This window comes from Populus alba, chromosome 1 (genome assembly GCF_005239225.2).
Source record: "Populus alba chromosome 1, ASM523922v2, whole genome shotgun sequence".
Lineage (NCBI taxonomy): Eukaryota > Viridiplantae > Streptophyta > Magnoliopsida > Malpighiales > Salicaceae > Populus > Populus alba.
In genome coordinates this window covers 9,582,771-9,715,132 of record NC_133284.1, presented here as the reverse complement: position 1 = coordinate 9,715,132, position 132,362 = coordinate 9,582,771, and the positions used below count along the sequence as shown (strand labels likewise).

At 33.4% G+C, this 132,362-nt stretch overlaps 15 protein-coding genes across 20 annotated transcripts; 8 read left to right on the top strand and 7 right to left on the bottom strand.

Annotated features, from left to right (window-relative positions):
- Window positions 1–1,382: 1,382 nt before the first annotated feature.
- LOC118033676 (probable CoA ligase CCL9) lies at window positions 1,383–3,902 on the bottom strand. The gene is made up of 4 exons (XM_035038754.2): window positions 3,601–3,902; window positions 2,458–3,502; window positions 1,899–2,002; window positions 1,383–1,787 (listed from the first exon to the last, which is right to left on the bottom strand). Exons 1-4 carry the CDS (start codon window positions 3,799–3,801, stop codon window positions 1,569–1,571), a joined length of 1,569 nt encoding a protein of 522 aa, XP_034894645.1. The 5' UTR covers window positions 3,802–3,902; the 3' UTR covers window positions 1,383–1,568.
- A 7,957-nt stretch (window positions 3,903–11,859) lies between these two features.
- LOC118033677 (probable copper-transporting ATPase HMA5) lies at window positions 11,860–16,493 on the top strand. Its single transcript, XM_035038756.2, has 6 exons — window positions 11,860–12,286; window positions 13,009–14,400; window positions 14,499–14,753; window positions 14,968–15,090; window positions 15,254–15,733; window positions 15,823–16,493. The coding sequence occupies exons 1-6, from the start codon at window positions 11,996–11,998 to the stop codon at window positions 16,237–16,239; spliced, it is 2,958 nt and encodes a 985-aa protein (XP_034894647.1). The 5' UTR covers window positions 11,860–11,995; the 3' UTR covers window positions 16,240–16,493.
- Window positions 16,494–28,305: 11,812 nt separating this feature from the next.
- LOC118033679 (glutathione S-transferase T1) lies at window positions 28,306–31,540 on the bottom strand. Its single transcript, XM_035038757.2, has 7 exons — window positions 31,363–31,540; window positions 31,161–31,234; window positions 30,896–30,956; window positions 30,630–30,683; window positions 29,971–30,050; window positions 29,534–29,739; window positions 28,306–28,772 (listed from the first exon to the last, which is right to left on the bottom strand). The coding sequence occupies exons 1-7, from the start codon at window positions 31,425–31,427 to the stop codon at window positions 28,569–28,571; spliced, it is 744 nt and encodes a 247-aa protein (XP_034894648.1). The 5' UTR covers window positions 31,428–31,540; the 3' UTR covers window positions 28,306–28,568.
- Window positions 31,541–37,035: 5,495 nt separating this feature from the next.
- Window positions 37,036–42,334, top strand: LOC118033680 (multiple C2 domain and transmembrane region protein 7). 2 transcript variants are annotated; one of them, XM_073411323.1, is made up of 2 exons: window positions 37,036–38,961; window positions 39,130–42,334. In XM_073411323.1, the coding sequence occupies exons 1-2, from the start codon at window positions 38,697–38,699 to the stop codon at window positions 41,724–41,726; spliced, it is 2,862 nt and encodes a 953-aa protein (XP_073267424.1). In that variant the 5' UTR covers window positions 37,036–38,696; the 3' UTR covers window positions 41,727–42,334. The 2 variants fall into 2 exon arrangements, with proteins under 2 accessions (XP_073267424.1, XP_034894649.1); XM_035038758.2 differs by having other exon boundaries at window positions 37,036–42,333.
- A 679-nt stretch (window positions 42,335–43,013) lies between these two features.
- On the top strand, window positions 43,014–44,910 carry LOC118033681 (xyloglucan-specific galacturonosyltransferase 1). The gene has a single exon (XM_073408462.1). It carries the CDS (start codon window positions 43,014–43,016, stop codon window positions 44,772–44,774), a length of 1,761 nt encoding a protein of 586 aa, XP_073264563.1. The 3' UTR covers window positions 44,775–44,910.
- A 1,027-nt stretch (window positions 44,911–45,937) lies between these two features.
- Window positions 45,938–48,207, top strand: LOC118033682 (probable phospholipid hydroperoxide glutathione peroxidase). Its single transcript, XM_035038761.2, has 6 exons — window positions 45,938–46,185; window positions 46,655–46,731; window positions 47,056–47,117; window positions 47,400–47,518; window positions 47,744–47,911; window positions 48,017–48,207. The coding sequence occupies exons 1-6, from the start codon at window positions 46,138–46,140 to the stop codon at window positions 48,047–48,049; spliced, it is 507 nt and encodes a 168-aa protein (XP_034894652.1). The 5' UTR covers window positions 45,938–46,137; the 3' UTR covers window positions 48,050–48,207.
- Window positions 48,208–51,885: 3,678 nt separating this feature from the next.
- On the top strand, window positions 51,886–53,883 carry LOC118033686 (probable glutathione peroxidase 8). Its single transcript, XM_073411401.1, has 7 exons — window positions 51,886–51,904; window positions 51,991–52,052; window positions 52,195–52,271; window positions 52,446–52,507; window positions 52,739–52,857; window positions 53,276–53,443; window positions 53,556–53,883. The coding sequence occupies exons 2-7, from the start codon at window positions 51,999–52,001 to the stop codon at window positions 53,586–53,588; spliced, it is 513 nt and encodes a 170-aa protein (XP_073267502.1). The 5' UTR covers window positions 51,886–51,904; window positions 51,991–51,998; the 3' UTR covers window positions 53,589–53,883.
- Window positions 53,884–60,088: 6,205 nt separating this feature from the next.
- Window positions 60,089–62,057, top strand: LOC118033685 (probable glutathione peroxidase 8). Its single transcript, XM_035038764.2, has 6 exons — window positions 60,089–60,249; window positions 60,392–60,468; window positions 60,642–60,703; window positions 60,929–61,047; window positions 61,464–61,631; window positions 61,744–62,057. Exons 1-6 carry the CDS (start codon window positions 60,103–60,105, stop codon window positions 61,774–61,776), a joined length of 606 nt encoding a protein of 201 aa, XP_034894655.1. The 5' UTR covers window positions 60,089–60,102; the 3' UTR covers window positions 61,777–62,057.
- A 6,208-nt stretch (window positions 62,058–68,265) lies between these two features.
- Window positions 68,266–70,285, top strand: LOC118033684 (probable glutathione peroxidase 8). The gene is made up of 6 exons (XM_035038763.2): window positions 68,266–68,455; window positions 68,598–68,674; window positions 68,849–68,910; window positions 69,142–69,260; window positions 69,679–69,846; window positions 69,959–70,285. The coding sequence occupies exons 1-6, from the start codon at window positions 68,309–68,311 to the stop codon at window positions 69,989–69,991; spliced, it is 606 nt and encodes a 201-aa protein (XP_034894654.1). The 5' UTR covers window positions 68,266–68,308; the 3' UTR covers window positions 69,992–70,285.
- An 824-nt stretch (window positions 70,286–71,109) lies between these two features.
- On the bottom strand, window positions 71,110–76,820 carry LOC118033683 (AT-hook motif nuclear-localized protein 5). 2 transcript variants are annotated; one of them, XM_035038762.2, is made up of 5 exons: window positions 75,314–76,799; window positions 74,803–74,870; window positions 73,986–74,117; window positions 72,191–72,349; window positions 71,110–71,598 (listed from the first exon to the last, which is right to left on the bottom strand). In XM_035038762.2, exons 1-5 carry the CDS (start codon window positions 75,759–75,761, stop codon window positions 71,362–71,364), a joined length of 1,044 nt encoding a protein of 347 aa, XP_034894653.1. In that variant the 5' UTR covers window positions 75,762–76,799; the 3' UTR covers window positions 71,110–71,361. The 2 variants fall into 2 exon arrangements, with proteins under 2 accessions (XP_034894653.1, XP_073260253.1); XM_073404152.1 differs by having other exon boundaries at window positions 71,445–71,617; window positions 75,314–76,820.
- Window positions 76,821–82,394: 5,574 nt separating this feature from the next.
- On the bottom strand, window positions 82,395–84,954 carry LOC118033687 (uncharacterized). 3 transcript variants are annotated; one of them, XM_035038768.2, is made up of 8 exons: window positions 84,856–84,954; window positions 84,294–84,442; window positions 84,083–84,140; window positions 83,722–83,790; window positions 83,544–83,639; window positions 83,343–83,432; window positions 83,113–83,202; window positions 82,395–82,706 (listed from the first exon to the last, which is right to left on the bottom strand). In XM_035038768.2, exons 2-7 carry the CDS (start codon window positions 84,440–84,442, stop codon window positions 83,152–83,154), a joined length of 513 nt encoding a protein of 170 aa, XP_034894659.1. In that variant the 5' UTR covers window positions 84,856–84,954; the 3' UTR covers window positions 82,395–82,706; window positions 83,113–83,151. The 3 variants fall into 3 exon arrangements, with proteins under 3 accessions (XP_034894659.1, XP_034894658.1, XP_034894657.1); XM_035038767.2 differs by having other exon boundaries at window positions 84,755–84,892; XM_035038766.2 differs by lacking the exon at window positions 84,856–84,954 and adding an exon at window positions 84,661–84,820.
- A 6,333-nt stretch (window positions 84,955–91,287) lies between these two features.
- Window positions 91,288–96,979, top strand: LOC118033690 (serine/threonine-protein kinase BSK7). 2 transcript variants are annotated; one of them, XM_073405882.1, is made up of 11 exons: window positions 91,288–91,771; window positions 92,145–92,385; window positions 92,467–92,687; window positions 92,805–92,940; window positions 93,320–93,453; window positions 93,541–93,646; window positions 93,886–93,971; window positions 94,407–94,595; window positions 95,036–95,188; window positions 95,815–95,928; window positions 96,206–96,979. In XM_073405882.1, exons 2-11 carry the CDS (start codon window positions 92,304–92,306, stop codon window positions 96,449–96,451), a joined length of 1,467 nt encoding a protein of 488 aa, XP_073261983.1. In that variant the 5' UTR covers window positions 91,288–91,771; window positions 92,145–92,303; the 3' UTR covers window positions 96,452–96,979. The 2 variants fall into 2 exon arrangements, with proteins under 2 accessions (XP_073261983.1, XP_073261987.1); XM_073405886.1 differs by lacking the exons at window positions 91,288–91,771; window positions 92,145–92,385 and having other exon boundaries at window positions 92,549–92,687; window positions 92,809–92,940.
- A 2,298-nt stretch (window positions 96,980–99,277) lies between these two features.
- Window positions 99,278–101,263, bottom strand: LOC118033692 (tubulin beta-4 chain). Its single transcript, XM_035038774.2, has 3 exons — window positions 100,642–101,263; window positions 100,256–100,525; window positions 99,278–100,159 (listed from the first exon to the last, which is right to left on the bottom strand). The coding sequence occupies exons 1-3, from the start codon at window positions 101,033–101,035 to the stop codon at window positions 99,489–99,491; spliced, it is 1,335 nt and encodes a 444-aa protein (XP_034894665.1). The 5' UTR covers window positions 101,036–101,263; the 3' UTR covers window positions 99,278–99,488.
- A 2,098-nt stretch (window positions 101,264–103,361) lies between these two features.
- Window positions 103,362–110,689, bottom strand: LOC118033691 (glutamate--cysteine ligase, chloroplastic). The gene is made up of 16 exons (XM_035038773.2): window positions 110,472–110,689; window positions 109,552–109,891; window positions 108,956–109,106; window positions 108,656–108,763; window positions 108,298–108,390; window positions 107,465–107,548; window positions 107,236–107,304; window positions 107,081–107,151; window positions 106,928–106,996; window positions 106,317–106,410; window positions 106,096–106,185; window positions 105,925–106,005; window positions 105,534–105,626; window positions 104,916–104,996; window positions 103,774–103,843; window positions 103,362–103,660 (listed from the first exon to the last, which is right to left on the bottom strand). The coding sequence occupies exons 2-16, from the start codon at window positions 109,887–109,889 to the stop codon at window positions 103,572–103,574; spliced, it is 1,581 nt and encodes a 526-aa protein (XP_034894664.1). The 5' UTR covers window positions 109,890–109,891; window positions 110,472–110,689; the 3' UTR covers window positions 103,362–103,571.
- A 12,734-nt stretch (window positions 110,690–123,423) lies between these two features.
- LOC118033693 (5-amino-6-(5-phospho-D-ribitylamino)uracil phosphatase, chloroplastic) lies at window positions 123,424–125,411 on the bottom strand. The gene has a single exon (XM_035038775.2). It carries the CDS (start codon window positions 124,817–124,819, stop codon window positions 123,674–123,676), a length of 1,146 nt encoding a protein of 381 aa, XP_034894666.1. The 5' UTR covers window positions 124,820–125,411; the 3' UTR covers window positions 123,424–123,673.
- Between the last annotated feature and the right edge of the window lie 6,951 nt (window positions 125,412–132,362).

The window sequence follows — 132,362 nt, the reverse complement described above, 5'->3', positions numbered from 1 at the left end:
GTATAATTAAAAGGCTCGTTGATACCTGCTACGATCCCCGTTCGAGTTTCTGCCATGCCTGGTTTAGACCATCGGGGGGGGAAGCTGTGAATGAGTGTGATCATACGCATATGTTTGAAAGAATTACGCATATGTTAAAGAGTTCAGGGTACTGTGTATAATGTATAGTTTCCGAGGTAGTGTGTTTTCTGCTACCTTGAAGAGTTCAGGGTTAGCGACTGAGGGTCTGTCGTCTTATCTTGATCGAGATGGTTTTTTTAAGAAAGTTGAATATTTATTCTAGTATTTGTAGCATGAAATATATAAAATAGATTACAGAGTAGGAGGTAGGTATGATTACGTAACTTAATATTCAAAACCCACAAACAGACTCTTAATAATTTCAAAGAATGAGAAACTCTCAAAAGATTTTCTCTGTATATTTTATTTTGATCAAAAGATCAATCTTTCTTTGGATTTTTAATTATATATTTATTCAAAGTGATGATATATAAATTCTTACTCAAGAAATCCTTGTACTTGGTTAATTTAATAATTTTATTGAATCATCGTCATTCTAGTATGAATTTGAGGTTCCTACCAATCAATAATACAGAAAACATCAATAAAGTTGTATTCCATATAAATAAAAATACCAATTCAAAGAGAGAAAATAGATAAATAAATGATTTGAAAGGCTGTAACAATAAACATCAAGAGATAAATAGATCAACTTATATTACTACAAAGAACAGTTTACTGTTTTTTTTTTTTTATATATATATCATCATATCTTTGTAGAGGATTTTTGAATCATTGAAATAAGAAGATTTTATTGCACATATTCATTTCGAGTAGTAAGTAGGTGTTTGTTTGAGCAGTACAGGATAAAGTTCACAACAGATAGAACTGGAGCCATCACTATAATCCTTTCTGGGAAAGTAGGAGTAATCTTCTTTCTATTATGGAGCCATCACTATAAAGAAAGACCGGCTCCAGCTTGCTAAAAAAAGAGAATTGTGGATTGTTAGATGAAGCTACTGGGTTGGCGTGGTGATGATGACCTCAAAAGCTGTCAGGCAAGAAGACAACGAGGGATACTTTTTAGATCGTACTAGAGTGTTTTCTCACACTCTTGAAATAATAAAACTAAAAAAAAAGTTTGATTACGAAAAGAAAAGGTGCACAATGAATAGCACTGTTCCTTTTCCTCCAATTTGGATAGGAGCTCTGAAAGATTTTTAAAACACAAGGCTTCATATGTGCGTCCAAGATACAGAAAGCAAGAATGATAGCAGGACAGGAAGCATTTAAATCTGAATTTGGGGGTGTCATTAGTAACATGTTGACATTAGCTTTGCCAACATGATATTGGTATTTAATAAACTGCAAAAGTTTTGCTAAAAATTTTGTATACTTGTATAAAAGAAAGTAATTTCGATGGGTGCTATATATTTAATAGCAAACCATTGTGTGACAATACAAATGGCAGCAGACAGAACTAATCGTGTCATGTCTGCTGTAATTAACCAATATGAACATATGAGTAATTAAAACGTAGAAAGAATGGAGAATTAGTAGCTGATTAATTAAGCTCCAAACTTGGGTACTTTAGCGGTGGAGATTTGAGCAAGAAAATGCTCCGCTACAAGCCTGCGCTGAATCTTTCCGGTGGCGGTTTTCGGGAGTGAATCAGTGATGAATACCTTCTTGGGAACCTTGAAGGTTGCAAGATTTTTCTTGCAGAAGCTGAGCACCTCATCTTCATCAATGTTCGATCCTTCCCTTGGAATTATGGCACAATTTATCTGCAAGTGAAGAAAACAAAATGTCAAGTTTAAGCAATAATTAGGAATTCACACACACGCAAGATGTGGTCCACTGCAACGAGGTTTGACTTCAGTATAGCGATTCCTTACCTCTTCACCATATTTTTCATCCGGAACTCCGAAGGCGACAGCCTGAGCAATGTCAGGATGAGACAAAAGAACTGCATCCACTTCAATTGGTGATATCTTCTCCCCTGAAAACACAAGAACAAATCACAATATCAGCAAAATTGATCGATGAATTCCAGCAAATAGCTTAAACTCGACGTCTTCCTTCATGTTCACACATTTCGACTTTTAATAACGCTCAGGTTTCCATGAAAAGCAAGCAATCTAATTCTAGAACAGCAAGTCCATCTAGAATCTGCATTTTGGAATATGAACTTTCCATATCAAAAGCATTATTTTATTATTATTGTTATTTTGACTAGACACATAATTTGATGTTTAATGCACATTTTGCTCGTAGAGAACTACTAATGTTGATCACAGCTGAAACATCTTGACCGTGCTCTGTGATGCCCTGCCATGCACACGATAACAATACTAAAATTTATTTCTCTTGTTCAAAATTTGATTCTGGAGACCTATTTTTATTTTATTGACTAGAGCACTAATTATAGAGCAAAACTAAAATGTGCATACATACCTCCACGGTTGATAAGCTCCTTGATCCGACCGACGAGGTGCAAAAATCCATCCTCATCAAGAAAACCGACATCCCCTGTATGGAACCACCCGAATTGAAAAGCAGCCTTATTGCCTTCAGGATTATTCTTATAACCCTTGGTCACATTAGGCCCTCTAATACACACCTCGCCACTAACTCCAACCGGTTGAACCACCCCATTCTCATTTAAAATGGCCATTTCCTGCCCAATGGGTCGTCCGACCGACCCGGGTTTATGGGGGCCATCTTCGGGTAACGGGTTGGAAGCCATTAAATGAGCTGCCTCAGTCATTGCATAAGCCTCCAAAACCGGTGCGCCAAAGGCCTCCTCTAGCCGTTCCATGATAACCGGCGCCAAAGAAGCGCTACAGCTCCTGATAAACCTTAGCTTGGGGTAAGCCGGCTCTGGCTTGCTGACATGGCGGTCAAGAATAATTTGATGAATTGTCGGGACTGCAGTGTACCACGTGGCATTATATGAAACCATGTCTTTCCAAAATGTAGAAGCAGAAAATCTCCCGGCGGCTGGAAGAGCCACGGCGGCTCCAGCCACTAGCGAGCTCAACAACCCAGCTAATAATCCATGCACGTGAAATAGCGGCAACACGAGGACAGTGGAGTCAGACTCGGTGAGTTTATAAACCGATTTTATGTTCAAAACCGAAGAGGCCAAATTCAGCTGAGTCAAAGGGACGCCTTTGGGCCGGCTCGTGGTGCCAGAAGTGTGTAAGAACAAAGCCACGTCAGATGAGTCGTTCACTACATCGTCAACAGCGTTAGGTACTGATTCTGACTCGGTTGAGAGAGTTACTCTTTTGGATTGGAAGTCAAGCGTGGATGTCACGTGAGGGATTTTGAGCTTCGAAGCCGCGGTTAGTGCCGGCAGGATTGGCTCTTGTGGCATGATTAGGAGTTTTGATTCTGAGTCGGAGAGGTAAAACTCGAACTCCTCGGCTGTGTAAGCCTGGTTTAACGGCGCAGCTGTGGCTCGGCAACGAATGACAGCCAGAAACATGACCACAAACTGCATAGAGTAAATAATGAGTGAAAATTAAAAAAAAAAGAAAAGAAACGTTTTGTACAGTTTTTGGATCTGCAAAAGGAAAACATAATCGACAGTACCTCGATGGTGTTGGGGAAGGTGAGAGCGACGACATCACCGGGATTGATGCCGGCGGAGATAAGAAGAGAGGCGGCATGATCGACAATCTGTTGCAACTGAGCGTGTGTTAAATCGAGTCTGCCAGAGAGTGATACAGCGCGACGATTTGGGAAATCCTTGGCTGATTTGTTCAACAAAGCAGTCAGAGTGAAGGACTCCATTTTCTTTAGCTTTGTGTACACGGATAAAAAAAATTGATTTAATTTAACTTAGAAGTGAATGTTTTAATTGAAAGTGTTGGGTGGTGATGAAGGAGAGGGATTTTATAAATAGGAAGTGGTTACGAAGGTGGAGGTTGTAACTGGGAAGGTAGGTATGTCATAGGTGAGACAAGGGATTACACGTAGGAAAAAGAGTCGGTCAGTTTGAGGATGCCTGACTTTCTTCTTACACGTGGAGGGACCTTTACGGTTAGATTTTGAATGGTCTGGGAGGCGGAGGCTCATCTGGCACAAGCGTATCCTATTTTAAGCATAATAGAGAAATGTGACGTGTTGAAATAATGTGTTGTTATTTTCAGAAAAAATAAAAGAAAAGTTTTATTCTATCAAGCTGTCGACTTGTTTGGGAAATGGCCATGCCGACTGTTCCTCCTTTACCTGCAGTATGTTACACCAGCCCGCCAACATCAGAAGAGCTCTTTTTTAGAAACTTCAGGCTCCCTCGCCATCGGTAAAAAATAAAATGTCTAATATATATACATATAGACATATTCTTATAAATTTAATATATATATATATATATAAATAATTAAAATATGAATACAGCTAGAGGAGTTGAATAAATATTTTTTGTTTATTTATTTATTTATTGACACAAGTAGTTTTCATAAACTTTTGAATTTATAATTAGATTTAAAAAAAAATTAAAAACTTGCATATTTATTTTTTATATTTATAATTATTAACTAGTAGATATTGAGATATGTATCGCCATTATTTTCGCACCCTATCCTTGTCTCTACCTCATTTGATGTGATTTATAATTGTATAAATGTTTAAAAGCCATCAGCTAAGGTGGGTTTTCAATTCCACATTACTCCGTGTATATTCTTCTACTTCATAAGCCATCAGCTACAAACTTTCGATCCTTACGTCTCTTTTAAGTTTTGCGAGCGCATAATTATAGCTTCCGAGACTTTATTCCTTCAATATCAATGCTTTTTTTTCAAGTTTTAAAAAATATTTTTTTTAATTTAAAAAAGTTTTTTTTATTTCAAATTAGTATTTTTTATTTTTAGATATTTTAATATATTGATATAATAAATAATTTTTTAAAAATAAAAATATTATTTCAATCCATTTCTATATATATAAAAAAAAAACTTTAAAAAATTAAACCCAGTAGTTACTTTCCACCACTAAGCTAAACCTTGGGTCATGGTCAAAAATAGAAGAGAAAGAGGTACTAATAAATCAGCGCCGCCCGTGGAAATTCAAAAAACCTGGAAAGATGTGGTGGCTGGGATTCGTGGAAGCCTCTCCTTGCAGTGTAGAGAAACGTAAGCGCTTACGCACCAAAGCATGAAGCTCAATGGATATGACATGCCGCTCGATAGCCCATCTCAAGTTGGCCACTTGTCCACACCGTGTTCAATTGTTGAAGCCATTCATGTATAATTTGTTAATCATCACATCACATCTATGTATGTGTTAATCAACCAATATTTGGATTTTTGCTAAGAAGCTAAATTACTAATTATATCAATGTTAGCATAAATAATCCATGTATAATTTCAATAACATTATGGCTATTTCGAATTTTTAGAAAGATCTTTTTTAAAAAAAAAATTCAAATTAGTTCTGATTTGTGGCTGATTTCAATAAGATTAAAAGAAACTAGTGAGGAAATGGAAAAATACTGTTTATACACACTCATGGTTGTTGTTTATTGAAGTAGTATAATGATGGTTTTGTCCATTAAATTGGTTATCAGGCTCAGTGGGTTTTTTATTATTATTATGAAGTTCAATAATTATTATTAGATGGGAATTGAGCTAAATGTCTGTCCTTTTTCAGAAAAACAATTTTGGGTTGGCTATTTTTTTATCATTTAAGTAAACTTATTTGATTCATTCGGTCTATAAATCAAGTCATAATTGTTTTTCATCTAATTTTAAAATACATTTATAGCATGTTGACATCATTTGTTTTTAGAAAAGAATGCAACTAGGGGGCGCAGTTCTACTATTTGATGCTATTCTCCTTTCTTTCTTTACTTTTTATAAGCAGGAATTGGGCTTCGAGTTACACAATTAGTTTGCATTGCATTTTGGACAACGGGTTTTGAACATGGCTGCACTCAGGTCCGCGCTATGGGCTAGAGTTTTGGGTTCTGGTTGAACAAAGGACAGCAAAATGGGGGCTTCTAAAGTTAAAGCTGCTGACAGAAAGTGATATTAGGGACTGGGATTGCAATATTTCGAAGTACTGTTAGCCGGGGAATTTTATTTTAAAAAAGGAAATTACATGGTTTGGTAAAAATTTTAGGAGGATAACACGGGTTTGGAAAGTACGGGAAAAATAACACACAATCTTGTTTTTTAATATCAATTCTGTACAAACCTATTATTGAAAATAGTGATTGAACATAACAGAATTTCTTAGTATCAATTCTATATATAATTGATATCGAGAATAAAAATTATACAGTACTGATATTTACTTTTTTTTTAATAATTAATTTTATCAAAAATCAATTAAAAATTTTATGAAAATCAAATATTTAAAAAATAAGATTCGAGATTCAATAACCATGAAAATAAAGTGAAGAACAGGAGAGAAGAAGAAAAAAATAGATTATCGAGGAGATATTGAGGATCCATTTTGACATATTTAGTATTGTTACAAAAATTTTAATAAAACAATTTTAACTACATCTTAGAAAACCACTAAACGAGGTTGCAATTAACCCTAAATAAAATCCCTAAAAAATTAGAACCATATTTGATGGTTTTTTAAGGTATGATTAGAATTGTTTCGTCGAGATCTTTATAACGATACTGAATATGTAAAAAATAGAGCTCCAATACATCCCTATTAACCTTTTTTTTTTTGCCATTAGGTATTGAATTTTCATTTCTTGGCCATTAAATTTTTATGAAAATTTAAATTGATATTTATAGCCGTTAATTAATTTGATTCAGAAATAATTTTTTAAACTACCACTATTTTTTATAACAGATATGTTAAAAATATAATATTTTTAAATAGATCTCAATGTTTTTTTGTTAAACTGTTGCTGGGATTACAAAATACCTTTACAATGCAGATTTAAAGTTTATACACTATTTTTTATAACAGATATGCCACATGATTGAATTTCTTGGGCTCCCACATCACCATCCAAATTTTAAGGAGTTAAAAGAGAAACAGTGTATATAAAATGTGGTCAGCTTTCCATTAAAAAAACGCAACAGGTTATCCTGTTTGAATAATTATCTATTAAAATAATAATTATTATTCAAACAGTGTACAGTTGATGCCATGGCATAATAAGAAAAGGTGACAGCAGAAACTAAAAAATAGTATTGTGCAGTAAGTAATTTGTCAAGTTACGTGGTATGGTTGGGATTAATAATTTAAGTGTCTGTCCCCCCCCCCCCCCCCCCCCCCCCCCCCCTCACCCCCCCACAAAAATTTTGCCCCCCCCCCCCCCCCACACACACACACACACACACACTCACACACACACACACACACACGGCCTTTTGTCAGCTTATCGATTTTTGTTTGCATCTCCAGAGGGTGACTCTTTTTTTTTTTTGTTGCAAAATATAAAGTAATGAAACTGTCTTTGGAATAAATGAGTCAGACAAAAAAGCAAAATCAACATTAGATACCAAGTAATTAAATTAGCATTTTCTCATTCTTTTCAACTTGAGGTTTTATACTTCTGTTTTCAAAGTAAATTATTACTACATTAATGCCTGTTTATCAATTGATGTTGCATGCATAATTAAGAGTATATATTGTAATAATGTTTTCTTTTTAAAATGTTTTTCTTACTTGAAAATATATTAAAAATAATATATAATTTTTTATTTTTTAAAAATCTTTTTTTTTAATGTAAAACGATTTGAAAATATAAAAAGAATTAAATTATATATATTTTTAATTCTCTCAAAAACATTTTTTCACCTTTTTCACCGGAAAAACAAGCCTAATCCATGTGGGAAAGTTTAATGAAACATGAACTTACACTATTTTACTATATCAAATATCGAGAATTAGTGAAATAAAGTTAATTGTAACATTATTTCTGTGTTTCCAGTTATAATGATTTTGAGGGCAACAGCCAACGTGATTGGTATAAAAATTCCATCCTCCAAAGTTATGTTGATATCATTTTATATCTTGATTTTTTTTATATTTTTTTAATTTATTTTTATTAAACGTGGATATTATTTTTTATTTTTTTAATTAATAAATTTCATGATATCAGAAAATACATTTATAATTTAGATACCTTCTTCTTCTTCTTCTTTTTTATTTTTTGTGTTAGAAACTAACTTGGGATTCATAATTTTAGTTATCATGACACATTTCTCCATTTGAGTTTCGTCCATTTTTTCTGAACTTTTTTTATTTTTTATTCAACTGCTAGTACTGTTCGTTTTCTACGAGATACTGCCATTATAATAAAATAGATTGTTTAAAATTACAGTTTAAAACCTTGGTTGAATAAGCAGCCTTAAAATATGTTTATTTTAAAAAATATTAAATTATTGTTTCAGTGAATTTAATGTTTTGATATGTTAATATTAAAAATAAAAAATTATATTAATATATTTTTAAGTGAAAAATATTTTTTAAAAATAACTTTTTAAACCACAATACTAAATATATATTAAATTTTTCATTGCTATCGTTAAGCAATTTGTATATAAAATCAATGCTTGGTACGTAAGCAATTTGTATCAGATATTTACAAAAACTTATAAATATAATACGAGGTTTTGTAAAGTCCACGGAGTGACATTGTAAGGCTCCTTCGTCTTGTAAATTAATTTATTTAACAAGAATTAATTGGTGGTTCAAGTCACTATATAAATCATTGCTTGGTGTGCAGACTGCGTATCGGAGTTTAAAGCATCCATGATTTCTTTCAAGTAAAGTCTCTCTCTCCATGCACACACATATATAGTTTCTACTTCTTCTTCTTTTTTCATAATTATTCCTTTTGAGTGCGTAATTCACACTGCACAAATTACTCATATATGTATAAATTTAATTAATATTTTTCGGTGCATTTACATATAATTAATTAGCATGCTTGCTGTTAATGATTTGCATCAAGAGTTTTCATTTATCGCTATTCGTTTATAGTACTTGGCTTGCAAGATTTTTTTTTTTTTTTTTTTTTCCAGCATCCTTTCTGAATTTGAATTGCCGGTTGTTCAATGACTCTCATGTATTGATAGGAAGATTAGGCTTCGAAATATTATCAATATGAGGTTCATATGGACCACCATTAATTATATATAGTTATTGGTCACTCTGCTATTTATAGTATGAATATTGGTCTCGTAAATCAAATCTATGTAAAGGGTTTTTATTATTATTATTATTATTGATAACAAAAGTACTTGGAATTTTATTTATTTTTGTTAATTGCAAGGATAAACCCGTGCAAATTATTTGAGAAGGATTCCGACCATGCTCAGTATGGTCCGGAACGGAAGTACTCGTGCTCAAACATTTCATGCTATATGTTGGAGAAGAGGAACATACTTTTTAATTAGTGATGGAGCTAATTAAGACTCCAATTTTTCACATTTTTTTTAATAGTTTCAGCCTTAGAAGATGATGCCATCCTCCTCCTCCTCCTCCTTCTTTACGGAGTTGATATAATAACTAAGGAGATGCACCCAGCTCCTTTTAGCTATATATCAAAGATCAAAACTAATTAAGATCAAGTTATATACAGAAAGTAAAATTCTTTTAAATCTCTTAGTTCCATGTATAGGTCTTCTATCTTTGTAGCTTTTTCCTTTTAATAAAATTTCGACTATTAACAAAAAAAATATTGAATTGTAAAGATGGATTTAGTTCTGGGACACAAAGGTTGCTCAAAAAATACACTCAACCACGAAATCAATTAAAAAAATTAGTTTTACTTAACATTTTTGGTATAATAAACCGTTATGGTTGCACTATCAATATAAAGTTTAATTCTAGCTATCATTTATTTTTCAGTTTTTCTTTTTCTAATAATAATTTAAAAAAAAAAAACATGTTCATTCGTTGACAATGAACATGAATTTTTCCACACACAAAAGAAAAATACGTTAAGATTATATAATCTTTTCTTTTTTAAATCAAAATCATAATTCATCTTAATATTTTTTGTATTTATGATAATGTAATTGTAAAATATTAATTTTACTTCATTCAAATTAAAAACTTATCATGAAAAATTTATATAATTAACTAAAAGAGAAAATATTTATATTATATTTTATTATAAAAAACAAATTTATAACACTAACTAGGGCTTTTTGTATTTTTTTTCCTTTCTAACACACTTTGCCAAAAGTTTTGGAAAAATAACACAGCTTTAAAAAAATAATTTGAAAAAATAAAATAATTTTAACAAAAATAAAATTTAGAATAAAAACTTTAATAAATATACTATTGAAAATAAAAACTTTGATTAAAAAAAAATTAATAACCCTAATTCTAACTCCAAATACAAACCCTAAATCTAAAAATCAAACCCCAAAACTAATACTAATCACTAATCATAAAAACAAACACTAATTAATAACTCTAAAATCAAACCCTGAATAAATATAATAAAATATTTTGGCAATTTTTTTTTATCTTTTGATTTGTTTAGGGTTTGTTATCAACCCAATAATAAAGGAAAAAAATCAATTAAAAAAACTTACACTAAATAATGGAATTAAAAAAAAATCAAAAGATAAAAAGAGCCAAAAAAAATCAAAAGATTTTTATTATATATAGTTAGGGTTTGTTTAAGAGTTATTGATTAGTGTTCTCTTTTCTTTTAGGGTTAGTGTTTAGTTTTTATTCATTAAGGTTAATATTTGGGTTACGAATCCAAAAAAATAGAAGTTTCTATTTGTGTTAGAGTTAATTTCAGTTTGTTTTTTATGGTCAAAGTTACTATTTTTAATCACGTCGTTAAAATATTGTCTCTATCAAAGTTGTGTTATTTTTCAAATGAATTTTTTTTTTTTATCATTGTTGTTTTGCCAAAATTCTTGAAAAATATTAATGTGTTCGAAAGGAAAAATACCCCACTAACTATACATATACATACATATAATATATATATATATATATATATATATATATAATAAAATTATTTTACATTGCTAAAAAATGCTTGTATATAAAGGGAAAAAATTGGTTTTTTTTTTTTTTCATTTAAGAAACTCTGAAAACTTGTAAATAAAAACCATAAATAACATTTAAAATGTGTTTTTAAAACTCATTATAAATTTAATGTAAAAATAATAATATAGAAAACGAGGATCATGATGGATTGATCATAATTAAGGAAGTAAAGAACAGCGTTTTTTCTTCTATTATTATTTTTCTGTTCTATCATTACAGAACCTGATTCATGTGAATACATACAATGAATCAAATCTTTGTCATTGTTGTTTAATTTGATTAATATAACTGTGTAATTCACTATTTCCACTAGTGCAAATCCACTTTCAATGGATATATTTCTGCAACAATGATTTTCACGACATCATCTGCTTTAAGTCAGAGACTCAGAGTTCGTGGTAGGACTTTAAAACCACCCATCTTACATTGATACAAAAATCCACCCATCTTACATTAATACAAAAATCCTTTTTAACACAATGAAAATAGCCTAATTAATCAAGTTTTGAATTTATATTTTAATAATTATAAGTTTGAGTTTTTTTAGAATTATTAAAGACTTATATAATTGTTAATTTTAAAATTTATAGAATTAGTTAAGATATACATAAATTAGCACGAACATTTATATTAATTAAAAAAATATATATATGGCACCATAAGATTCTCAATTAGTTGCTAATTAATTAGCCACTACAAATTCAAATTTCTCCTTCTCAATCGAGCAAACTTTTGGCTAACCCCACTGAGCATGCCTATAAATAGTTTCTCCCATTTCAGAACTCTTCTTTTAAAAGATTTCGATACTGTTTGGTATTGGTTTTTAACAGACGTATTTTAAAAACTTGTTTAACATGAAAAAAAAATATTTTACCTGAATATCATACAAGCACCTAGAATAAAAAAAATAAAAAATCACCTATATATTTATAACTTCTCGTGCAGGAGTTGAAGGAGAACGTACTCCGACAAAAGCATTACACTTTGTTTGATGGCAACGAAGTTATTGGCACTAGCTTGCATACGCAAAGAGAGTTATGGGGATTTATCGCCAAGGCCAAGGTATCCTTCGATGCCCAAGTACCCGAAAGGGGTTTCGGGTCAAGAAACGAACGTGGAAGGATCAGAGGCAAAGGCAGTGTTTTGTGTTCTGGGAATGACTTGCGCTGCTTGTGCTGGATCTGTTGAGAAGGCTGTCAAAAGGCTTCCTGGAATTCGAGAGGCTGTTGTTGATGTCTTGAATGATAAGGCTCAAGTTCTGTTCTACCCCAGTTTTGTTAGTGTAAGTTATCCTTTATAATTTGTTTTGGTTCTTATCTTTAATTATCTGTGGTTTTTTTTTAAAAAAAAATATTCTTTTGTTGTTGCATGCGTGAAGTAAAAGCAATTGAAATTCTTTTTCTAATTTTTAGATTAAGGAAAGTGAAAGGCATAAGGGACTTTTATAATTAGTGCTTCTTTAGAATCTTATAGTATTCTGCAACTAGTTTTTTCCTAGTTAATACCATCTGTGATGAGTTCTTGCTTAATTATGTGAATTAGAAGACAAATTTATTTAAGGTTGAGGCCATGTCATATTAAAATGTCTGAATCCCATATCCCAACCTTCAGATTTGTAAACAATAACAAAATCGAACAAATTTTGGGTCATTTGATAGTGGAAATGAAACACAGACTACTTGGTTTGGAAAGCTCTTCAATTCCAGGGGTGGCCTCAAATTTGATATCAACAACTTTCCATATTGCATGTTACACTATTTAGTGGCAATATGCCACCTTCTTCTTTCAAGATAGTAGTTGTATCATGCAATTAGCATATTTACAAGCATACCTTATTAACTAGCTAGCTATAAATGGAATATAAACATGTCTAGCGTTCCTTCTACGTTTCAACAATCTGACGTCGCATTTCACTAACCTGCACTGCTATGTCAAGTTGCCCCAACTGATAGTTTATAGCAGTAAAGCACTCCCTACCTGTCTTGAGTAATCTGATAATGACAGGAAGAAACCATTCGTGAGACCATTGAAGATGCTGGATTTGAGGCCACATTGATTCAAGAAGAAACCAGTGATAAATCCACTCAAGTTTGCCGAATTCGTATTAATGGAATGACTTGCACTTCTTGCTCCTCTACTGTTGAACAAGCTTTGCAAGCAATTCCAGGTGTGCAAAAAGCTCAAGTAGCCTTAGCAACCGAAGAAGCAGAAGTTCATTATGATCCTAAGATCCTGAGCTGCAATCAGATCTTAGAAGCGATAAATGACACAGGATTTGAAGCTGTACTTCTTAGCACTGGTGAAGACATGGGCAAGATAGGGCTTAAAGTTGATGGTGTAAGAACACATAATTCGATGAGAATGATTGAAAATTCTCTTCAGGCACTCCCCGGTGTTCGAAGTATAGACATAGATTGTGAAGTGAACAAAATCTCCCTTTCTTACAAACCAGATGTAACTGGTCCTAGAAATTTTATCAAAGTGATTGAATCAACGGGGACAGGGCGATTCAAGGCAATGATATTTCCTGAAGGAGGAGGAAGAGAAAGCCATAGAAAAGAGGAAATTAAGCAATACTACCGGTCCTTCCAGTGGAGTTTGGTTTTCACAGTTCCAGTGTTCTTAATAGCCATGATTTTTATGTATATCCCTGGAATTAAGCATGCTCTAGACACCAAATTAGTCAATATGATATCTATAGGAGCAATCTTGAGGTGGGTTCTATCTACTCCAGTGCAGTTCATTGTAGGCCGGAGATTCTATACAGGTTCCTATAAAGCATTGAGGCATGGTTCTGCTAACATGGATGTGTTGATCGCCTTAGGAACAAATGCAGCCTACTTTTATTCAGTCTATTCGGTGTTGAGAGCTGCTTCCTCTACAGATTTTGAGTCTACAGATTTCTTTGAGACTAGCTCAATGCTTATCTCATTCATTCTTCTTGGGAAGTATCTTGAGGTTCTGGCTAAGGGAAAGACATCTGACGCCATTGCCAAGCTTATGAACTTGACACCTGACACCGCAATATTGTTGACTTTAGATGATGAAGGAAATGTGATCAGCGAAGAAGAAATTGATAGTCGGTTGATACAAAGGAATGATGTGATTAAGATCATTCCTGGTGCAAAAGCAGCTTCAGATGGTTTTGTTATATGGGGACAGAGCCATGTGAATGAGAGCATGATAACAGGAGAAGCAAGGCCAGTGGCAAAGAGGGAAGGTGACACGGTGATTGGTGGGACTGTGAATGAGAATGGGGTGTTGCATATTAAGGCAACGAGGGTGGGATCGGAGAGTGCTCTTTCACAGATTGTTCGACTTGTTGAGTCAGCTCAGATGGCTAAAGCTCCTGTACAGAAGTTTGCTGATCGTATCTCCAAATACTTTGTGCCTCTTGTAAGAACAAAATACAACGTTCAAATTCGTCATTAAATTCATGCCACCAGCTTTCTGCATAAGCATTATATTTGTTAATTACTTGTGAATGTTTGCAGGTTATTATTCTTTCCATTTCAACCTGGCTTGCGTGGTTTTTAGCTGGAAAGTTCCATGGATATCCAGACTCTTGGATACCGAAGTCCATGGATAGTTTTCAGCTTGCTCTCCAATTCGGCATCTCTGTTATGGTCATAGCCTGCCCTTGTGCTCTCGGATTAGCAACTCCAACTGCTGTCATGGTTGGTACTGGAGTTGGTGCATCTCAGGGCATTCTAATCAAAGGTGGCCAAGCATTAGAAAGCGCACATAAGGTTAGCAAGAAATTTCAATTTTCTATAAACCAAACCTGATAATTTTATAGGCATTGTCTTGAAGGATTCACATATTGCTTCGTGACCATATCTCCCAACCTGATTGAAATCCAAATATGTTCGAGTTATTAAACTTTTTTTTCCAGATCTGAGAAATACTGTAAATGAGGCATGAGCCTCTCAGTAACTCCTTCGCTGATAAATGATTTTGCAGGTGAATTGCTTTGTCTTTGACAAGACAGGAACTCTGACGATGGGAAAGCCTGTGGTTGTTAACACAAGACTCTTGAAAAATATGGTGCTGCGAGATTTTTACGAACTCATAGCTGCTGCTGAGGTAAGCTTTCTCTTTATTAACTCACTGTTAAGATTGTCTGCTTAAAAATACAATCTAGCTCTTGTCATTCTAGTGACTACTGAAGTTTAGAGAATTTAAGATCAACTATCTGCTTATTGTGTGATGGACATTGATGAAGTTGGTGTCTCTGAATCCACATCAGGTAAACAGTGAGCACCCATTGGCCAAGGCCATTGTAGAGTATGCCAAGAAATTCAGAGAAGATGAAGAGAACCCTATGTGGCCAGAAGCACAAGATTTTCAGTCAATTACAGGCCACGGGGTGACGGCTATTGTCAGAAAAAAGGAAGTGATAGTGGGAAATAAAAGCTTGATGTTGGAACACAACATCCCCATTTCAATTGATGCAGAAGAAATGCTTGCAGAAACTGAAGGGATGGCTCAAACTGGGATTTTAGTATCTATTGATAGGGAAATGACTGGAGTTCTAGCCATATCAGATCCATTGAAACCAGGTGCTCGCGAAGTCATTTCCATTCTCAAGTCCATGAAAGTTAGGAGCATCATGGTCACAGGTGATAATCCGGGAACTGCTAATTCGATTGCCAAGGAAGTCGGGATTGAAACTGTTATCGCAGAAGCCAAGCCTGAGCAGAAAGCAGAGAAAGTGAAGGAATTGCAGGTACTTATCCGAAGCTTTACTTTTCCTTTCCTCCTAGAATTTATTAGCTGTGAAGATTGTTTCTGGGCTTTAATTTCTTTCTTTCACAGGCTGCAGGCTATATAGTGGCAATGGTAGGTGATGGTATAAATGATTCACCAGCACTCGTTGCAGCAGATGTTGGTATGGCAATTGGTGCAGGCACAGATATTGCTATAGAGGCGGCTGACATTGTTCTAATGAAGAGCAACCTTGAGGATGTAATCACTGCCATAGACCTCTCCCGGAAAACCTTTTCCCGAATTCGCTTGAACTACATTTGGGCTTTGGGATATAACCTCCTGGGCATCCCAATAGCTGGTGGGGTCCTTTTTCCGGGCACTGGATTTCGTTTACCACCCTGGATTGCCGGAGCTGCAATGGCAGCCTCTTCCGTCAGTGTTGTTGTGTGCTCACTCCTGTTGAAGAATTATAGAAGGCCCGAGAAGCTGGAACATCTAGATATTGGTGGAATAAAGATTGAGTGATCACTCACAATGGTTTTGATTCAGTTTTATGTAAAAATGTACCGGGGTGGAATTTGCCTCGCGATAAGCTCAAGCATGTCTTCCCTGAGCAGTGTAGGTGTTCTATATATAAATATTGTGCCAGTGGTGTTATGCGTTTTCGACGCTTCTTGAATGTCTATGCAAGTATTAAGTATTAAATGAAGGCATTTAGGAAGGTCAGCAAGAAAGAAAGCTTTTCTGGTGCATGAAAGAAATCATCGGTTTTTTTTTTTTTTTTTAATGATAATCATCCCAGCAAGACAAATGTAAATCTGAAAGTTCTTTAACAGTTTTGCAGATGAAAACACAGGTGCCATTGATTGATAACAAATGGTTGTAACCAAAAGCCAGACGAAATACTAAAAGCTGTGGCAAATCCATTATGTTTGCACTGCAATTGTTGGGTTCGGCAGCAAGTGATCAGAAATGTTGATAAGCAGAAGCTAGTCGTTTGGGGCAAGCGAAAAGTCCTTTCTGACTAATTACAAGTCATTCTGTGCTTGTCTCATTCAAACTCTTTGTTGTTTGTCTGTAATGTAATCTGTATAGATTAGGCTGATTTGGATTCCGTTACAAACTGCGTTTTTCAAAAAAAAAAAAAATATATATATATATATATATATATATATATATATTATTTTAATACATTTGTAAAAACAAAATACCTTGAAAACAACCTCCAAACACACTCAAATACCCTCTTAAGATACAGGGTATTGATAAATGTTCCGTGGAGGTTTCGCATTGTTGTTGTTATCTTTTCTTATTCTGAACAGGAAACGTTCTTAATCAGCAACAGATAATAGAAACATGGACAAGGTGGCATCCACTTGTTTTCTGTGAAAATCTTGAATATAAAATCAAACTTGGACATCGTTTTCCTAGCCACTTCGCAACTAAATGAACACATTGTAGGATATTGCTCAGCATCCATTTCTATATGAACAAAGGGAGAAAGTCCAGACTGTAAACCAAACTTACCTTGCTAGGTATAGACTTGGCGCAAGAGCCAAAACCAGTAACGGTATTATCACCACCAAACTATGGTGGCCGCTTAGCCCCTTTCAAGAGTTGCTATTTCTTTAGAAGTAGCTTCGATAGGTAACACAATTTGTTAAAACCACCAGGGTTTGCAGCTAAGCGTTTGGTTCTACTTTGTTCTGTGTAGAGGAGTGAAATAGAATTTAGCCCAAGAATTGTTTCTGTGTTCTTAACAGAATTATTTCTCATGGAGTGATGGAGTTTCCATTGGCTGTATTCAACTCTTCAAATCACACAAGAAAGAAAACAGCAAGAACAATTCTAGTACAACTTAGACAATGGTGGACCCTGAAAATTGAATGTTCTCAAGAATCATTGCTGAATTCTATCTTTTTCTTCCTTTTTAAATCAAACAAGATCATCACCCCCACTCACCCTTGGATCCTGAATCACTAGCCATTTAAGAAGTGCCCTTCCCTATAGCCACTACCTTGTAGGGAATTCCGACCGGTGATGTACTGATCTTTGCTCTCGGGAGGGCAAGCACACTGACACAATATTTAACGTGGTTCGGCAAACCGCCTACATCCACGGGAGAAGCCATTTGATTATATAGGGAGAGAACAAGATTTACAACAATAGAGGAGGAGGAATTATTCCCTCTTTATCAACTCTCAACCTCACTCTATTTCTCTCTTCTCAGTGCTGCAATGGCAGCTACTGCTGGCTGCCTTGGCAGCCCACTCTCTCCTACATTTCTCACATCTTTCTTTCTCTCAACTCTCTCTCATTTAGCTCTCTACACTTAGTGCCTATTTATAGCAGGAATGGTGGCTTCTCTTCTTCATTTTCCAGCAGCTGCAGCTGCAGTCAATGGTGGCTGCCATCTTCTTCAACAAAGGCTGTTGGTCAATGGTAATGTTAGGCACATTAAATGGCAACACACCTAACAAACCTAACAATCACCCCCTTTGACATTTATATGGGCAATTGTCCTCTTGCTTCTTCAGCACAATCTTGCATCCTGCAGCTCTTCCAAGCTTACCATTCCGAGAGCATCTGCGGCTAAGTTTACAGGTACTCGCCAAACCTTTCAATCACCAGAGTCAACTAAGCACCCCTTTGCTCACTCCAAAGGATCACTTCAACCAGATGGTTTGTCACATCTCATCTGAAGAGTGTTTAACGTTTGTCTCTGGAACAACATTCCCCTTCAAGCATATCAACCATGCTTGGCCCGGAATGATTTATCAAGCCTTACATCAAGGCTTACAACACCCCCTCAAACTGATATTCCCAAGTGCGACAGTCATTGAGTATTTTAATGTGATCACGAGCTCACCACTCTTCCAAGAGTCTACTCATCCAGGAGTTGCGTCTGCCCTCTGTTCCACCTTAGGAACCACGCCTTACTTCTCCATGAGTCTCTCACTCTTAGTCTCAAGAGTTCGGGTAGCTATCCACCTTTACTTATGGGGGCAGCCCATTACAGATTGATCCATATCAATCTTCATACTCTGAGTATTACAATGCCATCTCCGAGCTCACCACCTTGACAAGAGTCAACTTGTTCCCGGAACCTGCGCATGCCCTCTGCTCATTCATAGTAGCCGCGTCTTAATGCTCCACAAGTCACATACTTATTGTCCAAGGCAAATGTCTTCTAGCTCATTGATCTTTAGCATGGGGGCAATATCCATGAAAGTCAATCCTGCATTTGTCTTCATACTCATCATAACCACTTCATTGGCTATACACTTGTCCACTCATATCTGGCCATCACATTGGCTCTGGGGCGTTCTGAATTGGGGCTTCTATCCTGGCCCCTACACCTTCTCCTCGGGTGTCTCCGCTCGTTGTCATGTGGCGGTCTAAATCTGGGGCTCCTATCATGGCCCACACACCTTCTTCTGAGGTGTCTCCGCTCGTCGTCATGCGGCGGTTTGAATCTGGGCTCACATCATGGCCCACACCTTCCTCTGAGGTGTCTCCGCTCGTTGTCATGCGGCGGTTTGAATCTGGGCTCATTTTATGGCCCTCACACCATCCATCCGAGGTGTTTCTGCTCGTCATGAGACGGCCTGAACATGGACTTATATCAAGGTCCTCACACCTTTCATCTGAGGTGTCTCCGTCTGTCATTATGAGACGACCTGATCTTGGACTCATATCATGGTCCTCACACCTTCTGTCTAAGGTGTCTTCACCTGTCGTCATGAGACGGTCTGAACATGGACTCATATCATGGTCCTCACACCTTTTGTCTAAGGTGTCTTCACCTGTCGTCATGAGACGGTCTGAAATAGGGCTCCTATCACGGCCCTCACACCTTCCATCCAAGGTGTCTCCGCTCATCGTCATGCAGCGGTCTGAAATCTAGGCTCATATCATGGCCCTCACACCTTCCATCCGAGGTGTCTCCGCTCGTCTTGGAGCGGTCTCATCCTCCTTCATCGGGATGACTCCAGTGGCTCCAAGATTCTCTACCACCATGTGGACTTGGGAGAGATTACTGCCACTAACTACATAGAAAGAGAAAGTTGCGGTATACTCCTCGCAATCCTCCACCTCGATTTCTATGTTTGGAGCTTCTACGTCTTTCTGCTTGACAGCTCCACCTACACCACTCTCTTTGGTGTCTTTGCCTTTTATCATAGGCATTTGCACCCCCTCAATTAGGTGCCTCTGCAACAGCTCATCTTTCCATCCTTGCATGCATTGGAAAGGTCTTCGCCTGTTGTCTTCATCAAGAGCATAAAAGACTTCCTGTTGTACAACCTTTTCTTACAGTCTCTGCTCTGAGCTTCATCTGGGAACTCTTCTTCTCCTTGCACCTATTGTCTCATAACAGTACCTTATTGGATCCTCTGGGTACTCCTGCACAACTCCGTGTGCTCTCGTGCAATTCCGGTTCTCCAGATTTCTCCCTATTCTTTGCTTTTATGTTTGACAGCAGCTCATCATATCACAACATTTATCCAAGTCAAAATAGGGTGTCAATCTTTATCCCCTTGCTGTATTTCTCTTCCATTATCAGGGTCTTCATTAATTCTCCCCTCGAGAAATCACAGTCACCGAATCTAACTTCTTTGGAGAAATCACCACTCCATCAGATCCTTGATCATACGGAACCCAACTGTTCCTTTGTGCCATCATCCTGCTAGTCTTCAACAGTTTCATAACAAACTGTCACATATACAAAAATAGTACTGTGTGGATGATCCTTCAACTAAGCAAGTTCCCAGGAAAGATTTGGAGGGGTCACAACGGTCCCGCTTAAAACCCAATCTCCTAGACAGAACTTCTTATAACGTATCTATCCACCGTACTGCCTTTTTGTATATACAACCATTTGCTAGCTTTGTTGCGGCTTTCCTTTACAAGTGATCTGGGATATCCTAGTTTTATACCTGATTTCTCAACATCTGGCGAGACTACCAGTGCTTAGATTCGTCAAGATTGGTCTTCATCAATTTTCACTCTACACCTCTAAATGTCCACATAACCGGGTGTCCAGAGTGTCCCAACTTTACCTTCCATCAAGGCATTACATTTTCCCACTTAATAGTTTAGCACATATAATTGGGTAAACATGTGCACCTTCTTCTTCTTCATCTCCATCGACCACCATGATGACCTTCAGATGCCTCCTAATCGGGTAATCTCTCTTTAATAATTCACCACCGCCATTTTGGTCTCGAATCTCAACGATCGGACCGTACCATTGCATCCGGAATGATCAAATTAGCTGCAAACATGTCTTGAATCGTCCAAATCGCACATCAGACGGCTACGATTTGATCAAAACAGTTCTGGCCTAATTAACGGCTCAGATTCAATCTTAGATCCGGTTGCACGTAGGATCAGCTACACTGGATCCTATCCCTCGGCTCACGGCTCGGCTCGGCTCCAATTCGGCTCGGCTCGCGGCTGATGACGTGGCAGGTGGGCCCCCTATGCTGACATGTCCGTTGACTAGTCAATGCTTTTGCTGACTGTGTATGCTGATGTCATCCTTGCATCATGCTGATGTCATCCTTTGACACTGTTCACGACACCGTCACTGTTCATGTCTACTGTTCACATGGGTCGGGTCAACTGGTGTTCGGGTCGGGTCAACTCATCCGGGTGAAGAAGACGCATGGCACGCGTGGGGCGCGTCGGCGCGCGTGGGACGACGCCTTGCCGGAGAGTGATGGAGAGTGCGGCCATGTCCGACGTCCGATTTTGACGCTGTTTTCACCAGTGGCTTCGTCTCGGCCTCCTCTACACAGTGGGATGGTCAAAACACCATTTTGACAACTTTCATTTTTGAGCAAAAAATCAAACACCACTTAAACCATATGCTCTGATACCAATTGTAGGGAATTCTGACCAGTGATGTACTGATCTTTGCTCTCGGGAGGGCAAGCACACTGACACAATATTTAACGTGGTTCGGCAAACCGCCTACATCCACGGGAGAAGCCATTTGATTATATAGGGAGAGAACAAGATTTACAACAATAGAGGAGGAGGAATTATTCCCTCTTTATCAACTCTCAACCTCACTCTATTTCTCTCTTCTCAGTGCTGCAATGGCAGCTACTGCTGGCTGCCTTGGCAGCCCACTCTCTCCTACATTTCTCACATCTTTCTTTCTCTCAACTCTCTCTCATTTAGCTCTCTACACTTAGTGCCTATTTATAGCAGGAATGGTGGCTTCTCTTCTTCATTTTCCAGCAGCTGCAGCTGCAGTCAATGGTGGCTGCCATCTTCTTCAACAAAGGCTGTTGGTCAATGGTAATGTTAGGCACATTAAATGGCAACACACCTAACAAACCTAACATACCTCTCACTAAGAGTCCTCCAGCTTTGAGACTTTGTTATAAAGGAACCCAAAAAAATATACAATGCGGTGAAGGCAATAATGATGTCTCGCTGAGAAGTTGCTCAATGTTTCATTAACTTCATGCTCTGTGCTGCAAAAGCTTAACTGCCAAAACTACAAGCTCCACAAGTAAAAAAGAAACCTGCTTTACGGGAGACATTTTTATGCCAGCCAAGTTCTTGACATTAACTTGCTTACGCAGTGAGAATTACGGGAACTTGTTACCGAGGCCTCACTGTACATCCATGTCAAAGTACCCGAAAGGCGTGGAAGGGGACATAGGTGAAGGGACTGTTCTCGGTCACAGGAATGACATGTTCTGCTTGCGCTGGTTCAGTTGAGAAGGATATCAAAAGGCTTCCCGGCGTGCTTGAGGCCATTGTTGATGTCTTGAACAATAGGGCTCAAGTCATGTTCTTCCCCAGCTTTACTAATATATGTGTTTTGTCTGCTGCTTTTTTTCCAAGAAAATACTAACATTATGTTAAAAAAAACTAGTTCAGCTGTTGGATAAAGTATTATAATATATTTGAAGACAAATACTTAAGTAAAAGCTCTTTGTTATGTTGCTTTGTATTATATGTCAAAATTTAACTCAGAATGGGGGACATGAAAATATAATCATCCAGAGGCATGAAATGACTCTTATGAAAATTCATCCTGCAAACAGTTCATTATTGTTATTATTTTTAATCTATAATGACACTCAAAATGGTAAAACTATATGATTCTATAAGCATTTTGGCTTTTCTTTCCTTTTTCCAATTGCTTTCATATATATACAGTTTTGTTTTTTCTTTGGTAGTGGAATTGAAGTAGGATGAATTTTGGAGGCTATTACTCGAAAGGGTTCTAAATTTGAGCAACTATCCATTTGGCACATTTGCATTTAATTTGTCTGCACTCCTTTTTGAGTATTTTTATACTCTCGCATTTTAAAAAAAAATATATATTTAGAAAAACAACACTTGCAAATGCTATATTGAATGATCATGAAAACACATCGAAACTCTAATAACGACACCATCAGTATTGTTGGAAAGATATTAACGAGAAGAATTCAATAACACCAAGAAAGGTCACAAACGGTAACCAGAGTGGACCACACAAGCCGTTTAAATGTGTTGGGACTCATTTGTCTTTAGACGGCTTGTTTGGCTTGATTTTTTGTTTTTTTTTTTTTGTTTTACTTTGTTCTCTTTCCTCTCTCTTCATAAATTTGAGTGGACCACACAAGCCGTTCAAATATGTTGGAACTCATTTGTTTTCATATGGCTCATTTGACCCAATCTTTTTGTTTTTTTTTTTTTTTTTACTTTGTTCTCTTTCCTCTCTTTTCATAAATTTCAAGGAGAGAAGAGAAAAAAAAAATAAAGAAACAAAAAAAATCATAGAGGCACACCAAAGCTTAGGTGATGACACCACTGATACTGTTGAAAAGATCTTGATGATATGATACCAACGACATTAAAAAAGATCACCAATAGTGGCCGAAGAGTGTCATATGAGTCATTCGAAGGCAAATGAACCCTGGCATATTTAAACGACTCATATAGCCCACTTCAATCATTGTTGTTGACCTTCCTTTATGTTATTAGATTTAGTTTGTCGATATCTTTCCAACTGTACTAATGATGTCATAATAAGAGTTTTTGTGTGTTTCTAGGGTCTTTTTTACCCCTTATTTTTTCTCTCTTTTCTTTTCTTATTTTTTAAATTATGTCAGCTTATTTTTAGGATTTGAAAGAGTTACAGTGATATTTACGACTCACGAGTCGTAAATGTCATTTACAATTCTCTAAAATATGTTATTTTTCTAAATATTTTTTATATTATGTTATTTTTTCTATTTTTTTCTTAAGTGCTAAAAAAAAATCTTTTTTTCAGCCAAAGAAATTATGTAAAAATCACCTTCACTTTTCCCTTTACCAAATGATGGTTTGCTTTTGTGTAGGACTGGAAACATGCCACTTTCCTTTTTCAGTTAGTGCACCAAGCAAATGTTTTCTTTTTTTTTCTTCTTTGTCAAATCATGATAGTATCTTGAAGGGCCAACTCTTGAGGGGAAAAAAATACATTATTTAAACTTAACAGTCAGGGCATCCTATAACCAGCTCTGTATATGAGGAATTCAAGTAACTTCCTAGGAACCTTCATGAGAAATTTCTTGCAGCCTCCCTTAGATTTGGAGTGGTGCATGCTTTATCGTTATTGTTGCTAATACAAATGTTTGAACTGAAAACCGGTTGATGCGAATTAAGAGAGGATTTATCCTTTTAGGTGAATTATAAAAAATATTTTATTTGTTTTCAAATAGTATTAACTAAGAAATCCTTAATAAAGATGGAATACAATTTGAAAAGAGTTTTAAATATTATTCAAACAATCAATGACTATTATGCAGATAACAAACATGATTTAACATGACATACATACTTCATCGTTTAATATTAAATTAGAATATTATTGAAGAAAGGATAATAATTATACTGAGAAACTAGTCACTAAAAGGTTAAGTCAAACCATTAATGATTTTTTTAATATTTGAGGATCATGACACGTTAATAAATGATACACATGATTTTCAAATATAAATTAATAAATTGTTGAATTAATAATAAATCAAAATTTTTAATTTATTTAATTATATTTAATTATAATTATAGATTATATTTGGACTAAAATATTAAGAATCTAATAGGTCACACACATTAAGAACTATCAGTCATAAATTAAACTAGGATGATTTAACTAAGTGTGACTTGATTAGAATATATTTTAGAAATTAAGGACTATAATATAATTAATACAAGGATTATATTTATAGACCTTGAAAAATCAAGCAAGGACTTGATTAAGTCAATTTCTAAAATTATCATGAATTAATATATAGATATTATTCAAGGGGCAAATTGATATTAATTTTACCAATTTATAAAGTTTTTCATATTTTCCTATAAATAGTAAGTTACGTCTCTTGTTTTTTAGTGTTGTCTGTTAGACAGAAACACTATGCAAATCACAAAATAAAAGGCTAGCACTCTAGGCATAATAATCTCTCTCTTCTAAATAGGGATTTAAGATATTTCTCATTAGTGATTCGTGTGGATTACAGTTGGAAACCAGACAATTGAACGACTTGTGGTTTAAAAAAACTCAACCTTTAAAGAATTATTTAAAATCAAAGAAGATCATATTTTCAAGAAATAAATCTCTAAATAACTCTAGATTTGTCTAACAAGATCCTGAAACTCCTGATTAAATTTTATTTTATTGTTTCGGTTGTGTATATGTTTTTCAGAAAACCAAAACTTGGAACATAAAAAAGCAATATTATTAACTCTGGATGATTATGGGAAGCTTTTAACCGAAAAAGGAATTGGCAGTAGGTTTATACAAAAGAATGATGTGATCAAAATTCTTCCTAGTGAGAAAGTTGCTTCAGATGGTCTTGTCATCTTAGAGGCAAGCCATGTGAATGAGAGCATGATAAAAGGAGAAGCAAGGCCAATGACAAGGGGGATGGGTGATCCAGTAATTGGAAGCACTTTAAATGAAAATGGGGTACTGCATTTTAAAGCAACAGAGATTGGATTAGAAAGTGCACTTTCGCAGATTGTTCAGCTTATTCAATCAGCTCAAGTGCAGAAATTTAATGATCGTATATCCAAATACTTTGTGCCTCTGATAAGTTCATAAGTTCATATCTTTAGTTGATTGATTATATATTGTTATCAACCAGCTGGTTCAACTTCATATGAACACATGACCTTTTTCTTTCCGGGTCTTCTTTCATTTTCAACTTGGCTAGCCTGGTTTTTAGCTGGAGAGTTCCATGGCAACCCAAAATCATGGATACCACATTCCACGGATAGTTTTCAACTTGCACTCCAATTTGGAATCTCTGTCATGGTCATAACATGTCCATGTTCTCTTGGATTAGCCACTTTGACTGTTGCTATGGTCGGTACAGGAGTTGGAGCATCTCAAGGTGTTTTAATCAAAAGGGGTCAAGCATTAAAAAGCGCACATAAGGTTAACCAAAATATTCAATTTCTATTTACAAATTCTGGATCTTCATAGATTACTTGTTATGGTGATGGTTAATGATCTTATAGGTGAACTGCATCGTCTTTGACAAAACTGGAACTCTTACAGTTGGAAATCCAGTGGTGGTCAAAACAACACTATCGAAAAGCATGGTACTTCGAGATTTTTATGAACTCATTGCAGCTACTCGGGTAAGCTTTTCTCCATTTAACTACTGCGCTTTGCCTCAAGTCTACTACTCTTAATAAGTCATATCTTGAAACCTCACCTAACAGCTTAAGTTATTATGTTGAATTAGTTCTTTGAAATTGTATCAGAGCCGTGATAACTAAGCAGTAACGAGTTTGAATCTCACCATCCATATTTATTTAATAAAAAATCAAGCACAAGGTAATATGAGCCTATGCAAGTTTCAAGCTCAAAGGGTTTTCACTTGAGGGAATCTGTTAGAGAATAATATAAATTATATATTGGGACCTCACCTAACAACTTAAGTTATTGGTTTGAGTTGGTTATCTGACATGGTATCAGAGCCTTGATGACCAAGTGATCACGAGTTCAAATCTCACCATCCCTATTTATTTGATAAAAATTAAGCACAAAATAATATGGACTTTCACTTGAGAGGGTGTGTTAGAATCATATATTGAACCTTACCTAATAGCTTAAACTTTTAAATTAAGATGGTTCTTTAATCATAGTTGGCATTGCAGTTACATATCTTTTGTAGATGAATAGTGAACACCCTTTGGTTAGGCTATCATGGAGTATGCGAAGAAGATTAGAGAAGATGAAGAAGACCCTGTCTGGCCTGAAGCACGAGAATTTGAGCCCATTGTTGGCTATGGAGTGAAAACAATTGTCAGAAACAAGAAAATAGTAGTTGGAAACAAGAGCTTAATATTGATCCAAAACATTGATATTTCTTTTGATGTAGAACTGATGCTTGCAGAAACTGAAGCAATGACATAGTTCCATTGAAGAGCAATTTGGAGGATGTACCGACTGCTATACACTTATCTAGGCTCATGTGCGTTTATTCTTTACATTCAACCTGTTTTTTCAAATTATTTTTTATTTTAAAAAATATTATATTGATAATTTTTTAGATTTTTTTCAATAATATTAATATATTAATATTAAAAAATATATTTTTTTTTAATAAATTTTAAATTAAAAAATATTTTTATAAAAATACTCTGAAGAGTCTGAACGGCATGTTTTCTTGGATAGGCTTAAACTACAAATAGGGCTTTGGGGTATAACCTCATTGGCATCCCAATAGCAGCCGGCGCGCTTTTCCCTGGCCTGGACTCCGTTTACCACTGTGGATAGTGGACCTTTTCCGTGGGCTCCATGGCTTCCTCTTTAGTCACTGTGGTTCGGAACTCTCTCTTATTGACGAATTACATAAGGCCCAAGAAACTGGAAAATCTAGGAAATAGAAATTCATGGAATAAAGATCGTGATTAAGAGTTGATCAGGAGTTGATTGAGAGCTATGTAGACGATATGTAGGAAGCGTTGCCAATTGACTGGTGCTGCATGAGGTATTAAAAGTGAAGGAAAATGAGCAAAGACGAGAGATTTTATACATGGTGCGTGAAATGTCTAGAGTTTTCTTCCTGTTTCAAATGATAATCACCATAGCAACACTTGTCAAAGTCGGGATTTCTTTCAAAGGTTTGCAGATAGAAATACCGGTGCCAAGCATATAATAAATGTAGCCAAGTGTTTTGCTACCTTGAGATTGCCATCAACACGAGAATAACTTGGACATGTGACTATTAACTCAGACATGATCAAGCACGCACCCTCAGGATTAACTTGATGGTAAATTTAAGGTGTGTTGCTTGAACTATTAATGATGTTGGCTGTTTCTTGGCATACAAATAACATTATGATCATTGTGTTATGATCTCTCTGGATTTGTGGCTACTTCACGGAATGAAGATTGAGCAAGTTAAAGATGCCAAGAACTCAAAGAGTTACGATATTATGATTGAGAATTACCCTCGGGGAGAATGAAAACATATATGGTGTCATGGACTAAAACATAGTACTCCTAGTTTCTAGAAGTAGAACACTTGAAGATAGCATGGATCAAATTTCAACCAGAAATAACTACTACTTAGCAGACAAGTCTAAACAATTGCTGTGACAATTTTCGATTCAAAAGAAGTTCCACAATGAGGCTTTTTGTCCATTGCATTTGCAGATGTCTGTGATACAGCATCTCTTTGTAGCCCAAATTTTTATTACAAAAAATTTCAAGTCACAATTACTTGCACAACCCATTATTTGCTCCAATCATTTGGGTAGTAACCATCATTCTTGGCTGAAGCCTCTACAGGATGAACCCAGATTGCTTATCATATGTATATTTATGACATCAAACAAAATAATTCTTACATCTTTGAGGCCAATTTTGTTTTCAAGTTCTCACTGTTTGTGCTCATTGACCGTACCTTCTGCAGTTTCACTTTGGCTTTGAACAAGATTTGATGCACTTCATCAAAGTGTGGCCTTGTTGCATTTTTTGTATCCTCCATCCACTGCTGAACCTTCTTGTAGGGGCAAAGTATTCGGCTGCAATCCTTTTCATCCAAAACCTACAGCCAAAAACAAGTTCTACTTGAGAATGCCTTCATGAGGCAACTTCTTTGATTCTTTTCCTCGCATTATATGAAAGACTTTCAAGGTAAATTTAGAGCAACAAAAAATCCCACCTTGCAGTTCAATAAGTGTAAAAAATATAGAAGATCTATGTTTTTTAAATAAATTTCTTCCCAAACAGTCAGCTAATATAAGAACAAGAGCAAAAAATGTATTGCCTGCAATCCTAGACACCTGTAAATTATGCTCTACGTTTCAGCCATTAAAAAAAACACGTGAAATTTATGATGTAATTAACCTTTACATCCATGGAAAAATCAAGGTAAGAGCATGAAGCTGAAATGTTTCCTTGCAGAGTTAGATTCCCATTTCAGCATCAGTAAACATAAGGCGATAAGTCCATAAAAACAAGTTGGACTTCTGGCTACTGCCTAGAAGACATAACCCATCACACTACTACATCCATGTTTTGTTCATCTCTATAGCACCTTGCTCTGTTCTGACAGTGAGATTAAGTGTGCCTGTCTTTGGGTGTTGGAAAAGAATAGGGAGGAGAGAGGCAGCACAGATATTTCCCTTGTGTTCAAATTTGATTAAGTCCTCATGCCTCAAAACCCTAATACCAAAACTCTGAGTAAATCTCTCTCACTAAGAATTTATATCTCTATCACAGCCAATACATCCCTTTCTTTGTTTCTTTTTAGTTACATAGCCAATACTAATTATATCATAGAAGCGAAGAGTCATATCTATGTACCTCCAGTTGCATTAGTTCACAAACTAGGCTTAGATCAGCTATGGATGGTTGATTTCCACCTAACAAGAACCGGCCACTTCCCTTAAGCCACACAGACTCTATCTTTGACAGGGATGAAAACAGAACTTTCTCGGCCTCAGCAGCTGCTCGTGGATCCAGAGGTAGACCAAGGGCAGGTGCTAATGTGGTATTCTTGACATATTCAGCTGAAGAAGGAGTATAAAATGGAAAAGCACCAGCTTATCAGAATCGTGGGAAAGAAAAATAAACAAAAGCTTTACAGTGGAAGTCACCAGGAACATTGTAACTAGAACCAGTGGAATATAAGCCGTTTGTATGTCAATTTCCAAGTCAGAAGCATAACAGCAAAATCAAATTAAACATGTACAAAATAATGATTCTCACAATTGTTTCAGACCAATTTTTTTATGGCATACCTGCACCACGGCGTAAGTTGGAGTGATGCCAATCCAAAACCGAGTTGATTTTAGCTCTTTTGAAAAGATCCGCTGGGTACCTTACAGTGGGAACAGGCAGACTTGTTTATAATTGGCCATGGCATGTAAATCTTGTAATTAAATAAAAAATAACAAAATAGTCTTTGAATATACTAAAAATCCTGCATAAGAAAGCATAGGTCAACCAAATATACATTGTTCCTGCATTAGACAAGACCAAGCACCTTTTCAGTGTGGTTACAGTGAGAATCATATTCATTTAACCAGTAAGTTTTAGTAAGTAGAAAAACGGCCCTGCTAATGTTGTCTATTTTTAAAGATTGAAAAGTGACTATACTAATATTGTCCAGTTTCTCCTTTCATATCTTAAAGATTAAAGCAATCAACAAAGTCTGCCTTGGTACAACAAAAGACAACCGATCAAGAAATAGTCACGAGCCCTTAGTGACAGGAGCATGTTCCTTGCTTTTTTTCAACACATTTTTTTGGGCGTTAAGAACAACACTGCTTACATCATATCTATATCATTGCCAATACCCATTTCATTTCTTTATCCAGCAAGAATTTCCTATATTTAAGCCACCCATATCCCAAAATGTACAGAAATTAATTACATTGGATAAGCAGCTTTTACATACCAGTGATCAGCAACTCCCGGAAATACACAGGCAAGATAAATTAAGATCGCGTGACTGCAAAGAACAATCAATAATTCAATAAGTCATTTGACGAATTAAAATGTTTAACGGAAAAAGGGAGTGCCAATTATCTTTTTCATCTACAATTTATGGTGCAGGTCACATAACTAAATCATAGGAAAAAATGGCTAGCAACAAACTCGGGTCCTAGATTTGCAGAAACGAAAATGTGAGAGATGACAAAGGCAAGCAAGTGTTTAAATTACCTTTCAAACAGCTTGAACCTTCCATCAACTATAGCTGGCAATTTTCCCATAGGGTTTATCTCTGAAACCATAATCAACAAACACTTAATTCTGCTAGCACAATTTAAGCGACAAGAACACTTAAATTAACATCATTTCCATCTGGGGAGGTCTCAATTCTGCTAATAAACAACAGAAGCCTCAGTTTTTTGACCCGATTCACAAATAACTAAACACAGCATGAACATAGACAAACACCGAAGGGGGTCAACTTGATTGAGAGTACCTTTGAATTCAGGAGTTAAATGCTGGCGCTTTGATATGTCAACTCTAACCTCTTCAAAGTCTATCCTGTTTACCCTGTATCAATAATATACAATTCCCAGATCAAATAAACCCGAAAAAAAAAAAACCATGTTCAAGAACTTGCAGTGAGAATTAGTACATGAGGAACCTATTACAAAGGGAAATGAAATAAAGAAAATTACTTGCAGAAGATGAGAACAGCCCGTGATGGCTGTGACATTCTATCTGCATATACTTTCAGCTTCATTTTCTAGTTTCTCTCTCTCACTAAATCTCTGATTCTTAGTTCTTACAGTTGAATCGTTGATGTGAGGTCCTAAGGTAGCAGATAGAGCCTTTTCCCCCTTTTGCACTGTTTTATCTCAGGCTCTGAAACCTTATCATACATACATATATTGTAAGAGTTAATTATAACTAAGTCCCTGTAGTTTACCAACAATAATTGATTAATCCTCATGGTTTCAAATATTATATTTTTAATCACTCTTAAAATCTGTCTATAACTTAATTCTTTTGTCAATTTTATGTTCTTTTTCTATCAGATAAATATCATAAATTGGGGGGGAATGAAAGATAAGAGGGGGAATTTGATGGGAAAAAAAGAAAGTTAATAATATATATATATATATTTTTTAGGAAGAAATATCACTCAAATCTTTCTTTTACTGGACCGGAGTTCCAATAGCCTTAGAACTACAAAACAGGGCACTAAATTTGGACCTGACAATTTAGTGAAAATTATAAATCTTAAAGTGGCATGTCCCCTTGTGTCTCAATTATCTAAACCCTTTTCACCATCATATAAATTTAAGTTTTTTTTTTATGTTCACATAGTAATATAAAATTATTTTTTAAGTTTTTAGATTGAAATAATTATTTAATATGATATTAACACCTTGTTAACTAAATAACTACGAATTCAAACATCACTATCATCATTTTAATTAATAAAAATTAATTATAAAATAGTGGGAACTTGTACAAGTTTTAATTTTAAATAATTTTAATTTAAAAAAATATTTTATAGGATAATATAAAATTATTTAACAAGCTTAAATTTTGATTTTAATTTGTTTCTGAACAAGCTCAAGCACGATCGTATCGAACCAAGCTTTAACATTATTGTGGTTCTTAAGCTCCGCTCGAACTCAATTTGATTTATATAAACAAAACTTGAACACTATGAGAAAAACACACATTTGTCACAAATTTTTACCCAGTAAAGTTTAACACAAGGGTTTCGGTTTGTGGCAATCTCTGCTATGTATTACCGTTAATCCTATAAACAATGAGAAAGAAATTTCGTCTAAATTTTAGTTAAGCTACACCCTCAATAATTTTGTTCAATTACTTTTTTTTTATTAAAATAAATGTTTAAATTAGCTTTCATATACCTCAACTAATTTTATAAATTCTAAAATTAACAATCATGTAAACTTTTAATAGCTATTATGTTAGTAATCACATAATTCAAACATGAAATTATATGAAAAACAAATTTTTTGATTCCAAACTTTTACTACTAACCACCTATTATATAGTTAATCACTCTTATGTGTTTGTTATTATATTAGACTATGAAGTGCTCATTTGGTAACATGGTTGCGGGTGAGGTTCACTCGCAGCCACACCAAATGTCATTTGGTTAACAAGAAAAAATTGTTTTTTGATGGTGGGACCCATCAAATTCTCAGTCGCACCACATGTTTTGGAGAAGCAGTAAAATGTAAGGTAGAAAAGCAGAAGCACTATTACAGTTTTAGTTTTTTTTTTTTTTTTTTTTTGAAAAACATTGCGAGAAGTTTAGTTTTTTTTTTTTCTTGAAAAATTAGTGCAATTAATTGATTTTACTCACATTGTTCACGTGAACATACACAATATTATTTTTTTAAAAAATTAGTTTAAGGTGAATTAAATTTACTCGTATTGAAATCTCAATTTTATTCCTGATAATATTTTACTTAATTTTATTGCATGCTCAAAAAATTATTTTTTCTGTAGTTCTTGTCGAATGAATTTTGTACATAATAAAATTGTAAATTTTTTTAAAAAAATGTGTTTTACTTGAAAAACTAGTATTTAATATTATTTAATAACACTACATAAAAAGAAATTCAGTTTTTATTTTTATTTTAATTGTATTTTATTCAAAAACTTAAAAGGAAATCGCTTAATAACGTAACAAAAAATTCAGTTTTTGTTGTTGCGCGCTTAAGAAACCATGAAAAATATAGTCCTTGTTGGATAGATTTCGTATGTAATGACATTGCACATAGTTTAATGGAAGAATAAAAAATATTTGATATCAATATTATTTATTTCATGATATAATAACAGTGGTTAAATCTACAATATTTAAATTAAAAATCATTAATATATATATATATATATATATTAATTATTTTATAATCTCAATTTGAAAAGCATTTTTTTACCAAACACATTAAACTACTTTTTATTCAACCTCAATTTCAACCACAGTTTTAACCAAATATATATTTTTTTCAAACTAACCTCAACTAAAAGTATTTTTTATAAAATAACTTTTTTAAAATCACAACAGCAACCCGAACCCTTTATCATCAAAATGGTCGAGTGAATATCTAATTTAATTAATAACAAGATATCCATATAAAGCATGACCTGCACACAGTGATCGATGGTCTATCTACTATTCATGTTTTTTTATTGCATGTTTATTAAAAGCATCAACATACATTTTAAAATAATATTTTTTTATTTTATAAAATTTATTTTTAATATTAATATATTAAAATAATTCAAAAATATTAAAAATTTTAATTATAAATAAAAAAATTAAATTTTTTAAAATACTATTTCTATATAAAAAAAATAAACATGCATTTTATAGCTATGGCCAACAATAAATAGAGTTAATTTGATAGTGCAAGAGTGATTACTCTCTAAAAAATATGATTTATTTAGAAATATATTGAAATAATATTTTTTTTATTTTTCAGATTTATTTTTAAAATAAAAATATCAAAAAATTAAAAATATTAAAAAATTAATTTTAATAAAAAAAAATCAATTTTTTAATAATTTTAAAATACAAAAAACTAAATAAATCTGGTAAAGTTTTTTATTTATTTTATTTTAGGACGGTAGGATCCTCCACGTAGATTTCCGCATGCCGAGACCCTCCATCTTTAAATCAAACTATCCTTGTCGAGGCGAAGAAATTCATGACACTTGTCACATGAAAGTTTTTAGATTTGAAGTCCTTCTCCATTTTTTTTAATTTAAAATTGTTTTATTCTTCTTTTTCTTATATTAGTTGATTTTTTTATCATCATATTCGATTTTGATTTTTTTTTTTTTTATCTTTATCAAAATTTACCATTATTCATATTTTTTTCAATTCTTCTCAAACATTCAAGATATGTTTTCTCTTAACTCTATTAACACATAACATTTAAATATTACCCTCTTAACAATTTTTATTCCTCTACCTTTATTTTTTATATATAATGTTATGACAAATATTTTTTCAAACCTCATCGTTTATATATATATTGTTTTCTATTTAACTTTTTTCTCACCTTTTAATATGTATTTTTTATATAACCTTTTTACAGATAACTTGATAAATCTCAAATTTTAAAATATTTAGAAATGAGACTAGTATATCAAATAATCGATTAATTTCTTAATTCAAGCACTATTATTCATTTTTTTAACTAAGATATCTAGTAATGTGATATGAAAAGCCCAGGTAATTGATAATTTGTGAGCGGTGATACTTGGTAAATCATGATAAATGACATATATAAAAGGTTTTCTTTGATGGATATGAGAATTCTTAAATGTCGAAGTCCTTAATTTTATAGAAAGAGAAAGTGCACTGATATTTTTAAAAGATAAATTTTAAAAATATATATGTAAAAAAATGTTAATAATTAAGAGATTGTGAACATTAAGCTTGAAGAATTCATGATTTATTTGTAGCAAATAAGTATTGTCTTTTTTTATGGAGAGAATGGACTAAAGTGTAATTTTATTCTTTGTGATATTCTAAGTTGTATTTTACTTAAAATAAGATGTATCGAATCAGTATAAAAAATCAAGATATCAACTTGGAGTCTTGAAAAAATTCTCATAAAAGTGTTGGGTTCAAATAAAGTGTCTGAGCTCATTAAAGATAAAAAATGAATTCAAACACATTGTTTGAACCCAAACATATTTAGCTCGAACATGATATGATAGCCAAGCCCATAGGAGTGATGGGGTGCATGCCCAACACAATGGGTGCGTAAAAACACATGTTTTTAAATAGCAGTATGATTTATTGAATAAAAAATAAAAATTATAAAAAATTATATTGAGTTGAAATAAAGAGTAAAAAATACACATCTCTAATCAAAACTCCATTTTCTTAATCACATGTTTTTGTTTTTGTTCATAAAATTTTTTCTTTTAATAAATATTGTTTTTAAATTAAGACTTATCATAATCTTAGAAGAAAGTTTGAATAAAAAAAAATCAATAATTTCCATGATAAATATAAAAAAAATATAAAATTGAGAAAAACCATATAAAAAACTTATCACAAAAAATAGTTTATAGATATTTTATGTGCATTAAATGTTCATAAGGGTTTTTTTTTATATAAAAAAAAATAATTAAGCAAAATAGATTCGTATATAATCATTAATATTACTATAAAAATCTATATTATTTAAAAACTATGTTATAATTGAATAATAATTTAAATATTATTTTAATAAATTTATTTAAACTCAATTCTATTATAAAACATATAAAAATTCTAGGCCATTTAAAAAATAACCCACTAAACCGGTGACATTACTTAGCTTGCAAGCCCAAAACTATAAAGCCCAGGCATGCTTAGGTGAAGTGTTAATAAATATGTTTGTTTCTTTATTTTATTTTAAGGATTATAAGTTATAGGGGATATTTAAGGGTGTGATAATAATTTTTTTTAAAAATATTTTTTACATAAGTCAATTCTGTTTATTTTTTGCGTTTTAAAAGTGTTTTTGAAAAAAATTAAATTTTTTTTATTTTTTTCTTTACTTCAAATTAATATTTTTTAATATTTTCAGACCATTTTAATGTAATGAAGTCAAAAATAATTTTTTAAAAATAAAAAAAATATTATTTTGATACATTTCTAAATAAAAAATACTTTAAAAAGTAGTCGCAACCACACTCTAAATTGCAAGAATCGTGGCTTCTAAGATAGGTAGATGGTAATGCAGTGTATAATATTTTTTAAAAATATGTTTTATTTAAAAAATATATTAAAATATTTTTGTATTTTTAAAATTATAATACCATAAAAAATATTAATTTAATATATTTTTAAAGCTAAATATACATTTAAAATAAATAAAAATAGAGTTTTAAATATAAAAACAAACGTGTTTTAAAATCAAGAGGATTAAAGGCAAGTGATTAAAAAAAGTTAGTTTTATCTTTTAATTTTTCAAATAGATATAAAAATTGCAGTTGAATATATTGTATTATCATAAGATATTATTTTTAAAATTGTTCAAAGCCGGTCCAAGTTAGACCCTTGGCATTTTATCCATGGGCGCACACAACTAAATTCAAAGCAGTTGGTCACAGTGGAGTGGACCACTGAAAAAGAAAAGAAAGAAAGAAACAAGCTCATGGAAGCAAAAATGAAATCCCCAACAGCGGGTTATTTATCTGAAAATACCGGGAAAACTAAAAAATAGAAGCTTCTTCAGCTTTCTTGCTCTCCTATATTGCTGCACCAGTAAAGAGACACATGCAGCGTAGCAATTAATTAATAAAATCTCTTTCTCTCAAAACTGCACTGCACCCCCCCCCCCCCCTCTCTACCTCCTAGTTTCTCGTGCCCAACCACATCACCCGCATTTCTCTCTCATGGACGGTGAGTTAAATGCAGCTGCAGACACCTTCATGATTGCTTGAAAATGTTTGCCATCTAAAGTTATCTTTCTTTTCAGTGACGATACCAAGTATGTCTAAAGAAGTGACGCCTTTTCTTTCTCAGTTTCATTTTCTTACTGTTTGTTTTCTTTTGGAAAAATTAGCTCCGGGAAGCAAACTCTGGCTTGCATTTTTCTTTTTAAATGAAAAATGATATGTGCATGTTCTTCTTTGATTTTGCACCTCTTTCTCTGATGTTTCAATTTCTGTTTGGTTGCCGAGAAAATAGAACGTTATTTATTGAGTCAAGCGGTTCAGTTTGATCTGATTTCCATTATTTGATTTTTGTTTTCCTCTAAAAGATCTTGGTTTAGATTTTTTTATCAATTTCCTTTTTCCTTCTTTTTGTTAGCTTAATTGGGAACAAAAGTGTCATCGCTTCTCTTTTTGTTATTTCCTCAAAGTATTATTATATTATTATTATTATTATTAAATGGAATCGAAAGAAAAGGGCATGTGTCTTAAGCGTGCTTTTAGGATCTTTAACTTCAAAGAGTGGACCGATCATATAATCATGTAGTTAGCTTGTATGCCATGCCGTGGAGTACTTGTTTTGATTATTTATTTATTTGCTTGCTTGCATGTGTTGAGATCTTTTCAGTAGGGAGTCTATCACATGCCTCGATTTAATTAAAATGTTCAACTTGTCTGCCTTTTCGATTGCAGTTCCTTTGATTTCATCCAATTTGAGCATTTTAAGTTAACTAACTAATGGGTTGTTAGGAAAACAAAAAATAAAGTGAGTTGGTAATTTGCTCCAAAGATATAAAGTACTCTTGGTGCTGTTTGCTTCATCCACTTAATTAGTGCTTCTTTAAGGTTCGAATTCATGGGAAATAAGTGGGTATTCTGAGGTAAATAATCTCTGCTGTTTCTTTTTTATGAATGTTTAGGAGTAATGGTGGAATTAATGAAGCATGTAAAAGAGATTTGATGAAATTCTTTTTGTGCTTTCATGATTGAATTCTCCTGGATGCACACAGAGCTAAGTTACATATTAGAATTGTTGCTGGTCATTGGGATTTTATGAATTACTGGAGTTGGTTTACTTTCTAGCTGATATATATACCAGCTCTGCTGTGAACTGAGCTGCCCGCGAGGGATAGCCATTACTGTAGCAATATTTACCAAGTCATTGGTTGGCATTCAGATCCATGTTTCTCTCTGTTTTAATTTAGTTTTGTAAAATTCCATTTTAACGAAACCAGTTTTGTGCAAGTTCTTCTGTTTGCTATACAATTCAAATGCACTAGTCCATTCAATCATTTAGTCAAAACTCATAAATTATTATTCATTCCAATTAGATTTACCAAGTTCAGCTTCAGTTATATCACATCGTGATTATTGACTTGTACCCTCTTTGACACGCCTAGCCCCTTACGTTCATTTGATGTTTTCTTTCATCTGTGCATTGCTTCTAAATTACATTTCTTCTTTGTTTATATTTGCATCACAGTTTTTTAAAAACAATTTTTGTTGTTTTCTGCACTGCAGGTACCTATAGACTGAAGTCCAGTAGTTCATAATATTTGCTAAACGTTGCTTCTGCATCATGATGAGCAACATTAAGCTAGGGGTAGAAGTGGTTAGTGCCCACAATCTTTTGCCCAAAGACGAGCACGGTTCATCCAGTGCCTTTGTAGAGCTCGACTTCGATGGCCAGAGGTTCCGCACGACCATCAAAGAAAAGGATCTCAATCCGGTGTGGAATGAGAGTTTCTACTTCAACGTCTCTGACCCTTCCAACCTCCACTATCTCACTCTTGATGCCCATGTGTACTGTAACATCAGAGCTACCAACTCCAGGTCCTTCCTTGGTAAGGTTTGCCTCACTGGGAATTCATTTGTACTGTGCTCTGATGCTGTTGTGTTACACTACCCTCTGGAAAAGCGTGGAATTTTCTCACGTGTGAGAGGAGAGCTTGGCCTGAAAGTTTACATTACCGATGATGCATCCATCAAATCCTCTACCCCACTTCCTGCAGTTGAATCTTTGCCAACTAAGGATCCAGGCTTAACACACACTGAGGCTCCAGTGGTCCACCCCATGACAAATTCTGTACCTCATAGAAGAGTTGAGAGACACACCTTTCATCATCTTCCTAACCCAAATCACCAGCAAAATCAGCATCAGAATCATTCTTCTGCTCCAGCAAGTAGCCATCATGTACCGAAGTACGTGGCTGACGAGATGAAAGCTGCGGAAACACAGCCTCCGAAGTTAGTTCGCATGTACTCTGCGTCATCATCACAACCTGTTGACTATGCCCTTAAAGAGACAAGTCCCTTTCTTGGTGGGGGAAGAGTTGTTGGGGGGCGGGTTATTCACGGTGACAAGACTGCAAGCACTTATGATCTTGTTGAAAGGATGTACTTTCTGTACGTGAGAGTTGTTAAAGCTCGTGATCTTCCTGCTATGGATGTTACAGGAAGTCTTGATCCATTTGTTGAGGTGAGAATTGGAAACTACAGAGGAATTACAAAGCACTTTGAGAAAAAGCAAAATCCAGAGTGGAATCAGGTGTTTGCTTTTTCAAGGGAACGGATGCAAGCTTCTGTTTTAGAAGTTGTGATCAAGGACAAGGATCTTCTTAAAGATGACTTTGTGGGCTTCATAAGGTTTGACATCAATGAGGTTCCATTGCGAGTCCCACCAGATAGTCCTCTAGCTCCAGAGTGGTATCGGCTTGAGGACAAGAAGGGAGAGAAGATAAAGGGCGAGCTGATGCTTGCAGTATGGATTGGAACCCAAGCAGACGAGGCCTTTCCTGATGCCTGGCATTCTGATGCAGCTACCCCTGTAGATAGTACACCGGCTTCCTACACTGTGATACGTTCAAAGGTCTATCATGCACCGAGGTTGTGGTATGTACGTGTTAACGTTGTTGAGGCACAAGACTTAGTCCCATCAGAGAAGAACCGTTTCCCTGAAGTGTATGTTAAGGTACAGATTGGAAACCAAGTTTTGAAAACGAAGACATATCAGGCTCGGACTTTTAGTGCCTTATGGAATGAGGATCTTTTATTTGTTGCTGCTGAACCCTTTGAAGACCACCTGGTTCTTTCGGTTGAGGATCGTGTTGGTCCTGGCAAAGATGAGATAATTGGGAGGGCCATCATCCCGTTGAGCTCTGTGGAGAAGCGTGCTGACGATAGGATAATTCATTCTTGTTGGTTTAACCTGGAAAAGCCAGTTGCTGTGGATGTAGATCAGCTGAAGAAAGATAAGTTCTCTAGCCGTATCCATCTTCGAGTCTGCTTAGATGGAGGATACCATGTTCTTGACGAGTCAACTCACTACAGCAGTGATCTTCGTCCTACAGCAAAACAGCTTTGGAGGCCTCCTATTGGGATGCTGGAACTTGGCATCTTAAATGCTGCAGGACTCCATCCTATGAAAACACGAGATGGAAGGGGTACATCGGATACATACTGTGTTGCAAAGTATGGTCACAAATGGGTCCGGACACGCACCCTTATTGACAACCTGTCTCCCAAATACAATGAGCAGTACACATGGGAAGTTTTTGATCCAGCTACAGTTCTTACAGTTGGTGTATTTGACAACAACCAGCTTGGGGAAAAAGGTTCAAGTGGAAAGGATTTAAAGATTGGGAAGGTTCGGATTCGCATCTCCACACTCGAAACTGGGCGTGTTTATACGCACTCTTATCCCTTGCTGGTTCTTCATCCTACTGGAGTTAAGAAGATGGGGGAGTTGCATTTGGCAATCAGATTTACATGCGTATCTTTTGCGAACATGCTTTATCAGTACTCACGACCACTTCTACCCAAAATGCACTATATCAGGCCTTTCACTGTTATGCAACTAGATATGCTTCGCCACCAAGCTGTCAATATAGTGGCATTACGATTAGGTCGGGCAGAACCTCCTCTTAGGAAGGAAGTGGTGGAGTACATGTCAGATGTGGATGCACACCTCTGGAGCATGCGCCGAAGCAAGGCAAATTTCTTTCGATTAATGACAATTTTCTCAGGATTGTTTGCAGCTGGAAAGTGGTTTGGGGATATTTGCATGTGGAAGAATCCTATCACTACCGTGCTTGTTCATGTGCTCTATCTCATGCTTGCTTGCTTCCCAGAACTTATTCTGCCCACAGTTTTTCTTTACATGTTTCTGATAGGCATTTGGAATTACCGATATCGACCAAGGTACCCTCCCCATATGAACACAAAGATTTCACAAGCTGAGGTAGTGCATCCTGATGAGCTTGACGAGGAGTTTGATACATTCCCAACAAGCAGGAGCCCTGAGCTGGTCAGAATGAGGTATGATAGGTTACGAAGTGTTTCTGGAAGGATTCAAACAGTTTTGGGGGATATAGCAACCCAAGGAGAGCGATTTCAGGCACTGTTAAGCTGGCGCGATCCACGCGCCACTGCCATCTTTGTTATATTCTGCCTCGTAGCTGCTCTGGTTTTATTTGTGACACCATTTCAGGTCATAGCAGCTTTGGCTGGCTTCTACATGATGAGGCATCCAAGATTTCGCTACAGGACACCGTCTGTGCCCATAAACTTCTTTCGCCGGCTTCCTTCTCGGACAGATAGTATGCTGTGAATTGGGAACTGGATGCTCGCACTTTCACGTTAGAATTTGTAAGTGCTTCACTCTAGTTCTTTGTATTGTTTCCTTTCCATTTCTCGTTCACAATGGATTGACCATGAATGGTGTAATCGCTAAAGTAGACTGCGAATAATTTGTATCTGGCAAAGACACTGTCTGATGTACTATACTCATGAAGATGTTTAGGGATAGTAGGAGATTAATTATGAATTCAGACTTTCTCTCATTCTTTATTATTACCGCTCCAGCATATCCTCTGATGAAGTGGAAGTTTAAGCTTCAAAAACATTTCCTTCCCAGTTCTAACAATTTTTTTTTTTTTGTGATTAACGTTTCCTACCCTCTCGATGCCCTTCATTTTGCTTCTCCCACTTCCAATGAACTTTACTCTGATAATCTGATAATCCATAGAATCACCATGTGTGATTTATCTGATTTATAAGCTCATCCCAAAAGCCAGTTACCTAATAAGGCCCGTGGGGATTAGCCACGTGAATATATATATATATAAACTAAGCTAGATTCAGATGAAGTTACAATTGGAGAAGCAGCTTTTTGTGACACAAGCCATTGCCAAGAACTCAATTTATAGAAGACAACTGCTCATTCTATATATTTCGTTTGCTCATTCCTCTCCAAATTTTGAAAAATAACAGTTATTAGGAGAAAATAGAAGGGAAGGGAATCGTACTGTTAAGAAATATATATATTTATCTTGTTTTATTTATTAAAATTAGAATATGATTTTCAGTTTAGTCTATATATAAATTGAACATTTTAGAATATAGTGATTAATGAAAACCCTAACTTCTTTTTTTATATATATTTGTATTTATTTTTTGTTAACTTGAATTGCTTTAACAAAGATAATTTTAGTAAGAAACTGGGGTTTGATCTTCCATGGTGACATGGTCTGTTCATAACAAACGACATGCTTTTCTTTTGATAATCATACAGGACAGCTATTCAATAGCGTGCAAATGGCATGTTTTACGTTGGTGGGGCTTGCTCATGAATGTTCATTTTTAAAATGGGCCTCTTGTTTGACCTAAAAATAGAAGCAATCCACATCAGGATTTAGGTCATCCATGGAATCTAATATTCTTATAGTAGTGCTGAAATTATGGATGTCAATGTACTGTAACGTGCATACAAGTTAGGCACTTACCATGTACGTGCAACCAAGTTACGAAACTAGAGCATAATTGTTGTTGAGATGCAACCTACCCCTAGTAGAAAACCAGAATCAAAGCCATGGATTAGCAGCCTTCTTTCCGAAAAATGGCTGTTTCCATTAACAGAAGGAAACCTAAACCATCCAAAAAAGCAGAAACAAATGAGCATTGTTCCTGTGCTACTTTCCTTTTCAAAATTCTGTCTCGAATCCCCCTTGGCATTCTTCTTTTGATTCTTGTGTACCTGTGGTCCTCCTCCACCACCATTATCTCTGGCAAGATTGTTCATATCTGTGTTTCCTCGCGGAAGCTCAACAATCTTTACTGCCTGTCCGCCGGTACTCAGCCTAAATTTGAAATCCCAGTTCCACTTATCAACAATAGTTTTACTAGTCCTGGCTCTACTAGCAATATCAAAGATATTGATGCTAGTCCTGGCTCCAACAGTAGCGTTGCAGAATATGTCAAGGCCGCTAGTACTCCTGAACCCATCGCAGATAGGAAAGAGATCGCCAATGCTCTTAGTTCGAGCACCATTGGCAACATCAAAGAAGTTGCCAACGTTTACACGAAGGACTCGATTCCAGCCGTGATAGATGGGACAGACAAAAACAGGTACGAGGAGATTGCCATTGCCAAGAAGGCTGTCAAGGAGCAACTACATCTGCATCGATCGTGGATGTCTAATACAAACCATGCTTCTTGTGATGGGAGGGGGGTGTATGTTTATGATCTTCCATCAAAATTCAACAAGGACCTGATAGGTCAGTGTGGAGACATGATGCCATGGACAGATTTCTGCAAATATTTCAATAACGAGGCGCTGGGGGAGCCAATAGCAGACCTTGGAAAGGGCTGGTATCACACCCATCAGTACTCATTGGAGCCAATATTTCACTCAAGAATTCTGACCCATCCATGTAGGGTTTACAATGAAAGTGAAGCAAAGCTCTTTTATGTCCCATATTATGGTGGTCTAGACATCCTGAGGTGGCATTTCAAGAATGTCTCTGGTGATGTTAAAGACTCTTTGGCAATGGATCTAATGAAGTGGCTCGAGCATAGAAGACCCTGGGTTCAAAATTCTGGCACGGATCATGTGTTTGTGTTGGGAAAAATCTCATGGGATTTCAGGAGAAAGGATTATACTTCCTGGGGCACTAGATTTCTAGAGCTTGAGCAAATGCAGAACCCGATAAAGCTCTTGATCGAACGACAACCATGGGAAGTCAACGACATTGCAATTCCACATCCAACCTTCTTTCACCCTCATTCAGATGACGATATTGTTGCATGGCAGCAAAAGATCATCGGGACAGCTCGAAAGAACCTCGTCAGTTTTGCCGGAGCAGCGCGGCCTGATCAACCCGAGAGCATAAGGTCAACATTGATCAATCAGTGCACTTCAAAAAGCAGTGATAAATGCCAGTTTCTGGATTGTAAATCAGGTGGATGTGATCAGCCTGAATCAGTCACGAAGCTGTTTTTGGAGTCTGAATTCTGCTTGCAGCCTCCTGGTGATAGTCCAACAAGAAAATCAGTATTTGATTCACTTGTTTCGGGATGCATACCGGTGCTTTTCGATCCCTTCACCGCTTATTACCAATATCCATGGCATTTACCGGAGGATCATGGTAAATACTCAGTGTTCATAGATCAAGAAGAAGTGAGGCAAATGAAGGTGAATGTGGTGGGGAGGCTAAGCAGTATTTCTGCAAGGGAAAGAGATGATATGAGGAGGTACATCGTGTATGAACTTCTACCTGGGTTGGTGTATGGTGATTCAAGCTGTCGGTTTGAGAAGTTTCAGGATGCTTTCTCCATAACAGTGAACACCCTGCTCGAGAGGGTCAGCAGAATGCAATGATGTTCATATCAGCTTTTTGTTTTCCCCTCCTCTTTTCTTTCGTAATTGATTTTCTTAATACCATGAAGGGTGTACAAAATGGAGACAATTCATTTTAAATGATATGATAACAATTTTACAGATTTTAGATTTTAAATTCTGGACACCATTCTTTCTTCACACGGAATCTGATTTAAAAATGTCAATATTCTGTGCTGTCATACAATGCTTGATGAGACCCGCTTGCTAATATTCACCTTCTTTTTTCGGGCATGCACACGTATTGGATTTTTTATTCTATAGTCCTCCTTTATATAAAATTAACAGCTTCGTTTCGACCAAAGAAAAAACGAAGAATATTGTGTTTATTCTTTTCATGAAAAGAAAATCGTCGAGCACTTTATGTTAAAGAATTTTATATATTATAAACCTAATTGAAAGCTCATAATTGTTTGGAAATTTAAAAAAAAAACGATTTAAAAATTAACAAAAACTAATAAAAAAAAACATTTTTCATAAAATAGTACAATGATCATTTTATTTTAAAAAAATTAATGAATTAATTATTGAGAGTAATTCAATCTTTCATCAAAGTTCATGGCAGCTTGATTTTTTTATATTTTCAAAACACAATAAAAGCATTAAATTATTTTTAAAATTACATTTTATTTATCTAGGATTTTTAATAGAATTTGATATTTTCATAAATATAAAATATAATTAAAAAATAAAAATTTATTGTTGCGTGAGTGGTGACGCGGCAGCGCGCCAGCCTTGTCGTCACCTCTCTATAACCGTGTGAATATCCTTATGATCATCTTGAACCAAACCACTACAGGCAGATTTTGAAAAAGCGAAATAATGTTGTTCTAGAAACACAGGCCGCCAAATATTAGAACCCACGTCTGAACATTTGAAGCTCACAAAAAAAAAAAAAAAAAAAAAAAAACAATAAAAACAATAAAAACAGTCATCTTGGAAGACCTTTTGACACCCGCATCTTCCGTTTCACACCGCCATGGAACAACAATCCTGACCGTCCAATACCCTTGGCCTGAACTTCACCCCACGTATATTCATATCCATCCACAACGTGTATCCTCAGCATCTTCTGTCCTACCGATCAAACCCAAAAGTTGACCATCTATCTCGGGCCCCACTACTCTTTCCTTTAAACTCTCGATGCTCTGTTCCTGCTCTCGCATTCTCTATCTCTCATAAAACTCTCAACTTTGCATCATTTTTATTATCAAAGCTCTTATCTTTCAATTCCTAGCGAACCCTTTTATCTTCCTTGCATAATTCACCAGTCTCTTTGATTTCCCTGTCGCTCTGAACAGAGAATTCAAGGCCTTTATTGGGTTATTTGAGATTCAATCATTCAATGGCTAGCCAATCCAGTGCTCAATCAGTTCATGATTTCACTGTTAAGGTAATTTTTTGTTGTATTTTATATGTTTTTCCTCTCAGTCTTTCTCAATAAACTTGCTCGCTTGATGCTGATATTGAGGTTTTGGTATCATAACTGGCTCTTATTTTCCTTTTTTGTTTGTTTGATTTGAACGGTGCTTAATAGTAGTCTAATCATTTGTTTTGCTGATGGAAATTTAGAGGATCTCTTTAATTGTAGTTAAGGGGAGAAAAAAAGAGGACTCAAATGGTTTTTTATGCAAGGAAGGTCTTATTTTTTAAGGTTGTTGAGGTGGTACGAACTAGCATAATTTCTGTTAAAAATCATGGAGGTTGTCTTTTAATCTTAATCGATTGAACATCTCAATCTGTGGATTTGCGGCTTATTGGCTGTTTCTCTGTTACCATAGAACCATCTAATGTATTACCTATGATTCCTCTGTGTTCTACTTATATTTATATATAATATCTTGGTTCTCTCTTGACTGTAGGATGCTAGGGAAAATGATGTTGACCTCAGCATATATAAGGGGAAGGTCCTCTTGATTGTCAATGTTGCTTCACAATGGTAATTCATTTCCTCCCTTTTCATCTGTCCTTGACGGGAAGAGACTGGGGTTTTCTGGTTTTTATTAAGGAGATGTCCATTTCTTTTAAGGATAACTATGCTGTAAGATAATGCTCCTCGACTCAGTTCCAATCAAACTCCCCGGACTAATAATTAGTGTGCCACAGGTGTTCGTCAGTGGGTTCACTCCTCACTTTGTTGAAGTGAACTCATAAGTTGGGAAATAAGGGTGAAGAATCCCTTTCAGTTGAAGGAGGATCCTTCTTCACCATCTCTTAGACAGGAGTCTACTGTTTGCTTCTCTAACCTTTAATTTTGGTGCAGTGGCTTGACCAATTCAAACTACACGGAGTTGACCCAGCTATATGACAAATACAGGGATCAAGGTTAACCTCTATTATATTTTATGTTTTGTGGTGTGGCACTTCAATGCTTATTGCTTGTATGTGCCTTTTTTTTCATGAGTTAGCTTCTGCTCTAGGAATATATGAACCCCTATTAGTGTCCTAGCTGGGCTGCTACATGGGTTTGCCTGTATATTTCTGATGACTTTTTGCGAAGTTCAACTTCGCATCTAACTGATTGGCATGGCTAAACCTTGCAAGTCATTGCCATCTTGCTGTAATGCCCCTTCTTTTTTCTTATCACTTGCCTTTGTGTTGATGCAGGTTTGGAGATTCTGGCTTTTCCATGCAATCAGTTTGGTTCTCAGGAGCCAGGGAGCAATGAACAAATAGTGGAGTTTGCTTGTACTCGCTTTAAGGCTGACTATCCCATATTTGATAAGGTATGCTAACTCTGAGATTTTACAGCCTGATGAAGATGGATTTCTTAATTTATAATCAATTTTCTTTCTCGCATGACTGCCAAAATTTTCCCACCATTTCATGTTGAGTTTTTGATGAACTTTCGATGATTGAAGTCTCCCTTATTTAAGCATATTATATAGTTTCATGAGGAGAGGAGTCAATTAATGTTGATCTTTAGGTTAACAATGCATGTTTCGGTATAGGTTGACGTGAATGGTAAGAATGCTGCTCCAATTTACAAGTTCTTGAAGTCCAGCAAGGGTGGACTTTTTGGGGACAGCATCAAATGGAACTTTTCCAAGTTTCTGGTGGATAAAGATGGCAAAGTTGTGGATCGTTATGCTCCCACTACTTCCCCTCTTAGCATTGAGGTAAGATCTGGTTCCGCCATACATTCCCCGTATCCAGCTACTACATTTGATTTCGGATGTCTAATTTGTAACTGATATGATCCTGGTCATTGTTACTCTCTGCAGAAAGATGTCAAGAAACTACTGGGGATTGCTTAATTGCTCAAGGCATGGTTGTTTAATTGCCTATTGAAGAGATAAAAGAGGACGCAGCGCTGCTATGAGTAAACTGTTAATGAATATGTTCTACAAGGAATAATGAATTTATTTATGTAAAATATATTTATTATTAATAAAAAAATTATTTTTAATATTTATTTATATTTGATTAATGAATTTAATGTTTAATTAATAAATCTAGAGTAAAGATAAAGTTCATGGGATAAAAAAACATATTTTGCAAAGAAAATTATTAAGTTGTTATAATTATGAGAATTTTATTGTTTCAAAGCATTGTTTTTAAATGTTCTTGTTAATGTTCTATTAAGATTGTTATATTAATTAGAGTTGTTGAGATTGATATATATTATGTTTTTTTTTATATATAAAAAAATATATGCTTTTATAAAATGAGGTATGAGAAATTAATATGTAGGTGTTTGTTATATAACATTAACTTTAAAACTGACTACAAGAAAATTTTATATGAAAAGATCATTTACGTCCACGAATAGGTTTTTGTGATAGTGGTACATGTGATTCTTAAACTTATTTTTTATATAAAAAGTAATGTTATGATCTTGACATCACATTGTCATAAAGTAACAAACCAGAAGATTTTAGCTATAATATAAATTATATAAAGATATTTGAGTAATTAAAAGAGAAATGAGTTTTGAAAATAAATTTCAAAATTTTATTTAAATAATGAATGACTATAATGATGAGAACTAAAAAGATTTAATAAAATAGAGATACTCGAAAATGAATGGAAACTAATTACGTAGAGAAACTAGTTACTGAAAGTTTAAGTAAAATCATTTATGATTTTGTTAATATATGGGAGATCACTTTTCTAATATATGAGAGATCATGATAGATTGTTAGATATTGTATTTGATTTTTAAATATAAATCAATTATTGAATTGATAATAAATTTAGTTGTTTAATTTATTTAATCTTATTTTATTTAGGATTATAATTTATATTTGGGCTAACTTATTAAAGAACATAATAAATTACATACATAAGAACTATTGGTTAGAAATTAAAATAGAATGATTAATCAAGTGTAACTTGATTGTAAATAAATTTTAGAAATTAAGGACTAGAATATAATTAATACAGGAAATTACAATTATAAACCTAGAAAAATCAAGTAAAGACTTTGATTGAATAAACTTATTTATACATTTATAGGGTTTTTAAAGGTTTCTTTCTAAATAGAACGTTGTGTTTTTTTATTTTATATAAAAAAAGAGGTGAAAAAAGTATATTACTTTAATACTTAAAATAAAGAAAGAGCTAGTACTCTAAGGTATATCAATCTCTCTTCTAAAAGGGTATAAGAGATTTTTCACTAGTGATTTGTGTAGATTACCATTAGAGATCAGATTCTTGGATAACTTGTGGTTTGTAATAACCTAACCTTGATGTAAATATTTAAAGTTAAAAAATAAAAATATAATATTCAAGTAATTTTAACATAAATCCTAAATAACTTTAAATTTGTTTCACTGCATCCCTGTGAAAAATCCAACAGAAACATCATGTTGTGATGTTGTAGGTGTATGTACATGGTCTTTTTCACTTTTGTAAAGATCGCAAGATGAATTATAGCTAATCTTGAGAAAGTAGTTTACAACGTTATACGGACCGTATGCTTTTCTTTCTATCTTGTTTTTTATATATATATATACTATTGTATCAGTCTCCTCCTCCCAATCAGAATGTGGCTTCTTGCAAAGAAGAATGCTTCTTACTGAGTGTTTGGATCTTTCTGTACCTGTTGGATGACAAGAGAGATTAGGTACTCTTGCCGTTGTTTGGAATAGCCTTAAATAAATTCTTATATTTGCCATAGTTTTTTCTTGTGTGAAAAAATATTAAATTAATAATTTTTTTAGTATCTTTTTATTTTAATATGTTGATATAAAAAATATAAAAAATTATTTTGATATATTTTCAAGCAAAATATCTACACCCATATAAGAAAAACCCAATAATCTCCAATTAAATATCACAAATCCTCATATATAATATTCCAAAATAATAATAATAAAAAAAAAAACTTTGACCTAATTTAATCAATTCTTTATAAAGAAATGAACTTTTTCACAATAAGGCTTCTAATTAACAAATAACTTAAACCTAATTTCAATTCAACAAAATATTAGTCATTAACTAATAATTTAAATTCGAGATTAAACAAAAATCAACAATATGTAAAAGGAGAGAGGGAGAGAAAGATGACTTGAGTAGAGGCTTGTTTGGAAAATTGTATCCTTATGATACTATAGTAAAAATATTTCAAATAATACAATTGAATTTAATTTTATGATTTATTATTTTATTTCAAACATAATAATTATAATATATTATGGATTGAATTTTAAATTATTTTATGAATTAAATTCAATTTTATGAATCAAGTTAATGTTGTTGGAATCTTAAGAGATTTGTTGACATCATTTCATCACACCAAGATAGAAACAATAAAGTTTTAATAACAAATAATTTATCATTGACAATAATAACTTTTTTTTTTAATTTATTTTAAAAATGTTTCAACTTGTTTCCATATGCCATCATCATCTAATGAATAGCTACAAGGGATTAGAAGATGTCATCTATTGTTATTTTTATTTATTAGCATTTTTTTTTAAATAGTGATAAAATAATATACTGTGGGAAAGTATAGGTGAAATGATATAATTTTTACATGTTATGATTAAAAAATATTACTTTAAAGTTTGTTGCTATTAATAAATATAACATCCAAAACAATTATAGAATAAATAGCATATAAGGAGAGAGGAGAGAGAGAAAAAAATTCAAAAGCATATTGAAGCTCTTATTACACACTTATTTATATTATAAAAAAGATTTCGATGAGACAAGTTTAACGATACTAAAAAATATCATAAACCAAAAATAGAGTAGGTCATAATTATTGTCAAAGGTAGTAAGCCACTTGTTACCTTTGAACTGCAAGTATGATACACTCGGGTCACTATTGATCACATTATTTGATGTTCTTAGATTTATTTCATTAAAATTTTTTTAATGGTAACGATAATATCATGGTCAGAAGCTCCAGTTTACCAATGTCTTCTTTTTATTTATCTCTCTCTTCTTTTATCATTCTATACACAACTTAGGTTATAATTTTTTTTGAGATATCATATTTTTTAATAGTGATAAGTTTGAATGTTGTGTTTCTCAATCCTAATATATATAAACTATGTTAATTTCTTCCTTTTTTTTCAAAATGTATTATTTTTTTTCAATTTTCTTTTAAAAATGATCTAATTTTCAAAAAATAAATCATCTTTATTCGTGTACATTGGACAAATGAAGTATTTAATACGAGTCTTTGACAATTCATCTCAGCCATTTGATTGCAACCTGTAGCACCAACCAATCATTTCACCTGTAAAGTTGAGACTAACGACCATGAGTTTATGACATTTCAGATCAGATCTCAAAAAGAAAAATAAAATATTTCATGAAATGCATAAAAGCTTTCTGATTTTTATCAAAAAAGTTTTATTTTTATTTTTTTATTATTAATATTACTTGCTGAGAATGAGATGTCCGCTGCACGGGAATTGGGATGTTCCATATGGATCAGGCCTGCTAACACTTAGGTGGGGTTAGGCCCAACAATCTGGGCTACTCTCACCTGAGCCATGAACGGTCCTAGTCTATTGTTCTTTTTAGCGAAAGCACACGTGTGAATATGTTCGGTCACATGTTCATCCACAAAACTTACAGTATGATGGACAAACAGACAGACAGACAGGCACGTGTGATGTGAGAACACAATCTGCAAAAGTCAAAACTCAAAACAGGTGTTGATGATTCCATCTCAGTTCTCTTCGTTTCGCTTTAGCTGTTTTACTACCGCTTCTTCACTTGCTTCTCTCTGCCTCTTTAGCTTCTTCAATGGCAACCCAAACCTCAAAGAACCCAGAATCAGTCCATGACTTCACTATCAAGGTTAGTGAGTAGTAGTTTCTTGGCCCAAATTCTTTCCATGTAGGTTTGCAACTATAAACACAAAGGATGCGTTTTTATCCTTTAAACTACAATTCAGTCCAAACACTGATATGGGTGGTTGCTTTGCTGTGTTTCAATGCAGGATGCTAAGGAAAATGATGTGGATCTTAGCATTTTCAAGGGAAAAGTGTTGCTGATTGTTAATGTTGCTTCAAAATGGTAATTCCCATGTTCCGTCTTTTTTATTTTCTTTTCAATGGATAAGAATGAACTTCGAATTTTTTTTATTTCGAGGTTAGTACTCTTGGTATTCTTTAGCCACTATTAAGATAATTTAGGAGGCAATTAAGGTCCTTATTTGTTGGTTTTGCTTCATGTTGGTTGATTATACAGTGGGTTGACCAACTCAAATTACGCTGAATTGAATCAATTATATGAGAAGTACAAAGATCAAGGTTAGCGACTTAAGCTTGCATTTTATATCTTAAGCCCCTGACTTTACATTTTTCAAAAGCATTAGCATGCATGAGAATGGTATTCTCAAAGCATCATTTTTCTTGCATGTGAATTATATGCCCTTTGCTCCTTCATATCTCTGGGCATGTTCAGTGCCTGTTACTTGAATACAGTTCTTGTTTTACTTCTACTTGTCTATATGACATCTAGGTCTTGATGGCTTGGTGCAGGACTGGAGATACTGGCATTTCCATGCAATCAGTTTGGCGAGCAGGAACCAGGAACTAATGATCAGATCACAGACTTTGTCTGCACTCGCTTCAAATCAGAATTTCCCATCTTTGACAAGGTAAATGCTAGTTGCATGGAAGTTGACTGCTCTCTTAATTCATTTGTTGAAATGTTAGAAGACTTGCGCCCCCCCTTGCCTCCCCCTTCCCCCTCTTTCCCCTGCTAAATTTTTTACAGTGGCTATGGGAAGGATTTTGTAGAGAGGTTTACGTGGTTGCCAGATGGAAGCACATATGCCAAATGACATGTTTCCTGGTGTTATCTTTTAATCTATTTCAACTGCATGCTTGCTCATATAAAAGTCAAAATCGCTCCAATCTTGTTGCATTAACAACTGTGATACGTTTCGATTTTACCGAAGTCTGGTTCTGTGTGCAGGAGTGTGACCATTTATTTAGTATCTGAAAGATTGAAATTCTAATTTTAATGTGATGTGTGAATAGTATTCTAATCTTTCTCCCACGTTTGCCCTTTAGATTGATGTAAATGGTGAGAATGCTTCTCCACTGTACAAGTTCTTGAAGTTGGGGAAATGGGGAATTTTTGGTGATGATATTCAGTGGAACTTCGCTAAGTTCCTTGTCAGCAAGGATGGCCAAGTTGTTGGTCGTTACTACCCCACAACTTCACCTCTTAGTCTTGAGGTAACAGAAAAAAACACCACAGGAAACGTGCTTGAATCTCTAGTTTCTCTCAGTTATGCTGGCTTCTGTTGATACATAGTGGGAAATCTCAAGCCTTTTAATGTTTTTGCAGCGTGACATAAAGCAACTGCTGGAGATCTCATGATTTGTTGGTATAAAGGATTCAAGATCATATAAGAATGGAAGCACAAGGATTCTGGTTGCCCTGTGCTGTTTTTATTAAGACTTGTTAAATATGTCTTGCAGAATAAGACAAGTATGAGACATAGGTGTTGCAAGATCAAGCATTATACACTTTGTTTCTTGGCTTGAGATCTTTCATTCCCCGGATTTTGGATGTTGTAAGTTGGTGTTGGTTTGGATTTGGTTACTCCTGACATAACAAGATTATGTTAATATTTTTATGTTATGAGCATTGATGCTGAATTTTTCGTTGGATACCCCTCACGGTGTTCACTCTTTTAGTTCATTTTTGTTTTATTTTTAGAACAATGAATAAAGATAAATAAAAAGAAATGCCAATTTGAAAAAGAAAAAGAAAAAATCTTCTTTAAGTGTGAAATAAGTCTTGAAAAGAATTTCAAAATTTTATTCAAATAATCAATGACTATAATGTTAAAAATTAAAAAAATTTAATAAAATAGACATAATCGATGATAAAGGAATAATAATTATACATAGAAATTAGTCACTAAAAGATTAAGTAAAATCACTTATGAATTTTCTAATATATGGGAGATCACTTTTCTAATTTATGAGCGATCATGATAGATTGGTAGATATTATATTTGATTTTCAAATATATATCAAATATTGAATTTATAATAAATTTAATTGTTTAATTTATTTAATCTTATTTTATTTAGAATTATAATTTATATTTGGGCTAACTTATTAAAGAACCTAATAAATTACGTACATAAGAACTATTGGTTAGAATTAAAATGAAATGATTAATCAAATGTAACTTGATTGTAAATAAATTTTAGAAATTAAAAACTAAAATGTAATTAATAAAGGAAATTACAATTATAGACCTAAAAAAATCAAGTTGAGACTTTGATTGAATAAACTTATTTATAGGTTTATAGGGTTTTTTATGTTTCTTTATAAATAGAACCTTGTGGTTTTTTTATTTTCTATAAAAAATGAGTGGTGAGGAAAATATATTATTTTAATACTTAAAAAAAAAAAAAAAGAGTTAGCATTCTAAAATATATAAAATCTCTCTTCTTAAAAGGTATAAGAGATTTTTCGCTAGTGATTTGTGTAGATTACTATTAGAGACCAAATACTTGAATAACTTGTGGTTTGTAATAACCTAACCTTGATGTAAATACTCAAAGTAAAAAAAAAACATATAATCTTCAAGTAATTTTCACATAAACCCTAAATAACTCTAAATTTGTTTCACTACATCCCTGTGAAAAATCCAACATAAACATCATGTTGTGATGATGTGGGTTTTTTTCCCCGGTCTTTTTCACTTCTGCAAGGATCGCAAGACGAATTATAGCTAATCTTGAGAAAGTAGTTTACAACGTTATGTGAACCGTGTGCTTTTCTTCATTTCTTGTTTGTTTATTTTTAAGGTATAAACCCATCTATCTTTCAAGGATCTTGTTCAATTTTACTGTTGTATCAGTCTCCTCCTCCGCCTCCCAATCAGAATGGGGCTTCTTGCGAAGAAGAATGCTTCCTACTGAGTGTTTGGATCTTTCTATACCTGTTGGATGACAAGAGAGATTAAGTATTTTAACAGCTGTTTGGAATAGCCTTAAATAAATTCTTGTATTTGCCATAGTTTTTTCTTGTGTGAAAAAAATATTAAATTACTAATTTTTTAGTATTTTTTATTATTTTAATATGTTGATATAAAAAAAAAAATTATTTTGATGTATTTACAAGCAAAAATATCTACACCCACATAAAAAAAAACCAATAATCTCCAATTAAATATCACAAATCCTCATATATAATATTCCAAAATAATAATAAAAAAAACATTTGACTTAATTTAATCAATTCTTTATAAAGAAATGAATTGAGGCTTCTAATTAACAAATAACTTAAACCTAATTTCAATACAACAAAATATTAGTCATTAAAATTCTGAGATTAAACAAAAATCAACAACATATAGAAGGAAAGAGGGGGAGAGAGAGATGACTTGAGCAAGGACTTGTTTGGAAAATTAAATCCTTAAGATGCTATAGTAAAAATATTTCAAATAATACAATTGAATTTAATTTTGTTATTTAGTATTTTATTTCAAACATAATAATTATAATAGATTATCAGTTGAATTTTAAATTATTTTATGAATTAAATTCAATTTTATGAATCAAGTTAATGTTGTTAGAATCTTAAGAGACTTGTTGATATCATTTCATCACACCAGGATACAAACAATGAAGTTTCAATAACAAATAATGTATCCTTGACAACATTAGCTATTTTTTTTAATATATCTTAAATTGTTTCAATAAATAATTACATTTCTTATCAACTTGCATTATTTCAAGTTTAATAATTGTTTTATATATTTAGTTTGCATGCTAAATTTGATCTCTATTACAGGATTAACTTGGCTACATAAACTTACATATTGTATAAACTAAACTATAACTTGCTATCTATATACCAAGATCAACATATATATATATATATATATATATATATATATATAAAAAATTCTCAAAAAGTTTTATGACACCTTTTTCCTAAGTCACTTGCATTGAAATACAATAATTATCATTTTATTCATGAATTCAATTTTATTTTAAGAAAACTTGGAGGATGATGAACTTGTTAGAAAAAATAATAAGAGAAATCAACAAGTTAAGGACTAATTTATTAGTGACTTTGAACGTTGAGAATTGATTTCTAGTTATCCCTTTACTTTAATTTTGTTGTCGTATGCCATCATTATCTAATGAATAGCTACATGGGATTAGATGATGTCATCTACTATTATTTTTGTTTATTAGCATGGTTTTTTAAAATTGTCGCACGTGTTAGGTGTCGCGGCTGTCATCCACCCTCAAGGAAAAATGTAATGGTCTATTTGGCAAATGTGAAAAGACAAGGAATTCTTGTCTCTTATCAGTAGAAAATTTGAATGGGAGTTGCCACCTAGTATTTTGGTTACTAGAAACCCTAACTAGTCTCAGAGATCAAGTACGGAGACTGGTTGCGTAAAGAGAAGGTATTAGCATCCTAACTTAGCCCTACTTAAGGTAAGCTACATTGTTTTGTTGTCTAATAAAATAAAAGGTCTTGTTGTGGTTTCTAATTGTTGGTTATGTCTATCTAAGATTTAAAAAAAGCCCTTCTCTATAACGAGATTCTTATCTTAATGGGGTAAAACCTAACTCTTCTAGTGTCTGAAAAAAAGAATGTAATATCCAGAATACGTATTACGTGTAATGTTATACCCTGGATACTAAAAGACAAACAAAATAAAATTTTTGTTCTTTTTGAATTTTGGCCAATGTTCTCTTGACTTTAATAAACTGGTTATTAAAGCTAAAATGCATGCTAAAACATTTTTTTTTCTAGTGTATGACAAACACAATATGATTTTTTAGCTTTGGAATACTTGGTCGTACGCACAAAAACATTTTGTTTTTCAATTTTTTTTAATTTTTGGAAGTTCTGATGAAAATCAAGTATTTTAATACCAGATTCATATTTTTTTTAAATGACAAAAAAAACTGTTATTTAAGCAAAAAAAAGAAACATAAATCAAAAGGTGGGGAAATCACAAATATTAAAAGAAACATAAATTTTCTTTTATTTTTTTTTAAATGGGTCGGCCTTGGCCCAGATCAAGGGGCTAGGCCAGACCCAACCCAAAACCAAATGGGCTGGTTAGTGTGCTTAGTTTGCTGCAGAAAGTGAATTATTCGTGTTTTGCATGCAAACGCAGACAGCGGCTGAGCAAAGGAGAAAGAGATTAGGCAGCCTGGGGTGGCGTCGAGGCGGTGCTGCTGGCGGTGGAGGTGTTGTTGTCGCGGTGGCAGTGTTGGTGGTCGGTGGTGCTTCTCCTTCTTCTTCCTCTCCCTTCTCTGTTTTTTTTTTCTTTCCTTTTCTCCTCCTCTTTTCTCTCTTCCCTCTTCATTTTTGTTCCCTTTTCTTTCGGTCTTCCCCCTCAATTCTTTTCTCTCTTCCTCTGTTTTCTTTTTTTCCTTCCCTCCCTGTTTTTTTTTCTTCTTTTTTCTACTCTGTTATTCATCTTCTCTTTCACTATTCTTTCTTTCTTTCTTTTTTTCCTGTTCTTTCTCTTCTTTTTTTTTTTTCTTCTCGTTCTCTCCTGTTTTGCCCCCTTTTTGCCTCTGTATTTATAGGCAAAAGAAGGGTGGTGAAAATAGGGGGGGGGGAGACATCACCAGGGCGGTCACTGTGCTACCGCCCCATGATTGCTCGAAGAGGCACGTCTCCTCTATACACGTGGGAGGCCATGGGTCAACTGAGCAAATAAGTGTCCTTGGTCGACATCTTTTTGAGTTAAAAGGAGGGAAAAAAAGGTGGTGAAAACAGGGGAACAAAAGCTCCCTTCCCTTGTTTTCTGCATGTCCAAGGGAAGAAGAAGATGTACAGTGCCGTTTAAAATGGCATCGTTTTGGGTCTTTTTTTAAAAAATAAACATTGTATGAAACGGCGTCGTTTTGGGCAAAACACGCCATTTTATTTAAATGAAAATGACGCCAAACTTATGTGAAAGTACAAATCAATCCTCAATTTGTGATTTATTCAATCGAGTCCTCAGTTGCAATTTTGATTTTAAAAATCAATTCAATTGCATCCCCGTCAAATTCAATCGTTGGCCCTAAAGTTGGCCGCCTTTTTCAAATTGATCCTTAGTCTTGAATTTATGCAATGGGACCCTCAATTGAGCAATAAACTTCTAATTTCTTCCCCCTGATTTGGTTTAATTGCAGCACCTCTATTTATGCACCTTTTTCATTTTGATCCTTGGTTTCAAATTTCTTCAATTAAGTCCCTAATTGGCCATCAAACTTTAATACTTATGCAATTAAGCTCCTGATTAGACCAAATTAACTCTTGAAAATTATATTTTGAACCCAGAACTTTAATGTCTTCCAATTAAAGCTCAATTAACTCCAAAATTAATTTTTTTTTTCAATCAAACTCTCTATAAATTCAATTAAACCTTCAATAAAATTTAATTGAGTACATAAATATCTAATCTTGGACTTTTCTTTCTCAAATTGATTTTTCTTTGTCAACAAGGCTCTCATCAGTCAATAAAATACTACTAAATTTTAATTTTTGTATTTTTAAACCTCCTTGACCAATTTGTTTATCATTTTTTTTAGCATTCTAGCATCCTTTTTTTTCATTGTTATATTTTTTGTAATATTTTTTTTGTTTTTTATTTTTTTAAGAGAAAAGAAATATGAATTGGGGAATAATCTAAAATGAGTTATGAAAAAAATAGTGATAAAATAACATAGTGTGGGAAAGAATAGTAAAATAATATAATTTTTACATGTTATGATTAAAAAAATATTACATTCAAGTTTGTTGCTATTAAAAAACATAACATTCAACAAAATTATAGAATAAATAGCATATAAGGAGAGAGGAGAGAGAGAAAAGTTTTCAAAAGTACATTGAAGCTTTTATTACATACTAATGTAATCAAAAGATTTTAATGAGACAAGTTTAACGACACTATAATAGATCATAAACGGTAAATAGAGTGAGTAACAATTATCGTCAAAGGTAGTAAGCCACTTGTCATGTTTGAGCTGTAAGTGTGACACACTGGGGTCATTATTGATGACCTTTCTTGGTGTTCTTGAATTTATTTCAATAAGATTTTTTTAATGGTAACGATGATGTCATGATCGGAGCTCAAGTATGCCAAGGTTTCCTTCTTTTTTTTTTTTCTCTCCTCTTCCCGCTCTACGCGCAACTTATGTCATAATATGTTTTGAAATATCATATTTTTAATAGTGATAAATTTGAATATTGCATTTCTCAATTGTAATATATATAAATTGTGTTAATTTCTTCCTTTTTTTTCCAAAATGTATTGATTTTTCAATATTTTTTAAAAATAATCTAATTTTTTTTTAAAAATAAAATTATCATCTTTATTCGTATACATTGGATAACAGAAGTAATTAATATGAGTCTTTAACAATTCATCTCAGCCATTTAATTGCAACATGCAGCACCAACCAATCATTTCACCTGCAAAGTTGAGACTAACGACCATGAGTTTATGACATTTCAGATCAGATCTCAAAAAGAAAAATAAAATATTTCATGAAATACATAAAAGCTTTCTGATTTTATCAAAAAAAAAAATTTATTTTTTTTAAATTAATATTACTTGCTGAGAATGAGATGTCCGCTGCATGGGAATTGGGATGTTCCATATGGATCAGGCCTGCTAACACTTAGGTGGGGTTAGGCCCAACAATCTGGGCTCCTTTTCTAGGGCCTCTCACCTGAGCCATGAACGGTCTTAGTCTATTGTTCTTTTTAGCGAAAGCACACGTGCGAATATGTTCGGTCACATGTTCTTCCACAAAACTTACAGTATGATGGACATACAGACAGACAGACAGGCACGTGCGATGTGAGAACACAATCTGCAAAAGTCAAAAACTCAAAACAGGTTGATGATTCCGTCTCAGTTCTCTTCGTTTTGCTTCAGCTGTTTTACTCTTTTACCGCTTCTTCACTTGCTTCTCTCTGCCTCTTTAGCTTCTTCAATGGCAACCCAAACCTCAAAGAACCCAGAATCAGTCTATGACTTCACTATCAAGGTTAGTGAGTAGTAGTTTCTTGGCCCAAATTCTTTCCATGTAGGTTTGCAACTATAAACACAAAGGATGCGTTTTTATCCTTTAAACTACAATTCAGTCCAAACACTGATATGGGTGGTTGCTTTGCTGTGTTTCAATGCAGGATGCTAAGGAAAATGATGTGGATCTTAGCATTTTCAAGGGAAAAGTGTTGCTGATTGTTAATGTTGCTTCAAAATGGTAATTCCCATGTTACGTCTTTTTTATTTTCTTTTCAATGGATAAGATTGAACTTCGAATTTTTTTATTTCGAGGTTATTACTCTTGGTATTCTTTAGCCACTATTAAGATAATTTAGGAGGCATTTAAGGTCCTTATTTGTTGGTTTTGCTTCATGTTGGTTGATTATACAGTGGTATGACCAACTCAAATTACGCTGAATTGAATCAATTATATGAGAAGTACAAAGATCAAGGTTAGCGACTTAAGCTTGCATTTTATATCTTAAGCCCCTGACTTTACATTATGTCAAAAGCATCATGAGATTGGTATTCTCAAAGCATCATTTTTCTTGCATGTGAATTATATGCCCTTTGCTCCTTCATATCTCTGGGCATGTTCAGTGCCTTTTAGTTGAATACAGTTCTTGTTTTACTTCTACTTTTCTATATGACATCTAGGTCTTGATGGCTTGGTGCAGGACTGGAGATACTGGCATTTCCATGCAATCAGTTTGGGGAGGAGGAACCAGGAACTAATGATCAGATCACAGACTTTGTCTGCACTCGCTTCAAATCAGAATTTCCCATCTTTGACAAGGTAAATGCTAGTTGCATGGAAGTTGACTGCTCTCTTAATTCATTTGTTGAAATGTTAGAAACTTGCGCCCCCCCTGCCTCCCCCTTCCCCCTCTTTCCCCTGCTAAATTTTTTACAGTGGCTATGGGAAGGATTTTGTAGAGAGGTTTACGTGGTTGCCAGATGGAAGCACATATGCCAAATGACATGTTTCCTGGTGTTATCTTTTAATCTATTTCAACTGCATGCTTGCTCATATAAAAGTCAAAATTGCTCCAATCTTGTTGCATTAACAACTGTGATACGTTTCGATTTTACCGAAGTCTGGCTCTGTGTGCAGGAGTGTGACCCTTTATTTAGTATCTGAAAGATTGAAATTCTAATTTTAATGTGATGTGTGAATAGTATTCTAATCTTTCTCCCACGTTTGCCCTTTAGATTGATGTAAATGGTGAGAATGCTTCTCCACTGTACAAGTTCTTGAAGTTGGGGAAATGGGGAATTTTTGGTGATGATATTCAGTGGAACTTCGCTAAGTTCCTTGTCAGCAAGGATGGCCAAGTTGTTGGTCGTTACTACCCCACAACTTCACCTCTTAGTCTTGAGGTAACAGAAAAAAACACCACAGGAAACGTGCTTGAATCTCTAGTTTCTCTCAGTTATGCTGGCTTCTGTTGATACATAGTGGGAAATCTCAAGCCTTTTAATGTTTTTGCAGCGTGACATAAAGCAACTGCTGGAGATCTCATGATTTGTTGGTATAAAGGATTCAAGATCATATAAGAATGGAAGCACAAGGATTCTGGTTGCCCTGCGCTGTTTTTATTAAGACTTGTTAAATATGTCTTGCAGAATAAGACAAGTATGAGACATAGGTGTTGCAAGATCAAGCATTATACACTTTGTTTCTTGGCTTGAGATCTTTCATTCCCCGGATTTTGGATGTTGTAAGTTGGTGTTGGTTTGGATTTGGTTACTCCTGACATAACAAGATAATGTTAATATTTTTATGTTATGAGCATTGATGCTGAATTTTTCGTTGGATACCCCTCACGGTGTTCACTCTTTTAGTTCATTTTTGTTTTATTTTTAGAACAATGAATAAAGATAAATAAAAAGAAATGCCAATTTGAAAAAGAAAAAGAAAAAATCTTCTTTAAGTGTGAAATAAGTCTCGAAAAGAATTTCAAAATTTTATTCAAATAATCAATGACTATAATGTTGAAAACTAAAAAAATTTAATAAAATAGACATAATCGATGATAAAGGGATAATAATTATACATAGAAATTAGTCACTAAAAGATTAAGTAAAATCACTTATGAATTTTCTGATATATGGGAGATCACTTTTCTAATATATGAGCGATCATGATAGATTGGTAGATATTATATTTGATTTTCAAATATATATCAAATATTGAATTTATAATAAATTTAATTGTTTAATTTATTTAATCTTATTTTATTTAGAATTATAATTTATATTTGGGCTAACTTATTAAAGAACCTAATAAATTACGTACATAAGAACTATTGGTTAGAATTAAAATGAAATGATTAATCAAATGTAACTTGATTGTAAATAAATTTTAGAAATTAAAAACTAAAATGTAATTAATAAAGGAAATTACAATTATAGACCTAAAAAAATCAAGTTGAGACTTTGATTGAATAAACTTATTTATAGGTTTATAGGGTTTTTTATGTTTCTTTATAAATAGAACCTTGTGGTTTTTTTATTTTCTATAAAAAATGAGTGGTGAGGAAAATATATTATTTTAATACTTAAAAAAAAAAAGAGTTAGCATTCTAAAATATATAAATCTCTCTTCTTAAAAGGTATAAGAGATTTTTCGCTAGTGATTTGTGTAGATTACTATTAGAGACCAAATACTTGAATAACTTGTGGTTTGTAATAACCTAACCTTGATGTAAATACTCAAAGTAAAAAAAAACATATAATCTTTAAGTAATTTTCACATAAACCCTAAATAACTCTAAATTTGTTTCACTACATCCCTGTGAAAAATCCAACATAAACATCATGTTGTGATGATGTGGGTTTTTTTACCCGGTCTTTTTCATTTCTGCAAGGATCGCGAGACGAATTATAGCTAATCTTGAGAAAGTAGTTTACAGCGTTATGCGAACCGTGTGCTTTTCTTCATTTCTTGTTTGTTTATTTTTAAGGTATAAACCCATCTATCTTTCAAGGATCTTGTTCAATTTTACTGTTGTATCAGTCTCCTCCTCCGCCTCCCAATCAGAATGTGGCTTCTTGCGAAGAAGAATGCTTCCTCTTGAGTGTTTGGATCTTTCTATACCTGTTGGATGACAAGAGAGATTAAGTATTCTAACAGTTGTTTGGAATAGCCTTAAATAAATTCTTGTATTTGCCATAGTTTTTTCTTGTGTGAAAAAATATTAAATTACTAATTTTTTAGTATTTTTTATTATTTTAATATGTTGATATAAAAAAATAAAAAAAAATTATTTTGATGTATTTTCAAGCAAAAATATCTACACCCACATAAAAAAAAAAAACCAATAATCTCCAATTAAATATCACAAATCCTCATATATAATATTCCAAAATAATAATAAAAAAACATTTGACTTAATTTAATCAATTCTTTATAAAGAAATGAATTGAGGCTTCTAATTAACAAATAACTTAAACCTAATTTCAATACAACAAAATATTAGTCATTAAAATTCTGAGATTAAACAAAAATCAACAACATATAGAAGGAAAGAGGGGGAGAGAGAGATGACTTGAGCAAGGACTTGTTTGGAAAATTAAATCCTTAAGATGCTATAGTAAAAATATTTCAAATAATACAATTGAATTTAATTTTGTGATTTAGTATTTTATTTCAAACATAATAATTATAATAGATTATCAGTTGAATTTTAAATTATTTTATGAATTAAATTCAATTTTATGAATCAAGTTAATGTTGTTAGAATCTTAAGAGACTTGTTGACATCATTTCATCACACCAAGATACAAACAATAAAGTTTCAATAACAAATAACATTAGCTATTTTTTTAATATATCTTAAATTGTTTCAATAAATAATTACATTTCTTATCAACTTGCATTATTTCAAGTTTAATAATTGTTTTATATATTTAGTTTGCATGCTAAATTTGATCTCTATTACAGGATTAACTTGGCTACATAAACTTACATATTGTGTAAACTAAACTATAACTTGCTATCTATTATACCAAGATCAACACACACACACACACACACACACACACACACACATATATATATATATATATATAATAAAATTCTCAAAAAGTTTTATGACACTTTTTCCTAAGTCACTTGCATTGAAATACAATAATTATCATTTTATTCATGAATTCAATTTTATTTTAAGAAAACTTGGAGGATGATGAACTTGTTAGAAAAAAATAATAAGAGAAATCAACAAGTTAAGGACTAATTTATTAGTGACTTTGAACGTTGAGAATTGATTTCTAGTTATCCCTTTACTTTAATCTTGTTGCCGCATGCCATCATTATCTAATGAATAGCTACATGGGATTAGATGATGTCATCTACTATTATTTTTGTTTATTAGCATGGTTTTTTAAAATTGTCGCATGTGTTAGGTGTCGCGGCTGTCATCCACCCTCAAGGAAAAATGTAATGGTCTATCTGGCAAATGTGAAGAGACAAGGAATTCTTGTCTCTTATCAGTAGAAAATTTGAATGGGAGTTGCCACCTAGTATTTTGGTTACTAGAAACCCTAACTAGTCTCAGAGATCAAGTACGGAGACTGGTTGCGTAAAGGGAAGGTATTAGCATCCTAACTTAGCCCTACTTAAGGTAAGTTGCATTGTTTTGTTGTCTAATAAAATAAAAGGTCTTGTTATGGTTTCTAATTGTTGATTATGTCTATCTAAGATTTAAGAAAAGCCCTTCTCTATAACGAGATTCTTATCTTAATGGGGTAAAACCTAACTCTTCTAGTGTCTGAAAAAAAGAATGTAATATCCAGAATACGTATTACGTGTAATGTTATACCCTAGATACTAAAAGACAAACAAAATAAAATTTTTGTTTTTTTTTGAATTTTGGCCAATGTTCTCTTAACTTTAATAAACTGGTTATTAAAGCTAAAATGCATGCTAAAACATTTTTTTTTTCTAGTGTATGACAAACACAATATGATTTTTTAGCTTTGAAATACTTGGTCGTACGCACAAAAACATTTTGTTTTTCAATTTTTTTTAATTTTTGGAAGCTTTGATGAAAATCAAGTATTTTAATACCAGATTTGTATTTTTTTAAAATGACAAAAAAAAAACTGTTATTTAAGCAAAAAAAAAGAAACATAAATCAAAAGGTGGGGAAATCACAAATATTAAAAGAAACATAAATTTTCTTTTATTTTTTTTTAAATGGGTCGGCCTTGGCCCAGATCAAGGGGCTAGGCCAGACCCAACCCAAAACCAAATGGGCTGGTTACTGTGCTTAGTTTGCTGCAGAAAGTGAATTATTCGTGTTTTGCATGCAAACGCAGACAGCGACTGAGCAAAGGAGAAAGAGATTAGGCAGCCTGGGGTGGCGTCGAGGCGGTGCTGCTGGCGGTGGAGGTGTTGTTGTCGCGGTGGCAGTGTTGGTGGTCGGCGGTGCTTCTCATTCTTCTTCCTCTCCCTTCTCTGTTTTTTTTTTTCTTTCCTTTTCTCCTCCTCTTTTCTCTCTTCCCTCTTCATTTTTGTTCCCTTTTCTTTTGGTCTTCCCCCTCTATTCTTTTCTCTCTTCCTCTGTTTTCTTTTTTTCCTTCCCTCCCTGTTTTTTTTTCTTCTTTTTTCTACTCTGTTATTCATCTTCTCTTTCACTATTCTTTCTTTCTTTCTTTTTTTCCTGTTCTTTCTCTTCTTCTTTTTTTTTTCTTCTCGTTCTCTCCTATTTTGCCCCCTTTTTGCCTCTATATTTATAGGCAAAAGAAGGGTGGTGAAAATAGGGAGGGGGGGGGGAGACATCGCCAGGGCGGTCACTGTGCTACCGCCCCATGATTGCTCGAGGAGGCACGTCTCCTCTATACACGTGGGAGGCCACGGGTCAACTGAGCAAATAGGTGTCCTTAGTCGACATCTTTTTGAGTTAAAAGGAGGAAAAAAAAGGTGGTGAAAACAGGGGAACAAAAGCTCCCTTCTCTTGTTTTCTGCATGTCCAAGGGAAGAAGAAGATGTACGATGCCGTTTAAAAGGGCATCGTTTTGGGTCTTTTTAAAAAAAATAAACATTGTATGAAACAGCGTCGTTTTGGGCAAAACACGCCATTTTATTTAAATGAAAATGACGCCAAACTTATGTGAAAGTACAAATCAATCCTCAATTTGTGATTTATTCAATCGAGTTCTCAATTGCAATTTTGATTTTAAAAATCAATTCAATTGCATCCCCGTCAAATTCAATCGTTGGCCCTAAAGTTGGCCGCCTTTTTCAAATTGATCCTTAGTCTTGAATTTATGCAATGTGACCCTCAATTGAGCATAAACTTCTAATTTCTTCCCCCTGATTTGGTTTAATTGCAGCACCTCTATTTATGCACCTTTTTCATTTTGATCCTTGGTTTCAGATTTCTTCAATTAAGTCCCTAATTGGCCATCAAACTTCAATACTTATGCAATTAAGCTCCTGATTAGACCAAATTAACTCTTGAAAATTATATTTTGAACTCAGAACTTTAATTTCTTCCAATTAAAGCTCAATTAACTCCAAAATTAATTTTTTTTTTTCAATCAAACTCTCCATAAATTCAATTAAACCTTCAATAAAATTTAATTGAGTACATAAATATCTAATCTTGGACTTTTCTTTCTCAAATTGATTTTTCTTTGTCAACAAGGCTCTCATCAGTCAATAAAATACTACCAAATTTTAATTTTTGTATTTTTAAACCTCCTTGACCAATTTGTTTATCATTTTTTTAGCATTCTAACATCCTTTTTTTTCATTGTTATATTTTTTATAATATTTTTTTTTGTATTTTATTTTTTTTAAGAGAAAAAAAATATGAATTGGGGAATAATCTAAAATGGGTTATGACAAAAATAGTGATAAAATAAAATAGTGTGGGAAAGAATAGTAAAATAATATAATTTTTACATGTTATGATTAAAAAAATATTACATTCAAGTTTGTTGCTATTAAAAAACATAACATTCAACAAAATTATAGAATATATAGCATATAAGGAGAGAGGAGAGAGAGAAAAGTTTTCAAAAGTACATTGAAGCTTTTATTACATACTGATGTTATCAAAAGATTTCAATGAGACAAGTTTAACGACATTATAATAGATCATAAACGATAAATAGAGTGAGTAACAATTATCATCAAAGGTAGTAAGCCACTTGTCACGTTTGAGCTGTAAGTGTGACACACTGGGGTCATTATTGATGACCTTTCTTGGTGTTTTTGAATTTATTTCAATAAGATTTTTTTAATGGTAATGATGATGTCATGATCGGAGCTCAAGTATGCCAAGGTTTCCTTTTTATTTTTTTCTCTCTCCTCTTCCCGCTCTACGCGCAACTTATATCATAATATGTTTTGAAATATCATATTTTTAATAGTGATAAATTTGAATATTGCATTTCTCAATTGTAATATATATAAATTGTGTTAATTTCTTCCTTTTTTTCCAAAATGTATTGATTTTTCAATATTTTTTTAAAAATAATCTAATTTTTTTAAAAAATAAAATTATCATCTTTATTCGTATACATTGGATAACAGAAGTAATTAATATGAGTCTTTAACAATTCATCTCAGCCATTTAATTGCAACATGTAGCACCAACCAATCATTTCACCTGCAAAGTTGAGACTAACGACCGTGAGTTTATGACATTTCAGATCAGATCTCAAAAAGAAAAATAAAATATTTCATGAAATACATAAAAGCTTTCTGATTTTATCAAAAAAAAAAAAATTTATTTTTTTTAAATTAATATTACTTGCTGAGAATGAGATGTCCGCTGCATGGGAATTGGGATGTTCCATATGGATCAGGCCTGCTAACACTTAGGTGGGGTTAGGCCCAACAATCTGGGCTCCTTTTCCAGGGCCTCTCACCTGAGCCATGAACGGTCTTAGTCTATTGTTCTTTTTAGCAAAAGCACACGTGCGAATATGTTCGGTCACATGTTCTTCCACAAAACTTACAGTATGATGGACATACAGACAGACAGACAGGCACGTGCGATGTGAGAACTCAAAACAAAAGTCAAAACTCAAAACAGGTGTTGATGATTCCATCTCAGTTCTCTTCGTTTCGCTTTAGCTGTATTACTCTTTTACCGCTTCTTCACTTGCTTCTCTCTGCCTCTTTAGCTTCTTCAATGGCAACCCAAACCTCAAAGAACCCAGAATCAGTCCATGACTTCACTATCAAGGTTAGTGAGTAGTAGTTTCTTGGCCCAAATTCTTTCCATGTAGGTTTGCAACTATAAACACAAAGGATGCGTTTTTATCCTTTAAACTACAATTCAGTCCAAACACTGATATGGGTGGTTGCTTTGCTGTGTTTCAATGCAGGATGCTAAGGAAAATGATGTGGATCTTAGCATTTTCAAGGGAAAAGTGTTGCTGATTGTTAATGTTGCTTCAAAATGGTAATTCCCATGTTCCGTCTTTTTTATTTTCTTTTCAATGGATAAGAATGAACTTCGAATTTTTTTTATTTCGAGGTTAGTACTCTTGGTATTCTTTAGCCACTATTAAGATAATTTAGGAGGCAATTAAGGTCCTTATTTGTTGGTTTTGCTTCATGTTGGTTGATTATACAGTGGGTTGACCAACTCAAATTACGCTGAATTGAATCAATTATATGAGAAGTACAAAGATCAAGGTTAGCGACTTAAGCTTGCATTTTATATCTTAAGCCCCTGACTTTACATTTTTCAAAAGCATTAGCATGCATGAGAATGGTATTCTCAAAGCATCATTTTTCTTGCATGTGAATTATATGCCCTTTGCTCCTTCATATCTCTGGGCATGTTCAGTGCCTGTTACTTGAATACAGTTCTTGTTTTACTTCTACTTGTCTATATGACATCTAGGTCTTGATGGCTTGGTGCAGGACTGGAGATACTGGCATTTCCATGCAATCAGTTTGGCGAGCAGGAACCAGGAACTAATGATCAGATCACAGACTTTGTCTGCACTCGCTTCAAATCAGAATTTCCCATCTTTGACAAGGTAAATGCTAGTTGCATGGAAGTTGACTGCTCTCTTAATTCATTTGTTGAAATGTTAGAAGACTTGCGCCCCCCCTTGCCTCCGCCTTCCCCCTCTTTCCCCTGCTAAATTTTTTACAGTGGCTATGGGAAGGATTTTGTAGAGAGGTTTACGTGGTTGCCAGATGGAAGCACATATGCCAAATGGCATGTTTCCTGGTGTTATCTTTTAATCTATTTCAACTGCATGCTTGCTCATATAAAAGTCAAAATTGCTCCAATCTTGTTGCATTAACAACTGTGATACGTTTCGATTTTACCGAAGTCTGGTTCTGTGTGCAGGAGTGTGACCCTTTATTTAGTATCTGAAAGATTGAAATTCTAATTTTAATGTGATGTGTGAATAGTATTCTAATCTTTCTCCCACGTTTGCCCTTTAGATTGATGTAAATGGTGAGAATGCTTCTCCACTGTACAAGTTCTTGAAGTTGGGGAAATGGGGAATTTTTGGTGATGATATTCAGTGGAACTTCGCTAAGTTCCTTGTCAGCAAGGATGGCCAAGTTGTTGGTCGTTACTACCCCACAACTTCACCTCTTAGTCTTGAGGTAACAGAAAAAAACACCACAGGAAACGTGCTTGAATCTCTAGTTTCTCTCAGTTATGCTGGCTTCTGTTGATACATAGTGGGAAATCTCAAGCCTTTTAATGTTTTTGCAGCGTGACATAAAGCAACTGCTGGAGATCTCATGATTTGTTGGTATAAAGGATTCAAGATCATATAAGAATGGAAGCACAAGGATTCTGGTTGCCCTGCGCTGTTTTTATTAAGACTTGTTAAATATGTCTTTTAGAATAAGACAGTATGAGACATAGGTGTTGCAAGATCAAGCAGTATACACTTTGTTTCTTGGCTTGAGATCTTTCATTCCCCAGATTTTGGATGTTGTAAGTTGGTGTTGGTTTGGATTTGGTTACTCCTGACATAACAAGATAATGTTAATATTTTTATGTTATGAGCATTGATGCTGAATTTTTCGTTGGATACCCCTCACGGTGTTCACTCTTTTAGTTCATTTTTATTTTATTTTTAGAACAATGAATAAAGATAAATAAAAAGAAATGCCAATTTGAAAAAGAAAAAGAAAAAGGAAAAAATCTTCTTTAAGTGTGAAATTGTCTGTAGCTCAAAGGTACCACGACAATTTTCTTGGTACTTCCCACTTTGGCGCGCTACTGTTGTGCATTACCTGTGTTCCAGCGGAACAGGTTTGTGAACTGGGTCCTTTTCAACCAGAAGTGAAGAGTCGGGAATAAAACAACGTTGTCTTGCAGCAAGGAAAGATTATTGCAGACCACAAGAAAGAAAACAAATGGAAATCAAGCATCAGACCAGGTGATATCCAGCCATCCCCATTCCTTGTCATTTATGCCTAAAGCTTTCCATACTTCCATTTCCATTAATGGTGATAAGGTGGTGGCATCTCTTTTTACCGAACCATGCCGTTGACAATGCCACCACAGGTGTGTGATTGTCATGGTACTTACCATCGCATTCTGATGGTGCAACCGCATCTCCACCCTCAAAACTGTTTACTGGTAGAGGACATATACGGGTGGTGACCACTTGTAGGTGATGTAAAGTTTGAGGCCATGTCTGGAAACCCTACAGAATAACTCAGATCGTTTTTACACTTTAATGCTGGTGTTTTCTCCTTGATTGACAAAATCCAATAGTAGCCATCAAAATTATGTCATGCTCAAGCAACATCTAGGTTTCCTTCAAAAAGAATTAATCTGGGTAATGCTTGCAAGGAAACTCCTGCCAAGACTCGGTTAAACTAGAAATGAGTTACCAGAGAAACCGAAGGTCCAAAGAATAGCAGTCATCATCTGCTTGAAACAGCGATTTCTTTCTGCTAGAGATTAATGTTTACCTGGAAATTTTGACAAGTTTACACTGTCACTTGAAAAGGTTAAATTATGGCTTCTTGTACAAACTACGTTAGCACAAACGCATTGCCCTTTAGTTGGGAGAATTGAGTTCATAATTATCACAGGATTGGATACATTTACAACAACAGAAATGTACAAAATTGCCATGTGTCTGTTGCAGCAAACAGTCATCCTCGCGTCAAGTCAATATCAGTGTGGGGGTTTCTCATATCAACTGGTCGTGGTCCAGGCCAAATGCTCGTCGGAGAGGAAGTGAAACTTTGAGGAGGCATGCTAGTAGGTGTGACTGATTTCAGGTTATCTAAATTATCATCAGGCCAAGATGTGGAGTCTTTTTCATTTATGGGATGGCTTACTTGTTTATCCTTCTTAGAAACACCATAAACAAAACTACAGACCACCACCTGCAACAATTGAAGAGTCCTTTATCATTTTATCATGACCCCGCCACTAGACTAATAAGCTGGACTATAAAGGAACGTGTATAAACACAACACCAAAAGGGATATATATTTACTGGTAATCATAATCCAATAGCAAGAAGATTCAAAACCAAATAGTCTCAAATTTTAGTTACTCAAACTGTTCTGTTTTTACCAAGTTCAGTATCAAATACAATAATCCAATACACAATTGATATTGTATATCTTAAAGTAAGCATTCTATATGCAATGTGATCACCCATAGCGAATGTTGCACATCCCAAACAATGCTGCACACTTCACATATATGCAAAAGATGAACCATGAATTTTGCATGCCATTCTATACCATATATTGAGCATGGTGTTCATGATTCTAGCTGCTTTCCGTAAACTGAAGGTCTGAATTACTATTAAAACAGATTTGAACATTGAGAAAATTTTACAATTTTTTGCACATGGCACTCATCATAAAGAAGATATGGACTTTCAGTAAATATTAAAGATTCTAAGTTAACATCATCATAGAATGACCAATGGAAGGTACAACATAACTCAGAGCATCAGAATATTACCTGAACTGGGCTGGCAGCAATAAGCACTGCAATTGCACCACCAATGACATGGCCATCAGGACTAGAAAGAGAAGCGCTTACACCACCAGTTCGATTGCGAGGCCCACCATCTTCAGCAACCAAGTAAGAGCCTGACAAGCATAATATCTCGAAACGGCCCTACAAAAGTTAAATATTCTAAATGAGTTCCTTCTTGCTGCTAAAAACATGGTTAAAACAATTAAGAAGTGCCTAAGCAGAAGGAAAAGGCAAAAATGACCAATCCAAGTCCAACAATACACATTTTGAAAGGTTCATGGTCATGCAGCTTGTGTGTAATGCAGCTCATTTTTCATCAATACGATAAATCAAGAAAAATTACTTGACCAAATGCATTTTCAGATTGATCCACCTTGAGTTGCAACTTTTTTCCCCATTAAACCACAATACTCAGCACCAGCTTAAATCCACTACAAAAAGTGTTTGCAGTCCTCAAACTCACTAAACAATTCAATGTGGCCAAACATATAGCAATACTTCAAATGACCGCCTTCAAAAGTTCTCTTATTTTACATTAAATCTGCCAAAACTCTGAAGCCACTTTGATCCACTATTAAATGGCACATCCTTATTTTTTGAAAGAAAGTAAAAAAGTGTTTGCTACCCCTGGAATTCGCTGAACAAGTTAATGTGGCTAAACATGTGAGAACTACCACAAAATAAATAACATTGAAGCCAAGAATTACCATCCTATCTCTGGAAGCATTACCAGAACGTGACAAATGCTTGCTCTTTCAATTAGATTTTGGAACCTTGCACCCAAAGTTCAAAGTAACAGTTAACCACTAGTCCAGAATGTTCATGCCAGGTATGCACTCTTGTCTTCATCATCCCCGATATATGATTATGCCCAAAGTTTAAGACAAATGATAATCAAAATTGGTTTTGTTATCTGCACTTAGGTGGCACATTAATTGATATTTCAATAATTTGAGACCAGTGAATTAGTTCCTTGTAACAACATTAGAATCCTCACCTATAGACCATTTGCTATCCATGTAATCCCAGGCAAGTCATGGAAGTATGAACCTATTACCAAAATTAGACACTTAACCCTGCCTAAAACCTAACCTACTAGATAAAACATATGCCCAATCATGTTCCATATTCAAATTCCAGACCTTCAAGGAAACTCCCAACCATTGGCTTTTATCAAAATTTGAATAGATCATAACCTTCAGCAACTAAGCTTCAGCTTCAATTTATTTTCATTCAAAGCTCAAGCACCTCCAGATGGACTTGAGTCCCATCTACCCTTTCTTTCCTCATTTCCACCAGAACCTTACCATTCCCTGGTTCTTCTTGCATTCTATGTTCAAATATTCCCTAGAATTCATTTATTCAATTATTGATTCTGACTTCACTAGTGGATCCAAAAATCCAGAAGTTAACAGCTGTTACATTGTTTGCACAAGCTCTTACCTTCAGTGTTTTAATAAATAACAAGAGAGCGTTTAAGAAAGTATCAGGAAGCTAGGCATGCTCAAACTCAATAATAAGTAAGGAATTCATTATGTCAGTACATTGACATATTAGATGATGAGAAAAGAGCTACTATACTATGAAACAAGTCAGAAAGCTGGTGAGATTCTAATAAAACTTAGTGGGGGGAAAGAGAAATATAAGTGTGGTAAACTGACATTCACACCCAATTTTCAGATCAGCATTTTCATATAAATTAAGCTAAGGAAGCTAAGTTACTCAGAGGAAACAGTTTAATCTAGAAAAATATCCATAAATATGTGACTGCCTTAACCTCATATGTGATAGAGGACCCAGAAGATGCTGGCTGACGGAGTGTTACTGAGGAAACTGTACCAGTGCCAGACAAGATGCAAACAGCCCTTGGCCTTTGCTGGGAAAATGACAGTAGTTTTGAAACAATATCCTACAAAGAACAATGTAACAGGTTTCAGATCAACATGAAATTGGGAAATTATGCAACTTCATATGTGCAAAAGCATGTGTGCGTGAGCATGCACTTACACACCATGTTTCTCCATTGACATGCAATTTTTGTTTTCAACAAACTGTTTAACTATTTCGTACAGCTAAACCACTCACATACTGGACAAAACACAAGCTTACAAAAGCATTGAAAGCTTCAATGTCAGGGCAAGTATCCTGATATTGTTATTTCTACAACTCCACAAGTGCTAGAAAACCTCAAGCATTCAATTCCAGTGATGCTAAGACTAGATTCTTTCATATTTTAAAAAGTACAAAAGCAGCCAGAAAAATGTATTTCATGGAGGAAAACCATACAAGTTTCACTTACATATTGGACAACACAGACTTGCACAAACATTAAGGAAGCTTCAATGTCAAGGACAGCTATCCTAATACTGGTATTTCTCCCCTTCAAGATGCAAGAAAACTCATGCATTCAATTCCAGTGAAGATGTGATCAGCTTCTTTCATATTTAAAAAATCATAAATGTGGCCAGTAAAATGTGTTTCACGGAGGAAAACCTTTCAAGTTAACTGAATCTTGATTTAAATTAGTAGACCTCACAACTTGATTACAAGTCAAGTGTCCAAGAAAACTTGACATTACAAAGGATATAGCATACCTCTCCAACTCCAATGCTGATCACATGCGGAGAAAAAGCTACTCCAGCAGTACTGTTCATCCATTCACCTTGCAATATCAATTAAAAACATTTTAGAAAATTAGAAGAAATCAACTAGCCTTAGATATATAAGACAACACAGATATCAAAATCAAATTTAACATCAAAGACAGATTAAAACTGCTTTAAGACAAGAAGCATTCAAAAGATTTAATTGACAGATGGCAACAGCTTTGAAAGAATAGAGCAAGGCAATTAAATGGATAAAAGCTTAGCATTTATGTCCAAGCAAAATTATGATAACAAATGCAGAACATTGCTAATTAAATAACTCGATGAAAATAAAATGACAAGATCACTATTGAGCACAATTCCTTACTTCCTAATATTAAGCAAGTGTGAATTCCCTGCATTATAACTGATTATTAAACCACATTAAATGCCAATAAGATTTCATATTATTAACTTACAATAGCATATAACTACAAAATAATCTAATTCAAATACTTGCCAAGAGTCGCCAATTGCTGCTTCCTTCCACTCCCAGGCGGCCGCCCTCTATTTCTTTTTGGGGTGGAAGAATCCTCCCCTGAAGATGGCTTAGGCTTATTTGGCAAGGGAGACAATCCAAGTGAAACCTGCCCAGCCAAGCCGTATTTCCGGGGCCTCCCTCGCTTCTTCTTCACTGGTTCACCCACTTGCACCTCAGAGGTTGCAGCCATGTTAATGCCATGACCGAAATTGACATCTGGTGGCTCTATTGAAAATGCTGGCACAGTTGAGCCAGACCGGACATTTGATTGAGCTGCAAGTTGAGGATTTGACAAGGATCTGAACCCAGGTGGGGGATGCGATACACCATGTTGTGATCCATACCCGGGCCCAAGAAACCCACTTCCTCTATGAATATGGTATGGAGATGACCCACTAGAAAATGGCATGGCTTCTCTTCCATCCATGCATTTACTGAGCAAAATAGAGCAAGACCACTACGGTACAAGATCAGAGGGGGGAAATAATAACTTATTCTTCTTTCCTTCTTTGTTTAGTTGCTAAAGATTGTGTATTTTTTAGACCCTTTAGAATTTAACCCAATTTTGTGAAAATTAGTAAATAAAGGTGAGGGTTTCAAGACAAGGGTTTTGCAAGGGTTTTTCTATAAAGAGTGCAAATGTTAGACTGCAACAAAATTTCAGATTTTCAAGTTGAGAGGTGAAAAGATGAAAGGAAATGAAAACCCTTTTAGCCCTAAAACCTCAAAAAAAATAGATACGAAGGAATTCTCAAGAGGTTTCTAAGATGACTAGCAAGAAAATCAACGGAGAGAATCAAGAAAATCTAGCAAAAATTGACTAAACCCACTAAACCTAGCAAGAAGATGATGCTCAACAAGCAAGAAATTTCAGTCTCACAGCCCAAAAAGACAACTTATTTTGTGAACATATGTTGAGAGCAGAATTAGGAGCAGCTTTGAAAGTTACAAAAGCCAAAAGGGCTAAACAACTCAAACAGTATTGAACCATGACATAACAACAAAAACCCTAGATTTGAACATCATCTAGAGTTTTGACGGGGAAATGCAGGTGCTGGTCAAGAAGAGAGAGAGAGAGCAGAAAAATAAATTGAAAATTATGTGAGTTTTTGAATTAAAGACCTTCCCTTTGCCTTTTGTTTCTTTTATTGTTCAGTAGTCATGTAAGTAATGTGTAATTGTATGTGTGTGTGAGTATTTTGACAAAAGTGCGTTGTGTGGTGGCCTACCAAAAGTACCAAACCTTGCACTAGATGTTACACAACGATCCCTCTCTTTCTTGTTTCTCTCTGTCTCTCTCCTTTCATAACTTTTGGAGTGTGAGGAGATGAGACTTTCGCCGGTTCTTCTGGTGACACTGTACACTACTTTGATGTAAAACTGAGATAAAGAGGGAAGGAGAGGGATCTTTCGAGGATACCTTTGTCTGGAGAACCAAACAAAACAATGTTTCTAACAGTGATGGGCAATGAAATAATACTATAAAATTATGTAAGGAAAAGTAGGGAAGTTGATGTTAGCAGGGCGAGGTTTGCAGGTACAAGGAAAATGACATTTCGTTATTAAATTGTCTTGCCTCGTCGGAGCTTTCAACATGTTACATGGGCTTTTTTTAAGCCCATGAAAATCTGAGTTTGCGTAGCTATCAACTAAAAAAATACACGGATCATTGCAGTCTTGACAAGGCAGTGTTTGGTATATTGTATATTTTATTGATTGCACTAGAAGAGATTAGACAAATAACTGTTTCGTACTATGTTTGGTGTGCTTTGAATTAGAGTAGACTACGTACACTAGACGATACCTGGCTAACTCGAGGTACGAATCGTTCTAAAAAAGAAGTATTTTATTGAATTTAAAATAAATAAAAAATTCATTGAATTTATTTTTGAAAATTTGTATATAGACCAAATATACGAGTATTTCTTTTTTCTTTGTTAGCCCTATAACAACAGCAAACCTGCTGCAGTCATGAACATGGCAAGCCATTGTTACAGACTTGGTAAGCATGCTTTTCTATGTCCTTTTGGGATAAACAAGAAGCATCATATGAACCTACTTTATTGCTGTACAACTGGCATTGGTGTTTCCCGTTTTTTATGAGAAGCCAAATCTACGAACTGGTGTTGTTGACAGATAATGTGAGAACCTTATCTCCTTTTTACCTAGTTTTGGTAGATGTGGTTTAAAAACAAAATTAAAAAAAATATATATGGTTAATTGTATTTATTAGATATATGTTTGGTAAAAATTGTGTTTAAGATTTATGTACATCAAAAAACATGTATAAAATGTTTGGTAGTTGTGGTTACTTTTTAAAGTATATTATTTTTATTTTAAAAAAATTATTTTTGATATTAGGGCATCAAAATAATCTAAAACACCTAAAAAATTTTAATTTGAAGCGGGAAAAAAATAAAAAAATTATTAAATTTTTTTAAAAGCGCTCTTTAAAACGCAAAAACAAATAGTATATTACGAAATGCAGTTAAAAAAGCATATAAAAACTACGTTTCAAACTCAATTTTTTAATGGGCCCCATAATATAAAACACATTTTTTACAGTTACCAAATATTTTACTATATTTTTCACATCGCAAACACAAAAGCAGGGGCACAACAAACTTATCCTTAAAAAACTATGTTAAAATAGTGGTAAAAAATCTTTTACCACGCCAATATATTATTAAAATCTATTTTTATTTAATTTTATAGTAATTAAAATAAATAATCATAAGATTTGAATTTTAGGGGGATATTTTTTTTTTGGTTACCATTCCCTTTTCTTATTTATTCATTTTTTTATTTTCATAAAAAAAACATTTATGTTTTATTAAAAGCATGATTTTTAGAATAAAAACTTCCAATGATGTGAAATTCAAGTTTTTTAAAAAAATCATGTTTTGATAATCTTTAATTTAGCACTAAACAACAGCTTCTTGTTATGAATATAAATATTGGCTGCCCACCTTTTTTTATATTTCGGTGGATTTTTAGCAATTATATATCTTGTGTCCTCTAAAAAAGCCTTCACAAGGGGATTTCTTGGAGTTAACTACCGTGTTTTATAGGCTTGCTACTAGTTTGTTATATTCATTCCTTTTCATGTAAGTTGTCAATGCGGCCTCAAGGACACCTTTTTCCATTCATAATTTTTTTTTTTTTAGTAAATGTTTCTTTGGATTATTTGGTGAAACTTTAGAATGATAATCCTACTCTCTTCTTTTTCCTGTTCTAGGCCGTGGATATACATACCAAAAAAAAAAATCTCAGCAAGAAAAATATATAAATATAAATTTTTAAAAATTCTCAAGTGTATTGAATTAACACGTGTCATCATCAAACAAACCTTAATAGAGACATGTTAGGTTTGACCAAAGTTATACCCAAGAGTTAATTAGGTATGATGCTAACCAAATATAAAAAATGGTTGGATCTAGTTAATGCTAGACTTAAACCTTGTTGGGTTTGGTACTGGCAGACCCGAGAGATGATTGGGTTTGGCCAACGTCAGACCCAAACTTTGCTAAGTCTGGTGCTAGTGAGACCCAGTCATGATTGGGTTTGGTAGTGCACCAGACTCAGGTACGTCGTTAGACCTAAAAGATGATTGGATTTAACACCATCAATTCTATAAATTTTACTTGAAATCATAGAAAAATTATTTCTCAACGAATAGACTTAATTAAACAAGTCTATACTCCAACAACACCATTAAGTGTATTAAGTGTATCATGACCCACCTTGTCTCTATTTTTTAGCTGGATAAAATAAGTGAAATATAACTTAAAATATAACAAAAGTGAAATTACACTTCAGTTCCTCTTCTTTATAAAAAGACAAAACTCATGGCCTATAAATATACTATGAATTCTTCAAAATAAAAGTTCATAACATTCATTCTTCACTGTATATATACTTTCATAGCATTCTTTCTATAATATTATTATACTTTCTAAACTCTAAAAAAATACTTACTTAAACATCTAAGAGTCCCCCACTAAATGAAATCTTTTGCAGGCACTGACCATAATTTATCTTAGCTTTACCAAGTACAAGCTATCAACCACCTTGTCTAAAGAGAATGGACAAGATTGTTTGGATTAATTGATTAACCGATTATCCAGCTCATGAACCATGTTTTGAGATTGTGGTTGTGGTTCAAAGTGCTTTTCATTTAAAAATACATCAAAATGATATTTAAAAAAAAAAATTATTTTTGATATTTATACATCAAAACGATTCAAAAACATAAAAAAAAAAAAAATTTTGAATTTTCTGAAAACGTGAGTTAGATCACTTTTCCGAACGGTAAGCTAGTTAGATTTTTTAGACTTCACACAGATATATATATGTATGTATATATATATACATACATACATACATACATATATATATATATATATATATATATACACACACACACACACACACATATATATATATATATATATATATGTATGTATGTATGTTCTTTTTCAGTTCTTAAAAAGCTACTGGAACTCATGATAACGATAGAGAAAAGTAAACAAGTCTAAGAGATCCACATGAATGAGAATAGAAGAACATCTAAAGATCCACGGGGGGTTTCTTGAATCCACATGAATGAAAATAGAAGAACATCTAAACATCCATTAGGTACAACAAATAAATTTACAAAGTTTCAGTATTCCGTTTTCTTATCAAATAACAGACCCTACAAAGTTTCGAAATTGTCCTTTTCATTTCCTTATCAAATGTTTGATTGAAAAAAAAATTATTTTATTAGAAGTATATTTTATTGACAACATTAAAAATATATCTACAAGAACTATGATTATCCTAAATAAAAATGAAAAAAACCTATACTACTAATCAAAAACCTTTTTTTAATCTTTTTAATTACATATTAGATCAATAACATAATTAGATAATTGCTCAAATATTATTTCAATAAATAATTTAAAGAGATTCTTTTGTCCAGAACTTTAAAAATAAAAAATAAAAAATAAAAAGACATCTTAAAAAAGACTAGGTCCACACGTCTAGTTCATACTTTTTTTTTTTTTGAACGGGTGGACAAACATCTCTAGAAAAGTTTAGGTTCGAGTTTTTAAACATCAAAAACCTAAATTTAAATATATTTTGATCTAAAAATATTATGAGAACCTCAATAAATCCATTTAAACCCCCCCAAAACATAAAATGATCCTAAAAATCCAAAATCCAATGGAATCTAAAAAAACATTAAGAATCATGATCTATTTTTATGATATTTTATTTCTAAGATAGAACTCATTGATGCAATATCGATGTTTTTGGTGGCTAAAATTATTAACCGATTATTTTCTCTCTTCTCTTATATTTGTTAGTAATTTTCTTTTTCCTTTCAAATTTCATAGATTAAAATGTAAAAAAATAAAATGAAGTATTGAAACGTAAATTTTAAAAAACAGGGATTAAAAATAAATACAAAATACAAATATCAAATTGTACTTTTATGCTTCCATGAATAGCAAAAATAAAAGACTATTTTTTGTTCCTAAGTAAAATTTGGTATTTATTGTTTCAAAATTTGTCAATGAATTAAATTATATCCTATATTGTAAAATTGAGCAATATTTTAACCCCAGGACATTCTTTGACATCCCGAATACAATGTATAACGTGAGCTAAAATAAATTATAAAGTTTAAAATCATGCTAAAATAACATGGAGGATGAAATTAAAAAAAATATATCAAATCAAATAATTGATCAGGAAAAAAAGGAGGTAGAATGTAGCATTCCAAATGGTCATGGGCGACAGTGAAATGAATAGAAAAATCTCGTTTTCCTTTAGTTTATAGTGTAACGTGATTTAATGTAGTGTAATGGGATTGGAGGCCGAGACCTCTTTCACTTTTGTAAGTGTCGCTAAGCTACAAGCATATTGGTACAAGATTCTTTAGTTTTTGCAGTGGCACTGTATTTTTTTTTAAAATGATGTTTTATTTTAAATTAATTTTTTTTTTGTGTTTTTGATATTATTTTGATATACTAATATCATAAATATTTTTTAAAAAATATATTATTTTAATATATTTTCAAATAAAAAAAAAAAACTGCTACAATATCTAAGACTCAATGTTAGCTTCTCTTGCTTTATTGCTAATGCAAGATGTTGCATATGCATTTTACAATGGTGTGTATAAATTCTGATATACAAAATGGGTATAGGTGGATCAGATGCATAATTAGATATTCATAGAGCTTCAAGTAATACAATTGCATAAGATCTTATGGAATGGTGCAAAAGGATCCATATAGCCGATCCAACTAGTTTCGGATTGGGGTTGGTGGTGGCTGTGGTGGTGGTTGTTGTTGTTATGGACCGGATTATGAAGACTAAATCATCTAGCTATTGATATCTTGGATCGAAAGCTGGATACTATCAATTTGAGAGAGAAGAGACTTGCAGTCCTATTCCTTTGTTAGTCGCTGATACAACGGCACACAGCTGCTGTAAGCAAGAACATGGCAAGAGAGGGGGTTATAAACTTAGTGAATATGCCTTTCTCCATGTTTTTTGAAGCGCATGGATAAACAAGAAGCATGATGTGGACTCTACCTTTTTGTTGTTGAACCGCCATTAGCACTGGTGTGTATGTCTTCCACTTGTGATGAGAAACCAAATCTGCAAACTTATGTTGTTGTTATAGATAAAGCTAAAAAAGGCTCATGTGAAACTCTCCAACTATTGATTCCAAACTAACCAGGTTCCTATTAAACAAGAAAAGAAGATCAGTCAGTCAACTTCAGAGTCATAAGACACCCGTGTTAAACTTAAAAAAAAACAAAAAAAAATTTTACTGGTGCTGTATTTGGCTCCACCCAGCAACTGTCCTGTCTTGTAATACGGTAAAAAATATTGTCGGCCCAAAAGGAAACAGACCTTTGGACCATTTCTGAAACTAGAGAGCATTCTGCATTCACCTGCTCTCCTCTATATTTTAGCCTGCACTGTGTATACTCTATTTTTCACATTGGATATTTTCCTGCGGTTAAATTAAAGTTTTTAAAAGAACAAAAAAGAGAGAAGAAAAGAAAAGGGCTACTAGCCTCTATATGCTTATATGCAGACCAAACGGAAACCAAGTATAAAATCTATTGACTTCAATTTTGAATACAAATCAAGTCCAAGATATGAAAAGAACCAGGAAACCAGATGAAGAAGACCTCATGGCCTTAGTTAAGTATGGCTAGGTAAGCAAGGTAGGTCATCCAAATTTCCGTACATTAAGTGCACGAAAGGGGGTAAAAAGAAAAACGAGGAACCATCCTTTTGGTCTTCACTCCTCCACGGAAACAGGCACGCACGAGTTCACCACCTTCTATCCTGCCTAATTAATCATCTGCAAGAAATAAAGATACCAGGAAAAATGACGATATCAGCACACTTGAGAGACAGTCTGAAAGTTTTAACTTTTCAAATAATGTGAGCTGGTACCATCTTTCCTCTTTACAGAAGAACGTAGATTACTAAAGAAAAGGATAACCATCATTCTCAATAAAAAATCACGAAGAATACATCACATGCTAAAGTCAAGCAACTGTTTGACGTAACAAGATTCCTTCTTTCAAGTCTGTGTCAATCAGTACCGGAACCTATCTCGCATACTAGATGATTCCTAGGCTTGGCAGGCAAACGGAGGAATCATTGGCTTGAGAACGAAGCGCCAGTAGTAAAAGTGGTTGCACAACTTATGGAACTTTAGAATTGAGAACAAGGAGTAATATCATAAAATCTAGCTCTTATACCTTGGATAAAAGAATTCACATGCATTGACTTGAAAAGCCCTATTCTGCAGACTCCAACTTCATCTTCTTGTTCACATAATCCAGGTACCCCTGCCACAAATAAACAAGTTAATAGACACAACTCACAGTGCTGAAAGGGCAATCTTCTATACCGAGCTCAAAACTGGTTGAAAATTGAAAGGGAGTTCAAAACTGGTTGAAAATTGAAAGGATGATTTACAATATGATACCTGAAGAATTCCAACTGCAGCAAACTTGTCCATTATAGATTTAGCATGAACTGGATGTAAATCCAAAGGCTTCACTAGCAATTCTACATTCTGTAAGCAACACAAACTGTGAGCAACCTGGCATCTGCTCCTCTAACCTATGGCCATATAAAAAAATTCAACAATGAAGTGAGCTTTTTACAATTAACAATAAGCAAGCACCTTTGATGTAAAACACTCATCCCAATATGTGAATTTTACACCTTCAAGTTTCCCTGTTCTGCATAGGTCATCAACAAAAAGCTTCACCCGCACAGCCTAGTAAAAGAGGAAAAACAAAACATCAGCAATAAGTAAATGAGAATGGATCAAATTGATAGCCAACAGGATTAAAACATACATCAGGAGCACCTCGTTGCCTGTCAAAAGGGTAGCCAACAATGAAACCCCCCAAGGAAAGTTCAGAAATCTGCACATTAACATAAGCAGAAAAAGAATAACAGCTATAACTCGCACCTAGGATCAACATGTCTCAGAAAACCTAATTTATTTTTACAGCGTTCTAACTTCTAAGTTCTAAGCTCCTAGCGATTAAGAATGCTTACTGCCATGCCAGCTCTCATATGGTTAATGCATAGCATAGTTCGCAAATGGGTATATTACAACAAAACCATAAATAACAGGACACGCTCTCAAAACTATAAACAAAGGAAATACAAACTAACAAGCTTTGGACAACATAAAAGAAAAGAAACACTCACCAAACTTTGGAAATCAGTAGCCATCAATTCAATATTACTTTTCTTCCTTAACAATACACTGCAGTGTCAACAAACAAGGAAAGTAAAACACAACAACATGGGCACCCTTAATCAACAAAACCCCGAAAACACAAACTTGAAAAACAGAATGACAGAAAAGAAAATGACATGACAAGGAAAATGAAATACAACAGTAATTCTTAATATATACCTTAAAGGGGAAGCGATTTTATTAAGTGGGTCAGAGACAGCTAAACCAACATACTTGTCACCAACATCCAGTCCAAGGAACCTCCCTTGATTGATTGCACTTGTCTTCAACAACTCATGGAACAAGCTCAATGGTCTCACATACTTCATCTATTATTACATTGACACAAAAGAACAAATTAAAAGCACAACATTTTTCCTAATTTTGAACATAATCAAACTGAAATCGAAGCAAGAAAAATTAGCAAAAAGACAGAAATTTGATTGTGTTTTCCCACACTGGGTTCCATTGCGACATTTTTACAAACAGGTGGTGTAAGAAACCAGGTTAGAAAAAAACAGAGAGAGACAGCATGAGATATTATAACCTTCGATTAATTGTGATTGATGGGTTTTAGTTATTGAAGTGATTAGGTTTCAGACAACATGAAAATAAATGACCAACAACGTTTTTTAAGGTACCGGGACTGCAAAAGTAGCACCAATCTTAACTACTTTGATCGTTGGCTTATGCAGTATCCACGGCCATATAGCAGAAGCGGGCGGGCGAAGACAAAACGCACCGTTTTACTTTCTGCATCGCAAGACCGTCGTTTTCTTTTCCGAAACTGCCCCTCGCACTCTCGTTCGCTTTCCCCTTTTTATATATTACCAGATAAAAGGCTGCGCCTGGCCATTAACTGGGTTGATTTTTTTTAATAACGTACTGCTAATGTGTTTAAAAAAAAAATCAATTTTTCAAGTTATAAGTTTTATTGAATCTAATAAGATGATTTTATTTAATTATATAATAAAAAAGACAATAAATAAAGCAAATTTTAAAATAAAAGGTGATGATGATGACCATAAAAAATAGAAATGTTTTTTTTTAAAAAAAATACAAAGTCAAATTTCAAAATAACTTAATATTAAATGATAAAATTAAAAAAAAAATCCAAAAAAATACTCGGGTTACCCAGCCAAACTTGTTGCACAAGTAATAAGATCATAATAATTTAATTGAAAAAAACCCGGAGAAAACCATGAAGCCCATTTTTCAAAATAAACAATGTTTAATGATAAAATAAAATAAATATACAAATAAAAAAATTTAAATTAACTTTTCATACTTGTAATCCAAGTCACTAAAAAAACACCCCATTTAAAAAAACCATGAATCTCAAACTTGATAAATCAAATATCAAATGATGAAATTAAAAAAAAAATTATACAAAATTGAATAAAAAAAAAAAAATTGTAATTAAAAAATAAGAATTGAATTTGAAATAAAACGTAAATGAGAAGACTACCTAGATTTTAAATTGAATTACAAAATTGAAAAGAAAAATCAAATTCACAAAAGAATTCAAAACTATAAATAAAAACAAAAAGAATAAGGACCATATCTAAAAAATAACAAATTATAATTACGGATCTAATGATGAAATTGAAAACAAATAAAAATTTAACAAAAGAGTAGGAACAAAAATATAGAAATAAAAAGCTGATGATCAATCTAAAATATTAGTAAATGAGAGGACAATTATACAAAAAATCAATTACGCTAAAGGATAAAAAAAAAAAGCAATTAAGAAAATAAGGTCCTAATTTGAAATAAAAGATAAATAAGAGGACTAGTGAGAATTTTTAATTGAAGAGAAAAATTGAAAACAAAAATCAATCTCATCAAAGAATCTAAATATAAAAATAAAAAAATGGGGACTAGATTTTAAAAAATAACAAATTATTATCGGGGATCCAATAATAAAATTGAATGAAAATTTTAATAAAAGGGTCAAGAAGAAAAAATAAAAACAAAAACAATAAGGATCAAAGTTGATATATAAGTAAATAGAAGGACAATTCTAAAAGTTAAAATGGTTGTGAATTTCAAGAAAAGAAAATATGAAAGAGGAGGATAGGAAATAAAGGGCTGTTGATAACAAATTGTCGCATAAAACACCTTACACAATGCTTCATGTGGAAAAAGATGTTGCAACGTTTCATTGCCTGATGGCACCTTACGCTCCTCTTGAAATAGCATGGGGGTGCTATATATGTTGGCACTTGCATTACACGCCAACCAGTTTTTCATGATAATATTATATACTTATTAGAATATTTAACTATTCCAAAGTCAATTTGATTATAACAAAAAAAAAAAACTAAATAAAAAGCACCAAGAAGACTCTGTAAACAAGTTTAGTAGCATTTGCTTTTAAGGATATTGAATTCATTTTATTGTACTAAAAGCCTTGAACACTAGTTGAAGTATTTTTTTAAGGCTAATTAATTCTTTTTACAATGCTAAGAAATAGTAAAAGATTAATTTACCCCAATTAATTTAGCAATACCAAAGGAACTTCTAAAAAAATACCATTTTACCCCTCAAATTATACTTATTTAGTTTGCATTATAGAGAGCAAAAACACCATTTCACTGTAACAATTCACAGTATAATGAGTTTTAATCAACAATATTTTATTTATGCTTATTAGTTTTTGTGATAATTTTTTTTCATTAATCTTGGAGGAAGTTATAATCCCAATTGGTTTTTTTATTTTACTTTTTAGCCGGTAATTTATTATTTGTTAAAATGTAAATTCGAGGTAACATGTGTTTGTTTTAGTTTTGATATTGTTTTACCAATCACGTCAATATTAAAAAATAATCTAATTCTTATAAAATCTATCTTTTGAAAGCCATTAGTTTTTAAAAATAAATTATGAAACTCGACTTTTATTTCTAGTAAATCTAATATTAAATAATGATATTAAAAAAAAAAACCAAAGCCTTGTTCCAATAAACAATGCTATATGTAGAGATTAATAGCACCTCGTAGTTTTAGTATTTGTTAATTATGGATAAGCATGGCTAAAACAATTTAGTTTGGATAAAAAAAAAAGTTCAGTTGAATTAGAATATTTTTTTATCAAAATTTTGAATCAAATGAAAAAGCGAGTTGATTAGTTCGGCCAAGTCTCGTTAAGTTTTACATATGTTAAAATTGAATAAGTCTACATTAAGCTTTTTAGTTGGGTTATTTTTTTTTATGGATTTTGATTTAATAGATCTTTAGTTTAGGGTGGATTTTCTAGTTTGATTTGGTTCAATTAAGTTTTTTCTATTATTAAAATTTTAAATTAAAAACAAATTGAATAATTTTTTTTTAAAATTTTCCCAACCAAAATTATCTAAAAATTTAGAAAATCATCTAGTTGGTTAATTTTGTATTGATTTTTATATAGATATCTCAAATAATTTGGTTATTTTGCTAAGCACTAATTGTAATCGATTGCATATATAATATGTTATTTATATATTCATATTTCCCACAAGAATTTAGCAAAATTAGTTTTTAATATTTTTTGTTGATGGAGTATCTAAGGACTTGAATTATACATGAAAGTAGCATTTTTTTTCTTTTCTAAATTCCCATTCATCATAAACCTAAGGCTTCCTAATAAAAAAAATCAAAATTATATTCAAACGAAACAAAGACATGAGAACTTTCTAACTGGATAAGGAATTCAAGTTCTTGTATACCTAACCACACTTGTAAATGTGTTTTTATTTTTGAGTGGAGGGATTTATCTTGAAAAAAATATAGAAAGAATTAGTAAATTATAAATTGTCCCCCACAAAAAAAAATAAAAAATCCATCGACTTGCCAAAGAAAAACATGGTTGCGGTCATGAGAGGCACTTGTTAAAAATTGCCTCGAAGTTGAGATTCGACTCAAAAGTCCACGTTAAAAATTAAATTTCATTTGAAATTTTTTAATACTTGAGATTATTCCAAATATAACTTTTTTTCTATTAAAATTAGGCAGAAGTTCACTTGCCTGTCAATACCTGAGTACGTAGTATGATGAGATCTCATGTATGGTTTCAGATTCAGTTTGGTTCAAGGTCTGGAATTTGAATTTTAATCAAATTAGTTGGGTTAATTTTTTTTTAAAATTAAAATAATATTATTTTAATAAAAATATAAAAATTAACAAGATATAACCAAGTTTTTAATTAAATCTTATTTTAACCTGATTTGATTTCAACTTTAAATTAACTAAATTTTAAATTCACGCGTCTGATCGGATCAAATTTCAAAATTGTGATACCATGTTAAAGCCATTTCCAGTCAAGTTGATAGCAATGCCAGTATCATCATCTTATATTCTTTCCGAATCTTTTCTTTTTCCAAACAACGTACGTATTTCATCAATGAATCCTATGCGGTTTTTTTTTTTTTATATAAAAAAAGGGTGATCTTGGGAAGATTCTCTTAGTGATTAGGATCAGTGTTATCCTTACATCGATACCTTACTTTTACAAAGACAAGGTGCCCATGGCAGCATCATCGACTCCTAAAGCAACCAAAAGAGTTAAATGTCCACTTTAGAACGTTCCATTTCTAGACCCACTACTCGTATAAACGACACTGACATGTATACATATTGCCGATCCAAGTTGAAAGGACACAGTCACTGGTCCATGAAGCACCATATTCATGTTGCTACATCTTTCTATATTGTGGCGTTGCCGTGATTCAGAGGCTCAAATGAAACTTGTTGAAAGACAAAAACCGATGGCTGAAAGTGAAAAGAGGAACTGTATGTGAAGGAATGGCACCCACAAAGTGCAAGATGCAGAGGCCTCTGTTTCTTCAACAATGGTAATCCATCTGAGCTCCCATCCTCTGTTTCTGTGATTATTAAAGAGTTGCCAGTAATTATAGATTCATGGAGAGAAGACGGCCAATAATTAATCAGGGTGATGTTCATTGAACTTCTCTACAATCAATCTGTTTCCTTGACAAGCACAGGCCACCCAGCTATGAAACCAGAAAGCCAGCTTGACAGCATCAGTAGTGGGAGTCATGTTGCGAATCTTGCGATTGAACGGAGACCAAAGCTTGCTCAATCATCTTCGAAACGATTAAAAAATATATAAAAGGATATCAGCAGTAAGAAAGACTGTACCACCTTTGCTAAAGGCCCACGTTTTTTTTTCTTTTAAAAAATAGGTTTTAAGTGGTGTCTCTGGGTAAATTTTATTAGAGAATGATATAAATTATATTTTAAAATCTTATTTAATAATTAAAAATTATTGATTTTTAAGTTGAGATAATTTTTTGATAGTGTACTAGAGTCTTGATGATCATTCTATTTTTTTAATAAAAAATTAAGCATAAATTAATATGGATCTATATAAATTTTAAGCTCAAAAAACTTTTACTTAAAAAGATATGTTAGAAAATAATATAAATCATATTTGGGATTTTATCTCATAGTTTAAGCTATTAGATTGAGATAGTTCTTTGACAAGTTTACGGGGAATGCATGGAATTATATTTATCAAAGTGTTTTTTTTTTAATATATTACAATAATATATATATATATATATATTATTTTTTTTTAAAATTTATTTTTAATACCAATACATCAAAACTATTTAATAACTTAAAAAAAAAGTAATTTAAAGCAAAACACAAGCAGAATTTCATCCTCTGCATCCAAATATATACTTTAATATCAAGTTCAACCATTCTATTTGATCAAGTGGAACTATTCAATGTAAAATTAAATATTTCTCTACTCTTTTGTTTTTCAATACATGGTTTAACGTTTTAAAATTAATGAAAAAATTATTCTATAATTTACTTTTTTTTTCTTTTTTTCTTTTAAAAATTACATAAAAAACCTTATAATTTTATAACACTTTACATGATATATAAAAAAAATCAACAAAAAGATATTTGGTTATTTACAATTTGTCATTATATTCAATTTAATAACTAAAATACTTATTTTGCTTTAAATAACAAAATTGTCAATAAAAAAACTATAGAAAATTCTATAGGATGACACAGTACTTTTTTTTTCGTCAAAAAATAATTGCTCGACAACATCAACTACTTAAAAATCCAACAAGAGTTGGAGACTGTTTTGGAATTGCAAGTATTATTGTAGCTTCTGCATTTTATCTAACCACATGAAAATTCTGTCTTTACACCGAACCCCACAATAATTTATTTTTCATTCAAGAAATTTTTTTATTTGTTTTGTAATAATAAATCCATCTTATATAAATTTTAACTTAATATATATTTTTTTAAAATCAAAACTAATTTTTAATTTTTTTTTTTAAATCATAACCATACAAATTGCTGTAATTTAAAAAAACATAAAATTAATTAGCTTATTTGAAAGTGAGGTTGCGATTGTTTTTTAAAGTGTTTTTAATTTAAAAATATATTAAAATAATATTTTTTTACTTTTTAAAAATTATTTTTAAAATTAACGAATCAAAATGATCTAAAAACACTATAAAAATATTAATTTAAAATAAAAAAAATTCAATTTTTTTTAAAATATTTTTTAAATATAAAAACAAATAAATTCAAGAAAATATTTTAACTCGCTATAAAAAAAGAAGAAGAAGAAGAAAAAGACAAAAGAGAGTGTTTAAAGACAAAAATAAAGTTACTGTGTCAGTGCACGTTATTTGTTTAACAAATAAAAATCTCTCTCGAAGTGGGGGAACAGCCTATTTTAAGTTCACGTAAAAATAAATGTTGTCTTCATGCTTGGATCATTTTAGTTAGATACGGGTCCGTGAAAGTAATTTCTTGCGACGGAGATTTGATAATACCTTCCCCGTCAAAACCAGAGAGAAAAAAAAAAGGAATAGTTTTTATCAACTTCTTACAGCTGAATTATTCTCAAAATCTCAATATTGGATTTCATATAACTAAAACTAATAACAGGGCAGGAGGCCATTGATAATGGTGGCTTAGTTGTAGGAGACTGAGAAAAGTGAGTGTCATGTCGGTGGAAATTAAGGTAAAATAAAGATAGAAAGCAAAGCAAAACAATAATACATTCAAAAACAACAGCACTGCAAGCAAATAGCGAAGTCAAGGAAATCTCTCACACATGTCTCCCTCCCTCCCTCTCTCTCTAAATAGTTTAATATTTATTTATATATATATATATATATATATATAAATAAATATTAAACTATTTAGTTTATTATATAATACTTCATAAGAAATTCGATACTGTAATCCAAATCTCAAAGCCCTCAAAATTCTCATTCTCTCACCTAGAAAGAAATAAATGAGCTGAAAGATCTCTCTCCCAGATTCAAATACACACGGAACCCAACTTTTCAAGAACCCAAGGTCCATTTATTTTCATTACCAACACAAACTAGAAAACACAAGCATAAAACCTTGTAATAATTCTCTCTCTTCAACCCATCAAGGAATTGATTAAAGCTTGGAGTCCTTTCTCTTTAGCTCTCCCTCTTCACGTTCAAGACTCTCTTTTGTGCTCTTTGTTTGTGTTCTTTTTTATTTATTCAAGTTCTGTGGGTTTGATTTGGTTTTCTATAAAGTGAATCACTTGAAGCTGATGCAGGGAGAGAGGGTGAGAGAGATAAAGTCTTGCTGCTGCTGCTGCTGGACTGGGTTGACTCGGTGGAATCGTTGCTGATAGGGTATTGCTTTCCTTTTCTTTCGATGCTTTCTTTTGTTTGGTTGTTGAGATAGCTAAGGAAAAGCAAATTAGCATCTGGGAATCTCTCTTTTTCGCATATCTTTTGTGCGAGTTTAGATTCATAAGGAAATGAAGAATTCGTACTTGATAAAAATGATGTTGTTTTGATAAGAATTAGGATTTGCTCCTTTTTTTTTTCAAATTTAGAGAACTGATGATGTGACATTATAAGATTCTTATTTTGTTCTTTTGTAGCTTCGGGCTGTTGTAGAATGAAATGTTTGAATTGTACTGTTATTGCCATAGGTTAATTGAGTTGTTCTAAAAAAAAGCATTTGAGGGCAAAGTTCCAATCTTTTCTATTCTGATTGCAGCGAGAATTGAAGTATTTTTTGATATGAATGCCGTTGAGATATTGTAAAATTTTAAGAAAGGATTGGTCTGCTGAAGCTAATGGAGTGGTTGAGCTAGAAAAAGTTTGGGCTTCGAAGATTCGAATTGATTAGTGCTTGCTTTCAAATTGTGTTATTGGAATGGGTTGCGAGTGTTCAAAGCTCACCAAGTGTTGTTGGAGTTCTGACTATAATGGATCGGTTCCCGAAGACCACAATGAGGGTAAGTGAAATGGGAGGTTTTTGTTTGTTTATATATGTGGTGTCATTTTGATCTTTGGGTTGGGTTGTTTGGTGTTTGTAGATAATGAAGAGAGGAGTGAACTCGATGATTTGCCTGCATTCCGAGAATACAACATTGAAACCCTCAGGATGGCGACATCTGGGTTTTCTGTGGAAAATATAGTTTCTGAACATGGGGAAAAGGCTCCAAATGTGGTTTATAAGGGGAAGCTTGAGAATCAGAGAAGGATTGTTGTGAAACGGTTTAATAGATCTTCTTGGCCTGATGCCAGGCAGTTTTTGGTAAGTGAAGCATAGCATTTTCTATTTACCAAATACCATGTGCATTTTTGTCCTGCCCTTTCCATTTACCTACACAACTGCCAGTAGCATGATGATGTTCTTGTTCCATGACTTTAGGAAGAAGCAAGAACTGTTGGTCAGCTGAGGAATCATAGGTTGGCAAATTTGCTCGGCTGTTGTTGTGAAGGGGATGAGAGGTTACTCGTTTCTGAATTTATGCCCAATGATACATTGGCCAAACACCTATTCCATTGTAAGTTTGTTTCTGGTGCCCTTTCCTTTCCTTTAGCATCTAGTGGATATTGCAGGTTTCTTTCTTTTACTTTCCAAGCTTGTGTGTCCAATTGAGCAGTTATTATTCCTATTATTGGAAGTTTGTGCGCCTGCAGTACATTATGGAGGAAAAATAGCACATTTCTCTTTTATACTCTTTGCTACAAACAACAATATTCTGTTATAGATTTTTGCGATACAAAAGATCTGCTCTTGTTTTGCTCACCATTTCTGTAGCTTGAGCTCTTGCTTTGTGCTTGGAGTTAGTACACCGAACCAAGATACCAAGGAGCAGTCTTGTTCTTTTATTGCTCTTAAAATTTTCTCACAACTCAATGTTGACCTTCTGGTTTCTTCAGGGGAAACACAGCCAATGAAATGGGCAATGCGACTTAGAGTGGCTCTACATCTTGCGCAAGCTCTAGAATATTGTGCCAGCAAGGGGCGTGCTCTGTATCATGATCTGAATGCTTATAGAGTTGTCTTTGATGATGTAAGTATCTCATTATCTTTACTGTGTCCAGTATCCACAGTTAGGATTTAACAGAGTCCATTTTCATTTCATCATTCTATTTGTTAGGAGGGCAACCCTAGACTTTCATGCTTTGGTCTGATGAAGAACAGTATAGATGGAAAAAGTTACAGTACAAACTTGGCATTTACACCTCCTGAGTATCTGAGGACAGGTACTTAATTCTTTCGAACCAGCTAAATGTTCCTCCACCTGCAAGCTTCACCCTGATCTCTGTATATATGGCATATGGAATTATTGTTTCAATTGAATCCTGGATGGTGTATCACATTGATCATTCAAGTTCTTAACATAATTTATGCTCATCCATTATTTTCCTTATCAGCTATCATAATCATGGTTTGTTGATTAGTTTATCTCCTATATTACTTCAATTTTTCATTCATTCTATAGGAAGGGTAACAGCAGAAAGTGTAATTTATAGCTTTGGCACCCTTTTGCTGGACCTTCTCAGTGGGAAACATATTCCTCCCGGCCATGTAAGTTTCCTCCTCAATAGGATCATTTTGATGCAGAAACATTAAGCACCTGTTAGTTGGTTTTATTGCAAATTTCTTTATTTATTATTCTGCACACCTCAAGGCTCAATCTTCCCACTGGAATCACAACATAATCTGGGACGTTGCCTGGGATAAAGGCAGTGGCTGCAGTATGACTAGATGTAGTGATTCCATTGTTCATTTTAATTGTTCTAGATGTACATGCATTCCTGAAATTATTGTGTTGGCTGTTGTTCCTGATTGGAGTTTAACCAAGCATGTTTGAACAATAAAACGAGATTGTTCAAACATGCTTGGTTAAACTCCCATCAGGAACATTTAGAGTATCATATAATTGTGTTGCTTGTTATCCTTCTGAACATTTAGAGTATCACATAATTGACAGCTAATAGTTTACTGCACAATTTATTTCAGGCACTGGACTTGATAAGGGACAGAAATATTCAAATGCTGTCAGATTCTTGCTTGGAAGGCCAATTTGCAAATGATGATGGAACTGAGTTGGTGCGATTAGCTTCACGCTGTTTACAATATGAGCCCCGGGAGCGACCAAATCCTAAGTCTTTAGTTGCTGCTTTGATTCCTCTGCAGAAGGATACCGAGGTTGGTTGTTATCTAGTTATTCTTAAGTATCTGGCATCTTATCTGTATAATGCCTTGACTTTCTCAAATGAATCCTTCCACAGGCAGCAACTTCATTTTACTCTCAAAGCCATTAAAAGAAGAAGAAAATAAATGACATTCTTAGTCATAAACATAAGAATGATTATTCATTTACATGACCTGATAACTGGAAATGTGTTCTGTGGATGAAATAATGGTTTTTGTCAGGGCCTGCAATAAGCATTACTCAGTTGGCGGTGTCTATTAAAACACCTTTTGGAATGGCTCTTTTCTGATTTATTACTTTGAGTTTTGGTGCTGATCTATTACTTGAGATTTTTACAATCTACAATACGCAACATTCTCTTTTGTCTTGATGGTGTGAATTGAAAGTTTTGAATCACTCTATCCTTCAATGGACTTATTAGTCTGATTTGCAGGTTCCTTCTCATGAATTGATGGGGATACAAGATGGTGCTGCAGCATTACCGCTGTCACCACTTGGCGAGGCTTGTTTAAGAATGGATTTGACTGCCATACATGAGATTTTAGAAAAGCTTGGGTATAAAGATGATGAGGGTGCAGCAACTGAGGTTTGTTTCTGATATAATAAAATGGTAACAGTAATGGAATGCTATTAATGCAACCATCTGGGCCTTTTGTTGTCACTTTAGTTAGAGATTCAAAATTTGTTTTCATCATGTCAAGTTATGGTGTTTTTTGAAGATCTCTTAAGGAATATTTTCATTTTCTTTTTTGCTATACTAGATCCGTGGAATTGAAAATTAAGAAATTGATAAATCATTCTAGCTTCAAGGTTTTGCTTTGCTATGTTAGCATCATTTTGACCTTGAACATTTGAATGCTTTACTTGTGATTTTAGCAATGATAATATTAAAAGAATGTCACTTGATATTTCTTGATTGGTCTTTTTAATATTGCTTGATGCTCATAATTTCACCATTAGCATTTATTTAGTTAATGTTTTATTTATATCCATGCTCATGTGTGTATATGTTTGCCATTTTTTCCCTAGTGATTTTACATGGATGCTGGTGAATAATCACTTGATTCTTAGATCCCATAGAGTGCACTCATCCTGTGTTTGCATCTCCTTTATTTCACACGTGTCATTGATTTCTCAAACATGCCTGACTGGTTCGGCTGTAACATTTTTTCATATGACCTGCTTGCTTTTTTTTTTTTTACTGTCTTGTAGCTCTCGTTCCAGATGTGGACCGACCAAATGCAGGAAACGTTAAATTCAAAGAAGAAGGGAGATGTTGCTTTCCGGCACAAAGATTTTAGAGCTGCCACTGAATTCTATTCCCAGGTTAATTGGTTTCTATTTTTTGGCTAGATGACCTTTGAGATTGGTTGAAGTGGATAAAATAGGTGATTTTATTACTGTGGAGAGTACAGGTAGAAGTGGTGTTCATGAATTTACAATCAAACTAGAAAAAAAGCCTATCTTTACAGAACTTTGAGATCTCAAAATTAGGATTCTTTTAGTGGGGTTATGTATTTCTGATGCAATCAGAAGTTACAAATTGTTCTATCGATTATGATCAAAATTTCCAAAATTGAGCTCACATTTTGTCAATTTGCAGTTCATTGCTATTGGAACCATGGTTTCCCCAACCGTTCATGCACGCCGAAGTCTATCCTACCTCTTGAGTGACATGCCCCAGGAGGCCCTAAATGATGCACTGCAAGCCCAGGCAATATCCCCTATTTGGCATATTGCATCTTATTTACAAGCAGCAGCTCTTTTAACAATGGGAAAGGAGGATGAGGCAAAAGCAGCTCTAAAAGAGGCATCGACTCTTGAAAATAAAAGGAACACAAATGCATGATAGCAGAAGGACAAGGGTCAAAATAAATCTCTTCTTGGATTGCTCATTTCCTTAAGATGACTACCAATGGTGAACACGAGCTTAATTTCAAATCAGGATGATCCAATGTTTTTTTGAGTTGACCTCGCAGCAAAAAACTGGCTGTGAATGGCTCCGATCTACTTCATGCATTGATTGGTTGTCATCTTGAAGAATTCTTTCGAAACATTTTTGACGGGTTAGGTATGGTCAGTTACTAGGTGTTGCCATATTGGTCACTAATGCGCATATGAACAATACCCTTGTTTCTGTTTGCTGACCTTTTCCAATACAAAAATCTGGAGGAATAATTAAGACATTCTTGTGACAGATTACATGTTTGTAGATGGAATCACCTGTGGTTTCAAATTGCTTTTAGAGGGTGAAAATAAAATGTTGTAATCCTTGTAATTTATGTACAGTGCTATTGGTTGTGGCTGCACAAGCAGAGGTGGAATTGGTGTTTTTGTATGCTAAGTTTTTTAATCAAATATATCTTGCTTTTCAGCAGTGGCTTGTTATTGTGTAAATATAGAAGTTTGATCGTGCAACAGCAGTTGTGTGCTCGTGCAGGTAGAGAGTTTCTAGTGGTCTCAACTTACCATCTAAGTAGTGACTGTCTAATCTTTTTGCGGTTTAAATGTATTAGCAATTCTTAGATTGAACATCGACAACGTAGATAAATATTCCCGTAGAAGTTTTCTTTCTTGCAACTTACCTAGGATCTGAACAAAAAATGGTAACAATCTAAGAGTTTTGGTGATGGCTTGTTAGAGTTTGCTTGGTAAACAGCATTCAAGTTCTACCTCAGCCTTTTTTCTTCTGTTTGTGTCATGGTAGGAGGTGCATCCCTAGGGCTGGACAGTTCATTGGACCGATCCAGCTAATACCAGACTAGGTAACCAAGGAGCCCTGACTGAGCATAAGAGAAGTAGGAGCAAACCCTAGAAGTGGGAACGAACCATGCCAGGGCTTGACCACGCTTCTGTGTGTGGGGTGAATTTGGGTTTCATAAGTGTTTGAGAGTGTGGTAGTGGTTGCTTTTTAAATAGCTTTTCGTGCCGAAAAGCATGCTAATAATATTTTTTTATTTTTTAAAAATCATTTTTGATATCAGCACATCAAAACGATCTAAAAAGTACAAACCGCACTTAATTTAAAAAAAAAAAAAAATTTAAAATTTTTCGAAAAACAGATTCAACCTCGGTCCCAAACAGGCTACCATGAAGACCTTTTTCGACAGTTGGAATAGAAGAAGAAGAAAAATGTAGTAATTGCTTAAAAAATTATGAAAAAAGGCCACACCAATGACCTCTTGAACAAGTGCATCTTCAGTCTCTGCGACGGAGCTCTGGACCCAAGTTATTTTCGTTTTTCAATAATCTAATATTAATATTTAATTGAACATTTGATTTCTGTTTCCCTGGTAAGGCGAAGCCCTTCTTATCATTCTGTTTTACGAAACTACACCAGATTTAAAATAGGATTTCAAGTTAATTTTTAATATAATAAGAAAATATTAATATTGTAAATATATTTTATTATATTATTTGTTTAAAATATAGAAATCAAGCACTAACAAACCTTGCATGCTAAGTCTGCGCATTTGATCAACTACTCAAATCCATATGTTTGGGCTTGTATATTTTTTCTGCATGAAAGGATTTCAAATTAATTTTTAATAATAAAATATATATTAGTATTGTAGATGCACTTTATTATATTATTTTTTAAAAATATAGAAGTCAGGTGCTAATAGACCTTGAAAGCCAAGTCTGAGGACTTGACCAGCTACTCAAGCATATACACTTGGGCTTATATATATTTTTCTACATTAAAAGGTGTATAGCATGTTATCAATCCTTTTTAATTTTATAAAAATTAATGTAGATAACTCATTGTTTATCAACTCAAATCCCAACTACTTAGGGGTGGCTAAAAAATCAGACGGAGGTGTTTTTGAGTTTAAAATTTTATTTTTTTAACATATTTTGACATAAAACATTTAAGAAATACTCTAGAAGCTTCACTAAACCAAATTTTCAACATAAAACACCTATAAATTGGTAAAAAAATAAAATTTTCTTATGCATGATTTACCTTTTCAAGCAAGATGAAGGTGTAAAACCATTATCATTAAATTCCTCTTATTAAATTGAATCATTTAATACCAAGTTTAACCATTTTGGTTGTCAGAATTATTATATCCATCAATTTTTTTCTTTTTTATGTTGTTATTTTTTTTTGGATAGTTTCTTTCTTCTTTCTCAAATCAAAAAACTAAAAAATAAACAAAATAAATTTTAGGATTAAAATAAAAAATTATTGTGAATTTGGGATTGACCATGTTTTTTTTTCGTATTATACATGTCAATTCTTTGTCTTTTAATTTAATATGTTCACCATAATTTTACATAATTAAACTATAGAAAAAATCAATTAAAAAGAAAAAAAAAGGGGGTACTTCATATAGATAATGTATAGTAATGCAGATTCATATGAACGATTAAGTACTTGAGATTTTACTTCAAATGTTTTCAGTAAATTATAAATTTATAGATAGCTAACTTTCTCATTTGAAAACTAGGGATTTCCATGTATTTACTACTAGAATTTAAAGAAAAACAAGAAATGCTGATTTTATTAAAAAAATCATCCTCAATTTACGTCCCAGAAATATCTCATTTAATTGAACGTGTGATACTCTAATAGTGAATTCTATGAAATTAAGAAGTTGAGATTTTTCAAGAAATAATTTCGGTAAAATTAATATTATTAAGAGAAAAAATACAGATAATATAAAATAGATGAAGAAAAACGATAATCATCCACATTATAACAAAACAGTAATACAAATTTTATACTCACAGATTACAAATAGAAATATTCACAATCTCACGGTCATCAGAGGCCTAAATTATTCAAATATTGACCTCCATACTGTAACATAAATAACTCCACCAGAAACAACTCATCCTTGAAGCCATAGCCATAGGAAAATAACCAGATCAAATTCTCCTTAGTTCTCTATAGGCTCTTCTTCATCATACTCCCCCTCATTATCGGCCGCGGCATCTTGATATTGTTGATATTCAGAAACCAAATCGTTCATGTTACTTTCAGCCTCAGTAAACTCCATTTCATCCATTCCTTCCCCAGTGTACCAGTGCAAAAACGCTTTTCTCCTAAACATGACTGTAAATTGTTCCGAAACACGCCTAAACATTTCTTGAATAGACGTAGAATTTCCCATAAATGTTGATGACATTGCTAACCCAGTTGGTGGAATGTCACAAACACTTGATTTAACATTATTTGGAATCCACTCAACAAAATATGATGAGTTCTTGTTTTGCACATTTATCATTTGCTCATCAACTTCCTTAGTGCTCATTTTGCCACGGAACATAGCTGAGGCTGTTAAGTACCTACCGTGCCGAGGGTCAGCTGCACACATCATGTTTTTAGCATCCCACATTTGTTGTGTCAACTCCGGGATGGTTAAGGCACGGTACTGTTGTGAGCCTTGGGAGGTTAATGGTGCAAAACCAACCATGAAGAAATGGAGACGTGGGAAGGGGATTAAGTTCACGGCTAGTTTCCGAAGATCAGAGTTCAATTGGCCCGGGAATCGAAGGCAACATGTTACTCCACTCATGGTTGTCGAGATCAAGTGGTTAAGATCACCAACTGTAATGTAATTTCGCACATCCATATTAGAGATGTTGCAGTTTATACAGGTATGACTACTAACAAGGATGAAAAATTGAGGCATGGTTCACTTACAGCTTGGATTGGTGAGCTTGAGAGTTCGAAAGCAGATATCATAGAGAGCCTCGTTGTCAAGGACCATACACTCATCAGCATTTTCAACTAGTTGGTGTACAGAGAGGGTTGCATTGTAGGGCTCAACCACAGTATCAGAAACCTTGGGAGATGGAAATACTGAGAAAGTTAACATCATCCTATCAGGGTATTCTTCCCTGATCTTTGATATGAGCAGAGTCCCCATTCCTGATCCAGTTCCACCTCCCAGAGAATGACAGATTTGGAAGCCTAATCACATTATCAATCATCAATTCAAGAAAATAAAGTTAGCGTGTGCTAAGCAATGATAAATGGACTCAACTGAACACGATTTACCTACAAATGTGAGGATGTGGAAGTCATACCTTGTAAACAATCACAATTCTCAGCTTCTTTTCGAACAACATCAAGAACAGAATCGATCAGTTCAGCTCCTTCAGTGTAATGTCCCTTAGCCCAGTTATTTCCAGCTCCATTTTGGCCAAAAACAAAATTATCAGGCCTAAAGATTTGCCCATAGGGACCGGTCCTCAAGCTGTCCATGGTCCCTGGCTCAAGGTCCATAAGCACAGCTCTAGGCACATAGCGACCACCACTAGCCTCATTGTAGTAAACATTAACCCTCTCAAGTTGAACATTAGAGTTGCCAGCATAATTCCCTGTGGGATCAATCCCATGTTCATCACACACAACCTCCCAAAACTTGCCACCAATTTGGTTACCACACTGACCGGCTTGGACATGAAGGATTTCTCTCATCTTGATTGATTAGTCTTAATAAAAAAAAAATGAAAATGTTAAGAGAAGAAATATAGGGAGGGGACTGGAGGGGAGAGAGTGAGGAAGAATGTAAAGTTGCAGGGCTTTTGTAGGTGCAAGAGGGATAGGATTTTAAGAAGGTGAGTTTGATATCTTCGGTGTCAGAAGGTTAGAAATATAGAGAAAATTTAATGAATAATACGATGTGTCTCCGTTAGGAGGGGAACATGTCAAGCTCCAACAAGAGTTGTGAGCTGGACATGGATATAATAATAATAACAAGAAGTTGCAATCATACATTGGCTTCACTCAATCTAAAATAGCCAACCCAACCTCCAGTATGATTGATTTTCTTTCTCTCTGTCTGTCTGTCATTTAAGATTCCAAAACTGCCCCATCTCTCTCTCTCTCTCTCTGCCTTGAGCTTGCTCTCCTCCAAAATGATTGGATGGAATTATATTGTTTTATTATCAACTTCCTTCTTCCTTCTTACTTCAATCCACCATTTCTGGATTGGTGTATTAACGAGAACATGTCATTAATGCTGATCCTTTACTCACTCCTTAACGCGTTTTCTTTCTTTTGATGAACATCTCTAATTCCTTGGTGGCTTGTAGAGTTTTACTGTTTTCTTAAGCAAAAATATTAAATAACTACTGAATTCTTGTCATGTTGTAGAGAACATACTGATCATGCAAATATACAGGAAAATCTTCTTCCTGGTACCTTGAATTGATTGCACCAGGTAAGGTAACCACATTGCCAGCAAATTTTTACCTGGTAGAAATTTACGGTCTAGCATCATATCAATAAACCTGGCAGTCATTATCTCGAGATGTTTTCAGACAACTTGGTCACTCGGACAGAAATGAGATGACAGACATATAGGGAGGGTACTCCGGTAATGTTCAGACTGATAAGGTGGTTATGCCACAAATATCATGGTGTAAGATCGCATTAGTGATTTAAGATCAAATTAGGTGCCTAATTTGCGATATAAAACCTAAGGGTGGTGTCACAAGGGTGAGAGCTAAGAAGCTTCAATTATTGGAGGGCATGAGGCCTTCCTGTTTTCGGTCTGTCTCTCTCTTCTTAAACAAGTATTCTTTCTGGCCCTCCTTCCAGACCTTCCACAAGGACTAGTTGGCTTCTTGATGTTGGGATCCTATGTCAAGTTTGAGGTTAAAAAAAATCCCATTGAGCCAAAAGAGAAAAATGTGATTTAGTAGTTTGCTTCTAATATAATCTATTAAACCTAAATACATAATAAACATTGAACAGATCTCAGTACTTCCATCATCATCATCATCATCTGCTGCAGGCTAAATTGAATGGGAAAATGATAGATGACTGAATTTTGACTCAAAACTTCATACTAGCATTTTACTTTACTAACAGACAAAAAGGTAGTACGAGATAAGATTTGATGATGTTCATGGATATGTGTCTAAGAATTTGCTGTTATAGCATCGTTTTCAAGCCATTCAACACCTACTCAAGAGTGGTAGGGATGATGGCCAGTCCCCATCTAAATTACCACCCTCTCATGTTAGGATCCCCCCGGCAGCAATCTCACACACCTCTCACTCCAGCCAGATACATTTGACATATCCTCCCACGAATCTTTCCCTTGGTTGTGTACACCAAACAAATGAAATTTATGTAATCAATAAGAAGCGCCAAAACACTAGGAGAAACCAAACAAAACAGTGGCATGGATAGCTACCACATTAGATGGTAATATGGTGGGATATCTATCTCTAGCGGGTCTGGGAAGAACACGGTACCTGTTGGGTGCTGGCAGGCCACATGGCTCGGACGTGGCGGGTGACCTGATGAGATAGGGTTGGTGGACAAGATCCCATGAGGTTTTTGGGATACAAAAGGCAAACCAAGCAACTGACAATTAAATACTTGCCAGAAGAGCATAGCGTTGAAGGTCCTACCATTGTGGGGAAATGTAGGATGTTACTGAAAACAGACTTTTTATGAAATGAAGCTAGCTACCATCATTCTTAAAATGAGAACTGACATTTTATTTGCCATGTAACAGTGTTTGAACTGAAAATAGGGAGCATTTAAGTTTAGATCCTCCTTTCATATTTCTGTTACACACTTCACCAACCTCATAATCCATTTGCATACTGTGATCAATGAAAACTGGTTAGTTTGTGAAAATAGAATTAAACACCAAATCGGGTTAACCATTTTCATTAGGGATGATGAGAATGAGATGCGTGACACAAGGAGGGAAACGTTACAATGAATGCTTGTGAAAAGCACATGATCGGCTTGTTATTGCTATGGAAGCTAAAAAATTGTTCACTGGCTCCAAACTATGTGGGTGTTATTCGATGAGAGTTTTGTGAGAATCCTCATACCAAGGATTTACATTGAAATTTATTCGGCAAAAGACAAACTATCAGTATCAGTTGAAGAAAGTAGTTCAGAACATAAACAAGGTTTAAACCCAGAGAGAGAGAGAGAGAATTAAACACAAGGACACTGCTGCAGTGCTACAAAAATCTAATTCACCTTAGTAAAGTAGCTCTTCAAACACAGGATCTATAGACCGCCCCCACTTTCCATGGTAAAGTTCCAAAAGCTTTTCTGCCGGTGTTACTCCTGCCATAAAATTATCAATCATCATGACCATTAAGAAACCAACTTATGCAGGTTAACATAGCCAAATTACTGGGGAAACATGCAAGATAAATGCATAATTACTTCTAAATTACCTGTGCTAACCACATCAGACACTGCATTCAAGAAACCAACTTCCTTGAAGCCTCTCCTTTCTAAGCCATCCTGCAGTAGAATAAGCGTGTTTAGAGAACAATTATCAAAACAACTAAAAAGACCAGGGTCGGTTTAACCAAGTTAATATATTGTTTGATGACATATTTGTTCTGTAACTCACTTGGTTTAACATGTATCCTTGGTGCCTTTTTGTTTTTACATTTCAAAAGCATTTTTAAAAAAAACTTATTTTTTTTTTTATTTGCTTCAAATTAAGTTTTTTATGTTTTTAACTTGTGTTGACTGATGTCAAAAATAAATTAAAAAAAAAAAATATATATTATCTTGATATATTTCCAAGTAAAAAACACTTTAAAAAATAATCACTACCATAATACTAAACAGACTCTTAATCAAGCAAGGTTGTAGGTTCAAGCACTAGGATGGCTATTAGTTTTTGTTGTTGACAGTCCTCTGTCACAGAACTTTTTTTTTCAAAGAACAAGGTAAAAAGAAAAAACAAATTATCTAACACATTAACCTGCCTCAAGTCCATGCAACTAGGCTTTTTTACAACAAACCCATGGCTTTTTTTAATGGCATTTGATTATTTTTTCTCTTTTGGTTTTTTTTTCTAAATCCATATTTTAATGTTGAGTTTTAATTAATTTTTATCATTCAGTAAGGGGCTAATTAAGAATCAATTTCATAATTCTTACCATATAATAAAATAAAATTTAATCCAATAGTTCATAACTCGGATAATGGGTTTGACAGGTGAACTAGGTTGAACTTAACAATTTTTTTTCTTTAAACCTACCAATCAACAAGGTCAGGTCATGTCAATGCAATTCTCAAAAGATTTAATTTACAATGCAATTCTCAAAAGATTTAATTTAAAACTCGAGTTAAGCAAAAAGTTAAATCTTGAATTGAGAGTTTTCGAGTTTAAACTGTTATACTGAATGTCAATGGTGAAAAAACTCTGATGGTCAAGATATTATCTTTTTACATTCCAAAAGAATTTGGTCCAAGCCATATCAGTAGCGCGGGCAATAACCTAGTGTTTACTTAAAGCTGAAGAAAAGCAGTCCGCAGGTTAACTTAGCCAACTACCATTATTGGAAAAAATTAAAGTTACCTTAGCCAGCTTTAGAACTTCTTCGGCAACATGTCTCAACAGTCCATCACGAAATGGTGTCTTCAGACCTGTCTTTGGAACCTAAAAACCAATTTTATATCAGAATCATTGTCATGATTATAGAAGACATACAGGCTGCATCTCTGTTGTGGGATAAAAATAAATAGCAAGCAAGAACTGTCCTTATTAACACCACATATACTCACATAAATACAACCCCATGGCAGATATTAAAACACAAACCCATGCCTCTAGCAATGTCAGGTTTCATGAACTTGCATCAGGAATGTTGAGAAAAAGTAAATGAAAGTCTCTTTCAAGATTAAAATTTTCATCATCTGTCAGTCCACCATATTGTGGATCCTTCTATGGCAGCCTTTTCACGTTAACAAAATAAATGCCAACAAGCAACACAACACGCTCAAGTCTTTTACTATTGGACTTCAACAGGGTAATGATCTTTTGCTTATATTCAGTTTACTGCATGACATCCTAAAAGAAAACATCGTACAACTATGACTCTCACTCAAAAAATCACTTCTGCAGATCTTGTGTTAGGCATATTATAATTTGAGGAGTGGAGATTTAGAGTTCCATTGTAAAAGAGTTTTGGGTTACCTTATTCCTTAACATCTGTCTTTCTTCAGAGGTCCAGTCAGCTGTCATGTCTAGAACACTTTGAAGTGAGTCTTCATCGTATAACAGCCCTACCTAACATTTGAAAACAGAAATCAAAATGAACTGATGATATTGTTTAAATGGAGGCAAGTAATAAAATCCTCCATTCAATTATGAAGAATACGGATCTGTTGAAAAGGGTGCCAAACTAAAAGAAGACAAAGCAATAAAACCATGCTATGGGTACAAGTTAAAATTTTCAAGTTTCACATCCTTGCTACTGTAACTGTTCTACTGTTCATTCCATCTAAATTTTTTTGCAAAAATCATTTTAGACAGACAAATCATGCAACCAAAAAAGAAAAAGAAAGGGATCAAAGTGGCCAACTACCCAAAATGCTGGCAAAGCACATAACCTCCTCCAAGGCCCTCCATCAGCACCCCTCATCTCTAAGTATCTCTTCAACCTGACCTGAAAGAAATGAGAAAGCAATGTGTTAAATGAGCCAAGATCACAACACGATATTTTTTGGCAAAAGAACCAAAAAGCACAACATTTAACCTCAGGAAATATTGTTGTCAAATGGTTTTCCCAGTCATTAAGAGTTGGCAATTCACCAGGAATGCAAGGAAGTTTTCCAGCCAAAAAGTCCTGCAAAATATAAAATGGTCACCAATTAGTACTTGAAAAATTAGTAGCTTTATTTAATGGATAAGGTTCCTGCAAAAATGGTGAAAAATCAAAAACCTTAAATTAAAAGGCTATAAAGGATAGAAAGAAACCCGGAATGACATTCCAGTACAGTCAATATACTTCTTTTTCCGATAAACAAAATACATTGGAACATCAAGAGCATAATCAACATACTGCTCAAACCTGCAAAGGGAAAAATAAAGCAGAACTACTATCATACAATCAACTTCATGCACCATGTGCATGCGCATTTGTTTATGCGAGTATTCATGCATACATTATGAACTTAACCTTGCAAACATACATGTAACATGTATTTGTATGCAGGAATGGGCATGTGTCCACATTTATTTACCCCTGATCTGAGAAGTGATAAAAAAGGGGATTGATGCTGGCAATGTTAAATCCTTTTTAACTCAGAAGTCAGGGGTGATGATGACTCCTCTTAATCGCAAACAAAATAGCAAGGAGCTAAACTATACATATCCTTAGATATATACTCACACAGATAGTGATCATCTGTGCTCATAGTCGATGCCAACTTAGATTTCTGTACATTACAGTATTCAAAATAAAAATTAACTCAGAAATACAGATTCTGTAGATGGATTCCCAAACCTGCTCATCCTCCACAACCCCCAACCCAAAAATTAAAAGCTTAAATGTTATTTTCCTCTCAAATAACAACTTAATAACTTACCCAAAGGTGTCATTGAAAACAAATGGAAGCATGCCAGCACGATTGTTGTCAGTATCAGTCCAGATATGGCTGCTCAGGTAAAGAAACATCACTAAGAAGCCTACGGGAAACAGATTTCATATTAAGTACACTAGAGCAATTACGTTTAGAAACCTTCTTAGGCTGAGATAGCCATTTGGTTTTCCTTCGGTGAAAGGTGAGTTTGCAAATAGAGCTGTTGCTACCTGTTTATTTTCCAATAAAAAGATATCACAGAATCAGAAAAATTTGTGTTTGAAAAAAACTCAAAATTTAGGAAAAATTCTCACCGGCTGCAAAGCAAGGCCAGCACGAAATTTTCTTATCATGTCAGCTTCAGAAATGAAGTCCAGATTAACCTATTGAAAGTTTAATATTTCATATATAAAAAGTTATCAATATACATTAGACAAAAAATCATCAAATACAGAAAAGGAAGTTTATACTAGAAAATTAGCCACCAGGCAAGAAATTGCTTCAAAATGACCAAACCAGTGAATAAAGCAAAATTCATCTAACCTGAACGGTGCAAGTCCTAAACATCATATCTAGTCCCAGCGAGCCAACTTTAGGCATGTAATTCCTCATGATATCATATCTTCCCTGGACAACATACATGTCAGTAGACAAGCAATCAAATTTCCAAGGGAAAGCATGATTATAAACAGCAGTAAAAACAAAAGGAAAAGAAAAGAGGCATTGAAAAAAGAGATTAAAATGAGAAGCCTAGTATCGCTGGGATAACAAACATAAATTAAATATCACTGATGGTATGTTGTAGGATAGATTGGAAAGGAACCTCTATGAAATATTCCAATACTTAAAAGTAGCCCCTGTATTTCTAGGCTTTTCCTCTAGGCATGAACACTTAAATCAGTCTACACATGCAACTTTAGATGGCTTATAGAAAGAATATACTAGGGAGTATAGTTGGCTGGACAAATCAGCTTTGAGCCACAAAACTAAACAGTTCTCAAGAGATTGGCATAAGATATGTGAAAGCTCAGAGACACAATCTGCCATATTTAACAAAGAAGGAAGCATTCATGGCATACTATGAAGGTTTGACAAGAAAAGGCCAAACATGAAACCCATGAAACAATATAAAAACTGAGAATACAAACGTGTATGATCATAATTTTATTTATTCTATCCCTTCTGTTAAATGTCACAAAAACTTGCATAAAAGTTTACAAGGGCACATTTGTCTTGCATGGAAAGCATGTTCAAGCTCATTCCATGACAACTATTACCTTTTACTTTCCTTAATAATCCATGTCTTCATGTCTTAGTATATTTTCCACCCAAGCTAATTGCATGAGAAGGAGAATAAATTGATTGGATTATTATACCTTGGGCATAACAGGTATGTCTTTAAGTCCCCATTTGGGCTGGAAGCCAATTCCTAAGAATCCAATTCCCATTTCCTCTGCGACAGCTTTCACCTGGTAAAATTAACATATGAAGACAGCAAGATCACAAGGACATAGTGAATGTGTGTTTCATAAAAAATTTGAGAAAAAGAAAACAGCACCATCACGCAATCTCATATTCATCCAGATGATGTTTGCAAAAAAAAAATGTCCTACTACCAGAAATAAATCCAAATGTTGAATTAACCTGAGCAAAAGTCATTACTGCCAGAAATAAATCCAAATGTTGAATTAACCTGAGAAAAAGTCATGTTGATGTGTAGTAATCTCAACTTACCTGATAAAGGTGTGAATTAACCTCAGCACACGTTTGATGCAAAGTTTCTACAGGAGCACCACTGAGCTCAAACTGACCACCAGGCTCTAATGATATGCTTTGCTTCCCCTGGCCACAGCAATTAAAACCACATAATCCACAACCCAGGCCATTTGAGAAAACAGCACAAAATTTCCTATGTAAGATATGCAAGTAGTTTGTATATAAACAGTAGAAAATAAGTCCAGAGCAGAGTATAAGATATGCATAAGTATGAGATGCAGTTAGCTATGAAAAAGATAACCATGATGACCATTTTACCTGTTGAAGTCCTATGATGTTGTCACCTTCCATTATTCTGTCCCAGTCAAACCTCTCAGCAATACCATGAAGCAACTCTGCAATTTGTTCATATTTCATAGGACGTAAAGTTCCAATCTCAAAACCAAACTTCTCGTGTTCAGTACCTATTCTGCAAAAGCAACACGGTAAATGAGCAATACCTAGGGTATAGGTAAAACCAGAAATCAAGTATGAAAACACAATAGTACTGAGTATCAACCAAAACAAAATGAAATGGGATAATAACAAGTTTGTTACCAAGGACAAGGAACAGAACCCTTTTCCTTAACAGAAGGTACTTGGATTTACAACATGCAAAGCACTACAGTTTGAGATAGACTAGTCAGAAGGGTACAACAAACCCTTATGGATATATATGTTTGATCGTAATTGACCTTCGATGGATATGTACATGTCTTGAGACAGAGTATTTGAATTGCAAAAATTCAAGACTCTCTACGATTTGCAGAATTTAGGATTGGTGGAATGGGCAAAAGAAGAGCCTTTTATCTATGCAAAATTTTGACAAGAAGATACCACTCTAATCCAACTAGAATCACGGATTGAGAATTTACCTCCAATTTTCCTTAGGTTTGCAACCAGAGGCAAGGTATCCGATAAGATCCTCTTTTGTTAGTGGTTCTGTGGCAATGACAGCATCTTCTGTAGGAGGGCTTGCGGCAACAACAACTCGATGCCCTCTCTTCATTCCTACTGACAGACTCTCTGAACTCAGAATCTGAGGTGTCTTGCTAGAATTACATGACAATGAAGAGAATCTGGGAGGTGTTTCCTTTAGCTTAGATGCATCGGTGCTTCTAGCCATAGCAATAACCACATTTTGTGCAGCTTTACAGCGGCTTATCTCCGTAAGTATAGAGGATGATGGACCAGCCTGGCCAACCAGCGTCATGCCTGCAACAACCCACCCATCCTTTCAATTACAACTTACAAAGTCAAAATCAACAGGAACCAAGCATCCAGCGAGAAAACCATAAACACAAACAAATTATATTCCAGCCAGTGGTAAAACGTCGGAAAAGTTAGCTATACGGAACTTATTCAGCTTTCAACAATTTCACATAATGCCCCTTTTCAACTTTCAGTGACCAAAACTCAAAAAAAAAAAAAAAAAAAAAGGTTAAAGAGATACTTCCAATAATTTCACATGATATCCATTTCTTAAAAAAAAAAAAAAAAAAAACTCCAGCATGTGCTACGCTGCCTATCATATCAGGATAAACAGTACCCACATTAGCTTATCAAATCAAGAATCAACAAAGGGTCGCTTCACAAAAATTTGCGAAAAAAAAAATGCTAAAGAAATTAAAATACTCCACTTCTCCTTACCTTCACAATACCCAATGCACCATTTAACAACGCGACATTCATTTCTACCATTAGGTAAAAACATATAATATAAAAAGACCAGTAACGCAACGAAAGCATCAAATGAACCAAAAACTTGAAGGAAAAAAAAGGACGAAGTTTTTACCTTTAAGAAGAAGAGAAAAGTAAACAATTGTAGGGATTGAATAGTAACAGGTTCTTATGGATTGAAGAATTTGCGAGAGGAGAAATATATTTTTGAGAGAGAGGTGGCAGCTAAGAAAGGAAAGATCTTTTGGTTGGGCTGGTTGGCTTTTGTAGTAAAGCGAAGAGACTAGAGAGTGAGGAAAGGAAGGAAAAAAATCAAATGAGTGCGGACCTACAAACAACGATGCAGTGCTTCCATTTCTTTGCTTTTATGCTCCACTTAAAAGTATATTTTAAATTTGGTAATTATTTTTTTTAAAATAATTTTTTATGTTAAAATATATTTAGTAAATTTTTTTATTTTTTTTTTAAAATTATTTTTAATATTAATACATTAAAATAATCTAAAACATATAAATTATATTAAATTTTAACAAAAAAAAAATATTAAATGTTTTAGGAACAAGTGTAAACCAAAACGGTATCTATGCCATTTTTGCTGGGTTTCTTGCACATCACCACTTTTTCCAAGGATTATTTTTAGTTTTTAGCATATTTTTTTTAAAAAAAATCGGGATTGAAAAAAAAAAATTACAGTTTATACATTTCATTTCATGAGTGAAAAAAATAATTTTATAGCTTGTTGTTATTTAAAATAGTAATATTTTTAGAAATATATTAAATAGACATGAGAGATGATAGACAACAAAGATAACTAAACAACTTTGGCAGTGTTTGGTAAAAAAAAACATATATTAAAACTCTAGAAATATTCTGAAATTCTAATTATAGCATTAATAATTTTATTTAAAAATTCAATAAATAAATCTAATAATTTTTAAAAAGATAAGAAAAATAAATAAATAAAAGTATAAAAATCTATAAATATACTGAAAATTCTAATTATAGCATTAATAATTTTATTAAAAAATCAATAAAATAAATATAATAATTTTTTAAAAAATCAGCAACAATAACTCGAGTAGAAGAAATCATGTTTGTTTCTGCTCTATGTCCCATTTGAATTGGCTAACTACTTATTCAAAAGTGTTTTTTAAAAAATTTAAATTTATTTTATTAAGTTTAAATTAATATGTTTTTAGTGTTTTTAAATTATTTTGATGTGCTGATATCAAAAATAATTTTTAAAAAATAAAAAAAATCATTGCATTACATTTTTGTAAAAAATTATTTGAAAAACAACCAGAACCACATTGCCAAACAACCACAATCACAACCACAACCACAACCACAAACAAATCGGCCCGTTAATATTGACCAACTTATCACAGCCTTGAATTTAAACATTAACCAACGAAAATGAAGTATTATACCAAAAATATTTATTAGCGCATTTTCTTTCTATTGAATTATAAGAAAATAATATGAATGTCAATATAGTAGAACTACGAGGGATTCCATTTTTAATTGTAACTTATTGCTATGCATTTTTTTTTTAATTCAGTGCAACTGATTTTCTTGTGTTTAATTTACATTCACGAGAGAGGAAGGGTTGTAAAATAGAAAATTACTCCTTTTTAAAATAATAATAAAAAATTGAATTGGTATTAATTCTATTTAGTATAAGAAGTAAAAGATTATATAAACCACTTTTATAGATGAAAATTTCATATAAATATATGTGATAATTATTTTTTTGTAAGAATAAGTTATTGCCGGCGATGTCAACTCTGGAAAATCCTGGACAAGGATTGTTGTTACTTATTTTTAGACCCCACATGTTGGAGATAGTGTGTACCTTTCTCGAATCAAATGTAGGAGTTTAGTTCATGATCGTTGAGGAATTGACAAAAGCAAGAAGAAAAAAGTGTTTTTTTGAACCTTGTTTCAGCTGTTTTCTGCTCTATTTATCCTTCTCCATTTGCTGCCAAAATCGTCAGGTTTCTTTGACTGATTAGGAGTCTTCATAATGCTAAATTCTTTCCTTCTTTATCTGGTATTTAAGGTTAGATAAATGCCTCATAATTTGCACTAAAAAAATTGATTCTACTGCTATCGCAATTTTTTATTCCAACTTAGACTTTGATTCTGACTGGGTTTCGTACAATATCTGACCATCCTAATGATATTCTGTCAGTCATGAAATGTTAAAGAATGACCTACATCTTTATTGGTAGGGCTTACTGTTCTTATGTCAGACTCTCAATCAGATTAGAAGGCTCGACATTGTTAGTTGTTGAATCAGATCAAGAGATCCTTTTGACCAGCCAGATTGCTATTCTATTCTTCAAAACGAAATTTATCTCACTTTGAATCCTTCATGAAAGTTGTAGTCCTATATGTGTAGATGAATTTTGAATTGCTTGATTTCAATATCAGAAACTCAAGATATTCTCGTTTGAATATCTAGTGTGAAAGCAGGGAATCCTACCACGAGAAGGGTTCTAACCTGTAGTCTGATTCGAGGGATTATGGGCTGAATTTGGAGGACTTTTTTTTTATATCATGGACTAAATTGAAAATTTTTAAAATTAGAGATTTAATTGAAGATTTAAATTAGAAGGAACATAAAATTAATTACGTTGCATGCAGAACAAACCAATGTTCCGCACGCAACGAACCCTGCGACAAGTCCTATCACCACTTCTTTTCGTCTTTGGTCTAAAAGCAACGGCTTTGAAACACCTAGGCTAGCTATGGAAAGTGCACCATCATTTAATGGCTAGGATTCTACACGTGGAGAATAATTACCAATATCACATAATCAATCGGAACATTTTGCTTTCTAATTTGCTTTATTTGATTGCAAGCCACCAATGATCGTGTCCCCATATTTTTGTTTCCTAAATAGAGCTGCGTTTTTAGGCTTATATAAACCTTTTACTAAGAGAAAAAAAGATGAAAAAAAAAGAGAGGAAGAGAAGAAATGTTGGAGATTACAGCACATAAAGAGGAAGCTCTATTGCTAAACATTGACAAAAAAACTTTTGTCTGTCAAAAACTGGTGAGACTTGCAGGAGCGAAAGGAAAATACGAAAAAAAGCAGAGAAACAAAAGAAAGAAGAGAAAGGGAGAGGAGAGGGAAAACGCAAAGAACAGAGGGAGTTTCTTTCCTTCATCCTTGCATTACTGTGAGATAGGGAAAGCAGAACGGAGGTGAGGGAGATAAGAGAAACCGAAGCTAAAACTAGTAGAGAGAAAGGGACAAAGATGCAAAGCTAAATGTAGGAGATGGATGTAAGCAGAGAACAAAGGGAAAAGATGAAAACATACGAAACACGAATAGATCAGCCAGCATGCCTTCAACATCGCTGCAGCTCCTTCATTTCCACCTCCAGGTCTGTTACTCCTAGCTTTTGCATGCATTCTTAGTTGCATTGTTACTGTTTAAATGAATTATAATTCAATTGAACAGTAACTAGCCAAGGCATGCGTGAGCCTTTGTGCCTAGCTGGGTCACTGGTTTGGGCCAATGACCCAACTAGCTAGGCCTATAGGGTTCACCTCAGCCACATGGGATCGAGTAGGACCCAGCTCCCTAAAAAAAATGAGTGAGATTGTTGGATTTTTTTGTATTTATTTTATGGTTTTTTTTTTTTGCACACACACATGACCGAGTTGGTTTTTTCTATACATAGGAAGAAGATTTTCCTATATATATATATAATAAAAAAAAAAAATATTTTCTTGTGTGTTGGATACGACCAATACCGTAACATATTTTGAACATTCCTTTTTCTAAAAAAATAAATATTCAAGATTTCAAAAAAAAAATATTTTAGCATGGATTTCTTAAACAAAAAAAAAAAATATTTTCCTACATTTTGGATTTTACAACATGTTTGTAAATTTCCAAAGGGTGTTGGCCAATATTCCAAAAATATAAAAATATTATTTTTTGAAATTCGTCTTTATTTACTATTAATATTTGGATAAAAAAAACCCAAAGGGGTTAATATTTAAAATATTATTGAAGTAATTTGTTTATTTACTATTGATATTTGGATAAAGAAATCCCAAATGGGTTAATATCCAAAATATTATTAGAAATAATTTGCTATTATTCATTATTAATATTTGGATAAAGAAACCCTAAGTGTTTAATATCCAAAATACTTTTTTAGAAATAATAAGTCATGATTATTTATTTAATCATATATCCTTAAAAGAAGTCTCGATTATAATTAAGGACATTTTAATTTTTGACTCCACGATTTACGAGCCGTGAAAAATAAAATACTAAGGAAAAAATAAGCTTCTAAAGCACCTTGAATTTTCTTAGATTTCTAACTTAGTTTTCCTTATTTCTCTTCCCTATGATTGATGAGTCACGAACACTTGAAATGCTAAAGGGAAAAGTGAGTTTTTAAGCACATTGAATCTCCTTAGATTTCTATCTTAGTTGTCTCTTAATTTATAAATTGTAAATTTATTTCAAATTAAACACAAATTTTAAAAGATGTGCATTGGTTCTCCTTGACACTCTATAGATATATCTAAAGATATGATCCATATTGGCTAAGGGTTTTTTCTTTTAGACTTTAAATCCAAGTCTATTTATCATAGCAAACTCTTCCTAGGAAAATTGATTAGAGTACGCCATCACCATAGTAATTATAAGACAAACCAAACACCAAGTAACTTGCCTTAGGTAAGGCGTACTAGGGGTACTAAAACCTTTTTTTTATGCAACCAGTCACTTACCTTAGAATATCTGAAAGTCCAATTAGGGTTTGTAGTGACCATAATACTAGGTAACAATTTTCTTATTTATAAAACAAAGACCTCGATATAAATCCTTGTCCCGAAAAGGGTCACTGTAATGCCGTGCTTTTACGAGGGTGCGACAAGGATGATGATGATGATGATGTATTTGATGACTGCAACGGCTAGAGTTGAATATGCATAATTACATTCGGATTTAAAAACTAAGCAATGTAGGGGCAATAAGAACATATTATTTTATTTGATAGGAAACCTAATATATCTAAAAAAGAAAGAAAGAGATAAGGCGTCATTTTAGATGGTTTATTGATATAAACAGTCAACAAGCTAACTCCAATTTTTTTTATTCTAATTTTTTAGCCAAGTACTTTTATGGCCTAATTAGCTGGAGTTAAATTTAAAATTTAATAAAATTACTAGATCAAAAAAATACTGAAATGTCAAACATGAAAAATCAAATATGATCCTAAATTATTGGTAATTTTTATTTTGATTTAAACTTTTTTTTTTTTTTTTTAAGTTTTTAGATAAGAAAATCTTACTAGAAATAACGGTAATGTAAAAAAGTATTTAGTTGTCGTGATTTTGCAACTAGAATGTAAAATTTGATATCTAAAATATTTCATTTGATAATATAAGTTTAATGTAATAGTTTTTGATATTTATCTTGCCAAAAAAAAATTAAATGGAACTTGAGAAGATATGCAATATTGGTTTGATTTCTTGAGTTTAAAACAATTTTTTGCTACTTTAAGGTTACAAGTGGGTTTATCAAGATTTGGTGCTTCTCAAGTATTTTATAGTAAGAAACTGGTTGCAATGGGTAGTTGGTTTCAAAATACACAATTTGTTTTTTTTGCCTAATCTTATGGCCATTTTGACTATCGAAAATTGAGTAAATGAACGATGTGTCTCTATGATATATTTTTTTTTTAATGCAGCAAACGGCATGCCATCTTCCTCCTTCATGAAAAAAAATCAAGTTAGGCTAGCACACGGGTTCTACCCTCCAAGTTAACTGCTGCTACTCCATGAAGAAAAAAAAATAATAATAAAGATTTGATTTTTCATTTTGTTAAATAAAATGAGGACAATCATAGATACATCTGGGATCTTCTACTCGTCTCGCTCAATTGGTGGTCCAGGTGGATTTCTTTTGGTGTAAAAAAAATAGGGAAGACGGTTTCTGCCTCACCCCAAAAAAAAAAAAAAGTAGACAGGGAGAGAAAAAATAAAAAAAGGTGGGTTTTTTTTGGGTTTCCATTATCCAGATTTCAGATTTACCTGTCAAGTCAGGTGATTTTTTTAGATTAATTACATGCTTGTGTTTTTCCAAATACAAACTCGATAGAGGCTAATTAGGATCTAAGTTAATTCATTAAACTAAATCAGTTTAATAACTATATTTTAAAATTATTAAATATATAAAAAAAACCCCTAACAAGCAACCATGATTTATTCTTACTGTATACAAGATTTACACTTTGCATTGTGATTTTGGATTGAAATACAGTAAAAAAAGGTGTTGGGGAATTGGAAATGGATTTATAGGAACTTAACAGTACTCTATTCAACGGATTCAAAAAGATATGATAATTTCAGATAATTATGCAAAAGTTATGATGGTTATCTAAAAGCTTTATGACTTAGGGTTTATTTTAGAGTATAGTTATAATTACTTTTTAAAATATTTTTCATGTTGAAATATATTAAAATAATATTTTTTTTATTTTTTAAAAATTATTTTTAAGATTAGTATATTAAAATAATCTAAAATATATAAAAATATTTTTTTTTTTTAAAATACAAGTTGATCCTTGTTTTTCTACGGGCTCTAGAACCTAAAGAAATTGCAAACAAGGGTCTTTCTGCAGTTTTTTTTTTTTTTTTTTTTTTGCCAGATTGTCAACGAAGATTACCGATGGCAAATACGTACACGTTTCTGGGTCACTTTGAACTGGGATCGATTCCACCTGGCGGCTCACGCCAACGACAAACACAAGTGGCTTTCTACTTGAAACCTTCCTAGCTGGAAAACGAATAGTTCAACTGCCATTACAATCCAAACTGTCCTTCTTGTCGGAAACCCAATCAAGACGTACTCTCTCTGTCTTCTTGTCTTCTTTTTGTTTTTTATCACTAGCTTCCAGGATAATTAATTAAAATTTTCCACCTCTCTCTCCCTCCCTCCCACCAAAAACCTACAAGTAGCCTCTAAGAAGTAACATGGTTCTTTCCAAGTGTTTTCCTTTTTCTTAAGATCGTAAGAGTTTCAAGCTTTGGCCCCTCAGTTTTTTTCTTCTTTTTTGTTTTTTTAACTGCTTTGATTTACAATTAGTCTTGGTGATTTATTTTCTTTATCAAAATAATATTTTGATTTTCAATTAATTATTATTTTAGCAAAACAAACTTCAATTCTATTTATTTTAAATAGTTATTGCTCTCATCATTGCTTAAATAAATGTTTAGTTATTTTTTTCAGTTAATATTGTTAAAGATCATCAACCTTAATCAAAGCCTTTTCATATATACACAACACAATCATATTTAATTCCTTCCTGTCTTCTTGTTCACAATAATGTAATAACGTTACCTTCCTTTTATATTAAATGGTAAGAAGGAAGTTCATGTTTTTTTTTTAATTTTGATTTTTAATTATTTTTTTCAATTTAATTCCTTTTATATCGGTTTTATTTGGGATTTGACTTGATAGTTTGTTTTAGTTTTCTTAAAATAAGGATCTTATAATATCATGATAAATTTAAAGTGTTAGGTTGATAGTTGATTTTACAAAATAAAATAAATTTTAATTAATTTAGAACAATTAAACAAATATAAAAAGTGAAGTAAATAAAAAAGATAAATTAGTTAGCGTATGGAACGCACACGCTGGGTGGGTCCGGAGCTTTAAAAAAGCCACCAAATGTCATGCGACCAGTAGACGAAAAGGCAGTACAGAAATCTTCCTCACATATAGATAAAAGCTTTGTTGTTGGAAGGTCCCTAGCTGCAATGTCAGGCGGCAAAAGAACATCAGCTCAAAATCATGGGTCGAAGAACTCAGTTATTGTATTAAACATATATGCATACATACTAAGAAGTTTGAGAATTGTGTATTTGTATATAGAATTCTGCAGGTCGTGAGGCAATAATATATACGAGAGTATGCGTTATTACAAATCTGCTATTCAAGGAAAGTAGATCATATAATAAAAGTTGATTATATTTATATCTTATAATCTCGTTCAACAAATCAAAGAGATTTGTTTTCCTTCTTCATTCATTGTCTTATAACATATTTGCTTTCCTTTAACACTCCTCCTCAAGTTGGAGCATGTATATCAATAGTGCCCAACTTGCCCAGATGTGTATGGAAAATAGGTGCACGCAGTGGCTTAGTAAATAAATCTGCTACTTGCTCTCCTGTTCTGACATATGAGGTTTGGATCTCTCCCCTTTGAATTCTTTCACGGACAGTGTGGCAATCAATTTCAATATGTTTTGTATGTTCATGAAATACGGGATTTGCGGCTATGTGTAGATCGGCTTGATTATCACAGAATAATATTGCCGGTTGGGGATGTTCAACACATAAATCTTTTAATAAAAATCGTAGCCAACTCAACTCACAAGTAGTTGCAGCCATAGACCGATATTTTGCCTCTGCGGATGACCGGGCAACTGTAATATGCTTCTTGCTTTTCCATGAAACTAATGATTTTCCAAAGAAGATACAATAACCGGTTACTGAGCGACGTGTTGTGGGGCACCGCGCCCAATCTGCATCACAGTAACTAATCAAATGGAGCTCATTGTGGGAAGGAAACATCAAACCTTGTCCAGGAGCTCCTTTGAGATATTGAAGAAGTCGATATGCTACATTAAGATGGTGTCGCTGTGGATCTTGCATGAACTGGCTTAATGTGTTGACAATGTATGCGATTTCTGGTCTTGTGATGGTCAAGTAAATTAATTTTCTAACTAGACGTCTATTATCTTGCTGGCTCATATAGTGGGCTGCTACCTGCAGGTATTAATACCTGCATGTCTATATCTTGGTAGCCAACCTCCTCCAATATGTCCAGTGTATATTTTCATTGGCAAATGGTGATTCCAACTTGTGATCGTGCGACTTCAACTCCAAGAAAATACTTCAGGGGTCCAAGATTTTTAATTCAAAATTTGCTACTGAGAAAACCTTTCAAGTTCTTAATTTCTGCTTCATTGTTGCCTGTGATCACCATGTCATCAACATATAACAGCACAATAGTGAGTGAAGTCCCCTTAACTTGAGTGAATAAAAAGTAGTCTGCCTTGGATTGACAGAAACCGATGGTCTGTATTGCTACAAAAAATTCTCTAAACCAGCTTTTGGATGCCTGCTTAAGCCCACTCATGGAAAATGACATCTCGTGAGGTAAAAAATTTATGTGTGGTGAGATCATATAACTTATAACCTTTTTGGCCAATGGGATAACCAAGAAAAACACAATGACGTGCATGCACATCAAACTTATTGATAGGTGTGAGGTTGGTAACATAACTAAGACATCCAAAAACACGTAAGTGTGTATAGATTGGCGGTGTATTGTGCAAAAGCTCGTATGGTGATTTATGAGAGAGCAATGGTGTAGGAAGGCGATTTATGAGGTAACATGCAGTGTTGATACTTTCCCCCTAAAATTTCAAATGTAAATTGGCCTGAAATTAAAGAGCAAGACCAATATTTAAAAGATGCCTATGTTTATGTTCCACAACCCCATTTTGTTGTGGTGTGTAAGGACAAGAATGTTCAAAAAAAGTCCCAGTTGAGTCTAAATAAGAATGCATATAAAGAAATTCACTACCATTATTTGCACGAAAAATCTTAATGTCTTTTTGAAATTGTGTTTTGACCCAAGAGAAAAAGGTTTTCAAAATTGATTGCATGTTGGATTTGAATTTCATAAAATGCACCCAAGTAAAACGAGTATAATCATCTACAATAGTAAGAAAGTATTGTGCCCCAAAATGTGTTAGATGTCTGTGAGGTCCCCAAATATCACAATGGATTAAATCAAAAGGTGCAGACATTTTTATTTCACTACAACCAAAAGATAAACGAGTTTGCTTTGCCAAAGGACAAATATCGCAAATATGTGTGGAATCAAATATGATTTCAACATTATTTTTTGCTAATGAAAGTAAAGGTGCAGATGACGGGTGCCCTAAACGTCGATGCCATAAGTTATTGGTATGATGAATGTGGTCGGCGAGATGGGGGTTTTGTCCTGGTGTAAGGTAGTATAGGCCATCAAAATGCTTGCTTAGGCCAATCATCCTCTTTGTGTCCATGTCGTGCACAATACAAAAATCCGAATAAAATGTTACCATACAATGTAAAGCCCTTGTTAATTTACTGACAGACAATAAATTGACACGAAATGTTGGCACATAGAGAACTTTATCAAGAGATAGCTCATGTGATAATTTGATAGAACCAATGTTTCTTATTTTTGTCTATCCCCTATTTGGCAAACCAACAGATGCATACTGAGCATTAATAATGATGTGTGTTGGTGATGAATGTGATATATGATCAGTTGCTCCACCGTCAATAATCCAACAGAGAGTTGAATGTGAACCTGTTTGTGTTATATTGCATTTTTGTGAGATACATGTTGCATTTATAGATGGCTGCCAATTACCACTACGGAGCATGACTATGATCTGATTATACTCCTCAGTAGTGAATGTAGGACCATCTGTAACTAGAGTGTTGTGCTTGGAATTTATGGTAGTGTGAACAACCCTTGTTGCAGAGTGAACAACCTCAGTATTATTGGCCATTGATCTTTTATTTCTCGGCTTCACATTTTTGCCATGCCATCTGTGCCCTTCTGGAAACCCAATAATACAATAGCAATGGTCTACCAAGTGTCTATCTCCATCACAATAGTTACATTTGAGTAGTTTACGTGAAGATGTGTTGGTGCTCTGTTTGTTAAAGGACTGAAATGTTGGGTTTCGCTTTACCTACATTGCATGTGAATTCATCCCTATATCTCGACGATTGGCTACATCCATCTGCCGTTCATGTTGAAGAATAAGACCATGAACTCGTCGTGTGTCAGGGAGTAGATTCATCATCAGGATTGACCCTCCTGTTGTGGAGTAAGATTCATTCAATCCCATCAAGAATTGCATAACTCTTTCTTTCTCTTCCCGTTCAGTGAGTCTCTTTAAACCTGCACAAGTGCAAACAAGTGGATCATGGCAGGATGCTAACTCATCCCATAAGGCTTTCATCTTGGTATAATAAGACGAAACTGAGAGTTGCCCTTGACGATTTTCAATAATTTCTTGTCGAATCTGATAGATTCTTGAGTCACTGTTCTGTGAAAATCCTTTTTTGAGATCGTTCCAAATTGCATCAGCAGATTCTGTGTACATGATGCTATTAGAAATGTCTGGGTGGATAGAATTCACGATCCACAGTGTTACCATCTCATTGCATCTTTTTCAAGATGCATAGTTTTCATTCAGGGGTGACAGAGCTAAAATGGTTCCATCAATGAACCCTGTTTTGTTCTTTGTGATGAGACCCATGCACATGGCACGACTCTATTACCCATAATTGTTTCCATCAAGTGGCTTGGAAGCAAGAATAATTCCAGTATGGTCTGTATGGTGTATCGCATATGGGTCTGATAACTTCAGGGAATGCTTGTCTGTCTTCATACTTGCTTCTGTTGTGGCGTTTGTGAGAGATTTGTGATTACTATGAGGGAGCTGTGTATATGGGGTTGTGTTTGTTATGGTGGCGGAAGCATGATAGGTTATCAAAGGCGTTGCTCTAATACCATAAGAAGTTTGAGAATCGTGTATTTGTATATAGAATTCTGCAGGTCGTGAGGCAATAATATATACAAGAGTATGCGCTATTACAAATCTGCAATTCAAAAAAAGTAGATCATACAATAAAAACTGATTATATTTATATCCTATAATCTCGTTCAACAAATCAAAGAGATTTGTTTTCCTTCTTCATTCACTGTCTTATAACAGATTTGCTTTCCTTTAACACATACCATGTCCATTGTCGAAGTCGAACGATGGCTGCGCTCAGCCCGAACGTACATCTAGCAGAAGGATGTGAGGTTTGTATATCACCCACCCTATGTTGGGATACTCTGGGCCATATCCTGGATGATTTAAATCTGGATCCACCAGACGCATTGGCCTTTAAAGTCTTTCGTCTCTTTGCCTTAGCTTCAGGTTTCCTTTACTTCGGTTATGGTATGAATCTCCTGAGCTAAGTTATTGATTCTTGCTATCGACTAGACATGTATGACATCTTCGATGAAATCGAAAAATTACCATTTATATGCATTTGAAAGTATTTTCAAGAGAAATCATGTAACCTGGAATAATTTTAAACGGAAAAGATCATTTACAACTGCATTTCAAATAATAATTTTTAAACAACCGCTATCACTCCCAAACACTTCTACTTTAATCAAGCCTATCAAACGGGGATTGCACACCAAATTTCCAGTTCCCCTGTTTTCGTCTCTCTTTTTTCTTTTCTCTTTATGGTGAGAGGACAAGTTCTTTTATGTTTTGCTCCCTGAATTTAAATATCCTTGCATCTAAATTATTGAGTTAAATCATTTTTTATTCTCCTTCTGGAATGTCAACGTCGACTCGTGAACATCCTGGTCATTGGTCCCTTTGGATTAGAACGCAGAAGAAGCTGCAGAGAAACTCAGTACCAAATTATGAGAACGGACGGAACAGCACCCCAGTCCCCAGCCTTGAGAAACCAATATGAAGCAACTCACGACTTTCGAGCAAAATTAGAAAAGAATAGTTGAGAACTCAACGAAAGGGGACACTTTTGCCACAAAGGCTAGTTCACTCTCCATTTAATAATTTTACGTGGAGGGATCTAATGATTGTACAGGTCAAATCATTGGTCCCTTGGAGGGAAGCAAGCAATGAAATTACAGATGCCAAACTGCTCAGCCAAACATCCCGGTAACTTTGAGAAACCAAGGATTTCATTAAACCACCCCAACTTCAAAGGAAACATGCCAAGCATTACGAACTAGCTCGTAAGTCTTAACCTAATCATCTAAATCACTTATCCCTAATTAAGCACTTGTGTTGCAGAGGTGGTAAGAGAATGGTGAACAATATGAGAAATAGAGACCATATTGAGTAATGTTGCATATGATTTTTACGCGTACAGTTGAAACAATTCTAAAGTTCAAACAGAAATAGGGAGAAGCAACACAGAAAAATTGCTGAAACACAATTATATACATGGTACGGATGATACATACATCATAAGGTAATGCTAGTCCAATGCAGACTGCCTTTTTTTTTTCTTCCTGTTTTTCTTCTATTTCCCCTTTCTACTTTTTAATCCTTTTTATCCCTTGTACACGGCAAGGGATTCATTGGTTACCAGTGATTCTTGGGGGGGCAATATATAACTATTGTCAACAAGAATTTGATAAAGCACAAAGAAAACTGTACAATTCATAAGAGTTACCAGAAGATATCATCAACTCCCACTGTGGTAGATCGATCATTATCCTCCTCCAGCTCCAGCTCCAACTCTGGCTCAGGAGGCCCAAATTCTGGGGATTCAATATCAGCAAGATTTTTCAGATCAACAATTGAAAGTTCATCTAATTTCCTCACCGTCAAGTCTGCAGCACCAAGCTCATACACAGGATGCTTGCTAGCAACAGCTACACACTTCATAAAAGCATCATGGGCAGCCTCCACGGCCTGATTAGAGTTCCCAAACACAATACAGCGTTGTGGTATAAAGTTTAGAAGCTGGGCTGCATAACTAAACATCTCCGGATCCGGCTTCCCCCTGTGAACATCTTCTGCTGCTACAATAACAGTGAAATACCCTTCTATCCCAATGGTTCCAATTGCATTCTCGAGAGTCTTTCTTGGACGTGTGGAAACCAATGCCATTGGTATCTTGTGACGCATCAAAATATTCACAAACTCCTTTGAACCAGTCCGTAATCTATATATCCCACCTTGCAGTGATTGGTAGATTTCTTCCCTCCTCGTAGCCATTCTTTTCATCTCTGCTGGGTCTCTCGACCAACACAAGACTTCAGATATCGCTTGCTCATTCTTCATCCCTTCTACTCGTCTCAAAATAAAGGCGGGAGGAGCAGGTTTCCCTTCTTCTTGAGAAAGAGAGAGCCAGGCTTGCCTCTCAAGATCAGGATTATCCTCAATTATCACACCCTCCCACTCAAATATAGCACCCAACCAGCCACAACCCATCCTTTCTTGTCGAATCAAGGGGTTATGCAACGAAGGGTTATCCGCTCTATTCTCTGGTGGCCACAAACCTGGTTTTCTATCAGCACCAGTATCAACTCGGTAATTCCAAGTCCGTGGTATTCTCTCTCTCTCTCTGTATGAATACGCCTCTTTTGTAAGCTCCGTTGCCAGAGCCTTAATCGAGGTATTAACTAACCTATCAATTTTCAATCTTGGCAACATAGGAGAAGAATAAAGAATCCTTTTTCCCACAAACTCATTTACAGGACGCCAACAACTACTCAAAGATTTCCTCCTGTAAGAACCATCCTTAACAGACAATCCTCCACTGAGTGGCCTATACCCAATAAGAGATGCTGCAGCAATTGAATCCGCCATGTTTACCGGTTCTCAGAATAGCCAAACCCGCCAAGAAATTCCAACACGAATCTAACCTAACTTCCCCTAAATCAATTCCTATGGAACCGTACACAATTTAAAGTTTAAACAGCAGTAATTATAATTACACACATCAATTCAATACCTAGGCTTTTTGATAGAAAGCTACACAGAGTCTTCTAATAATATTCTCTAAAAACCGTAAAGGAGACAAGGATAAAGCAAGGCTTTCTTACTCTAAAAAGAACCCAACTTGCTTCCTTAAAAGCCAAACGAAGCATAACCCATTAACCCCAACAATCTAAAACCTCAAAAAAAAAAAACATAAAGAGCTAGAAAACCTATAAAAACTGAAACCCAGAAAGCTAAAACAACGCAAATATACAACAAATAAAAAAGGCCTCTAATTTAAGAAGACTTCTGTCAATTTTAGAGTGGGAAAAAAAAGGGAATGAAGAACCTGGGGAGAAGTGACCGCTGATTAAAGATTTGGTGGATGAGAATGGCGAAGGAGGGGGGAGAGGCTAGATTCTTTGAGGAAGGAAGGGATATGTGAACATGTGCGTGTGTTGTTTGTTGATGAAGGAAAGGTGGTGGTTTTCTGTGGCTTATAATTACATCCAGGCTTGTTTACGGAGACCGGTCAAGCCGGCAAAAGCGGCCGGTTTGCTGTGCACGTGTCAGTTTTATGTCCCAAAAATAAATTACTCCCACGCCTTTTTATTTCCCTTACCTTCTCTTATTAGGATTTTCTATAACTAAAATAAAAAATTCTGTTAAATAAAAATATAAAAGCATATGCTTTATCTGTTATATGTTTAGGATAGGACATCATTGCAAAAGGTAAGTGAAGCCCTTGATACAGATGTTGTTTTTTTAGTGTGATTATGGTTATTTTTTAAAATATTTTTATTTAAAAATATGTTAAAATAATATTTTTTTATTTTTTAAAAAATTATTTTGATATTAGCATAATTTGTATTACTTGTATCCACCACCATTTTCAGTACTAATTAATTAATGTTATGTGAATTGGAATTCTTTTTCAAATCCTAAAATCAAATATCAAGATTTTTATATAAATCTCACTATTTTTTTAAAATAAATTATAAATCGCAATCACAACTCACAGAAATTATGAAAATATTAAACAGTAACTTAAAGCCTAGAGATGTCAGTTTTGTAAGAGAAATGAGTGTCAAAAAGCATACTAATCGAGAGAGCAAAGAAGAACTTATGATCACGATGCTGAAGTATTGGAATTTGGCAGATACATGATTGAAAGCAACTTCAAAAGTAAATGCTCCAACGTACAAGTTTCCTTTAATTAATGATCAATGTAAGGCATTTACGTGCCCTATGTCCATGTAGTGTATGAATAGTTTTTTTCCCGTGATACCACGTGAGTTGGATTAATTTTTTTATAATGTTATAAAAAAAATATAAAAATATTAGAAAATTAAAAATTTAATATGCAGTGAATGGTTTTTTTTTTAAATAAAGAGAACCAATTTAGAAATAAAAAAAATTGATGAAAGATGAAATAGAGAAAAAAAATTTAATTCATTAAACTAATTCAAATAAAAAATAACAATTAAAAAAATAAAAGATCAAAACTATAAGAAAAAATTTGAAGGATTGTTGTGAAATGTTGCAAGGAAAATATGAAAATCAAGAAAAAAAAATAATAAATAAAAAATTCAATTGTTATCAAATCATTAGAAATTCAGCCACATGAGTAACATAAAAAGTTAACACTTCTCGTTGCAAATCAAAAACACCAAAGGAAGCTGAGTTTTACTCGCTGTGAGTCACCACATGTGTCGCTCGAAAATGATAGAGTGACACACGCACTAGCACGTTTTATAAACACGCGAGCAACTTTTTCTCTCTTTTTTTTATTTGTTTATTAAGTAAATTACTCAATCACCCATGAGACCACCCAATAATTACAAAGAAAATCAATATGAAAATATCAACATGCCTCTAAAAAAGGGCTTAAGACCTTTCAATTTCAAGGGCAATAGAGTAGTTACACATCCATGTCAAAAAAACATTCCAAAAAAATCTTTAAACCTTATTTATTTTTGTTTTATTTTTAAGAATAACCAAATAATTTAATTATGTAAAAAATTATAAAAAAACTGAAATACCTTCAAATAAATATAAAATGATAGCATGGTGAAAATACCATCTTCCCTCTGTAAGACAGCATTGAATTTTTTTTTTAAAGGTAAAAATATAATCTCACTGTTATAATATAGAGTGAATTAATTAAGATAAATTTAAAGTTTTTTTTTTTCCCGCGGGTGGAGGTTATTTTAATAATGGAAGGGAAGTCTTGATTTGAAAATCTTTTTAAAATGTATAATTTTGATGTCAGGATGTGCCTATAACTTCACCTAATAAAAAACACAACCTTTTATTGGATGATATATTTTATTAAAAAAAATCCAAAATTAAACTCAAACCGTTTACTTTAATTCTCTGATATTTTTCAGCATGAATTTTATCTGGTCACCGGCCATGTCTAGTTGCATTATTACACTGGTACTCCAGATTGAGCTGACTTCTCAGCCTATTTTTCAATTAATTTCAAGTGAAGGATCATTTAGTGTTTGTTTCTTGAAAACTATTTTCCGGGAAATTATTTTTTAAACTTTCCTGTGTTTGTTTGTCATTAGAAAAGCTGGTCAACGAAAAATACTTTCCGGTCAACGGAAAACACTTTACAGTCAATTTCAGGCAAAGAAAAATTTGACTTGGTTTTCAGGAAAGTGTTTTCCCTTTAACTGTGTTTGTTTTTCGGAAAGTGGTTTCCGGGAAATCACTTTCTAAACTTTCTTGTGTTTGTTTGCCAGTAGGAAAGTTGGTCAATGAAAAACACTTTCCAGTAAAAGAAAAATTTGGCTTGGTTTTCAAAAAAGTGTTTTCCTGAAAAATTTGGGGGGAAAACACTTTCCGGAAATTGTGAAAAAATTAGAAATGTCATTATTTGTTGATTATATTAAATTTAATCCTCAAACTTTGATTGGTATATATATTTTGTTTTGAATATTTATTTTTCAATTTCATCTCTTAAAATTTTATTTTTATATTAACTTTGGTCCTTATTTTATAATTGCTATTTGCTTTTTTCCTTATTATATTTTTATTAAAAAAATTTATCTATCAAATTTGATCCTTATTCTCTTGATTGTTACTTATTTTATTTGAAATAATTTATGAAATGTTGATTATTATTATTTTAATTTCTTCATCTTTCATTTTTTTAAAAAAAAAAATTAGATTTGATCTCTATTATTTTGATTATTATTTATTTTATTTGAGATAATTTATGAAATTATTTTTTTTTTCAATTTCATTCTCATTCAACTTTTTAATTTGTAAGATTTGTTCCTTATTATTTTAATAAGCTATGTATGAATATAGGATATAATAAAAAAAATTCATCATTATAAATACTTTTTAGATTTTATTTTTTTATTGTAAGTGATTAAATATTTTATGATAAACTTGAGGAAAGTGTTTTCCAGTGATTTCCTGCAAACAAACGGAACCTTAGTCATTCCAACCACGTGGCCAAGGAGGGTGGTGGGCCACATCATTATTTTATATTGCTTTAGCTACCATTGAAAATGAAAACTTTTGTATTTTATTTGTTTTTATGTTTAATTTTTATTTGAATGTTTTAAATTATTATTTTGGTATATTGATATTAAAAATAATTTTTAAAAAATATATTATTTAGATAAATTTTTAAATAAAATATACTCTACTATTATAATTCCAAATACTATTAAGATCTTTAGACAATAAATATGCAATAAGATGCTTTCTATACTTTATATAAAATGAAAACTTGTGCTTAAAATATGCTAGTGGTATTTTTTTATTGTTGTTTGTTTGAGAGTGTGGTTATGATTAATTCTTAAAGTATTTTTTACTGAAATACATCAAAATATATTTTTTTTATTTTTAAAAATTATTTTTGAGATTAGTATATCAAAACAATCTAAAATATATAAATAATAATAATTTTTAATAAAAAAAATTAAATTTTTGGAGAAGGTGGTTTGCCTTGCATTTCCAAATGGTGGAGTCACACAACGAAAACATGATTCATTTGACATCTAAACCAAGGTTTTTTTTTATATATATAAAAAAAAATTCATGATAAAAAAAATAATTTTTATATTATGATTTTTTTCTCTACAAAGACGATCTAACAACTCATAAAAAATCCTTTCCCCGGCTTTGATTTTATTTCATTATCAACGGAAAGCATCCTTTTCCCAACTTGCAAACCATAATAATAATAAAAAAAATATTTAGTTCAACAAAAACTAAAAAACGTGAAATTCAGACCAAAAGGGGCTAACAATTGTTTGTTGATCGTAGTGGCTTTTTGCCAAGATACTAGCGGTGGTTCTATGCTGGCGAGGGTTGATCGGTGATGAATGAGATAGTTGTCATCCAAGGACTTGCAGTATGATTGAGCAAATGTACTAAAAGATAAAAAATATTTAGCATTTATTTTTTAATTAATTATACCATAATTAAAAAATATATATTTTTAGAAAAAAATAACAAATAAAAAATATATACAAATTTTGAATTTGAGGAAATATCTTTTTAACCATTGTTTTATATTCATCTAGAGGATGTATTTTTTAAATTGTCTTAAAAGACAAAAACTTTGTTTATGTGAATGGATGCTTGAAAATACATCAAAATAATATTATTGTAAGTTTTAAAAATTATTTTTAATATCAATACATCAAAATAATATGGAAATATAAAAAAATTAATTTGATGTAAATAAAAAAAAAATAAAAATTTTAATTTTTTTTAAAAACACTCTTAAAACATAAAAATAAACGAATTCTCATGCGAGTGGAACTTAAAATCCTAGGAGCATGACACTTTTAAAATTCAAAAATTTTGATTTTTATAACTGTAATCTTAAATCTAGGATTCTTAAATTACAAAAATATACATTTTGCACCCCAAAATTAGCACTTATTGTGTAACCATTTTTAACCTAAATAATCTATTGATATATCATAATAACATTTCATATCGGCACCAGTTCACAAAAATCCTGGCTTCCCTGCCCACATTTAATTCCATCTGGATGTTGATTTTTGTCAGCGTGGTCTTGATGTTTGATTATGGTGATAAGTATATTTATTTCTCATGTTATTGTTTTGAGTTATAATTAAAAAACAATATTTTATCTTGAGATTTGATCAAAGTAATGACTAAATTTGTGAATGCGTTAATGTGAATGTTAGCCTGTTTATACATATAGTAGCTTGAAAACATCTTAATCGTTAATACACACACACACACACAAACTTCTATAAAATAATATCTATGTAACTATAGAAATTTATTAATTAATCAACATATCATTTAATAAGTCGGGACTGAATAAAAAACATTATTTAATTATAATTATTAATTTACCGAGATTATAACACACATATATGTTCACACATTATTATTAAAAAAAAAACTATAAAAGAGATGTGATGTTTTTACCGTGTATGAAACAATATTCATTACAATAATATATTTTTTTGGTTTTTTTAATAAAAAAAATTGTGTTTTTCTTTATCTAATTTTATTATTTCTAATTTGGTTTATTGAAAATTTAGTTTTACGATTTATTGCGATTTATTTTCTATATGGTTAATTCAGTCTCATGACATATATCGCAGGTTCAGAAGGTTAATCCGGTTGGCTCGAGATTTTTTTTTAATCAATATTTTTTAATTTCATTATTCAACATTGAGTTTTTCAGGAATTAAGCTTCATGATTTGTTTTGGTTTGCTTTATATGAGATTATCTCGATCTCATGACTCGAGTCACGAGTTTTATGGGTTTACTTGGATAGATATGAGTCGTTTTATCGTATCATATTTTTAGATTGATTTATTTTTAATTGTATCATTTAATAATGGATTTATTTGGAATTAAACTTCATAATTTGTTTCAATTTACTTTCTATAAGGCTATAATAATCTCATGATCTAGATCGTGAGTTTGACAAGTTAACCAGGGCTGACTTAGGCCATTTTTTTAGTTTACTTTTTACGAGATTATCTTAATCTCATGACCCTAGGTCATGAGTTTCGTAGGTTAATTAAAGTTTACTAAGGTCATTTTTTGTGTCTCCTTCTAATTGGGTGTTTTTTTTTCAATTTTATTATTCAACTTTGAGTTGATTTAAAATTATGCTTTATAATTTGTTTTGATTTACTTTTTATGAGGTTATCATGATCTCATGACCTTAGTTATTTTATTTTTATTTTTATTAAATTTATTGATCATCATTTAAGTTGATTGAGAATTGAATTTTATAATTTGTTTCTATTTGCTTTATATAATGTCATCATGGTTTTATAATCCAAGTAATAAATTTGATAGGTTAACCTAGATTCGCTAGGATCGATCAAATATGTTGTTGTCTTAATAATTTTTTTAAAAAGAATATTTTCATGATATTTTGTAAGTCAAGTTATTTTTTACAAGTAGTTTTGAACTCGTCCATTCAAATAAATCATATTGGTTCAATCCCAATGCTAGAAAATGTTAACAGCACTTGCATATGTATTTTGTTCTTACATTTATTTATTTTTATCTTACCCCCAACATAACATAGAGTGCAAGCAAACTATGTAATTTGATACTAGTGAGTAAATACCATTTCATTTAATGAGTGGAAATTAAGGACTCTAGGTACAAAGAATAAACACTGAAATACATTTGGTTTTTTCTAGTTTAGTGAATTTATCCTCCGGAGAATGGAAGAATTATTCTATAAAGTTTTACAAGTAAAAACGACGAAACTCGTGAACTGAAGTCATTTTCTATACTACGTGGATGACTGACTACTTGATTGGTTTCCCTGGACTCGTCTTCACGGCCTCCTCCCCTACTTTCAAAGAGAAAACATTGAACCGGCAACGTCGGTCAAATTCTCCGACTGTACAAGTCACCCCAACTCAAATTAGTTTTGAACTCCAAACCTCACACCATGACAAAAAAAACACAACAACATCTATCCAAGTCTTTTTTGAAGTCACAATCTCGACCAACTAGAATAATCCCTTTTCTTGGCTGCCATGATGACGACACGTAGATAATTTAGAATTCATTCCCACGCCTCCATTCAAAATTAAGTTCTAGATTCCTTTTTCGGCAAGTTGGGCAACAAGGCTAGCCGCATGTTTGTTAATTTAATTTAATTTTTTGATATTTTTAGATTTTTTTAATGTATTAATGATAAGAATGAATTTAAAAAAAAATTAAATTTTAATATATTTTTAAGTAAAAATTACTCTAAAAAATAAGCTATATCATAATACCAAAATTGCGAGGATCATATGCGGAGGAATTGCGAGATAGACATAGTGATTGAAGCCAGAAAGGGATGGAGGTTTACTTATATAGGCTGATACCATGTAGAGTCGCAGAAAGAATAAAGATTTCAAAGTTTTAATCTTCACTTTACAATTGTACAGATAAGTTGTT

Excerpts from the sequence above, each read along its gene's own strand:
- LOC118033681 (XM_073408462.1), top strand. The coding sequence starts at position 43,014 with ATGGCTGTTTCCATTAACAGAAGGAAACCTAAACCATCCAAAAAAGCA.
- LOC118033680 (XM_035038758.2), top strand. The coding sequence starts at position 38,697 with ATGATGAGCAACATTAAGCTAGGGGTAGAAGTGGTTAGTGCCCACAAT.
- LOC118033690 (XM_073405882.1), top strand. The coding sequence starts at position 92,304 with ATGGGTTGCGAGTGTTCAAAGCTCACCAAGTGTTGTTGGAGTTCTGAC. Across the intron at positions 93,647-93,885 it reads TCCTGAGTATCTGAGGACAG|GAAGGGTAACAGCAGAAAGT; the intron begins GTACTTAATTCT and ends TTCATTCTATAG. Across the intron at positions 95,929-96,205 it reads CCACTGAATTCTATTCCCAG|TTCATTGCTATTGGAACCAT; the intron begins GTTAATTGGTTT and ends GTCAATTTGCAG.
- LOC118033692 (XM_035038774.2), bottom strand. The coding sequence starts at position 101,035 with ATGAGAGAAATCCTTCATGTCCAAGCCGGTCAGTGTGGTAACCAAATT. Across the intron at positions 100,526-100,641 it reads GAATTGTGATTGTTTACAAG|GCTTCCAAATCTGTCATTCT; the intron begins GTATGACTTCCA and ends TAATGTGATTAG. Across the intron at positions 100,160-100,255 it reads CAAGCTCACCAATCCAAGCT|TTGGTGATCTTAACCACTTG; the intron begins GTAAGTGAACCA and ends ATTACATTACAG.
- LOC118033682 (XM_035038761.2), top strand. The coding sequence starts at position 46,138 with ATGGCTAGCCAATCCAGTGCTCAATCAGTTCATGATTTCACTGTTAAG. Across the intron at positions 46,186-46,654 it reads TTCATGATTTCACTGTTAAG|GATGCTAGGGAAAATGATGT; the intron begins GTAATTTTTTGT and ends TCTTGACTGTAG. Across the intron at positions 47,912-48,016 it reads CTTCCCCTCTTAGCATTGAG|AAAGATGTCAAGAAACTACT; the intron begins GTAAGATCTGGT and ends TACTCTCTGCAG.
- LOC118033691 (XM_035038773.2), bottom strand. The coding sequence starts at position 109,889 with ATGACGCTGGTTGGCCAGGCTGGTCCATCATCCTCTATACTTACGGAG. Across the intron at positions 109,107-109,551 it reads AAACCTAAGGAAAATTGGAG|AATAGGTACTGAACACGAGA; the intron begins GTAAATTCTCAA and ends TTGCTTTTGCAG. Across the intron at positions 106,186-106,316 it reads GTACTGGAATGTCATTCCGG|GACTTTTTGGCTGGAAAACT; the intron begins GTTTCTTTCTAT and ends TATATTTTGCAG.
- LOC118033679 (XM_035038757.2), bottom strand. The coding sequence starts at position 31,427 with ATGAAGCTGAAAGTATATGCAGATAGAATGTCACAGCCATCACGGGCT. Across the intron at positions 31,235-31,362 it reads GCTGTTCTCATCTTCTGCAA|GGTAAACAGGATAGACTTTG; the intron begins GTAATTTTCTTT and ends TTATTGATACAG. Across the intron at positions 29,740-29,970 it reads CAACTTACGCCGTGGTGCAG|CTGAATATGTCAAGAATACC; the intron begins GTATGCCATAAA and ends CTCCTTCTTCAG.
- LOC118033676 (XM_035038754.2), bottom strand. The coding sequence starts at position 3,801 with ATGGAGTCCTTCACTCTGACTGCTTTGTTGAACAAATCAGCCAAGGAT. Across the intron at positions 3,503-3,600 it reads CCTTCCCCAACACCATCGAG|TTTGTGGTCATGTTTCTGGC; the intron begins GTACTGTCGATT and ends TACTCTATGCAG. Across the intron at positions 2,003-2,457 it reads GGAGCTTATCAACCGTGGAG|GGGAGAAGATATCACCAATT; the intron begins GTATGTATGCAC and ends TTGTGTTTTCAG.
- LOC118033693 (XM_035038775.2), bottom strand. The coding sequence starts at position 124,819 with ATGGCGGATTCAATTGCTGCAGCATCTCTTATTGGGTATAGGCCACTC.
- LOC118033683 (XM_035038762.2), bottom strand. The coding sequence starts at position 75,761 with ATGGATGGAAGAGAAGCCATGCCATTTTCTAGTGGGTCATCTCCATAC. Across the intron at positions 74,118-74,802 it reads TCAGCATTGGAGTTGGAGAG|GATATTGTTTCAAAACTACT; the intron begins GTATGCTATATC and ends TGTTCTTTGTAG. Across the intron at positions 72,350-73,985 it reads GGTCCTCTATCACATATGAG|GGCCGTTTCGAGATATTATG; the intron begins GTTAAGGCAGTC and ends TAACTTTTGTAG.
- LOC118033687 (XM_035038768.2), bottom strand. The coding sequence starts at position 84,442 with ATGAAGTATGTGAGACCATTGAGCTTGTTCCATGAGTTGTTGAAGACA. Across the intron at positions 83,640-83,721 it reads GGCAACGAGGTGCTCCTGAT|GCTGTGCGGGTGAAGCTTTT; the intron begins GTATGTTTTAAT and ends CTCTTTTACTAG. Across the intron at positions 83,433-83,543 it reads ATGAGTGTTTTACATCAAAG|AATGTAGAATTGCTAGTGAA; the intron begins GTGCTTGCTTAT and ends TGTTGCTTACAG.
- LOC118033684 (XM_035038763.2), top strand. The coding sequence starts at position 68,309 with ATGATTCCATCTCAGTTCTCTTCGTTTCGCTTTAGCTGTATTACTCTT. Across the intron at positions 68,456-68,597 it reads TCCATGACTTCACTATCAAG|GATGCTAAGGAAAATGATGT; the intron begins GTTAGTGAGTAG and ends GTTTCAATGCAG. Across the intron at positions 69,261-69,678 it reads AATTTCCCATCTTTGACAAG|ATTGATGTAAATGGTGAGAA; the intron begins GTAAATGCTAGT and ends TTTGCCCTTTAG.
- LOC118033686 (XM_073411401.1), top strand. The coding sequence starts at position 51,999 with ATGGCAACCCAAACCTCAAAGAACCCAGAATCAGTCCATGACTTCACT. Across the intron at positions 52,272-52,445 it reads GTTAATGTTGCTTCAAAATG|TGGGTTGACCAACTCAAATT; the intron begins GTAATTCCCATG and ends TTGATTATACAG. Across the intron at positions 52,858-53,275 it reads AATTTCCCATCTTTGACAAG|ATTGATGTAAATGGTGAGAA; the intron begins GTAAATGCTAGT and ends TTTGCCCTTTAG.
- LOC118033677 (XM_035038756.2), top strand. The coding sequence starts at position 11,996 with ATGGCAACGAAGTTATTGGCACTAGCTTGCATACGCAAAGAGAGTTAT. Across the intron at positions 14,401-14,498 it reads CCAAATACTTTGTGCCTCTT|GTTATTATTCTTTCCATTTC; the intron begins GTAAGAACAAAA and ends GAATGTTTGCAG. Across the intron at positions 15,091-15,253 it reads AACTCATAGCTGCTGCTGAG|GTAAACAGTGAGCACCCATT; the intron begins GTAAGCTTTCTC and ends AATCCACATCAG.
- LOC118033685 (XM_035038764.2), top strand. The coding sequence starts at position 60,103 with ATGATTCCGTCTCAGTTCTCTTCGTTTTGCTTCAGCTGTTTTACTCTT. Across the intron at positions 60,469-60,641 it reads GTTAATGTTGCTTCAAAATG|TGGTATGACCAACTCAAATT; the intron begins GTAATTCCCATG and ends TTGATTATACAG. Across the intron at positions 60,704-60,928 it reads TGAGAAGTACAAAGATCAAG|GACTGGAGATACTGGCATTT; the intron begins GTTAGCGACTTA and ends GGCTTGGTGCAG.